Source organism: Neofelis nebulosa, chromosome 8 (genome assembly GCF_028018385.1).
Source record: "Neofelis nebulosa isolate mNeoNeb1 chromosome 8, mNeoNeb1.pri, whole genome shotgun sequence".
Classification (NCBI taxonomy): Eukaryota; Metazoa; Chordata; class Mammalia; order Carnivora; family Felidae; genus Neofelis; species Neofelis nebulosa.
The window spans coordinates 10,864,656-11,001,314 of record NC_080789.1 but is presented as its reverse complement, the minus strand read 5'-3'; the positions used below and the strand labels follow the sequence as shown (position 1 = coordinate 11,001,314).

Below are 136,659 nucleotides of genomic sequence, written 5' to 3'. Positions count from 1 at the left end.
CATTTTTAAAAGCTATCAGGAAACCGTCGGCGCTGGCGGCAGCTGGGAGACACCCGGAGTGTCGTTCTCGGAGTGAAGGAGGGGGGGCTGCGGCGGGGCTGCGGGGAGGCGGGGGCCCGGAGAGGCGCGGAGCCATCCGTGGAAACGAGGCTCGGAGACCAGGAGCGGAGGAGGGAAACTGAGGCCGCCGAGGGAGGAGGCACGTTTCCACGCCTGCACCCACTGCGGCCTCACAGCGGCCCCGACAGTGTGGGTTCTCTGCTAAGCCCCACTTTACAGATGGGGAAACTGAGACCCGGAGAGGTTTCACGTCTTCCCAGCTGCTGAGCGGGCGGCCAGGGATCCCCGCCCGTCCAGGATGGCCTACCCACCCCGCCTCTTCCCCAAGACTGGCCTCCTGGGAGCAGGGTGCCCCGTGAGCATCCCAGATGACCGGGCCACGGGACAGACTGCACAGAGACTGCAGGAGGGAGGACGGGGTTTGCGCAGCACTTGGGAGCTGATCTGGCCGGAAGTCCATGGGCTCGCGGAGGAAGCGGGTTCGAAACCCAGCTCTACCGGGGCAAAGAACTGGCCGCAGGCCCACAGCTCTTGGGGTACAACCCGGAACTCGGCATGGTTTTCACATCTTTGAACATTAAAAAAAAGAAATCAAAAGAAGAAGAATGTTTCCTGACACGAGCAAATTATAGGAAATTCAAATCCCACTGCTCATGCGTCTTATTAGCACACACCCGCATTCATTCATTTTCGGTGCTGGGTACGGCTGCCTTTCTCAGACAGTGGCAGACGGGAGGCTGTTTGACAAAGAGGTATGGCCCCCAAAGCCGGAAGTATTTACTACCTATCACTTTCCGGGAAAAGTCCCACCAGCCCCTCAACCACCACACTAATGGGACAAGGGGGTGAAGTGTCCCGGGCTCAGTTTTCTGATCCGGACAAATGGGAACAATATTAAATGGGGGCTGAATTAAAAGACCAGCAAAGCATCAGGCAGTTAGCTCCTTTCTACTCCCCCATGGGAAATACCTTTTATTTTCTACCCTCCCTGCCCTTCGCTGTCTCCCCTATCCTGGAATCAGCTCCTTGACCCCAAAGTGTCCATCACCTACCCCTCCTAACTGTCCTCACTCCACTGCTCACCAGCTGAGCCCCCAGCCGCCTACCCAGTCAGTGACCAAGCCTGGCTGGTTCCTCCTCCAGAGCCCAGCACAGTCCGTGGGACAGAGTAGGTGCTCAGCAAACATCTCCTAGATGGATGGAGGGGTGGCTACTTTGCAGTCTTTTCCTTTTATCCATTCCCTCTGCTCTGACCTTCATCATGGCCTGCCGGGTCTCTCCCCACCTCCCCCCCGCCCCCCCCCCCACCCACCACCCCGGAGCTGTCTCCATTTTAGCTCCTACCCTGCAGACGGGGTGCTGTGCCCCCACCCGAGCCCCTCACTGCCCTCTCCATCCAGGCCGTGCTCCCCAGTGCAGCACACAAGGGGCTGAGCTCCTATACCCTCCCTCAGTCTTACCAAACACCCAAACCACTCGCAACTGCCTGAATCCAAAAGGATGGATCAAGCCTCCAGATAGCTGCTCATGCTGTTGCCTCTGGCCCCGAATCTGCTTTTTTATCTCCAGTCCAATGGGCCTGGTATCCTCTACTGGACCCACCCACCCCACCCAAGACTCAGTTCAGGCCCTGACTCCATGAAACCTTTCCAGATCTCTCACCCACCTCCACTGCCCCCAGTATACCAAAGCTATCCAGGGCACCAGTGGGACTTGAATGCGTTATGAATATGCATGAAGATAAATGCAAGAATATGCTTTCTGCTGGTGAGCCTGTGAGCCCCTTGAGGGCCAAGAGTGTGACTGGTATTTCTGTCTCACCAGTCCCAGCAAAGGCTTGGCCGGAGAAGGCACTTAGTGCATGTTTTATAAATGAACCAAGGAAGGAAGGAAGGAATCGATACAGACGGGTGTTGAGCAAGGTGTCCCCTTGCTCAACAACTTCCGGTGGCTCTCCAGTTCTCCTCTGTGAGGCCCAGCCGCCCCAGGCTGGTCTCCAAGTCCTCAAGCCCTATATAAGGTGGCTCCGATCCACCGCCCAGCCTTGTCCCAAGACGCATGCCCCAGGCCTATCTTCTCCCAAGTATCTGCTCATGCAGCTCGCCTCCCCTGCCCCAGCCATGTGTCTTCCCCACTCACCCCTTTTGTGCCTATGGGAGCCCTGACCATCCTTGGAGATCTCACGGGGCTTCAGGGATCCAGGGGCGCCTAAAGTAGGGGGCCAACTACTCTCGCATTCCCCAAAGCCCACACACAGCAGGGGCTCTGACCGGGAGGACTTGGGTCCAGGGTGAATCCTGTCAATGTCCACCCCGGGGGCCATCGGGTCACCTCTTGAAATAGAATGGAGAATAGTACCTGCCACATAGGGCTGCCGGGAGTCAGGGACGCTGTTGTCTGAAGTTTCTGGCACATAGTAGGTGTTCAATAAAGAGCGGCTATTTCCAATCCTGCTTGGAGCCCCCACCCCACCCCACCCCCCCTGCCCAGAGAGGACGCCCAGGGAGTGGACCTAGACTTCCCCGCAACCAGCAGCCCCGACCTCTCTCTTTCTCGTTCTCTCCCTCACCCCGACAGCGCCTGCAGCCAGCGACTGATGCTGCTGTGGATAGAATGACAATGAGGCTAGTACCTCAGCAAGCCCATCTGGGAAGCTGAGGCTGGGACAGGGCTGGGAATGAAGACAGAGCTGGACAGGGGCAGGGGCAGGCAGAAGCCCAGGATGGGGGCCAGCACTTGGTGGGGAGAGCCAGGGTGGGGCAGGAATCGGAGGGCTGGGTTTAGGATGCAGGTAGGACTGTGGCGGGGATCAGGACAAAATCATCCCAAGGGACAGGAGAAGACTGTGACAGAGTAAAGGGCCTCCTGGGCCAGGGAACAGAAGGAAGCAGCTTGAGGAGGAGGGGGAGAGGAAGGAGTACAAGAGGGAAGCGTGAGCAGGGAGCACAGAGGCAGGAGCCACCTACCCCTGAGTCCTGGGGGCAACCCCACCTGCGCCAGCCCCCTCCTCCGGCAGGTGGCATCAGTGCGGCCCCAGAGGAACAAGGGCTCACCCAGACCCCAGCAAAGGGGGTTCAGAGTTCAAGCAGCCTATCTCCAGACCTAGAGAGGAGGCAGGAGGGAGGGGAGCAGGAAGGAGGAAGAGAGGGGTGGGGCTAACGAAGCAGAGAGCCCCCTGCCATCCCTCTGAGGTTATTCAGCAACCCCCCCCCCCAGGGACGCCTTTATTCCCCCCTGCTCCGAACACCGTCCTTCGTCCCAACTCATCGCCCATCCATTCCCTGACTCTTGCAGTGGCCTCCAGCCCTGACCTCCTCCTCAGCAGTGGCCGCTCTCTCCCTCACCCTCAGGGCTTGAGGCTGCCGGTTCCATCCCGGTGGTCCAAGGGTGCGTGCTGGGGTGCACGCCCCCCCCACCAATGAGCTTGGTCCTCGCAAACATCCAGCCTAGTCAGGAAGCCCATGAGCTTGGCACTCTGTTGGGCCAGTAGCTTCATGTTCATACAGCAGGTGCTTCCTAACTGCCAGCCGCCCCCCCCCCGCGCCCCCTCCCCCATCGCATCGTAGCTCAGGACACAGAGATTCCAAACCATGGCTCCCGGGCTGAGCCGAGGTGCCCTCCGGTTCCCCGCCGACCCCCTCAAGCCCTGAGAGGAGTCAGACGTGTCCTCCCCTGCCTGGGCCTCACAGCCTGAACCTGAGCTGTCCAGCTTGGGAGAAAGGCCCATTGCTCATTCCCCTTGAGTCTGCAACTCGGGCAATCAATCGGTCGCCATGGAAACCAGCTCTCCAATCAGAGGCAGGCACTTCTCGGCAATGCCAGCGTCACCCACCCACCCACCCACCCATGCAGGCCAGGCTGTGTGGGTCTCTCACCTAGGACTGCTGCGGAGGGGGGGGGGGTGCGGTGAGGGGGGTGGGAAAGGGGGAGACCTGGCAGAATCTAGGGGCACCTGCCTGCATGCCCAAGATTTCTGGGGTCCCAAGGAAAAAACATTTTCTTGGGGCTGGAGAGAGCGACCAGCTGGCCTGATTTTTACAAGTTTCATCCCTGTACATTACTGCCCTCAGTGCTCAGAACAGACCTGAGAGGTGGGGATCGTTAGCCCACTGGGCAGAAGGGAAAACTGAGGGAAGCTGAGAAGGGAGGCTGGGCACAGACCCCCCTCCCCAAGCCCCCACCCCTTCCTCCCTGGCTAGAGGAGTGGGAGCAGGAAAGGGGGTGGGCGGAGCTCTTGGCCCCATTTCCCCCCAGCACCCACTTTCCCACTCGGTCTGCGTCCGACACTCACAGTGCCCATTAGCTTCGGGCCCACTTGGAACCGTTAGGCAAGATCTACGGGCCTCCCCACCCACGCTGGCTGCAGCCTCGAGCCCCAGTCCCCGTCTTCCTGCAGGGCCAGCCAGATTGGACAGAGCCCAGACTCTGAGTCAGAGAGCCCCAAGTTCAAAAACCGGCTCCTCACGGGTGTGCCTGGGCAAGCCAGGGAACCTCTCTGAGCCTCAGTTTCTGTTTGGAAGTGGGGACAATTATCCCTCTCTTGGAGGGGAGTGACAGAATCAAAGGACATAAAAACCTTAGCACAGAGCCTGGCCAAGAAACAGACAGAGGCCCCTCTCTCCATCCCTGTTGTCCCCTCAGTGCCCCCAAACCGTCCCTTGGAGCTGAGCTAAGGCTTCTCTAGGGCACCCTTGCTGGGAGGGAGGGAGGAAGAGAGGAGCAAATGTTCCTATCATTAATAACCAGCCCAGGAAAATGTTAAGTTATAGGTGAGATTTCGAGGAGGCAGCAGCTTGTCCCCAGACACAGCGAGGAGAGGCAGGATTTGAACCCAGGTCTGTCTGATTCAGACCCGAGCCCTCTCTGCTGCAGCACAGCCTCTCCTGGCCAGTGCAGCTGCAGCCAGAGCCTGTCACCCTGTGCCACCGCGGGCCAGCTCCTCGCAGTGCTCAACACTGGCTGACCTACCTGGCGTACGAGGCACCCACCCCCACATGCAGCCTCAGGGGTGCTGGCAGGGCGCTGGGGCACCCCACCTGGCAGGGTGATGGGGAGACTTCTGGAAGGAAGGAAGAGGTTATTTTCACTCCTCAGGCTTGGTCCCGGGTGCCACGCAGTCACTCCATTACCGCGCCCTGTCTGCTGGGACCCACGGGATGCTCCGCAGAGAACCATCTGGCCCAGCACCCCACCAAGCCCAGCTCAGCAGGGCAACGGTCTCCACTACATTCTCCTCCCTGCCGACCGGACTCCAGACCCAGTCTTCTCTCTCCTGTCACCTTTACTGAGCACCTACTATATGCCAGACGCCACATGAGACACATTTACCAATGGCCCAGCCACCCTGCTGGGCTGTGCCTCTCTTTGAGGTGAGGACAGAGAGGCACAGAGAGGCTAAGCAGGTTTCTCGAGGTCACACACACCTGATCGAGGCCACGACCAGGATTTGAACTCAGGTTTTTGAGTCTTCCAAGGCCACTATACCTGAAGGAAGACATTGGAGCCTCCTTTACTGGACCTGCCTCTTTTCGTTGCCACCCCGCCCCCCCTCCGTGACTCCGTAGCACAGGACAGAACAACTTGATTGCAGCTATTATCATATTTCTGCTTCCCTTTTCCCTCTTCCCTCCTCCAGAAAACAAATTGATTCATCAAATTATACCTTTAATCTGTCCTGGGGAAGGGGAGGGATGAACCTCAGCCCCCCCCCCACCCACCCAGGAGGAAGCAAGGCTGATAATCAGCCCACCCATCCAGGCACTGGGAACGTTTCCCCACGCTCTCCCCTCCCATGATTAAACACTAATTGCCGCCATGCTCTCAAACTGAGGACTTTAATTTCCTGAAACGTAAAGTACATTTCAATCAGTTCCTCTCCCAAACCATCCCTCCTAAGAGGGACCAGAACACAGGCTCTTCAAGATGGAAGACCGATGAGCCTACTTCCTGCGTGGCTGCTCCCCCTCCCCCCTCCTCCCTCCCCCCACCTCCTCTTCTGTCCTTCCCAGATGCCCCTGCAGGAGGGGGCCTGTTGGCACCTGAGGTGTTCAGGGAGCACCCAAGAGATTCTTACAACTGCGGACTCAGAAAAGGGAGGCAGAGCCCCTGGCGCTGGGGTCAGAATCAGATGACAAGGGCACAAAGATGGTCAGCCATAGGCAGGGTGGCAGCTACCCTCCCCCGCCCCCCTCCCGGACTCTCCCAAGTCAGTCTGGTCCCTGACACTTCGTCTCAGCCCAAGAGAATCAGTGGAGGTTGGGCAGGAGCCCAGTGAGAGCAGACAGGGAGAGGAGCAGATGACCTCCCCTCTCTGGGTCTCAGGGTCCTTACCTGTCCCAAAGGGGGCTGCAGAGGGGTTCGGGGTCAAGAGCTAAAAGGCTGTTTGGCCTGGGCCTCCCAGGGACAGGTATGGGACCAGGACTCAGCTGGGTGTGGATTCCCCAGTTCAGATCCCAGAGGAGCTGGCTCACCAGGTCTGCAAAGGTGTCTAGCCGGTTGTTTTTTTTTTTAAAGCTCTGTAAATGACTCTCACACGTGGCTGGGGTTTGGGAACTGCTAGGCTAGCCTAAACCCGTCAGTTGACAGGTGTGAATATGGGCCCAGAGAAGGTGTCTAGTTCAGGGACACACAGGGAGCCAGAGGGTTAGGCCGGATGATGTAATAGCCCTTGCAGTTTAGCTATTTCAAAGAAGGGAGTAAGGACAGAGAGCGAAGGGGGGCTCGGGTGCGGCAGGACACTGTGGGGGAGAGTAAGTGTCGCAGGGCAGGGGAGGGCCAAGAGTCCTCAAATTGCCACTTGGGAACCACACTCCCTCCCCGAGTGTCGGTTGTAGAGAGGAAAAAGTTACTCCTTTATTCTCGAATGTAGAGGTGGCTGGGGATTTGCATGGGGGCCTCTCTAAGGTCCATTCCGGCTCCAGAATCCTCCAGCCAGGCCCTCTGGAATCACTCTCATCACCATCGTCAACCTGGCAGACGCTTACCGGGCATCCACTGAGTCAGGCACTGAACTAAGCAATCGCCACGGATGGCTCTTTTCCACCCTCTCAGACACCCTGAGATCTTACTCTCCCTCCGCACCGCACCGCCAGCCCTTCCAGAGGAGCCAAGCGAGGCTCAGGGAGGTAGCTCTCCGAGATCAAGCAGAGAGACGCGGCTCTAGGGATTCGAACCCCATGGTGGGTCAGCGGAGGCCACGCTCCAGGACCGGGCGGTGCACCGGGGACCCGATGGGGCGGCGCACGCCGGGGGAGGCGGGGGGGGGGGGGGGGGGGGGGGTTGCTCAGCGCTCATCAGCCGGCGCCGCGGGGGGCCTTCCCCAAAGCTCAGCGACGCGGAGGCTGCCGGCGGTGGCGACCCCGCCTGGGCGCTCCCGGCACAGACCCCCTCCGTCCGGCGGAGAAACGCTGGGCAGGGGGGCGGGCTGCAGGGCCCCCTACGCCCGGGGGACCGCCTCTCCTCCGAGTCTGGGGAGTGGGGGATGGGGGGGGGACACTAAATAGGGGAGGGACGGTGCCAACGAAGAGAGGAGAGCCCCAGAACCTCCCAGGGCGGAAAACCTCGTCCCCTTCCCGTCTTCCTTTCACCGCGACCCTGGCCTCACACAGACACACACACACACACACACACACACACACACACACACACACACTTCGCAGGTGGCTTGTCCTAGGTCAGACGGCGGCCGGCCGGGGCGGGACTAGAACCAAGTTGCTCTCGCCGGGGAGGGCGGGGACCCGACCGCGGAATTGGGAAGGGGGCAGAGGAGGACATCCAGGACGGCGCCCCCACCCGCACCAGCCGCCGCCACCACCCTCTTCCGCCCGAGCGGAGGCGGCAGGAGACGGAGCCTCGTCCGCCCCAGCGCCTCCGCCGTCTCCCCCGCGCCCGCCCCGGCTGGCGCCTCCGCGCTCCGCTGTCCCCCCACCGCTTCTCCCGTGGCGCCTCCTCCGGCTGCCCCCTCCTGGAGAGCTCCTCCCCTCCCCCCACCCCAAACTGATCCTCTCCCCTCTCCCACTGGTCGCTGTCCGCCTCTCCAACCCTGCTGCGCGACCCTAGACGACTGTCTCAACCTCCTGCTGCGCGACCCTAGACCAACGTCTCAAGCACTCCCCCTCCCCCTCCTGCCCAGCTTCAGTACCGGCCTTCGGCATAAAATAGATTGAAGTGGGGGGAAAAATCGGAAGAGCCTAGGGATGGAATGCCACCCTTCAATGGGTTAAAAAAAAGGGCGGGGGGAACGTCTGTGTACATATTTGTTTTCCTACGCATGTGTTTCCATGTTTCTGCGCAGATAACCCTGGCCGAGAAAGGAAGTCGCTGGCGAAGCTGCGCGTCTCCCGGGAGGGGTGCCTGGTCCCTGGAGGAAAGGACCAGGAGACGCGGAGACCTGGTGTTGCACCCTTGTCTTTGTAAATATTGAAATATGTAAGTGCATTAGCAATTCCGATGAATAGATTAAATAAAACGCACACATTTACAGAAGGAAACTTTAGAAATAATAACCAGTACCTGGGGGTGTTGAGAAGATTAAATGAGATAATGTGTGTGAAGCAGCCAGACCCACACGCAAGGTTCAGTAAACCGCCCCTGTTTTGATTGTCACCCCTGGCTTGCTAGCTGTCTCTTGCCGGCTCTCAATTTCGGTCCCCTTCCCCCTCCTCCCGCCCCCCTCCCCCTTCTCCCAGCCTCTTCTGAGCTCCCTACCTCTTCAGTCGCCCTCCTCCTCCTCTTCCTCTCCCTGCAGCCCCTCCCTGTGCTGAAGCACCTTGCCACCCATCCCTAGCCTATCTCCCGGCAGGCTGGTGAGGGTGTGTGACAAAGGAGCAGGGCTACAGTGTCGCCAAGGGGAAGGAAGAGGGGTGGCTGTGCCTCCCACCAGCCCACAGGGTTTCCCTTGGCTTGGGATTCCCAGCCTGACTTCAGGGCTAATCGTCTCTTGGAGCTTGGAGGCTGGTGCCGGGGGGGGGGGGGGGGGGGGGGGGGGGGGGGGGGGGGGGGGGGTCCCTATTTAATCTTTGATGGGTCAAGAAAGGGTGTGGGGGGGGGGAAACAGCAGGCACCGCTGGACGGATAGAATTCCCTGTGGACTCCTTTCCAAGACAGAAGTCCCCAGTGCGCACACACAGCCTGTCCCAGCGTCAGAAAGACCCCACCGCAAGGCACGCTGCCCTCCCTCTTCTCCTCTGTAGGCTCCTCCTCCCTCTCCTCCCCTTCCCTCCCCAGCCTCCTCCAGCTCTCCTCTTCCCGATCTAGGCAACAGGTGATGGGTGCCTGGGTCCAGTCTCCGTGTGGCAGCGTGGCCCCAATGCAGGGCACACGGTGGGGCGGGCCCAGGAACTGGGGACCTTTTCAGAATCCAGGCAGTGACATCTGATGTCCAGGGCAGGGGTGAGGCATCACCCTGGCAGCCCCAGAAAGCCAGTCCAAGGGGTGGGGCTGGCTGGGAACCCAAGGGACTGTCTTGGGACCCTCTAGAAAGACCCTCCTCGCTAGTCTCCCTGTCTCTGGCCTCACTCCCTCCAGGCCACCACCCACAAATGCAGGTGTCAAGGGACCTGATTCTGGGCTGGAGCTTTACAGGTCTTTCCCGGTGCATATCTGCCTAGTCTGTCTGTCTCTGTGTCTCTGTGTCTCTCTGTCATTGTCGGTGACTCCACAGCCTCGAGGAGCAAGTCAAACAACTCCACTGGGGGTTCAAGGCCCTTCAGACCCGGCCCCACTGGGCTCCCTTTCACCATCCCTAGTCCTACCTGGAAGGTCCCTGTTACCACACAAACAAGCTTCTTCCCGGTTCCTGGAATGTGCCCTATGCTTCATCTGCTTGACATATGCTCCCTGGCCTTCAAGGCACAGCCTCTACCCCGAGGAGGTCTTTCCGAAGGGGCAAGTGCTCACTTGTGCCCATGAGACCAGTCTGCTCTCTGCCACCATCACCCAGCCCTGAGCTGAGGGCGTACAGGCTGCGGCGTGACCCATCTCTGAGTCTCCGGGACCCCTGGGACAGAGTGACCCCTGAAGGATCAGAGGAACGACAGACAGCGGGGCCAAGCAGGGTCGTGGCCATCCTCGTGCCACTGGAGCCCGGCAGAGAAACAGTCCCCTTGCCTTTACCTCCAGCCTTTACCGAAGACCCACAAGGTCCGTGGGATTGGTCCCTTTAACAGATGAAGAAACTGAGGCTCAAGGCCACACCGACCACCTTTCCTGAGCTTCCGTATCACCTGTCTTTTGGCTCGAGTCAGCCGAGGGGAGGCCCTACTGGGAGCCTGCAGGGCGACAGGAGGGAGAAGCCAGGCGATTCTCCCTCTCTGAGGGTGGTACCCACAGCTCCCGCTCCTCCAAGGCTCCAGCTCCCAGCCTGGTTCCACGGTCCTTGGACTCTGGCAAGCACCACCCCCCACTCTGTCCCCCTGGCCTAGGGGACCTCTCCTCGTTGTCCCTCGCTAATCACCCTGTGTATCCAGTCCCCCGTGGTGAGTCCTCGATGTCCCGGTTCAAGCCCCATTACCCCCACTCTACTCTCACTCTCCGAGGCCGCTGTTCTCGCGCTCCCTTGAAGTTATTCAATCTCGCCAAGCTCTTTTGCACCCCTGGGCCATTCCCTCTGCCCGGGGTGCTCCTCCCGAAGCTCTTTGCCTGGCTGGCCCATCCTTTCCTCGAGCTCCCAGTCTGAATCCAACTTGCTCACAAGGCCCCGGGTCCCGCTCAAAGCCCTGGGCACTGTCTGTGCTTATACTTCGTCCGATGGTTTGCTTAATGTTGGGCGTCGCTATTGGACCACAGGCTCAGGAACTCGAGGCCAGCAGGGTGTGTTTGTCTTCTGCCTAGCCACGGCCACGGCCACGGTGTCTGACGCCGTGTGCCCGGGGCTTAGCCGGCCTCAGTCGATACTCGCTGAATGAATGAATGAATCTATGGAATTTGCAGACAGCCACATGGGCTGGGCCAGATCACAAAAGGCCTTACGTGTTAGACTAAGAAGGTGAGTGGGGCATGTGGGAAATCTTTCTAGCTTCTTTTCCCTCATCAGACACCTGACTTGCTTTATGTCCCGCCCCCCGCCCCCACATACACCCACACTGAGAGCATAATAAAGTGTTCCCCAATAACTCTGAGCTTCCCAGCCACTCTGGCCCTCTTCAGACACACACACACTGAGCCTAGAAGGCCTAGGAGGAAGCCATGGAGGCTGTTAGGCCTCGTGGGTCACCCAGAGGCCAGAGCCCTGGATCAGGCTCTTTGCCTCTGGCGGCCCCTCAGGCCATGTTGCTAGCGGCTAGCCTGTCCCCTCCCTTACCCAGAGAGCCCTGGGGAGGGGTGATGTCAGCACAGCCAGAGGCAATCTGCAAGATCTGTCTGGTCACCAGGTCAGCATCAGAAGAGAGCCACCGGGACCCCAAGGGCACAGCAGTCTCCAGCATGTTCCCCATCAAGCCTTGAAACTGCCAGGACCTCTTCCGGGCAGAGCCGGGAAATTCCCCTGAAGGGGAATACAGGGGCTCCTCTATTCTTTCAACCCAGGGGCCCTTAGCTCCCTCTCTCTTCCTCCCTGAAATGGGGGCCTACAGGTGTGACAGGTGAACTGGGATGCTCACGGGTACATGGAAAACAGAAGAGACAAGATAGAAAGGATGTGGGGTGGGGCACACAGCTTGGGCAAGCCCCGTGGTCTCTCTGTGCCTCAGTTGCCTCATATGTCGAAAGAGGCCATCCAATTTTGCTAAGTGAAATGAGCCAGATCCAAAAGGACAGGTATTATTTTATGCCACTTTTGTGAGGTGCCCAGAGTGGGCAAATTCATAGAGACAGAGCGTAGAAGGAGTTCCTAGGGGCCAGAGGGAGGGAGAAGGGGATGGGAGTTACCGTCTAATTGGCAGAGTTTCTGTCTGGGAGCCGAGAAAGCTCTGGACTTTGGTGGACCGTAGTGAGGGCTGTGCAACACTGTGAATGTGTTTAGTGCCACAGAATTGTTCGCTTAAAACAGGTTAAGATAGTAAATGTTATGTTACTACAGTTTTTAAAGCGCACACACACACACACACAGCGGTCAGCCCCTACCCCACAGGGCTGGCTGGGACTCATACTGGGAAGGGTGTGGGAGCAGGAGGAACCCAAGGCTCCAGTGATGAGCCAGGGAGACCCCGGGGCGTTCTGCCCGCCACCCCCATCCCGCAGCATGTCGTCTGGTCTTCCCGTCCGTCTGTAGCTCCGCAGACCTCTTTCTCTTCCGTGGATCACCAGGTCCACTTCGAGCCCCAACAGGCCCAAGGTCCTGCCCGGACCAGGCCCCCCTCCCATCCCTAAGCACCCCCCTTAACTGCCACATGCCTCCCCTCCTTCCCTTCTCACCCTGAGAATGTCCTCATAGAGAAGAAAGAGGCAGAGGAGACTGGGGAAGAAGCCAACTATCCCGGTGAGAAGCTGCTATTAACCTCCCGGGAGGCTTCAGAGGAGAAAGCAGGGAGTGGGGAGCTTTCCCGGCCTCCCCCGCAGCGACGACGGAGAGCCGGAAGGCGGCTGTCAGGTGGCGAGTGGGTGGTGAGGCGCTCGGAGTCCAATGATTTCTACCACAAATCCCCATCACTGTCTGGCGGCTACCGCAGAGGGAGCACCTGCTGGAGGCTCGGGGGCCTCGGCCGATGCCTAAACCTCGAGAAGCTGGCGCCGTGATACTAAGCCCATTGTACAGATGAGAAAAGTGAGGCCCGGGGAAGGCAATGGATAAATGGATATGGCTCCACAAAGGTCACAACAGCCAAGAAATACCTGCCTCTGAAACTACGTCTGTCTCAAGCTGAAGTCTGAGAGACATCAGGACAGATGGCGAGAGAGAGAGAGAGAGAGAGAGAGAGAGAGAGAGAAGGGTCAAGACGAAAGAGATCCATTGTTCTCACCAGCGGCCAGTGGGCCGTGGCAATGACATAAATGCAAATTAGGGGCTGAGTAGGTCAAAGGGGCTGCAAAGAGGCCGAGACAGAGGGCTGAGGGCTCGAGGAGACCTGACTGCCACTGAGAGCTCTGGCTGCCGCTCAAGGGGGCCACCCGGGAGCCGAGGAGGCTCGATCCCTCTCACTGCCCTGCCATCCGCTCTGCAGCCTGCTACCCCATCACCGTGCCTGGTGGCCATGACCCTTGCCCTCTCTTCCCGTCCATCCTGGGCTCAGCTTTGGAAGTGCCCACACTTCCTGCCCAGCTCGGGGCTACGTCCACAGTGCCCACCAGCCTGGCCTCAGCGTTGGGGGCCGAGTCTGAGCGCCTGGGTTCCGATCCTTGCTCTGCCACCGTGTGGCCTCGGACAAATCGCTTTCCCTCTCTGGGCTGTGTTTCCGAGATGGTTGAACGGTTCCCAGATGGTTCTGTTTCTGGGGCTTTCATGCTCTCTGACGGTGGCACCAGCTCAGAGAAGGACCTCTGGTGCCAACTGGGGTTCTCCTGCTCCCAAACCTTCCATGGCTCCTAGTGTCCTCCAAATGAGCCCAACTTCTCCTGGGCTGTCAGGCCCTATCAGAGCAGGATCCTCTACCTTCCTCTGTATTCCCTTCCCATCTTCCTCTGCTGCCCCCAAAGTCTGTCCTGTGTCCTTCCGGGAGCTGGGGACAGGGAAGGTCTGCCTGGGCAGAGGCTCCCCGATGTGATGAGAAGGGCAGCCCCTGCCTTCGCGGTGTCAGTGTGGCCCTGGCCGCACACTGTTGAGTGTGGCTGTCCCTCCCCCTTCTGCACCCCCTCCCCTCCCCGATCCCACAGCTGCCCCTGGGTTTTTTCCACCCTGCTCCTCCGGAAATCCACTCAAATTTCTCCGGGGGGCCTGGGAGCCGCTGGGCTTCACTGTTGATTTTTCACAAATGATTATTGGCGGCAGAATTTGTCACCTGCACAATGAAAGGAAAATGAACCTTTCATCAGAGCGAGCCGAGCCGGAGCTAGGTGTGGGGAGGGGGAGGGGAACCAGGAGGCATCCCTCCAGCTAGTCTGTGCCAGGCCCGGGCAGACAGATGCGTTTCGAGCCCCAATACCCTATCAGAGCAGGGGGAGACTGAGGCACAGAGAGCTTGAGACAGTGGCCCAAGGTCCCCAGCAGCTAAGGAACAGTCCTGGGTCGGGAGCTTAGCTGTGCCCACCGGCTCCCCGTCAGTGCCAGCAAGGTGGGTCTCGCGGAGTTCGAGTCTCAAAAGCTGAAACACTGCAGATGATCTGGTCCAAGGCCTCCTGCATTTCACAGACACAGAGACTGAGGCCCCCAGTGAGGCAGTGACTGGCCAGGAACCGCACAATGAGGTCTCACAAGGTGGAGACTAGATCTAAGCCCTCCTGCCTGCGGGCCAGCCTCTCCTCCATCCAGAAATCCCCAGGCAGGAGGAAGCCCCGGCCCCCAAGGTCTGGACCACACAGACCCCCTCCCCCCTCCCCCTCCGACTCCCGCCCCCCGCAGAGCCGTGGGCTCTGTAATCCATGGCATACATGACAAGCTGAGCCTCAGTTTCCCCAGGGAGACTGGGCATCACACCAGCCCATGTTTGGGTCTGCCTTGAAGACGAGCCCCTCCCCCCCCTCCAGGGCCCAGCACGGAGGAGGCACCACCTCCCCCCGCCCCACCAGGCTGCCTCCAGTCTGAGGTTTCTGTCTGTCTCTCAGCCCCCGCAGCTCGCTGCCTGTGTTTCCTGCCTCCTCCACCTCCGCGCTGGCCAGCTTCCCTCGCGGCTGCTATGCCATGTTGCTCGCTCGTTAGTGCTCCCGCCACTCAGGCCTGGAAAAAGGTGACCAAACCCAGGCCGCCAGCCAGGGAGGGAGGGGGCGCGGGAGACGCTGGGGGGGGGGGGGGGGGAGGCTCGCTGGTGCTTCTCTTGGGGGAGGGGCGGGGCAACTTGCCCCGCCCCCCACTGACCTCCAGGCCCCACCTTCTGCTGACCCCAGGCCCCTCCAGCTCTCCCCAACCCTCCTCCTCCAGACACCCCCAGTGTCCCCCAGCTCTTTCCAGCCTCGGCCTCCCTCGCAGGCCTGTCAGCGACAGGGTGGGCGGAGCAACGTGGGGAAGGGGGACGGGGGACCGGCCAGGGTCTCTGAGAGCTCCCACACTGCGGTGGCCTGGCAGGTCGGCCACCAGGTCCCATCACCCTCTCCTCATCACCCTCTACCCGGCTCCTGGAAGATTCCACAGGCCCTCAGCTTTCAGGGGTAGCCCCAGCTCCTTAGCACGGCCTTCAAGGCTGCTCAAGAGCAGGCCTCCGCTGCCCTCCTTCTCCTTGGGGCCACCACCAGCGGCTCAGCGGTGCCCACCCGCCTCCCCGCTCCTCCCCTTGCTCTCTCCAGCAGAGCAACAGGGGTCAGGGGCACCTGCTCTGGGACCAGGGTCAGCCTGGGAGTCCCAGCTTCACTTCTCTTCTTCTTCTCCTTTTTTAATTTTAAAAAATTGTTTAGTGTTTGTTTCTTTTTGAGACCGAGCGTAAGCAGGGGAGGAGCAGAGAGAGAGGGAGACACAGAATCCAAAGCAGGCTCCGGGGCTCCAAGCCGTCAGCACAGAGCCCGACGCGGGGCTTAAACTCGTGAACCGTGAGATCAGGACCTGAGCCGAGGTTGGACGCTTAACCCACTGAGCCACCCAGGCGCCCTCCAGCGTGACCGCTTCTAAGCTCTGGCTTAACCTCTGTGAATCTCAGTTGTCACATCTGTCAGGTGGGACGGTCATGGTACCTGCCTCACTGGACTGTTGGATCCGTTCATATGAGGCCCTTAGAAGAGTGCCTAGCGCCTGGTAAGCGCTCAGTGTGAGCCATCATCACCGTCCCCACCCCCACCTCTGTACCCTCGGCCAGGCAGCCCTCCCCATTCACCTTCTCAGCCTGTGGAGCACTGGCAGCCCCTCCCCCTGCCCCCTCACAGGGGTTGAGTTGACCCGTTATCCGTTCCCACCCCCCTCTCTGCCCCACCAGTCAGTGAGCTGCTTCCCGGCCATCCCCACTCTTCCCGCCCTCTTTGCCTGTCTCTGTGCGGTCTCCTCTGCCAGAAATACCCTCTCTGCTCTGTTCCCGCTCCATCTTCTTCACTAGCCTCGTCCTCCAGGAAGCCCTCCCCAGAGGCTCTTTGTGGTGACCCTAGCTGGTGTACGGGCTTTAGACCCAGGATGATCTGGGTTCTCTCCCTGTCTGTGTGACCTCAGGCAAGGTGCCCCACCTCTCTGAGCCTTAGTTCCTTATGTATAGAACATATTAATAAATACCAGAGTCCCTGGCACTCAACGAACCCTGAGGCACACTGACTTCTTCCCCCACGAAGGGCCACCCGGTCCTTTCTTCAATCCTGAACCTGCCTGTGACTCTTCTGTGGCACGTGGGTGTCCCTCCCATCGACACCATACTGACCCCAGGTGCAGTGCTGAGCGTTTCACATCTACCCTCACCGGAGTCCTGCACAGACACGACAGCCCAGCCTTCCCGGGTTTATTGTTGAGACCCGTCTCTGTCCCGGAAGGGCTCAGGCCTGTGCGGGAGGTGGGCACTTCTCGGAGTGTCCCCTTCCAGGCCACCAGGTCCCCGGTGAAGGGTCAGAGCTGAGGGCCAGCGGACTGAGGGCCGGCGGGGGGCCGGAGGCAGGGGCGGTGAGACTGTCCGGGCGGGGGCGGGGGTGCGGGGTGGGGGGGAGAGGGCCGCCGCCGGCCCAGCCAGGGCACCCCCCCACCTCGGGTCCTGGGAGGCCCTGGCAGGGGCTGCGTCCCCGGGCCCCTCTCCCCTCCCACCTTCTTCCTCCTATTTCTCTTTGGAATCGCTTCTCCAAAAGTTCATTTTGAAAGCAATCGATTTCCAAGCTGCTTGGAGATGTAATTTGATTTTTCATTTTGAAGAAATGATGGTTAAGGAAAAGTTTGGAGACTTAATCACCGTGGAAGGCCACGGAAATAAAGAATTCCTCTGCCCTTGGCCAGAGACCGCGGGGTCTGCGTGCAGCTCTCCCCGAGCCAGGAGAAAACGGGTGTGCGCGGGGGAGGCACGCGTCCCCAACACGCGTGTGCGCCCCGCATGCACACACAATAGACACACGCACTTGACCCGCATACGTGTGTGCACGCTGCATACAGACACCCGGCCCCCACTTGGAGAACAGCCCCTACCCACCCCTCCGGGGTCCTCAGCCACCTCTCTGCAGCCCCCTCAGCTGTGCAGGAGGGGGTGCTGCGAACAGCCTTGCCCCCAGCTCTCTGTCTCTACTCCCAAACCCCCATGCATCCTGCTCTGGGACCAGGCTCACCTTCATGATTTCTGGAAGGGGTTGACTTCCACGCTTTTTCCAAAGGTCTATCCCTTTGACGCAAAGGTGCAGATGTTCACAATCAGACATCTCTGTTTCATTCATTAGCTTTCATGGGCGTCCTGTTGCCTGGCCGGACAGAGATCGCAAGCAAAACCACAGACATAATAGTAACCCTTACTTCCTGCCACTGAGGCACGTCCGTACTCAAGATCACATCTGCCCCCGCAGCCCCTGACGGACGACTGGGCGGGCCGTCCCCGGGAACGGGGCCTGGGCCTGCGGCGGCCTCCGTGACATCAGTGAGCACACGGAGCTCAGAGAGGTTGAGGAACTCACCCAGTGTCGCCCAGCTGGCAGACATCAGCACACACACACACACACACACACACACACAGAGGCTAGTCGCTGGGCCTCCGGCCTACCATTATCAATCCGTTCTTTTGCATCTTTAAGATTTCCCTCTGACGATGCAGGTTCAATACCGTAAGGCAGAGAACCCCTAAACTCCTTTAGTCCGGGGCCAGAACAATCCCTCAATCCAAGCTCTCGCATTTTCAAACCTCCCTGATGACATCCTTGCCTAGGGTTACCGGGCCTATATTTGCACACCTCCCGGACGAGAGAGCTCACTCCCACCTGCTCTCTCCCCTCCCCTGTGAACATCACAGCAGTGTGATGGCCTAGAAAAGGCTAAGCCCTACCATCCGGGAAGCCGGGGTACAGACCCCAGCCCTGCCACGTAGCTGTCCTGGGGTTGGAGACGGGCTGCTTCGCTTCCTGGGGCCTTGGTTACTTATGATGGAGCCGGGGTCAGCAGAAGCCTCCGCACTTGTGAGGGCCAGGGACGGACCAGTGAGTGGACAGACGGCCCTGCCCTGGGCTGCCCCGGCAGCGGCGGGCAGCAGAAAGGTGCCAGCGCACGAGGCAGAGCCCTGGGGACAAACCCGGCCCTCGGCCCAGATTCCCTGCTCCTGCCCCAGATTCCCAGACCGGCCTACTTCTGCTCAAGGATGCCTGGAGGTTCCAGAGAAGCTCCCCAGGGGCCCTGTCCACCTCCACCTCCAGCCTCAACCCCATCCTGGACCCACACACCCGACTCCCAGCTTGGCTCAGGGTAAGCCCGGGCAGGGGAGACCCCCTCCACGGGCCCTCCTCCCTCCCAGGAACTTGGGATCCCTCACTCCCCTCCCCCTCCCCCTCATCCACCAGAGAACCGCCCGGCATTTGGCGGGGGGGAGGGGGTCACCAAGGTATGGGAGGCTCTGCGTGGAAAAACATGTCAACCCGTGCCGTGCCTACATCCCCCTCTCCACACCACCGACTTATGCTGCCGGCTCTCTCCAGCCCGGAACATTCCAGACTCACCACCTTCAGGGTGTGATTATGCCCACAGGAGTTAAGGCTCAGCTTTTGAGTTTCTAAATAAAAGTCTGAAGCTTGTGTCTGTGCGCAGCACGGAGAGGAAGGAGATTCCCGCCCAGTCGGTGGGCACAGAGGAGGCCAGCGCGTCCTGAGACACCAGATGGGGCTGGTGAGGACGGGGCCGCTGAGAGTTAAGTGGGGGCTCTGCCCCGAGAGACGCCCCTGTGGGCTCTGGGATCCGAGGGGGAGGGGAAGAGCCCCCAGCTCTGCCCCTGGGGACAGCGGCCAGCGGCCAAGGGCACTCTTGGTGGGGCGCCACCTGGGCCACGGGACAGGGAGGGCAGCCTCGGGAAGGACACGGCGCCCACCAGCGACACCCCTGCCATGGGGCCACTGTCCCCTTCTCCTTCCGGGAGCTCACAGGCCCAGACACACCGCCAGGAGGGCAGATCAAAGGAGACCTCGATGCACCAGGAAAGTCCCTGCGTGGGCCCTGCTTGTCTAGAAAGGGCCAGGCCGCAGAAGTGAAGAAAAAGCAGGGGCGGGGTGGGGCGAGGCGAGGCAAAAACGTTACATTTAGTTCCTACAAACTCCACGGTGGACCTGCCCCCTGGAGAAGTCTGCCCCCACGACACTGTGTGCAGCTCAGTGAGCAGACGGTGCCGGGGAGGGGGGGTGGAGCGGGGGGGGACACGGTGACCTCAGCTGGGGGTGCGGGGAGTGTGGACACTCGGGGCCCAGCAGCCAAGGGAATGCCCACCGACCCCAGGCTGCTGGAGAGAATCCTGAGGCGGGCCCAGGACCCCTGGGCCTCCCCTCCCCTCCCTGCTTTCCTCTCCCCCCCCCCCCACCAACCTCAGGCCCCTCCATCCACCTGCCAGCCTTCCCGTGATCGCAGGCCCCGGGGGCTGAGTGTGTGATACCCAAGTCCCTAATCCTGTCATTAGCACTAATTACTCTAGTCAGCACGGGGTAGGGGGGGGAGCCGGAGGGGCCGGCTCTGGCACCCACCCCTGCCATCTACCCACGTGTCAGAATGCCAATTATCCCTCCCGGGCAGGAGGCCTGTGGGAGGCGGGAGGCGGGAGGCAGGCAGCCGGTGCCCAAGCACTTCCCGGAGACCCCGGGGCGGAGGCCAGGGCCACCCCCGAGTCTTCCTTTCACCCCTTCCAACTGCCCCAAAAGCCCCTCCCTCTCCTCCCAGGACTCTCCCCGCCACCCCCCTGCCTGAAGAAACCTGCTTCTGCCTCCTGTTGGCTGTGTGACCCCAGGTAAGTTGCTTCTTTTCTATGGGTGTCTCTTCCCCCCTTAAACCAGGGGGTGGCATTGACTGCCTTCCAGCTGCACCGGCCTGCAAACCCTCTTCCCACAGGGTCTGCGTCCACCCGTGGTCCCACGGGTCCCATTGTCCCATGGCTTCCTCCCCTCCTCCCCTTCCCTCCTCCCCTCTCTCCTCTACTAACCCACCCTGCCTCCCACCCCCTTTCCTTTCCCACCCCTGCAGCCTCCCGTCTCCCTGTCAATTAGACCGGCTCTGGCAGGATGCTCAGAGAACAGGCTAGGGCACCCAGCTGGAAAATTGGGTGGCGGCAGCTGCCTGGAATCCTAATGCCCCCGGCCCTGCCCTCCTCCTCCTCCTCCTCCTCCTCCTCCTCCCTCACCTCTCAGGGCTGGTTGCTGGGGATGATCCCACTCCCTGGCTGCTCCCCCCATCCCCGCCACTTCTGAGGCCCACAGGTACCTTTCACTTCCCCACACGGGACCCCCACCCCCCACTTCCCACCATGCTCTGTCACACGCCCCCCCCCCCCCGGTCCCCCCTTCTGCTATAGTTCTGGCTATCAGCAGAATTCAGAGCTTGGAGGAAAGAGCACTGGGCTGGCAGTCCAGAGAGTGGCCTTCCTGCCTGTCCCCCTCTGGGCCTCTGTTTGCCCATCTGTAAAATGAGATTCCCCCGTGGAGCCCGGCTGCGTGGCTTTCAGTTTTTCATCCGAAGCCACAGGCTGCCATCGGTTCGCTCCATGCCTGGTGGCTGGTCTCCTTTTTTATTTTTATTTATTTATTTTTTTTTTTGGTTTTTGTTTTTACTACGAATGGTTTGGGGCCAGGCACAGGGTTTGGGCTCCTCACAGACCTCCCCTCCGCCCCTCCGTCCCCGGGACCCCGTCATTGATCTTTGGTCCTGCCTGGCCCCTGAGCAGACAGTGTTTCTGGCCCTCCTGGGGCCCCTGGGTTCCCTGACGCTGAGCTGGCAGTCATCCAGGGCAGGGGAGGGGCACTCAGGTAACCCCAGCCCCACCCCCAGCCTCCCCCTCAGGCAGCCCAGAAGGGTTCCTCTGACGGGAACTGAAAGAGACTTTCTTCCATCCACCTGCTCCCACTAAAGCCAACCCCCATGTCATGGGCCCAGCCCCATTTGTGTTCCTCAGACCTCAGGCATGTCGGACTTTGGCAAGAGTGCAGGACATTGATGCTTCACACAGCTCAGGGGTTTTCTTTAGGAATTAATATTACTTTTCGTAAGGACTGTTGAATTACCCAGGTAATAAGTAACCCCAACGAAGTAGCCTCTTAGCATCCTCCCCAGAACGCACAAGCCTTCAGCCGGTAGGGCCTACACGGGATCCCAGAGGACCTCCGTGGATCAATCCAGACTCCAGCAGCCTTCGGGGAAGAATCTAGTGCCCACTGTATGCGGGGCACATGGTCTCCTGAACTTGTCCCATCCACGAGGGCGCGGCAAGCACCTTCCCAGGACCCTCTGCCCCCACTCCTTCTTCCCACCAAAGGCCTGCCTCTTATAGCCAGCCTTCAGCCTTAGCTTCGCCCAGTTCTGCAACTGCCCTGATGGGGAATCAGGGGGAGGCAGGGGGGAACGCAGGAGCTGGGCGGGGAGGAGCAGAGCCCCAAGCCTTCCCCCCCCCCCGCCCCCCAACCAGGCATCTAGTCCAACTAGTCCAATAGCCGCACACCTACAAGACAACCAGAACTTTCACGCTGGAAGGTTAACCTCCGGCTGTTCCTTCTCCGGTACCTTCTTATGCAGAGAGCGTCTGTCACCTCCCCTGCCTTGAGTCACTTCACAGGAGCTTCCTTCTACTACCTGAGCCCCCTGGAGAAAAGGCTGGAAGCGAGGGAAAAGGCAAGCCACACAATGGGAAGAGATGTTTGCAGAGGGGACCCAGTTACAAATCAGTGAGAGAAAAGGAGATGACCTAATAGAAAACCGGACAAGCCACTTGAACAAGCCACTTGAACAAGCATTTCTCAAGAGAGGAGAGCCACGGGGTCAACAGATAAGAACAGGTGCTTAACTTCACTGTCAGGGAAACGCAAATTAAAATCATAGTGGTTGCTAATTTACACACCCACCACAGGGGCTAAAATGAAATAGCGGGACCGTATCATGGGTTGGCAAGGAGGCGGCCCAACCAGAACTTTCATACAAAGTCGGGGGACGCGTATGGGGCGTCGGCTGAGCGTCTTGATCGGCTCAGGTCATGATCTCGCAGTGCGTGGGTTCAAGCCTGCGTCGGGCTCCACGCTGACAGTTCGGAGCCTGGAGCCTGCTTCCGATTCTGTGTCTCCCTCTCTCTCTACCTCTCCCCTACTTGCACTCTGCCTCTCTCTCTCAAAAATGAAATAAAAACATAAAAAAAAATTTTTTTAAATGTTAACTTAAAAGATAATAAAACACCGCAGAAGTATTTAGAGGGAGAAGTCGTATCCACTCCCTACCCCCACATGACTGGTTGTGTGACCTTCCATATCTTTTCCTATGCAATTATAGAGCTTAGTTGCATTTACACACACACACACACACACACACACACACACACACACACAAATGGAATTCTACCATATCCTATCGGGTTGTTGTTTCTCATATAACACAGAGGTTCTCAACCTTGGCACCACTGACATTTTGGGCAGGAGAATTCTTTGTTGTGGGGCTGTCTTCTGCACTGCAGGATGTTGGGTAGTGCCGCTGGCCTCTATCTGCTGGTGGCGTTCCTCCAGAAGTGTCTCCAGGCATTGCTAAGAGTCCCCGGGGAGGGGGACAGCTGCCAGATAAAATACAAGGCATCCAGTTAATATGCATCGGCTGAGACTTAAAAAAAAAAAAATTGTTTCAACGTTTATTTATTTTTGAGAGACAGAGCACGAGGGGGGAGAGGCAGAGAGAGAGGGAGACACGGAATCCGAAGCAGGCTCCAGGCTCCGAGCTGTCAGCGCGGGGCTCGAACCCACGGACCGCGAGACCATGACCTGAGCCAAAGTCAGACGAAGTCAGAAGCTTAACCGACTGAGCCACCCAGGCGCCCCAAGAGACTTTTTTACTAAAAAAAAAAAAAAAAAAAGAGGATTCACTGTTTACCTGAAATTCAAAGTTAACTGGGCGCCCTGCATTTTTCTTTGCTGAACCTGGCAACTTACCTCGGGGGCAGAATCATTGAGAACCGACAGCATCTCCCGCGGCTGGGTGTCTCTCAGGACACGAGGTCACCTCGTGGCCATTCTTTGCCATGGCTCTGCTGTATCCCGCCGCACACACGTGTCGCGCAGCACTCCCCGCCGACGGACACACGTTGCTTGCTGTCCGTCTGGGGGTTTCTGCCGCAAGGAGCTGAAACCTGTTCGGTCCCTCGCGGGCCACCAACACACCCCCAGTTCTGCGTGGCAAAGAGCAGGGAGCGACTGGGGTTCCCGGGTGCAGGAGCAGCCTCTTCTCTCGGGCCGCCACCTCCCATCTCCCTGCGCGCGTCACCCCCAGGCCAGTCGTGTCCGAGGCCTCCCCAGAACCTCCGCTGATCTTTCCTGACGTTTCATTGGCGGGGACTGGTCACGTGCCGACCCCTGACCTATCACTGGCAGGCTGTGGTTTTCCCCCTCCCCCCCTTAGACCAATCAGGAAGACCCATGGTGGTGGCAGGAGTGGAGGAGTCGTGGCTACGGTTGGAAAAGGACCGGGTGGACGACGAACACCACCGGGCTTGTTCCGAATTCGCCCTGTTGCGGCTCACGCTCCCATCGGCTCCTCGAGCATCAAGCAGACGGCTCTTCCAAGTCAGATCGTGGGGTCCCCCTCCCCCTAAATCCTTCAGCCCCTTCCGGGGCTGCTCCCCTATACCTACCAGCTCTCCTGCCTCTGCGGCTTCCTTGCCCCCCCAACATAAGTCAGACCCCCTTCTCTGCCTCAGGGCCTTTGCACTTGCTGTTCCCTGTCCCTGGATCAGTGTCCTGGGCTCCCTCTCCCAAGTCAGGTCTCTGCTCGGACATCACCCTGGTGACAGGCCTCCCCTGAACACCCCATCTCCCCATCCTGGGATCTCCTTCCCCAGTGTAGCCAGAGGCCAAGCAAATAACTTCTGTACCTAAGTTTATCGACTGTCTCTTTCTGCTTGGATGTCAGCTCCTGGAGGGCAGGAGCCTCTAGGTCTTGGTAACTGTTGTGTCCTTGGGGCCTTCTGGGAGCAGTCCATGGCAACAGGGAGTTCTCCACTCACCTGACTGAAGCAGGAGGGGACGCACCTCTGTGTACCAGGTGAGTACAGGCTAGTCCCTTACCCGCAGCTGTGAAATGCAAACACTCAGAAAACCAAGCCCCTTTTCTTTACCTGTTTGGCTGCAAACGTGACCCGAATTGATAGGAGACTATTTCAAGTCTTGGTTTATCTTACTGTGAATATGAATGCAGCTCGCTGATGAAATGCTGTGTTTCTGGGGGGCTCTCTTGGGCTTTCCCCAAAAGCAGAGATAGGACTTGGGCGCAGGTGGTTTACTTGGAAGGCGAGGCCAGGAAGCAGGAGGCCAGGAGTGGGGAGAGTGAGGGGGATGGGGAAAAGCCAAACTAACGATCATTGGTGGGGTGACTGCAGCGGGCAATGGGGCGATGAGGGGAGAGATCGACCCCTCTGGGGCCTCCTAAGAACTGAAGGCAGCTGAGCACTTACCTGCCTGCTCCTGGGCCCTATCAGCCGCAGGTGCCCGAGGGGCATTCACTCACCGGAACCTCCCGGCCGCACTGGAAGGGGACCGTTGTCTCCTCTGAAATCAGAGAAGGCCGAAGACCGCAAGGAGCCTTCAGCATGAAGCATCCCCAGACCCCGTGAGAGAATGACACCGAATGTGCCACAGGCACCAAATGACCTTCTAGAAATCTGCAAAACACCTGGCCCCAAAGGCTTCAGGTTGCTGGGTTCAAACGGACACGTGAAAAAGAGTCTCGTATGTACTTGTGAAGTTTTTTTTTAAATTTATTTAAAAAATTTAATTTTAAAATAAATTTTAATTTATTTTTAGTTTATTCTTAAGAGGGAGAGAGAGAGAGAGAGAGACAGAGCACAAGTGGGGGAGGGGCAGAGAGAGAGGGAGACCCAGAATCCGAAGCAGGCTCCGGGCTCTGAGCTGTCAGCCCAGAGCCCGACGCGGGGCTCGAACTCACAAAGTGTCAGATCATGACCTGAGCCAAAGTCCGATGCTTAACCGGCTGAGCCGCCCAGGTGCCCCGGCACCTCTGAAGTTTTGACATGGCCCAGAGCCCTCTGAAATGGCTTTACACTTTACACTCCCTCTGACCAAGTGTAAACACGGTGCATCTACACCTGCGCACAACACAGTACAGTAGCTCACTGTTAATGGTCATGGCAGACGTTCTCATGCATGCCCTGTACCAGGCGCTTGAACTTGAATTATTGAACTTGAATAACTTGAATTATTGAAATAAGTTCTCAAAATTTATTTCTCACAAAGACTCTACAGATTAGTTTGCTTTTTTCCAAACCTTCTTCTTCTTCTTTTTTTTTTTTTTTTTCAGGGGAGGAAACGCGGGAAAAAGGCACACGGTGCAGAAGTTACATATTTGATTCAAGTTTCCATAGCTGGTCAATTCAGGGCAGGAGTCCAGTCCAGGCGGGATATTGACCACAGTGCTGCACTGTCTCTAACGGTGCAGCCGCCTTTTAATTCTCGCCAATCTCACGAATGAAAAATGACAGTTCATCGTCATAGTGTGCATTTCTCTGGCCATTTTCTCAGTTAGAATTAGGCATGGGTACAAATAACAGAGACGTAAGCCGGAAACATATTGCTCAAGTCAGACCTCGAGGCTAGCGGTCCAGAGCCGGTATGACGTCTCTACTCCACGGTGTCAGTCACACAGCCTCCTCCTTTTGTTACTCTGCTGTGTGTGACCCCTGTTCCCAAGGCCTCACAAGTCCAGCATCGCTGCTGGAGGTCCAGCCATCACGTCCCGTCTTCCAGCCACCAGAAGAAACAAGAGATAAAGTAAAAGGGGACGAAGGCCACCTAGCAGCTGTCTTTTTAGGAAGGTTCCTTCTCACTGGCCGGAGGTTGGGCACACGGCCTCACCCAGATGGGAGGCTAGGGCGCGTCTTCATTCTAGATGACTGCGTGGCCAGCCCAAATTCACGGGTCCTGCTCCTATGGAAGAAGGCAAGGTGGGTGTTGCAGAACAGCTAGTGATCTCTGCCACCCCGGGGGGAGCGTCTTTCGCAGGTTTCTCGGCCACTTTCAGTTCAAACCTAAGATTTCTTCTCAGTCCTCTCCTTTTTGCAATTCGGCCAGTGCATTTGCTCTCCCTGTCTTAGTTGTGGCTATGCTTCTTACGGGGGGCTCACTACTCACCAACGTAACCTGTAACAGCAGTGGTTGGCCCTGAGGATGTGGGTCAGAGTCAGGCGGGTGCAGCTCAGCACCAGACACGTCTCAGACGCCCCACAAATGTGGGCTTCCCTTGCTCTAAGTCAAGGGTCACCCGCTGCTGGAGCACATCACAATCTCCTGGAATGCTCCGAGCTCGGAGGCCCCGCCTCGCCGACCACAGTGGGTCCACCTCTCTCCTGGAGGGGTGACCGTAGGTTAGCAGCAGTCTCCCCAGGCGGGGTCCAGGCAGGACAGAAGAGCCTAGAGCCTGGGCCGGACGGGTAGCTGAGAGTCCTCAACCTCTCCCAGCCTGGGCCCTGTGCTTCCTTCTACTCATGTGGCCCCGGGTCGGCCCCAGAAGCAGCCCTGCCACTCTGTGACCTGACACGGAGCCCGCATTGACCACTCCAGGGCTAGGAGTTACCCCTTGAGGCGGTACAGCCGCAGGCGGCTCCAAACAACACGAAGCCCCTCCTCGAGCGGATTCCGGCAAAAGAAACAACCATCTCACGGGAAGGCGGGGGGCAAGGCAGGCCCAGGGTGATCCTCGGCTCCGCCGTCTCTCCAAACGCAAGCTTTCTTCTCTTCCCGTTGGCCCTTCCCAGGGTGTCAGCTTAGCTCACAGACAGGGTCCTCGCGGCCACGAGGCTGCAGCGGTTCCAGGTATCGCGGCCCAGGTGGCTCCAACAGGGGGCCCAGAGGAGGACCGAGACCCTTCCCGAAGGCCCACCAACAGGTTTCCCCTCCCCGGTGGGGGGCGGCGCACATGGCCATCCCTAAGCCAATCACTGGCAAGGGAGGTGGGACCACGTGACTGCCGCAGCCCAATCCGGGCCGGGGGCGGGGCCGCATGCAGCCCTGGGGGTGGAGGCGGTGGGGAGGGTTCTTCGCGGGACAGAGCGAGGTCTCGCAGGACAACCCCGGCGGAGGGAACGGCGGCAGTGCCGGGGTGACGAGCCTTCTCAGCCTGGCTCTGGGATCCTTTCGACACATGAGGGGCACAATCAGGTGCATGCCCACCAAGGTCCCTCCGGCGGCTGCGCGGGGCAGTGACTGGGGCTCGCAGAGGCAGGGAGGCTGGTTTGGGGGCCGCTGCAGTCCTGCGACGGGGCTTGGCCCAGCGGGGGGAATGGGGTACTGGAGGGGATCGTCTTTCCAGGTGACGTCTGTGGGACGCGCTGCAGCACCGGATGGAGGAGCGAGGGGATAGCTCAGGAAAGACGGCCCAGGGCGTCGACGAGGGCAGCTGAGTGGTGCCACTTACACGGAAACGGGGGGTTTGGGGGTGGGGGCCGCCGGGGGTGCCTGGGCCGGACGGGTAGCTGAGAGTCATCAACATATGGATGGTATTTGAAGCCCTGGGGCGCCCGGAGGGTGCATTCAGTGGAGAATCGATGAGCGGACCCTTTTGGTGCCTGCCTGCGTTTCTCCAGCTCTTTGCAGGGATCCAAGGGAGGAGCCCGAGGCCCGGATGAACCCCCCCCCCCCCCCCCGAGAGGACCGTCTCCAGGAACATCGAAGATAGTCTGTAGTTCTTCAGATTCTGTGTCTCCCTCTCTCTCTCTGCCCCTCCCCCGCTGCTGCACTGTCTCTCTCTGTCTCAAAAATAAATAGTAACACTAAAAAAAATTTGTTTTCATTCTGTAATTAAAAAAAAAAAAAACAAAAGAACTCTGTGTTATCTCGCGGGTATGCCACAAAGATCTAATGACCTGATGCCCCCCTCATGATGCTGTTGTGAGGCTTAAATAGTTAGCGTTGTGTGCAAACACAGTGCCAACACATAGTAGGCGCTCTGTCCCTAAGTGAGGTCCTCCAGGACCGGAGCGGTGGACCGCTCACCTGCTCCCCCACCAGAGCAGCCTGGCCCAGTGACAGCTCAGGGACTAACTGTGGGAGTTGGTTGGCAACTGAACGGGGCACTGATGGGGAGACTTCCGGTCCAAAGCTGGAACGGTTCTTAGGCCAGAAGGGGTCGGACAAGGGGGGTACGCATGGACCAAAACTGGGGGCTGCCGGGAACTTCTGGGCATGAGCCCAATGAGCAGATTAAAGAAGGGGCTTAGGGAAAAGATCGCCATGAATCCTAAATGCAATCTAGATGTTCTCCGAGAGAGCGGGAGAAGAGTAGCGTTCCCCTTTCGTTGCTATTTGATGGCTGGCCTGTGCTTTCTGGAACAGCATTCACTCAGTAGAGACTGAGCCCCATGAGGCCCACTAGATACTAGGGTTATGTTTCACCTTTGCTCCTCACCAAAAAAACGTGAAGGCAGCTTTCGAGACGGTTAAGGGATGGCCCCATCCAGGCGCTTCGGTTCCCCACACCTGGCCCTCACCAGGGTGCCACCCTCAGGGCCACTGTCCTTGTCCAGGCAGCTCTTGGCTCCCAAGGGACAAAGCTGTGTCTCCTTTATGCTTCTCCGTTTGCAGACGCCAGCCAGGACCCGTGCTCCACGAGGTGCACAGAGCAAGGCTCATGGGTTGACCCCTGGAGTAAGAAACTAGGTAAACCGTGGGCTGTGGGATTCTGCCGAGCAGCAGGAGAGGGACCACACCCCAAATGCAAACTGCCTTTCTGATCTCCCTAACCCTAACCCCACCCCTCCCTTGCTCAGAAGCCAGCTCCATCATCCCCCCTTCCCCCCAGGGGACAAAATCCAGCCCCCCCCAACCCCGGACCCAGGCTGGGCCATCTTTGCTTCCACGCCTGCCCTTCTTGGCACCTGCTGTTCCCTCCTCTGTGACTGAACTTCCACAAGCCCACCCGGCTCCTGCCCAGACACGAAAAAGCAAAACCGCTTCTGCATCCGACACCATTTATAGAGGCTTTTCCTCCAAACGGCGGGCCCGTCCCACACCACATGCTGCCCTGGGTGGGCTCCGGGAGCCCTGAACCCAGGCCTGCCTCTGGTGCTCGCGAGGCCTGGGCAAGAGCTCAGAGGGAAACTCAGAGACCGTAATCTAAATATGTAACCGTTATAAATCAAGCTAACAAACTGTGAGGACATGCTCTCGCCTTGACGCAAATATACCTTCCTGATGACCTACGATAGATTTGAATTTCAAATTCCTGGGGCTTTTGTACGTGGTAGCTCCGGGAGAGGGAACCCCCTTTCCCTGGTCCATAGCACACCCACCCCCTTCCCTTCTCACCCTCAGAACTACCCCACAACTTAAGGGATCTCGTATGATGCCCCCCCAACCCACATGCCCAAGCTCAATCCACACGCCCCAATGCGACAGCTTCCCTGCTTGGGGTGCCCACACGGGTGGCACAGTCCGCCCTTGGGAGGGCAGAGCCTGGAAGCGGGTCTAGGGCCAACTGGGAAGATAATCTGGAATCGCAGCTATTTCGAGCAGGGTCTAGAAGTGGGGAGGGCCTGGGCGTGTACATATCGGCCCTGCAGACTTGTCGCCCACGGGGAGAAGCTGGGGGCTAGAGGGCCAGAGCAGGCCCTCTGATGTTCGCAGCCCAAGGCAGGTCCCCTCCTGACCTTGGACCCATCTGCCTCCGCCCTTCCCATCCCTGGGGCCCAAAATATCGTTAAGACCTGACCTCCATCCTCCCAGGTCACACATGACCTCCATCCTCCCAGGTCACACGCGCCGTGCTCCCTGTGGCCTGAGAAGGCTCTCCCCATCCCCTGCTTACTGGACTACACCCTTCCCATCTTTAAATAAAGGATCCGTAACAGAGAGCTCGGCAGTAACCAGGATTTTGCCAGCAAGAATCAGAATACAGGGTCTGATGGGGCTTGGGACGTCTTCACATTAAGTTCAAGACTCAGGACCGTCAAGGCTCTAGACCTCTTTCAAAACTGTCCTCCCTCCACCCTCCGTTGGCCTACAGGTTGGGAGGTCCCGCAGTGCCCTACCTTGGCCTTGGGCCAGTGAACCTTGACCTGAGGGGCCGTCTGGAAGATGCTGTTTAGAGGAACAAGCAAAGCTTGGGAGCAAACTGGGCCGGGGCGGGGGGCAAGGGGTTCCACCCCAGCCCGCTCTGGGTGAGCTGTGCCAGCTCAGGGAAATTCCTATTTCAGATCCTGTTCCCCCAAACATAAAACAGAGCTAAAGCACATACTTCGCACAGTTGCCATGGGAATTAAAGGCAACTGGGTCCGGGTGCGCGCTAGACGCCAGACGGGAGGGACGGGCCCGCCCCCCTGCAGGACACCTGCTGGCACTGTGGAGCCAGAAGCGGCAAAGCACCTGCGTCAAGACCATCTTGAAGCGGACGGTCACAGGTGGTTTCGCTCTGCAGGTCACATACCCTTCAGAGAACTGTGGGAGCAGGTAATGAGGCAGAGGGCGTGGTTCTGCTTCTGCGCCCCGCCCCCCCGTCCCTCCCCCCCCCCCCCCCCCCCACCGCCCTTGCCGCTTCAGCAAAGGAACCCTCAGCCCCTTAGCAGCTCCTGTGGGCATCTGCCTGGTAGCCTCACAGGTGCCCTGGGGGAAAGTCCATCTGGAAAGCACAGGCTCGAGCCTGGGCCCTCTGTACACCTGCTGGGTCTCTGCTGGTAAATCCTTCTGTTGAAATTAGCTCTAGACAATTCTGTTACCAAAGTTGACGCATCCACGGCGCTCGTGCCTAGGAGATGGGAGTATTGTTTGCCAAAGCAAGAGGGGGGAAGGGGCAGAGGGTGAGTTTTATGCCCTGGGCCGTTACAGATTCTGGTGGGTCTCGGGAGGTTGCCGGAAGGCCCGGGAGGCAAGAGTGTTGAGGTCAAGGACTTTTCGAGGCTACAACTTCCCACGTCCCCACCGCTGTCATTGCTTAAGCCCCTTCACACGTGATCTTGCTTAGTTATCAGCTTGGCAAGAACCACGAGGACCGGAGACGAGCTGTCAAGAGATGCGGGGAAGGGCTGTTTTAGCCCAGGATGGATTGGCGACAGGGCTTCCCATTGAGAGGGGAGCTGGGCAGGACTGGGTGCGGCGAACTTGGCACCGCAGAGAGGGGAGAAGAGAGAGCAGGCTGGGGCCCCGAGCCGAGGGAAGGAGGAGGGGCAGCCTCCAGCCCTGGGCGTCACCTAGAGATTGTACCCTGCCGATCAAGCCACAAAACTCTCCAGGCAGGAGTGAAGGGGGGGCAGATGGTCCTGAGTGGACCACCGCCAGGGGCTCGAGTGCCAGAGACCCTGCTGTCTGGGACCCACGTCAGGATGTCCTGGGACCCAAGACAAACAAGAAGGAGAGACACTTCTAGAGCTCAGGGCCTGAGGAAAGACCCCACGGCTGAGTTCCAGCAGGCAAGGCTGGAGCAGGGCCAGGAACAGGGTCCAGGGGTAGACCCACAGGAGGAGGAGGAGGAGGAGGAGGACACAATGCAGAAGGCCAGAACCTTCCCGTCCGCCTCGTCTGGCACCGGGTGTCCTTTCTTGCAGGTTAAAGGCCCTGTGGAGGTGGCTCCTGGGGGCTGAGCATTCACCCATGTGGAAGACAGAAAATGCAGGAGTTGCCAAGCTACAGATTGGGACCTGCAATCCAGGACATAAGTGAGTTGGGGCCAAGAGAAAGTCCAGACCCAGAACTGGATTCTCCAACCTTATTATCTAAAACTTTGAGAACGCCTCAGCTGCTGTGAAATTGCCTTCAGTACCCTACTGCCAAGAAGCAGACTTCCCGGGCTTTTCTGGAGGAAAAGATAGCTATGTTCCATTCTTATAAATGACGCAGAAGGAGGGCTCAGGCAGGGCGAGGGGGAAGGCAGCTGTGGGGGTGAGGGGGGTAGTTGGCCCTGAGCCTGAGCTGGGCAGGGGACCCTGGGGCCACCCCAGCTGCAGGCCTGAGCTGGCAGAGCTCCTCAGACTCCAGTTCTGGCCCCTCCCGGAGCCCCTCCCACAGACATGCCCCTCTCTCCTTCCATCCCACGGTGCAAGTTCATAGTGAACCTCCCCCCAGGGAGCAAGACATTGGCTGCTTGAAGAGCCAGTAAACAGAGGTCTCCAGAGATCTTGAAACAGCAGCACTGAGGGTGCTTGAGGGCAACTGGGAGACAGGAGGCCGGTTGGGGCTCAGATAGGGGCTTTTCCAGAAGGATCCTGCGGTCCGCACCAGGGACCACACCAGGTCACTCTCAGGGAGGTGAAAGGGATCACAAAAGACCCATGGGCCAAGAGCCACGAGGACCCCAGGGACTGCCGACCCAGGGCCAGAGCCCAGGTCAGGGGTCTGCCAGGCCCGCTCCTGCCCTGGCTGTCCTACAGGAGGAGACCTCTGGGTCCCACCGATGCCTTGACCACCCAAGAGGTCAAGAGGCAGGCAGGCAGGCCTGGGAGAAGTGAGCCCGTGGGGGGGGGGGGTCACACACCAGGGGCTGGGGTGGCCAGGACCATGACTTCAGAGACTTGCCTCTGAGAACCAGGTGAGACCCAGCGATGTCCCCGGTGCCCTTGGGGCACAAGGGCTCATTGTGCAGGCATCCCCAGAGGGAGAGGTTCTGCTGTTGCGAAGGGAAGGCGGGAGCCTGGGGGAGAGGAATTGAGCCAAGCCAACTGAACGCTGGCCAGCAGCGATGACAGGGTCACAGAATAACCTTGGGACTGTGAACACCTTCAAACGAGGCCCGGACGGAACCCAGGGAGACGTCCTAGGAGCACCTGGCAAAGTGGGAGCCCGCGTATGTGGGAGGAGCGTTCATGAGTCTTGAGGCGGTAGCAGTCCTGAGCTGACAGCTCAGGGCTGGGAGCATCGGATGGGGCTGCAGATTTCCTGGAGAAGACAGAAGAGCCAGGTCACCTGCAGGCACCGGCTTGAGAGAGCCCCCGCTTATAGAGGGGACAGCCCAGAAAGCGTAAAAGTGGGGTCTCCTCTGCCTGAAGCGCCCAGACCCCGGCCCCGGCCGAAATCCCCACTACATCGCAGCTCAGCCAGTGAGGTGCCCACAAGGCGGACCCACTGGATGATGTTTGTTTCCTTCCTGGAGGACAACTTCCTCACCCCGAGGAGAATTCGATGTCACTATAAAACAAAACGTGTCACATCTGTACAGCTAACGTTTGTGTTAAGATATCTGGGCATATTAGGGGCGCCTGGGTGGCTCAGTCGGTTGGGCGTCCGACTTCGGCTCGGGTCATGATCTCATGGTTCATGAGTTCGAGCCCCACGTCGGGCTCTGGGCTGACAGCTCGGAGTCTGGAGCCTGCTTCCGATGCTGTGTCTCCCTCTCTCTGTGCCCCTCCCCACTCATGCTCTGTCTCTCTCTGTCTCTCAAGAATAAATAAAATATTAAAAAAAAAAGATATCTGGGCATATTTAGTGTTGCGGCTATTTGTGACATTTGCTCTTCAAGGCACCGGTGTCCTTGAAATTCAAATTGATTGTGTACAAGGAATTAACTCAGAATTGTGATTTTCCTTGAAACACCACTCATGTGATAAGAAGATCGGTACATGACAAGAAGCCAAAGTCACCCCAGGAGCAACCAGAAATTTGTCAGGATGTAAGGTTTTGTTTGTTCTTCAAATAAATGAAGTATTTAAAAAGGAAACCAGATATACTGAACTTCGGGATAAAATCTGGGGGTCGTTCAGGACATTTGGTTAATTGCCTTTGTCAACAGGACCTAAATTAACCCAAATCCCCTTAAATGTGAATGTCAAAATCTACTAGATTTATAAATAGCACAACTTCTGGGCTGAAGTGAAAAGGTAAGGGGCTGTCCTTGAGAACACCTTCCAAATTCCCAGCAACGGCAGATTACCCTCTTTATTCTCCAGGGAAGGCCCTCGGGGGTCTGGGGAGCCCGGGATAGCAGAAATGGAAGGACCTGGACTGTCCTGGGACCCCCAGGCTCAAGCCCACCTTCGGTCATGGCTTCATATCCTCGGGAATAATAGGAACCCTCCAAGAGGAAAGGCCCATGATGATAGAGACACTAGAAGGGTGGCCCTGAGCCTGAGCTGGGCAGGGGACCCTGGGGCCACCCCAGCTGCAGGCCTGAGCTGGCAGAGCTCCCCACCCTGAGGGCACAGAGGAACTAGAAGCCTATGGGAAATCGAGGTCCTGGGCCACTGGCTAGGGGCCATAATCCCCGGGCATCAGCCAAGACTTAGTAATGCCCACGCCCTGTCCATCTCTCAGGTCTGACTGAATGCAGCCGACGATGGAGGGCCACCAGCCAGGGGAACGACAGCAGCTGGCAGAGGGCCCCCCCCCGGTTTTCAGGAAGAGAAGCCATCAAGGCCCCCAGCCCCCCAGGCGTGCAGGGTGTGGGGGGGACAGTGACCCTCTAGTCTCCTGCTGGCCCCTGCCCTCCGGCAGACACACTTTTGTCCTTGGCCATGGGTGGTGACTGCCCATCCAGTGGGCCCCATTTCCTCACCCCCGTGTGTGAGGCTCTGGTGAGAGCCAGAGTGGGGCACGGGGGCACCAGAAAGCGGGCATTCTGGGACTCCCAACCTGGCGGGGGGTGGGGGCGGGGAGTGGGCAGCGGGGGGCGCGGGGGGGGGGGGCGCCATTCAACACAGACCTTGGCCCCATCGTTTTAAATAAGAAATTTATTGCAAATATAGAAATTGATTCTCTCCATACAGGAATCTCCGAGTTGAGGAAAACAATTTCGTGCCATTCAGTTTAAAACAGGAGATCGGGGAGGGGGGAGAGGCAGGTAGAGGGAAGAGAAAGTAAATGAAGGTACCCCCCTAAAAGAAGAAAAGGAGAGGTTTCGGGCCCCCCCCCCGAGGAAGGAAAGGTCCACACACAGCTAGGGTTCACAGGTTCGTAGCCCAGGGTAGCCCCTGCCGTACCCAAACCAGGTGCCAAGCCGCAGGGCCCACGGGGCTGGCGGCTCCTTGCGGAGGGAGGGAGGGAGGGAAGGAGGGAGGCAGGCGGCGAGGAGGGATCCCCCTGCCCCCATCCAGCCCTGTGCTTGTTTGGCGAGGGGCAAGGAAAGGAAAGGGAGGCCCAAGGCTTCCCACCCACCCTCTTTGACACCCCTCTTCCCCTCCCTACTGCTCAGCAGCAGTGAGGGACCTTTAGTGAGGCCTTTGGGGCAGGCATGAGAGGCAAAAATTGTAAATACTGGTTCTGTCTTCAAGGGGGAAGGACACAGAGTCAGAATAGACAAGGAGCACGGCAGCTCCTGGGGGGTGGGGGCGCTGGGGAGAGGAAATCTGGGGGCGGGAGGGGAGGAGCACTGGGGGTCAGACAAGCCCCACCCTTCACACTGGGCCAGCATCAGTCAGCCCTGCCCCTGGGGGGTCACACACCCCCCCACTGCTTCCACCCAGAAAGACCCCCTCCCAGCCCCCACCTCCCGCTTGGCCAGGAACGGGGCGGGATGCTGAAGGGTAGCCTCCCTCAGAAGGGGTGGGACCCATAGTGGAGGCCCCCCCCCCCCAGGAGGTGCTTGGGGACATCCAGCCCCTCCTCCCCCTCTCCCTCTGGCCTCGTCTTCACAGACGGTGGACTAGTCCTCTGAGCTTGCCTCTCGGGGGTGCCCCGAACCCCCCCTCTCCATTCCATCACCCTGTTTTCATTCTCTTCACAGTATCCCTTGCCCCGGGGAACGTTTTGTGGCTGTCCCTTCTCTGCGTGTAAGCCCCTTACAAGATGGGACCTGTGACTCGTCCCCCCATGCCTGGGCCCCTTCTTGGACTCAGCCTGTCCCTAACTGGTTTCGAGACCCTAGAAGATTTCCTCCTTTCCCTTTCCTGAGCTTCTGTTTCCACTCTGTGAAAATTTCCAGGAGTGGGGACGGGTGACTTACTCCCAGTTGGGAACCTTAGAGACCTGCGGCCAGGCCCAGGCTCTCCCCTGCCTCTCTGGGGCTAACGCAGGCCTCCTCTTCTTCGGAAGTGGGTCTTTCCACTCCCACCACCCTGCAGATAGCCCCATCACCTCCCCCAGGCCTGCACACAGGCAGCCTCCACAGTCCTCCGGCACTGGCCCCTAGGAGGGGTGCGGAGGTGAGGGGCCTCCAGCAGGCAGGGGCAGGCCCCGGGCCCCCTGAGGAGGGGTCACGCCAGACTAAGGGTTTCTTTGCCCCTCCAGATCTCCACTTTTTGCCTCTAGAAGGTGCCAGCCCTGCAGGTGAAAACAGACCCACTGACACCACTCCCCAGGGACAGGCACCCAGGAATTTCCTCTGGAGATTCTCTGACAGGGACAGCAAGCCCAAGCACGACCCAAGGCAAGGGGGCCTCCCCCAGGAGGTCCAGGGCTAAGCACCCACATCTCCGCCAGTCTCCCCAGTAGCCCGCCCCGTTCCCTTCTCTCCTGGCTGCCCGCCCTGCTAGCCGCTGGCCCCGGGCTGTGGCCCAGGTGCACTGTGCTCATGGCCATTACAAACACAGGGCGTCAGCGGGCCGGACTCTTTGACATAAATGATCATTTGTCTTCCGTGGCTATTTTGCTCCCCGCTGGGGAAGAATTATCCTGAACCGGACACAGGACACAGATGCAGGAGAGCCTCCAGGGGGGGCTACAGTGCACTGGCCCCTTTCCCAGATCAAGGGAAAGCAGCTGAAGCCCCAAGCCTGGCTGGGAGGCCAGAGGCCTGAGTCCAGTCCTCTTCTGCCTCCAAGATGGGTATCATCTAGACCGTGAAGGCTGGTTTACCTCCTGGAGGGAGGGGCAAGACCCTTGCTGTTAAGATGCGGACCTATCCTTAAGGTCCCTGAAGTGAGATGGTCTGAGGTTTTTACAGGTCTCTTCAACCAGGAACGATGGGGGAATGGCGAGGGTGGGGGTCCTGCTGGGAACCACCGCCCCGCCCCGCCCCACACCGTGGGATGCTCCCTCTCCAGGGAGGCCAGGCCAACCCTGGGCCCCAGCTGCTCCCCTGGGTCCCTCCCTCAGGGCCCCAAGCCTCCTCTGAAGCCACCCATGAAGCCCCCCGAGCTCTTAGGCCCCTGCATTCAGCCGTGTGACTGACCCCCTCCCCCAACCTGGTGGCCAAATCACCCAGCCCCTCCCTCTCCGGGGGCCCCCAACTCTTTCACCCCCCCAAAAATGTCAGCAAGTGGGACACAGAGGTCCTCCCACGCTCCCTTCCCTGGGGCTACCCTTCCCCGGCAGGGAGGCGGGGCAGGGGCGAGGGCATGAAACTGGGGACCCAAGGGGCGAGGCGGCACCTGTGGGCCCCACGCGCAGAAAGACAGGAGACGGGTGTGGGACAGGGGCTGCGTTTTGGTGGCACCTGCTTTGGGTCTTTTGCAGAAGTGGCCCCACCCCAGGCTTCAAGAGCTGCTTGTCAGATCACAACAGAGGGAGTGGGGGCAAGAGGGGGGTGGCAGGGAGGGGGGCCCGGGGGTCCGGACGAACTGGCACATACACGACAGATGTTTGCTCAGAAAAATACAGTAAAATCGTCATGCAAATGTTAACGGGAATCTGCTTTCTCACACCACTGGCTCCGCCGGCTCGCTCTTCTCAGTTTTGCCAATCTGGTGCGAGGAGGGGTGGGGGTGGGGGGCAGGTTTTGGGGGCTTGAGGGAGGTCTGCTCCGCACATCCATGCCGGCCCCTCCCCTCCACTCTCCAGAAGAACGGTCCTCTCTTTGCAAACGTCACCCCCGAAGTGAGCCCTGGGCTTGGTCTGTCCCCCACGTGGGTGTAAGAGAGGTGCTCAGGTGAGCCCTAGTCCTCCCCACAGTCCTCCCCCGGACTCTACCCCCGGCAGGAAGATCGCTAGAGCTCCCCCCACCCCACCACAGGAGATAGCACTAACTTTCCTGATCTGAACCCCCACCCCCAACAGTACAGGTCTTGGTCCCATCCCAGTGCCCACCCTCACCCCATAGCCACACTCTGCAAATCTCAAGAAACCCAACTGGGTGACAGGCCAGAGGCCGGGGAGGGGGGGCCCCAGCAGGGGTGTGGGGAGAGCTGAGTGGGCCCCTCTTCATCTTGAGGCGGACGGGGAGCCAAGGAGCACACTGGCAGGTGGGCAGAGCTATAGTTGTCCCCACCCCAGTGGCCCACATCCTAATCAAAGGTGAAGGGCCCCTCAAGCACCCGGACAGTGTGTTTAAGCCCCCCTAGTCTCAGGACCCTAGATCTGCCCCCACCCAGACTCAACCCTGGAAGCCCCTAGTTGTTGAGAAAAGGCCGCAGCCCCCCTGGCCCTGCCTTCCCTTACCACCCTTTGCCGCCCCCACTGAGAGAGAACCCCCAGGAGCCCAACAGTCCCAACTGCCAGGTCCTCGGTTGCCATGGCGACAGAAGCTGGCAGGGAGAGGGAGGGGCCCCACCAACCTGCCTGCTCCCCCCGCCCCCGGGGGTGAGGGGGGGAGTGCTTACTGTTTGTGCTTTGTTCGATGTTGGGTGGGGGTCAGCAAGGGGGGGGGTGGGGAGCCGCCATTTCCATGGAAACATGGGAACCCCCTCCAGCCAGGGGGTTGGGAGGGGTGGGGCAGGGATGCACGGGCACAGCCAAGAGCGGGTGGGTAAGCCCAGGAAAGCCCTCCTTCCTCTGGGCAGGCCCAGCTGCTGCCCTGAGATCCCGTAAGAGGAGTCGGGCAGGTGGGAGGCCAGGATGTGGGGGCACAGGCAGGAAGGTCCCCATTACACCCTGCCTCCGCCCCTGCTCCCAGGCATCACAGTTCAGGGCCACCCTTCTGGGATGAGTAGGGGTCCTGGAGGCCCAGAGAGGCTGGGGGGCTGGGGCAAGGGGCCCTGCACCTGAGAGGTGGCGGCGGCTGTCCCCCCTGCTTTCTCCTCAGACCCCCATAAGCAGCTCCCAGGCCACTTGGAAGACACTTGAAGGGGGCTGGTGAAATGGCCCCGTGCCTCTGCTCCTTTCTCGTAAGCGAGACCTCCCGCCTCTCCTGGGTGCTGGCGTGGCGTGGGGGGGGCGGGGGGGGGCAAAGGACCCCCAGCACGATGAATCACGGCTCCACGCCCAGGAGGCACGGCCATGGGGCTTTCTAGAAAGGAAAAGCACCAGCCTGATTCTCAAGTCCCTCCGCCCCAGGAAACCGCAGCTCTGGAAGGGGGTGGCGGGCTGGCGAAGGGTGGTGGTGGGGGTGGGGTGGGGGGGACAGCACTGGGCTTGAAAGTTGGGAAACTGCCTAACCTGACACGTGGCCCTGGGGCTATCCCTTCCTTTCCTCTGGGCCTCGGTTTCCCCCACCACAAGGAAAGGCAATGATGCCCCGAATCTGCCTGGCGCCAGATCTCCAAGCGACCTGTCCCCAGATGGGGAGACCCTCTTCCTGCCCCCAGACTCCCCTGCCCCCAAACCGGTCCCGAGTCCCAGAGCCCCCAGACCCCCACACACCCCCTTCTGGCTTCCTGGCCTGCGCCCCCTCCCAGCCCCGCACACCCCAGCAGAGTCCCTGGGCAGCACAGTAAAGATGACTGGTTTCGGTATCAGTGTGTAAACTTTTAAGGAGAACGTGTCTTTGTTTTCCTGTCCGTTATTGTCGGGTGGGGGTTGTTCACAGTCAGGTGGTGGTCAGGTGTGTGCGTGGGTGCGTGCGTGCGGGTGTGCGTGTGCGTCCGCTCCTCGGCCCCGGCCCCCCCTCCCCCGCCCCCCCCCCCCTGCCCCGGCCTCCCCCCTGCCCGGCCGCCCGGGGCCCCCCGGGGCCCTCCCCCTCCGGCCTCACCGGGAAGGAGAGGGTCACAGCTTCTGCTGGGCCGAGACCCCTTTCCAGTAATCGAGGATGTCGTGCAGGTCCTCGTCCTTGGCGAACTGGACCTTCTTGCGCAGGGCGTGGCCGGCGGCCACGTACACCTCCTCCCGGTGGTGCTTCTTGTAGGGCCGGAAGCGCTCCCAGATCTTGTGCGTGCTCTCGGAGGAGTACTCAGGGCTGGAGGAGTAACCTGAGTAGTAGTGTCTGGGGGAGAGCTGGGAGTAGGCGGAGTCCCGCTTGGAGCGGGTCAGCGGCTTGAGGAAGGACACGCGCTGGCTCAGGCTGTCGGCGCCCTCCTCGTAGTACAGGGCCGGGAAGCTGTGCCGGTGCTCGCTGCAGTGGTAGGCGGGCTTCACCTCCAGGTGATGGACCCCGCCGCCCCCGCCGCCGCCGCCGCCGCCGCCCCCGCCGCCGCCCGCGGGCACCAGCGGGAGCCGGTCCAGCGGGCTGTTGAGGGGGCTGCCCTTCTCGATGTACTTGGAGTCGCCCTTGGCCAGCCCCGCGGCGGCCGGGTGGTCGGGCACGTCCAGGCTGAAGACCTTGGCGCTCTTGATGGAGCCGCTGGACGAGACGCTGCAGGTCTTGCGCGCCACGGCGGCATCGGCGCTCAGCTGGCGCTGTAGTGGGTGGTGCACGCTCTCCTTGTAGGGGGGCGAGAGGAAGCTGGGCCGCTCCAGCGCCCCGGGGGCGGCGGCCGAGGAGGAGGCGGCGGCGGCGGCGGCGGCGGCGGCCGCAGGGAGGGACTGGCACTCGAAGGCCAGCTCGGGGTCCCCGCCGCCGCCGCCGCCTCCCCCGAGGAACGAGGCCGCGTCCAGCTTGAGGGCGTCGATGCAGTTGTTAATGATCTGGTTGACCTTGTCCACCTCCTTGGCGATGGTGGAGATCTCGGCGGCCGAGCCCTGGCCGTTCTCCAGGTCCGGGAGGTCATCCTCGGGCCGCGCCAGGCCGTCCCCGCCCGCGCCGGTGCGCACCTCGATGTAGTTGCCCTTGGTGGCCACCTTGGGCGTGTCCAGCCCGGCCTCCAGCCCCTTGGGGGCGGGAAGCTTCTCCCCGATCACGGAAGGGATGGAAGGCATGCAGGGCACGGGCAGCACGGGGGGCTCGCCCAGCTTCTGGGCGGCGTGGACCACGGAGCCGGCGTCCACGTCGGCCCCGTAGCGCATCTCCAGGATGGTCTTCTTGACCTTGACGGACTTCTGCTTCTCCTCCTGCATGCGCCGTTTGCGCAGGCAGTAGTAGACGGCGCCCAGCACGATGACCATGCCGAAGAGGCAGCCCAGGATGGTCATGATGTAGTGGGTGGTGGTGGAGGTGCTGGGCGCCAGGTCGCCGGGGACGGGGTCCCGCGTGGCGAAGGTCAGGCAGGTGTGGTTGAAGCGGCGGCTGTTGCGCAGCGAGGTCACGCAGAACGTGTACTCGGTGTGCGCCCGCAGCTTGTCCAGCGTCACGATCTCCTTCTTGTTCTTGAGCGTCATGACGTCGGAGAAGTAGCTGTTGTTGTACTGGACCAGGACGTACATCTTGCTGTAGGGGTGCGGGATGGTGACCACCAGCGTGGCCGAGGTGAAGGCCACGTGGTGCAGCTTGATGGCCGGCCCCGCAGACGCATCCGTGGTGGACGAGGCCGGCGGCTCCACCGACAGGATCTCGTCGGGGTTGAAGCCCGAGTTCTCGTCCGGCTCCCGCTGGGCGTCGGTGGAGTAGGGCGTGGGGTGGCTCGCGGGCCGCGCGGGCAGCGAGCCGTTGCGGCACTTGGCCTGGAGCACGGTGATGGCGTTGAGGCTGTGGTAGGGCCGGGGCACCAGCAGCGGGTAGCCGGCGAACTCGCGCGGCGACTCGCACTGCAGGCGGTCGTAGTTCTTGGTGACGTTGTTGAAGACCACCAGCCAGGCGAGGAAGCCGAAGAGGTCGCACTCGCAGTTGAAGGGGTTGCCGGCCAGCTCGCACACCATGAGGCTGGCCAGGCTGGCGAAGGTGGCGCCGTCCAGGCGGCTGAGGCGGTTGGAGGACAGGTCGATGCTGATGAGGCTCGGGCACTCGGAGAAGGCGGCGGGCGTCACCACCTCGATGAGGTTGTGCTGCACGAACAGGAACTGCAGGCGGCCCATGCCGCGCAGCATGCCCTCGGTCAGGTTGCTGAGCTTGTTGTAGCCGAGCTGTAGCACCTGCAGGCTCGACTGGCCCAGGAAGGCGCCGTCCTCGATGTAGGAGATCTCGTTCTTGGTGAGGTTGAGGTCGGTGAGGTTCCCGAAGCGGTTCAGCGACGAGTAGAGCACGGCCTTGAGCTTGTTCTCGTTGAGCCGCAGGTCGTGCACGGTGCTGTTGATGTGCTGCGGGATGGTCTCGTAGGGCGGCTGGTTCTGGCTGCAGATGGCCAGCCACACGTACCCCTTGTCGCCCTCGATGAGCCAGCAGTCGGCGCGCACGGCGCCCGGCCGGCACACGCACAGCAGCGCGGCTGCGCACAGCCCCAGGCGCAGCATGGCGCCGGCCGCGGCCCCCCTGGAAGGCCGGGCTGGGGGGGCGGGGGGGGGGGGAAGGGGCCGGGGCGCGGGGGACCTAGCAGCGGGAGGCTGGGGCTGGCGGCACAGTCCTCCCCGGGGCCGCCACCATCTTGGGGGCGACCCCCAGCACGGGGGGGCCCCGGGCGAAGCAGACGCGGCCCGTGCCAACCGCGGCGGGGGGGGGGGGGGGGGGGGGGGGGGTGGTCCGCCGGGGGCACTACCGGCAGGCGCCGGGCGCCGTGACCGGGCCGGGACGCGCCCCTCCGCCTGTTTCCGGGAAGGTGCACAGGTTCTCAGGACTCGACTTCCTCTCCCTCCTCCTCCTCCTCTTCCTCTTCCTCCAACTCCTCCTCCTCGGGTTCCAGGCTCAGAACTTCAGACGATTCCCACGATTCCCATGGGAGGCTGGAGAGTGAGCCTCTGAGGAGGGAGCTCGAGAGACGGGGCAGGAAGGAAAGGACCCATCTGTCACCTGGCTCCTGAAAGGCAGCACCGAGACGGGGGGGACAGATCAGTGAAAGCTCAGAACAGCCCCACTAAGCTCCAGCACAGGCCCCTGTCCCTTCTCCACCCCGTCCCGCTGGGCCTCCCGGGTGCTTGCAGCACTCTAGGGTCCCTGTTACATAGAAGAACGGGGGTGGGGGTGGGCAACGAGAGGGAGGCGGGGACCCAGAGGTCTGGAAGGAAGGAGACAGAAGAAACCAGGAGTAGGGAGAGGGGGACAGAATCTGCGGACGGTGGACAGAGAAGGGAGACTGGACGGTAACAGGTTGGGTGCACACACACACACACACACACACACACACACCAGCACTCCTGTCCACACTCGTCCACCTGCCCGCACAAAGACCCATATGCCCACACCTGAGCCAGAACACCACAGCATGCCCACAGTCTCATGTTTGACAAATGGGCGCGTATACACATGACCATATACCCAAGCGGGCACCTTCCAATCCAGATAAGGAATTAAGAAGCCCGGCAAAATGCCTCCTCCCCTCCATGCCCAAAGATAAATAATTCATTTGTTGTGTAACTGCTCCTGTTCCAAAAATAATTCCCTTGTCTCAGCTTCCATGGGCGAGGGGGAGCAGAGTGGCATGGCTTTGGGCGCCCCCCCCCCCCACCAAGCAGGGGGACGCAGAGGCCGGGGTCTCCTGCAGGGGGAGGGCGTGGGGAGAATTCATCCTACAGGCAGGAGCAGAGCAGAGGGAGAGAGGGCAAGAGCCCGGGCAGCCAGACACACCCCCAATATCACTTCCCCCAAAGTGCCTTCCATTAGAGGTTCCCTGATCCTGGCGTGAGAAGGCCTCGGGCGGATGATGAACCAGAAGGCATCTGGAAGGGTGTGGCTGAAGCCCGGGTCCCCTCTGCGGCTGGAGTCAGGGGCCCAGACAGGGGCAGCACAGGAGGGAGGTTCCCTAGGCAGGAAGACACAGGAGGCCTGGAGCCCCCTCTACCCAGCCCTATTAGCCAGATGGAGGCGACCATCTCTGAAGCTGGTGCCACCTTGTAAAGCGAGGACCAGGCCCGGCCATCCGATGCGGAACAAGTAAGGTGAGCCAAGCTGCCCATGCCCCAAGTGGCACAGAGTTCCCGGCCCGCAGATCCTCACTTTACAGGTGGGGAAACTGAGCCCCAGACCAGGGGAGACTGGCCTCAGTCACCCAGCAAAGCCAGGCAAGGCCGGCCGCTCAGCCAGATGTGGCTCCGGATGTGTATATATATATATATATATATATATATATATATATATATATACAAACCTTGGCTGTTAAAGCAAAACCAATTTACAGCTCTGAGCCCCAGAGGGCTGGAACAGAGGAAGGGGAAGCAGGGAGGGAAACAGTCCCCAAACAAGTCCAGACAGACAGTATTTGTTGAGGAGCTGGCAGGTGAACGGGGTGTTCGATGACCTCTTGGATTAAAGGCGGACATGGCAACCGCGCCTGTGACGGTCAGGACCTCCCGGTCCCCTGCAGGGCCAGTTTGGGCTGGACAGCCAGGAGAACGGGGGAGGGGGACAAGGAGGTCAGGCAGAAAGGGGTGCCCAGGCGGCACAGAGCACTTCTGTCCTCGGCTGTGCCGCGCAGTCTCGGGGCTGGAGTCAGGAGGCCTAAGCTCCCGTCTAACATGGCTCCTGGCTCCTTAGGGCCTCAGGTTCCCCCCTCCCTCCCGGTTCCGTCGCACGGGCAACAAGGTTGTGCTGGAGGAGGCTGAGGCGTCCATCCGCCCTGTCAGAGAACCCTCTGTCTGCACCACCTCCGCCTGGGGATGTCTGGGGACCGCATTTGCATGCAGGCAGGTGCACGCGGGCTCAGAACGCCAGTGCAGGGGCGTGCGGGTAGGCGTGTACGAGGAGACGGGTGTGCAGGCAGCCGTGTGTGCGCACGCGTGCCCGTGCCAGCCACGGGAGTCCCCGTAGGTGAAGGTGAGCACGCTCGTGTGCACAGGGGGCGGGAAGGGGTGCGTGGAGGCGTGTCTTAGGGATGCACCTGCTTACGTGTCAACCTGTTCAAGCACACGTGTGCGTTCCACATGTATATGTATGTGAGCACAGGTGCAACTTTAGCCACACAGAACACCCCCCCCACCCCTTCCCCATAACCTGTCCCCATATCTGAGTTGCACACGCCAGCACCCTCCAGCCAAGCCCAGGGCTTCAGGGCAGAGCCGAGCCTCTGGAGATCCAAGGCCATGCTGAGGGGATGTGAAGAGGTCGAGAGGGAGGGGAAGGGGACCAGGAGAAGGCACCCAGGCTTGGGGACAGGGGCTAGTCTTATCATCTCCCCTCTTCCCATCCCAAACAGTCCAGGGTAGACAGAAGCCCCCACCCCAGCCCCTCTGAGCTCTGTGCAGCCGAGCCCTCAAGGTGACCTTGCCCACGGCCCTCTCTCCTGCTCTTTCCCGTCCCCAGGATGGCCTGGGCGAGGGCCCAGCTCCCCTCACCCTCCCACCCTTCCCATGACTCAGACCAAAGGGGAGGAGACGCCCCATCACACTGCCCCGTGTGCGTCAGCCACTCGGTGTCCGTCCCTGGGCCGCCTGCCCACCACCGCTCGAGGCCTGTCGCAGCCAGGGAAGGGGGACAGCAAGGGGAAGGAGGTGCTGACGGCACTTGGCCCCCGGCCCGGCTGCACACCCACTCAAGGTGTGGGGGAGGCTGCCGGCTCGCACCTGGAGTGGGGGGTCCCAGTGGTCACGGAGGTCCCCCCGTCCGCGCATTAGCAGGAGGACCAGGGCCTCTGCCCCGCACTCCCGGGGGGTGGTGGAGGGAGAGGAAGGAGCGAGGGAGCTGCGGACAGGAGGCCAGGGCTAAGAAGAACGGGGAAGCACAACACTGAGAGGCCGAGGATGGAGATGGATGGAAAGAGAGCATCTGAGACAGGAGCCAATGGGCAGAGAAGCTCAGGGGGACGATGAGGGGCACCGAACCTGCTGCCCACTCCCCAGGCGCTGAAATGCAGCCAGTGACCAGTGCAGAGGGAGGGGCAAGCGGCCGGAAGCAGCTGTTGGAAGCAGAGGCCTGCACGGCCGTGTTAGCACCAGGGGTGTTCAACCTGGGAAGGCCCGGCCCTCGGGGAAACAGCCTGTTTGGGCTGAAGGCGCGCGGCGCTCTGGGCTGACCCAGCCTGAAGGGACCCTCCCCATACACCCAGCCCCCCACCTCCACCCAGCACTAGGTCTGCCCCAGGGCACGCAGGTGGGGCAGGAACTAGCCACTTCTGGCCCGAGCAACGGCAGGCCCAGAGTGTCCCACGGCACCGCCTCAAGGGCCCGTCTGTTCCACCAGCACGGAGAAGAAACGCGGCAAAGTTGGGGAGCAGGGCACTGTAGCGGGACCTGGGGGCGGGCCCCCAGTCTAGCTGTGGCCGCAGCCGTCCCCTGTCACGGTGACACGCTTAGAAGGGGAGAGAAGAGGCGGCAAGACCCGATGCGTCTGAGGGGCCAGTTCAGAGCCACACGGCCGCAGAAGGGGAGTCGCTCTCAGCAAATTCCGCCCCCCCCCCTCCCCGCCCCTGCCCAGAAGCCACTGGTTGACCCAGCTGGCTGCTAGGCCCCGTCCCTCCGGGTGCCACGAGGCTCGGGGCGCCTCCACGGACTCAGGATCCTAGAGCCTCGGAGTTGGCTCCGAGAATGAAGAGCCCTTGCTCCGCCCAACCCCAGCCCTTCCCAGAGGGGAAAGGGACGCCAGGCCCGGGGATGGGTCTCACGTGCCAGCGGCGGAGGACCCAGGGCAGATCTTGATCCGGGAGCTCACCGCCCCGCATGGGCTCCCCGCTCAGCTCACCCGGGACACCGGGCAGAGCCTGCTGGGGACACACAGCACATTGTCCGGCACTCGCCTGGCCCGGGTGAGCGGGTGGCCGGGACGAGGTCCGCCGGGAGTGTTCCCCCGGCTGAGGGATGGGGGAGCCGGGTCAGCAGGGCTGGCCAACCCTGAACCTCCTTCCTCCACCTGCATGCAAGGCGAGTGCCCCCTGTCTATCTCCCAGGGCTCCCACGAAACGCCAGGACGTGGGGACAAATCCACCGTACAGGGCAGGAGGCTCCCGTGGGGAGGCCGGTGGCGGGGACGGTGGTGCAATCTGGGGAACAGGTAGGGGACGTGCCGTCCACGTTCCAGCTCCCGGGAGCAGGGACGTAAGGCTTAGCTGGGGAAATGTCATCTGTTGCTGCTGCTGAGACCTGGCATGGGCTCTTCCCTGGGCCAGGCTGGCCAAGGCTCCCCGAAGTGCCATTGTCACTGTCCGTGTCAATGCCATGACCCAGGATGAGGAGGACCGAGGACTCCTGGGACCCAGCCGGAACTCACGGGGCAAGCGGTCGCCTCACCTCTCTCTGCCGGAAGACAGCACCAGGCCGGGCATCCCAGAGACGGGCTGCTACCACTCTGCCCTCTGAGACCAAGCCTGCCACCTCCGGGGGCGGGACACTGAATCCTGTCACTGCCTCCGCCTCACCGGGGTTCCTCAGGCAGGCCGCTCTGGGCCTCAGTATCTCATCTGTAAAATGGGACGATTATACCTTCACGACTGAACTGCCGTTCGGTCGGTGGGTTTCAGGTGCCATGAGCCCCAGCTGCAGTGCAGAGAGTAAGAAGCACGATGCTGAAGGCAAAGGGGTCCCTGGATTGAGTGCTGAGCTGTGTGACCTAGGGCACGTTACTTAACCTCTCTGGGCTTCAGTCTCCTCGCCCGTTAAGAGAGTCGTAACTATCCCTTTGGCTGACGTTTCATAGTCCTTGAATCTTCCATCAATCCTGCACGGCTGGTGCTATTAACTTCATTTTACAGATGAGAAAACTCCTTCCCCAGCTTCCGCTCCGGAGCTGGGCTCACGGCCGGGACTGGACATGCACGGCTGCCTGGTGGGCTTCCCACCCCTCGTGTAGGCACCTCCCTCCCTGTCAGGAAAGGGCCCGCAAGCCCAGAGAGACTTCCATGTCTCCATCGTTAGGAAGCACGTGGTCCACGCCAGCCATGCTCCGCAAACCCTCCCGGTCAGGCTCCTACCTCAGGTCCTTTGCACATGCCACCCTCCCTGCTTAGAATGCTCCACCCCAGTGTCTGCCCAGGCCATTACCCCACTCTCTACTCAACTGCTCCCCGCAACCCCACCTTCCCTGACACCAAATCGGAGATTAACTCACTGTTCTCTCGATCCTGCCTCTGGTCCCTTCAGAGCACCTAACAATACCAAACGTGTCATTTAGTTCTTTATTACCACCTGCGCTGCCCCCCCCCCGCCCCCCATCGTGAAATCAAAACAGACTTTGGTTTATTCACGACTGTAATTAACCTCCATGCCTGGAACAAGGTCAGACCTGTAGCAGGTGCTGAGAACATGATGTGCAGAATAAAAGCCCAGGGCTAGGAATGGCAGCAGAGGACAGGGGGAGACCCGAGACTCCCTGACTCCACTGAATTCGGATATTAAATATCACCCCTGCTGGGGTGCCCACGGGGCGCAAGACACATTCTGAGCCTTCCTTTTAGCCTCGTGGACTCCCCTCATGCTTCTCACTTAACGACGAGGAAGCTGAGGCTCAGAGAGGTGCAGTGATCTGCCCAAGACCCCATAGCTGGGAACCCGGGCCTGCCTGGGCTCTCAGCACTACAAGACGTTCCAGAATTCCCGCAGAGGTAACTTGCCCCAACTTGCATACCCTTGGTGACGGGGATCTCAGCACCCGTATGAAGCTGTTTCTACCCTTCTTGCACAGCTCCGGTGGTTATAAACTTCTTCCTGTATTACAAAACCAAACCTGACTCCTCGTGCCTCTGTTCATGGGGCCGAGTGCCGTCTGGAGCCACGGAGGACGAGGCCGACAGCCCCCCTCCCTTAAAGGCCCTTCCGATATCTGCTAATCTGCTGTCTCCCTGCCCCTGCAACCTGCTCATCCAGGCTAAACAGCCCCACATCCTCCACTGCCCTTCCTGCGCCGTGGTTTCAAGCCCCCCACTCTTGGGTGCAGCTGCCCCAGGTCACGCCTGCTGTCAGTGTCCCTCCTAGAATGTGTCCCCTGGAGCCCAGCATCATGCCAAACGTGGTCTGCGCGGTGACGGGCACCAGGGCCCTCTGCCTCCCTTGGTCTGGAACCACCCTTCCGTTAGAGCAGTACGAGTGTGCACCAGCCGCGTGTCCTCACCTTGTCCTAGATGTCAACCAACCCCCCCGCCCCCCGGGCCCCTTCACACATCCTGCCAGGGAACCCCAGTGCCCCGAACGTCCCCAGGGAGCTCTGGGCAGTATCAGTTTGGGCTTCACCCTGAGTGCTGCGCTCGGTCCACCCCCATTCAATCATGTCTTGTTAGGCTCAGCCCTCCGCGCAGCTGCCCCACCTCCCGGGGGAACTGGCTCCTGCCCCTCGGTACCTCGGCACCCGCTCCCGGCTCTGTGCCATCCCGTGCCGGGCCAGCAGACCATGGCTGCGTTCATATCTGTGTCACGGCAAAACGGCGGGGGAGGCGCTCCCCCCTCCCCGGGGCAGGCAGGGCATGCTGTCTAACCAGCTGCACGCTCGCCCACGCTCCTGACACAGCTGGCACGAATTTACTGGGCACCTACTAGGTGCCCGGCACGGTCGCGGACCCACGCCTTCACGGAACCGCCAGCTTGCCCGGAAGGGCCAACTAACAACACCATGACACCGACAGCAGCAAAGGCTGACGGTTATCGGGGCGGCGGGGGCGGGCGGGGGGTTGTTAATTGGGACCGCACAGCCCCAGTGTATAAGCACTCATCTCCCAGCCCGGTGACCTTGGCCAGGGAAGGGTCTCGGGCTCATCTGCGGTGTTCTAGGCTGTCACAACTCGCTGTGTGACCTTGGGCGGGTCAGCGCCTTACCCCTCTGGGCCTCAGTTTCCTTGTCTGTGCAGGGGGAGGACAGCTGTGTGCCTGGGGCCACCCCCAGGGCCCTCTGTCAACTGCCCACCGCGCCCTCCCCCACGAACCCAACTGCTCCCCCCAGGGGTGTTGCATCCGTCATTAGCACCTGCTAGTGTCTGGGCCTCGGTGGAAGGAGCTGAGCGGGGAGACGGAAAGGTTTTTATCAAAACGCTTTGGTCTTGAAAAACTACCCAGCAGCTGACCTGACAGGCCCGACATCGATTCTGTGGACGGCTCTTCACAGACGGCCCAGCTCACACGGCCCACACTCCCCGCCACCTGCTCCCCAGCCCCAAGCTGCCCAGCCCCCACCCCACCCACCGCCCGGGCCCTTGGGGGAGCGCGTGACCCTCCTGCCCAAAGCCAAGGGCGACCTGTATTAAAAAGTTCACCTCCTCGTTCCCCCCCCCGGGGTTACCTCTGGCTTTCCCAGAATCCTCCAGGCTATTCAGAGGACTGCCTTCCCCAGCTGACCCCTGCCATCCCCCTTTGACCCCCGCCCCCCCCCACCTGACCCATCCCCCAGCCTGACTCCCTCACTCGGTCCCTGCGTCCCCGCCTGACCTCTCCACCTGTTCCCCGCCTCCCGCACCTGACCCCCTGACCCCCCACCTGGCCCCCGCCCCCCCCACCTGACCCATCCCCCAGCCTGACTCCCTCACTCGGTCCCTGCGGTCCCTGCGTCCCCGCCTGACCTCTCCACCTGGTCCCCGCCTCCCGCACCTGACCCCCTGACCCCCCACCTGGTCCCTGCTGGCCTCTTGGCCTTGGCTCCAGCACACCCCAGGCCCCGCTCAGCTGCAACCCCGGGCACTACTCACCAGTCTCCACTGGACCCGCTTTTCACCAGTGCCTGCGCACGCGCGGCTGCCTCTGCCTGCATGGCCTCCATTCATTCATTCAATAAACATTTATGGAGCACCTACTATGTACCAGGCACTGGCTAGGCCTGCCCTCCCAGCTCTGCCTCCTCCGCCTGCTCCTCCTCCAGGGCCCCAAGGGGTGAACATTTCCCTGCCTTCCAACATCCTCAGGGCTGTCCCAAAGCGGGGCGGCACATCGGGAGCCCGCGGGGGGGGGGGGGGGGGGACACGTGGAGGCTCTGGTGGCGTAGAGTGCGGCCCCCTGGGAGGCAGCCTGGCGGGGGAGGGACGGGTGGCCTGGGGCAAGGTGAAAACAGAGTCCCGGCTCCCATGTGGGCTGGGCCTGTGCACTTCTCACGGTAACTCACTGAATCCTTGGCACAACCTTAGCAGCCAGTGCCATTATCATTCCCACTTTACAGAGGAGGAAACCGAGGTCTCACAACTGTTACACAGTGGCTCGGACCCTCCACGGCACCAGGCTCCGGGTCAGGAGATGCTGTGGGATCTTGCTTCATCTGGACGGTGCTTTAAAGACATTTTTTTTAAATTAGTTTCCCATAGGGAAAACTCGGGTGGCTTTATTTTTAAAACCCCCATCTCTGGAATCGGTGGATCCAGAGAAACCTGGAGAGCCTGGCCGCCTCCCCTGCAAGGACAGGGCTACTGTCCGCTGACCCCTGAGCCCTGGAGGTTGTGAGACCAGCAGCGTGGGAACAGTTAGAATCCCAGCCTTGGGGTGAGGGGATCCCAGAGTGCCACAGTCCCTGCCTTCCTCTGACCCCTGTCCTCCCTGTTCTGTGGCTCTGCGTCCTCAAGCTCTGGGACACTCTCACAGCATGAGTCTGTCATCGTGGGGTGTCTCTGATAATGAGTCTGGGGCTCCAGAATTCTCTATATACCTACAACTCCTTGGTCCTAAAGGTCTGAGTCCTGGTCTCTGTGGGTCACCAATTCTACTAAGCGGCCCTGACCCACCAGCAGGCCCACTGGGGTGGGGACCCAAACCGGAGGGGCACCCAGACGGTCTCCCAGATCCGCTTGTCACCCCATGGGAGCCCCGGCTCTCCAATGGCGGTGCCTGGGTTGCTGGGTCAGGTTTGGGGCTCCTACTGAAGGCTTGACGTTTACTAGCCCCAAACACAATTCCTACCCCATAAAACACCACTGGCCAAGGCTGCCGCGGACACCAGGAGGACTTGAGGCCTCAGCTGCCCGAAGCCACACTCCAGGGACAGCTGTCACGTCACCCCGTCGTAGGGCCTGCAGCAAAGGACTCTGGAGTTTCTGGAATGGCCCCTTGCACCCACGCCTCTCCCCAGACTTCGGGTTCCCCTCACTCTGCCCACCTGCAACTCCTGCCTGGCCTCCCACTGCCTGTCACAGGCCCCCCCAGCACACCCAGGGGCGCAGGCCACCGTGACCCCGACGCAGGCGGTGGCAAGGGGTCCCTCTCCTGGCCCTGAGACTAGCTTCTCTGGAGCAGGTGGGGGAGCCCCCAGGGGCCTGCAGCTGTGGCATCGGAGAACAAGGAGGCTCTGTCCATGCTGGAAAAGCCCCGGAAATGCGGGGGGGGGGGCACCCCACGACCGCCGGCTGCACAGAAACCGTGGCCCAGGAACATGGGCCTGTCATCTTGGGGGGTCCCCAAGATTGTGTGGCTGGGGCTCAAGAGTCCAATACCTCTCTATAATTCCCTGGTCCTAAAACTCAAGGGCGAGAGCCACAGAGACCCATACCCTCTAACGTTCTGGAAGAATGAGCCACATTCAGCTCCAATCCTGACTCTGCCACTGAACCCACAGCGTGCCCCTGGCAAGCGACTTCTTTCCTCTGAGTCTCAGTGTCCTTTTCTGCAAAAACGGGACTAGAAGGGCAAGGCCTCCGAAGGGTGGTGAGCGGACAGCTACAGAGCAGAGGCCGGCACGTAGTAAGTGCTCAATAAAGTCAGCTGCCGCTAGTCTGGTTCCGGCGGCCCGGCTCGCGGGGCGAGGCACGGTGCCCGGCACACAGCGGGTCCTTGTCACCAGGAACGGGTGAGGCCTGCCCCCGCCCCCCCCCCCAACAGTGTCTTCCTTTCAGCCCAGAGGGCAACACACCCCCTCTGTCCCTGCCCCTGTCCCCCTCACAGGTCCGGGCCCCCCAAAGGCCTGCACCCACCCACCCTCCCGCCCTCAGCCTCTTCCCCAGCCTCGGTTTCTCTCCCCTTGCCAAAGCACAATGGCTGTTATAATTAACGGATTATCTCAGTGCGACAGCTGTGGTCCTTTGAAAATTGGGTTGAATAACAAGATCCTGGCGTATGGTAATTTCTTTTCATCCCCCTGCTCTCTCTTTCCCTCTCCCTCACTTCAGCCTTGTTATGCATGCAAATGCTTTTCCCTTTTCCTCCTTCCCGAACACCTTCCTCCTCCGGAGGGCAAGGGGACAGCCTAGATTCTGCTTTCTGGTGAAAGAGTGGAGGGAACCCACCCTCCCATGGGCCTGGCACTGGGCAAAGAGCCTGCGGCATGTGACTTCTGCGATCCCCCCCCTGCCGGGCAGGGCAGCCTCAAGTCCCTACACCTCACTTCCCCTCCCGCCCCCCTCCCCACAGGCTCTTCTGCAGGGGCCTCCCCTGAGGTCCGGGTCCTGGCCCCCTGCACCCCCCAAACCTGCTCCCCGCCCCCACCCGGCATCCCGGTCCCTCCCAAGGCTCCTGCTACCTGCTAGGTGCTGACCTTGCCCAGCCCCCCACCCCCACCCCCGCTGCCTCCTGGACCCCTCCACTGCCCACCCGCTCCCGGCCTCTGCTTCTGCCCCGAGCCAGCCAGAAGCCCGCAGCTGCCCGGCCCCTCCACACCTGGAAAGCTATTGTGTACATCCTCCCACTGCTCTGCGCTGTCTCAGCCTCCTTCCTCGCCCAAAATCTCGATCAGCATCCTCACTGGTCTCTCTGTCTCCAGTCTTACGGCCTCCTTCAACCCTTCCTCCACCCAGCGGAGGGTGGGCCTCCTGAAGCATAAATCGGAGCGTGGCACTCCCCTCCTCAAAAGCCTTCGCTGGCTCCCTACCGATCTGGGAAGACTGCAATAGCAGGCCTCTAAAGCCAGCCCCCCCCACCCCCACCCCACCGCCCCGGGGACCTGCAGAGCTGGGTCCAGCTCCCCTCTCCTGCCCTCCTGCCTCTTCAGCCCAGCAAACCAGTCTGGTTGGGGTCCCTCCTGCGGGGTTCCCACAGCCCTCAGGTTTCTTCCATCACCACCAGAAACACAACTGCTGCTTTCGCTCCCCGGACTGAGTTCTCTGAGGAAGGGCCAGATTCTCCATTAAGGCCCAGCGCCAGGCACCCACTGGGTGCTCACTAAATACCTATTAATGACCGAATGAAGGAGGCCTGCTCTCTCCCTTTACGGACAAGGAAACCCAGGCTCAGAGTAATTAACGACTTGCTCAAGATCCTGACCATTCGTGCAGGACAAAACCAGGATCCGCACCCGGGTCTGCGACTCCAGTGCGCTTCCTGGAGAGGGCTGTAGGGGGCAGCCTTCCGCATGCATCTCAGGGAAACTGACTCTCCCTCCGGCCTCAGCCAGAGGCAACAAGACAAGAGCTCCCGGCTCAGACTGTCACCTCCGCGAGTCTGACCTTGGACTAGCCACGTGACGCCCGGGGCCTCAGCCTGCTCATCTGTAAAGTGGGAAGGGAAGCCCGGCTCACCCCCTTCTCAAGAGGGGGGCAGACACTCGGGTCTTGGAGGAAGCCCCTCCTAATGACATCTGGGCGTCTTCCCACCCTCACCTCCAAGCCCCGACCGCGCTGCCCGTGGCAGGCACTCCTCAGAGCTTAGGGGCCTCCTACGATGGCGGGCATCATACGGAAAAGAGACCCTCTTCAGTGAGAGCCGGTGAGAGAAGCACAGGGGTTCAGGGTATGACCCTGGGGGGCGGAGCTTCCCTCTCTCAGCCTCCGTGTCCTCGTGCGTGAACGGGGTCCACTAGCGCCCACGTTATAGGGGTGCAACGGGGCCTGACGCTGCAAAGTGCCCCGCACGGTGCAGACGCAGCCGTGGCCATAAGGTTCTACGGAAACATGACCCTGAAGCGTACCCCAGGGGGAAGGAGAGGAGAAGGGGGTGGGGGGCAGGACAAAGCAGGACCGTCTGTCCCTGACTCCACCCTCCACAGCCCACAGAATAGAGCTCACACCCCGATGTGTAGCCCTTGGGCCCCTCCCCTCCTCCCCCCCAGCTGAGACCCCCCCCCCCCACGTCCTCCCTTCGTAACCTATGCGGTTGCATGGCTGCCCAACTACGTGTCCTCTGGGCCTTGGCTCGTGCTGTTCCTGAGCCTGGGGTGCCATTCCCACCCTTCCCCACCTCCTGTGGCCCAGACCTCACGCCTCTTCCTCCGGAAAGCCTTCGGGTTGCCTCTGTGCGGGGAGAGTAGTGGTCTCCCTGCTCTGGCCCCCACCCCCTGATTCCGTCCCCATGGAATCCTGGAAGGATCCTAGAGATCATCTCACCCCACCTCGCCTCCCCCCCCCCCCCCAGTTTATAGATAGGGAAACTGAGGCACAGGCGAGGGACAGCAGCTCTCCAGGGAGGCACTGGAACCCAGGTATCTTTGCTGCTTCCAGCCCCGCATGCCATTCTTCAGCCCTGGCCAGTCTTCTCCAAGCCCCCCCAGCCCAGAGCTACCTGAGGACGGGACCCCATCTTCCTCTCTGCTCCCCCACCCCAGTGCCTAGCCTAAGGCCTGGCACATAGTAGGCACTCAGTAAATGTCTGTTGAATTGAATTGCGCTCAGGGCGGCCAGTCGTCTCTGCTCTGTAAGAGAAGCATAGAGTTAGTGGAATGGTCCCCGTGGCAACGGGGGTGGGAACCAAGCCGGTAGGGTAAGGGGTCCGGCCTGCCCCAAGGACCCCGCGGGCCCTGACAAGGAGATGGGGTCTGGGAAGCTGAGCATCCGGACTTAGAGGAGTCTGAATTCTGCCCCAACAGGCAGCGCGGCCCTGGCAAAGTCATCCCACCCCTAGGGCCTCGACGACCTCGTGTGTCTGGGGGAGATGACGCTCCAGTCCCTACGGGCTCTGAGGACCACTTGTGGCGGGGACCGGAAGAGACACGAGGAGCGTAAACACGGACTCCCAGCTCACAAGCATGGAATGCTCAGTGCCTGACCCGCAAAGCCGGGTGAGAATTACGCCCGATTCCACAGACGAGGAGACTGAGGCTCAAGAGGAGGGGGGCGGCCTGCCCGAGGCCACAGGGCCCAGGCACTCGAGCCCAGGCCGCGTACCGGGTGTCCCTGCAGAGCTGGAGGGAAGCGAGGCATAACAACGCCCAAAGATCTCGAACCCGCCAAAGGGGTGGCCGGAGCGCAGGCCGGGGCTGGCGAAGATTCTCCAGGCAAAAGGCCCAGCACGAGCCCCAGGGCTGTGAAGGGCAAGATGAGAAGCCACGTTCTCCCCCTTCCCATGGGGGTGAGCTCTGATCCCACAGCCCCCGGGGGGTTCAAAGCCATCCTCAGATCCAGAGGCTGGCAAAGGCCTCTTTTGGTGTTAATATAGATCGGCAGGAACTATAAATACACAGCCAGGCCAGGCACTGCAGGGCCACACGGGGAGGGGCCCAGCGGGGGCTCTAACCCCAACCCTGCCCCACAGCCCTCCCCCCTCCTCCCCGTTGAGCCTCAGTTTCCTCGTCTGTCAACCCAGGCTATACCATAACCATGATGCCTCGGGTTCTTTACCCAACAAACTACAGTCCTCTGGCCCAGCCAGGCTGGCAGGGGGCTGTGCCTTTCAGGGCCCAGACCGGAGACCCGGGAAGGAAAAGAGGAGGACACAAGACAGCCTCCCCCTGAGCGCACGTGGGACCGTTTGGCTGTGCCTCTGTTCCCTGGCCTAGAGCCCGGGAGCGGCGGGGCAGGGGCCTAGACAGCAACCAGCCATTCACTCACTCCGCCACTCACTCCACCAGCCTTCCTGCGGGTTCCTCCTGCTGGGAGCCCAGGACCCACAGCCAAGAGACAGCCTCGGGTGGGAGGCCTCGGGAGAAGCCCGAGAGATGGCCCGGACCCTGCCCCCATCCTCTGGTTCCTATGCCCCATCCCAGCTTGCATCACGGGGGAAACTAGCTTCACGCCTGCCTTCTGCCTAGACCGTGACCTTGTCAAGGACGGGGCGGGGGGGGGGGGGGTCTCACTCACCCTGTAAACCCAGGGTCCGGCAGGGCGCCCAGGGGACCCTCCACAAAAGTTCACAGGCTCTGGGGCGCCTGGGTGGTTCAGCTGGGGAAGCATCTGACTTTTCAGGCCATGACCTCCCAGTGTGTGAGTTCGAGCCCCGCATCGGGCTCGCCGCTGTCGGCACAGAGCCTGCTTTGGATCCTCGGTGCCCCCCTCTCTCTCTGCCTGCCCCCACTCTCACGGGTTCTTTCTTGCTCTCAAAAATAAACATTAGAAAAAAAAAAACAAAACGTTCACAGGCTCGAAGGCTGAATAAGGTGCCAAGGGAGCATAAAAAGGGTACCCGTGCACAGGGCCGTGACACGGGCCTGGGGCAGGTGGGAAGGCAGAGGGGAGCTCACTGCGCCCGGCACCAACCGTGTGCCGGCCTTGCACACTTAATACCCCACAGCCATGTCGTCGCGCCCACTCGGAAGATGAGGAAACGGAGGCTGAGAGAGACTGAGGAGCGTGCCCAGTGACCCAAAGCTACAAAGTGGCCCAGCAGCCACAGCACCCCGCCCCACCCCCGATACGAGACAGGGCCAGTGCCGGCACACTCCCAGTACAGCTGTTTCCAGCAACAAGAGATGACGTTTGCAGAGCCTGGGGCTCCTCAAAGGCCAGGCACAGACAGGCGAGGGGCCAATGTCCCATTTTCTCGTCAAAGCCTCAAAACAGCACCAGGGGACAGACACACCCTCCCATGCCAGGTAGAGAAACGAGGCCTCCGAGGGGTGATGCGGGACCCCAACCCCAGGCCCGACGAGTACTCCGCAGGCCTTCCCAGTCAGGGCAACCGTGGGACCCTTCTGCTCACTCATCACCTGCTCTGAGATTCACGGTCAAGGGCTGTAGACCCGGGCCGAGGCTCGACTGCACCTGCCGGCTGGTGACTTGGGCAGTGACCAGCCCCCTCTGAACCCTCAGCTTCCCCAAGACCCAGCTCCTGTGCCCCAGGCGGCTGCTGCCAGGAGCAAAGCGGGGTTGACCAACGAGAGACGCCCCCCCCCCTTACAAACTGTAAGGTGCTGTCCGCGTTCCAGGGAATTTAACTGTTACTGTTACACTTTCCTTGGCCTTTCTCAGCCGCCTCTGCCCTCCTTTCTAAAAAGGCTATGACGCTTTTTATCAGATGTTTGTGGCACAGTGTCTGCCCCTGGGCTAAGGACCTAGGAACCAGGTACCCTTTTCATGCCCCTTCTGCAGATGAGGAAACCGAGGCTCAGAGAGGTTAAGTGACTTGTTCAAGATCACGCGGTAAAAAAAAACGCACACACTTAGCCATGATACTGTATACCTGCCCCCGCGTGGCTGTAAATTCAGCCTTCATGGCTATGAGAGTCCTCCCCGGTGCATGAATGCCCACCCGCTCCCCGGTTTATCCAACTTCCCAGACGTGTGCAATATTCACGCACCCCTCTCCAAAGCCTTGGGAGCCCCATTAATCATTCAGACACACCTGCATATTCATTAACTTCCGAATTAATACAGGGCCCCTTATTACTTCGGGCCTGCTGCCTGCATTAAAGACACTTCGGCTTTATTCATTATTAAACTCCCCTGATAAATGATCACGTCCCTCCTTCACAGCGCGGGGGGCGGTGTCCAGGCCCCCAAGCCAGCCGGTCTGCTCCCAGTGCCAGCTGCTGTGCGACCTTGAGCCAGGCCCTCACCCTCTCTGGCTCTCTCGCACGCTCACCCGGTAAAACCAGGCAGAGGTCAGTCTCTGAGCACCGCCCAGGCTCATCAAAGTTGGGCCCACACCACCCCTCCGCGGACTCCTCTGTCGCCTCCCCGCACTTTCGTGGCTCTCTTGGGCTCACATAACCCTCTGTTCTCCACCAAACAGAAGCCTGTCCTCTCCGCGGTTTTCCCGGTACTTCCCTTCCACCCGGGCCCGGGCTCGCACTCTGCAGCCAGGGGGCCTCGGGGCCAGGCACCACCCATCTTCTCAGGGATAAGGTCTGTCCCTGAGCCAAGCTGGCTCGGCAGACCATGATGTGTCCCCGGTCGGAGGGGCCACGCCCCCCAGGCCTCGTGCCAAGCCCCGCGTGGCGCCAGCCATCTGAGAACCACCTCCACTTTCCAGATGGGAAAACTGAGGCCAGCGCGGCCAAGGCCATCTCTCCGGGAAACGCTGATGCCGGCTGCAGACATGTCTCTCTCGCGCTCCGAGTCCTGAGCGCCTCACCATGACACTCGCCACCTGGAGCGGGGATGCTCGGCCACCACTTGCCTCCAACCTTCCCCGACTGGCTCCTCTACGTGCTGAGCTCCGGCTAATGGAGCTGGGGGCCACGCAGACCGGACCCCCTCCCCGCCGTTCCCTGGCGGACGCCCTGATCTGTCTCCATCACGCCTGGAGCTGAGCGGAGCCCGAGAATAAAGCGTTGAGGATGCCCCCGCCGCTCGCACCTCCCCTGCGGGCTCTGACCTGCCTCCCGCTCCCACCCTCCGCGCAGGGCCGCCTCCTACGAGCCCTGGCCTGAGGCTTCGCGCCCCGACCTGCTGGCTGGGGGTGGCTGGCGGCCCGTGAACCAAACTTCTCTGTGCTCAGTCCCATCATCTGAATCGCGCCTGACTCCACCCTCCGTCTGGTCCATCCCTCACCTCCAATCCATCCGGACACCCGTCCAGGCCACACACCCGTACCCCCGAGCCCCCCCCGCCATGGCTCTTATTTAGGTGGCGACAACCGCCTGCCAGCATCCTCCCCTCCCCTCTGCTCAGCGGCCAGAGAGCCTCTCGAAATACTGTCTGTCGTGGCCCCACGGAGAGACCCTCTCTTCCGACACTTCCAGAAGCTTCCACGACTCCCAGGCTGAAGCCATAAGTCCTCCTGAAGATGAAGCGGCCATGAGGCCTGGCCTGGCCGTCCGCTCCAGACCCTCCCTCTGGCTTTCCTCCGAGGCAGCTCTCCCCACTCCCACAGTGACTCCCCATTCTTGTCCGTGACAGGTGTCTGTCCCTCCCGCACCACCGGGGCCACCTGGCAAGCACAGCGTGTTCTCCGCTGCAGCTCCAGCCCCGGCGGTCAGCGCGGTGATCCTGTGGCCTGAACAAACCCCTCTGTCAAGTCAAGACAGCAAACCCACAGGGCTGTGGTCAACGCCAACAGGGAGGCTGGTGGACCAGAAAGACCTCACCACCCTTACTGGGGCTGTGCTCACAGCCCCCCCACCCAACAGGAGGAGAGGGCAAAGCTCATCAGCCCCCTTTCCCAAATGAGGAAACCGAGGCTCAGAAAGACAACGCGGCCTCCCAGGTCACCGCTCGCAAGCGGGGCTCCCGCCTTCCTGCCCGGGCCCGAGCACCCACCTACACGTCAGATCCTGATAAGCCCTTCACGCGAATCAACACATCCAACCCGCTCCCCAGCCCCGGGGCGGGGGGGGGGGGGGGCGCGCTGTTAATTATACCCATTTGAGAGATGGGAAAACCGAGGCCCAGCGTGGTGAAGCCACACATGCCCAAGGGCGCACAGCCAAGAAGCGGAAGAGCCTGAGGCAAACTGAGTCGTGGACAAGCAGGGTGCGAGGCCCTGCCTGCTCTCACCAAGCGCGTCACAAATCCGACGGGCAGCCGGAGAGGGGTGACAGTGTGGCTGGCTGATCCCCAGGCGCCAAGGCTGATATTAACTGGGAGGGCTTGGCGCCTTTGAGGATGTGTTGCCACCCAAGGGGGCTGGGATCCCCGCAGGGGGCTGCACTCTGCCAGCCGGGCAGAGCACCTAATAAGCACCTACTGCTTGCCCGGCACATGGAGTAAGAAAAAAGTGACGAACTCGAGGACCAGAGCGGGGACTCAGGCAAACGGAAAACCCAACACACACACACACACACACACACACACGCACACGCACACACACGCACACGCACACATGCACACACTGGAGATTTTTGCTGTTTAAAGAAGCCCTCCCACACGTTGTTTTGTAAAATAAATAACCGACCTCTAATTTTGCATATAAAACAATCTGAATTTTCACACACAGGTGGGGGGGGCTGCTTCAAGTGGGGTACCACCCTGGCCTTCTGGGGGGCTCCCCGTCACACAGCCAGCGCGAGTGCGGAGGGTGGGGCCCTGGCCGAGTCCCCGCTCTGTCCCAGCCCCCAACCCGGGAGCCGACACACAGAAGGCACTCAGTAAATTCCAGCCAAGCGAACTCCATCAGTGCGCTCGTGTCCAGGATCAAAGCTACTGTGAGTGCCCCCCCACCCCCGCCCGTGAACTTCGCTCCTCCCACTTTCTGACCCTCCGGGGTGCGCCACACACGGTCAGAGCTGGCAGTTCCACTTAGCACGGCCAGGCCCCGGTTGTGTCCCACATAAGGAGACCGAGGTCCCAAGTGACACCCCACCTCCTTCCGGGGCGCCCCTTCCTACCCCAGCCTCTGAAACGCTCCTGCTCGTCCAGGCTCTGTCCTCGACCTACCTACACCCAGCTGCTTTCTCTTCCCAGTGCCCTCGGATGCCCCAGACTTGCCGGGCCAGCTCACCTTCGGGAACGAGCCCACACCTGCCCGCCCTCCCCACCCCACACTGGCCCAGACACCCCCTCTCCCCGCACCGGCCACCAACACTGTGAACCCCTACCGTCTTCCTGCTCGGGCATCGCCTCCGCCAGGAAGCCCGCCCTGAACCCTCAGTCTGGCTTCACCATTCCACGGCAACCCCATGCTCACCAGCTCCGAGGGGCATCCCCCTAGTCGCCACCTCCCTTCCAGAGGGCCAAGACAGCACCGTGTCCCCTCTGTGTCCCCACTGCCAGCAGGAGGCCTGGCACAGAGGAGGCGCCTGGGGTGTGGGGCTTGAGAAAGCAAAAGGACCGCACAGCACTACCCCCAGTCCCCGCCGGGTGTCATTACCGGCTGGTCTCTGTCTCCACCCACCCACCTCCCCACAGGCTGAGGTGTGCCCGTTATTACTACTGGGGACGAGAGGGCCTCCCAGCTCCTTACCATTATTGCTACGACCATTAGGGCCTCCGCCAACACTACGGCTCCCACTCAAGGCAGTGTAGTCAGGCAGGGGCACAGAAGCCGGGAAAAGAGCCCTACAGGGGCCTGAGCGAACTGACCTCGTGGGGCCCCATCAACGGATGAGAAAACTGAGGCTCGGAGAACAAGCGGCTGACCTGAGTGAGGTCTCACGCCTGGTGGGGGCCAACCCACGCATGGATCAGAAGCAGGCAGCGGACTGGCCCGCCCACGTCTGGGAGGCCGCCGGCACCGAGGACAGGGCACCGAGTCTGGGGTCCCACACACCTCGGACGCAGGCCCTTGCTCCACACCCCTGCCAGCTGTGTGGCCTCGGACAGGCTGCACCGTTCCTCAGAGCTGATTCCTCAGCCGTCCCAGGGCCGCCAGGCTGCCCGGCAGGCGTGCTGTGTTCAATGAGGCTGGAATGACCACAGCCAATTAACTACTTAACCACGGAACGTCGCCAAGGCCCGGGCTGTCTGTCGGCGGATTAGCTCACCTAATCCTCGCAAGGACTCCACAGAGGCAGGTGCTAACCGTTTCCCCATTTTACAGACAAGGAAGTAGAGGTACTGGGTTCAAAGGAGCCGCCCCAAGCCAAGCAGCTATTTAAGTGTGGAGCTTGGGGGGGGGGGGGGGGGGAGGAGAGAAAGCCTCACGGGGGGAGGGTTGGTGCTCCTCACGTCCCCCCTCTTTCGCCCTCTACAGCCCTGATCAAATGCCGCCAGTTCCACTGAGCCCTCCCTATGCCAGGCGCCCCCGCCCTCGCCATGGCTTGCCACACCGCCCGGGAAAGTTCCCCAGACGGGTGCAATCTCCGGATGGGTCCCGCCCAGACTCCCCTGCCCCGGCCCATCCTCTGCCCGGCTGCCAGAGGAAACATCCTGAAGCATAAGCAGGCCGGGAGGTCACCGCCCTGCCCAGGAGCCTCTGAGGCCTCCCGAGTCCTTCCTCATTCCAGCATTCAAAGACCCCTCGCGATCTGGCTTGGCCCTGTCTCGGCAAATCTGCCCCGGGACGCCATCCTGCAGCGGGGGCGCTGTCGGAACAAACCACTGCCCGCTGCATGTGCGCGCGTACACGCACAGGCCCCGCGCGCGCACGCACACACGTGCCCGTGCACCCGGCCCCCTTGGCTCCTCCCCGGGTCCCTCCTCCAGCCTTGATCCCACCACCCAGAACGGCACTGCCGAGAAGTTCCCTCCCCCGTTCCTTAGCTCTTCCCGCCCTGTGTTCTGCCCTGCAACACATCACCCACACAGCCCTGTTTCCAAGTGCCCAGCATGCTCCTTGCTGCTGGAAGACGCGGCCCAGGCTCCTTCTCCTGGCCCGGAAGGAGCTCACGAGCCCTGCCTCCTCCCCAGACTCCCGGCTCCCCCTTCCCAAACCCCAGGTCCTAGTACATGAGCTCCTCTCCCTCCTCTGAACTCACGGAGTCTTTCTCACACCTCTCGGCCCTTCCCCTTGAAACTCCCACGACCCCTTCTGCCTCACCCCTACCTTATGAATGCTACACTCGGGCAGCACTCAAGGCCACCTCCTACAGGAAGCCCTCCAGCCCACCGGGGCATCACTCACCCTAGTCCGCCTTCCCCCCCTTGACTTTGAGGTCATCCACCCCCAGACCCTCAGCGCCTTGCACCATGCCTGGCTCATAGCAGATGCTTGCGAACCGTCTGCTGAATCAACGCACTCCCCTCCTGTACCTTCCCTGAGCTCCAGGAAGCAGAGGGAACAAGTTCACGGGCCAACAACGACCGGGGCCCCCGTCTCCCCACCTCCAACAGCCTCCAGTCGCACACCTGAACTACTCACTCCGGGGGCCGTCTGTCGCCTCCCTCCCAACTGCCACCCTCACCTGTCCTTTCTCTCACCTCACCTGTCTGCTGACTCCCGGCAGGTCAGAATAAAATCCACAGCCTTCCCGACCTCATTTCTTCACCTCTGTCCTTGCTGGCCAGGCTCCGGTCCCACCTTCCGAGGTGCCTGGCTCCTGCTCGGTGCACGGGAGGGTGAGGGCACCTGGAGGCACTTGACGAATCCCTCACCTGTGGCACTCAGCTGATTGAACCCTCACTAAATCCCCGGGGGGCCGGGCGTGACCCAGCGCCATTGCCAAGGCGCAGACAGAGAAACCGAGGCACACAGGGGAGGAGACGCATGTCCGAAGCCAGGCTCCCCGCTGCCTCCGAAGGCCAAGTCCTCTGTGTCCCCAGCCCACCCAGCAGGTCTCTGGGAAAGGGAGGGGGGGTGGGCGGGGGCCGCAGGGAGAAGGTGAGAAAGGAAGGCAGGGCAGTCGATCCCCATCCTCTGCAGCGGCAGCCCCCCCACCCCAGGGAGACCCCCCCTGAAATGGAATAACCTCATTCACCGCAGCTGACCACCCCCCCTCACAAATCTACGCCCACCCCACCCGCCCTCCGGCCCCTTAGCTCCCTTCCCGCACCCCTGCCTTTAGGTCCAGTCGGACATCACCTTCTGTCCAAAGGCAGACCCCCACAGTGTGCAGGCAGCCACCCCATTGTCACAGGCCCAGGGACAACAGTGCGGATATACTTCCTCCAGCCCCGGAGGCCCAGACACACGTGCCCACAAGGCCCCTCAGCCCCCTGGACAGGCACGGGCTGCATGGACGGGGCTGGGAGACAGGCAGTCCTGAGGTCTTAAGGGCTCTTAGCAGGTGTCTGGCGACAACCCCAGTGAACTGCCGCGAATCTCAGCCCATCAGAACCGGAAGAGGCTGCAAGCCTCTTAGCTGTCACCCGTTAGACGAGAGACAGTCTGGGGCCTACAGAGGTGGCAGTGACACGCCCCCTCCTGCCCCCCTCCATTCCTCAGCTCCCTCCCACACCTGCTCTACCTGCCCCTGAGTCCCTGGAGGGCAGAATCCCACCTTGTTCTTCCCAAGACCCCCAGGGCCTAGCCCAGAGCGGGAGTTCAGAAGTTTCCTTGAATGAACAAATGAATGAGTGAGGGCTGGATTCCAGTCCGCACACCTCCACCTGGGCCTTGGTTCCCCCGTCTGTAACTTGTCTTCTTTGCAGGGAGATCAAAAGGCAGAGATCAAATGAGGGCACTGGCCTGAAAGTGTTTGTTAGTTTATTTATTTTAGAGAGAGAGTGAGAGAGAGCGCTTGAGCACAAGCAGGGGAAAGGGACGGAGAGAGAGGCAGAGAATCTTAAGCAGGCTCCGCACCCAGCACGAAGCCCAACGCGGGGCTCGATCCCATGACCCTGAGATCCTGACCTGAGCCGAAACCAAGAGTCGGTCGCTTGACCGACGGAGTCACCCAGGCATCCCCCAAAGTGCTTTTAAGACCGTAAAATCACCACACACCTAGAAGGGACTTCTAATTCAGAAAGAGTGAAGACCGAGGCTGAGGTCCTAGATTTCATCCACTCATTCCTTTCATTACCATTTCTCAAGCCCTGGGGCAGGCACGAGGCACCCACAGTGATCAGAACACCCGAATCGCTGCCCTAAGGAATCTCACAGCTGGAAGAGAGTAGTAGTTACAGGGGACCAGTCATTGCAAGGTGGGCGGGGGGGAGCCAGGGGGCTGCAGGACAAGGTGGCCAAGGCCAGGTCGGGGTGTCCAGTCAGGGCTCCCAGAGGAAGGATCTAGCCCTCAGGTCTGTGGGCAATCAAGGGTCCCCAAAGAGCCAGGGCAGCCAGCAAATAGGGCAAGCCACCCCGCAAGCCGATGTCATCACTGACATCGGGCAGCAAAACTCGTGGTCTCTGGGCCTTCGGAACCTCCCGAGGCCCCGGCGGAGGCTGGGAATAGCGTCTAGAACATCCAGCCTCTGACCTAAGGGCCAAGTTGCTGTGACGGCAGCCAGGTCAGCGGCTCTCAGGCACAGCAAGGACAGCCACGGGTCTCAGGGGCCTGGTACAAAGCACACAGTGGGCCATCAGCCTATGGCCACCGCTGGATCCGGAGAAATCCCCACCAACAGCCAAAACAAACCCTCCGTCAGTAGGAGCCAGGGGGCAGGGGGGGGCGGGCGGGCAGCTGCCCTGGGAAGCGTGTGGTTTCCGGGTAACTACGCTGGGCCCCCAGCAGCCCTCCCTCTGATGCATGCAAATGAAGGGCATACGTTTCTGCTTACTTAACTTCACAAATGTTAACAAGCTCATAAAAAACAAGTTATTCTTCCTCAGCTCCACGACACCCTCCGTTTGTTTAATTTTGCGTCTTCTCCCTCCCCCAGCCTCTCCCTGCGAGAGAAGCCAAAGCTGCGGATCCGGGTGTTTCCCAGCCAAGCGGGTCTCGCCCTTTCTTCCCTCCACCCTCCGGGCTAGAAGGAGAAAACCTCCACGGAAGGAATCCGAAGGCCCAGGGGATCCCGCACCCCTCTCCCCCGCCCCCCAGCCCCCCCCCCCCCCCCCGCAGCTGTGTGACCTTGGGCTCTGGTGTAATTGCCTCATCTATCAAGTACGCAATGCAATAGCACCCAGACCGCCTTGGGGTTGGTGTAAGGATCAAACCAGATAATCCCGGTAAAGTGCTTAGTTCGCTCCCCGGCACAGAACAAGCCCTCGCTAAATGTTAGCCCTTGTTATTATGTAAAGAAGAGTTAAATACCCCCCAGTTAATCCATTTGTAGAGTCTGCCTTCTGGGGCAAGCTGGCAGCTCCAAAGGCAGCCGACAGATCAGTTTTGTCGCCCGCCCCCCCCCCCCCCCCCCCCCGTTGGTTGATTAAAAATCCGGAGTCGGATACCATCAGTCAGAGCCTGAGGGCTGGCGCGCTTCCCCCGCAGGCCCCACCCCACCCTATTGCCTCACTCAGACCGGATTCGAAAACTTTAAGTGATCTGGCCCCTGTGGGCACCTGAGTTTGCCACCACCCCCCACCCCCCCCCCCATGCCTCGCAAAAGCTTTTTCCAACTGGTGCTCTGAGCTCATCATCAGGCCCAGATGACAGAAGAAACGGCTCACGGAGGGCCCGCCAGGTGCCCACAGTCCCCGAGGGAGGCGCTGTGGCGCCAAGGAGAAGCCCAGTCGTCAGTCCGAGCCTGTTTTCTCTCCTGACCCCCTGCCCCACTGTGCCAGCTTGAGACCCGCCTCCCTGGCACACGGAGGAGCAAATGGGCCCATTAGCCAGGTGGCAGGAGAGACGGGCCTGGCCTCGGTGAGCTCGGAGTGTTCGGCACCAGGTGGGTGACGGAGCAGGAGCCAAGGCCGGCCCCCGAGCCTCATCCCAACCCGGCCGTGGGTATGCCAAGCCAGGGTGGCACTCCTACGTGCCACACCCCGGCAGAGCCCAGCATCAGAGGCTCCAAGGACAGGGGATGGGGCTAGAGCTGGCCTATTCCCCTCAGGGTCCGTCTATATCCTCCACCTTGAGTGCACCTCCAGGAACGGTCTGGGCCAGAAACTGCCGCTCGTCTGTCCACACTAGCCCCTCTTCTGTGGGCACAAGGCATAACAAGCCGTGGCCCCAACCCGCTTCAGCCAGAGTTGCCACCAGCTACATCCCCATGATCCCCCGTCTCGCAGAAATGGAAACTGAGGCCCCAGCACGAGGAGGAATGGATTTCCTACGGCGAACCCAAAGGGAGACTGGCCTTCCAAGACCTGTCTCGTGCCGCCCTCCAGCCGGCACCAGCCAGGGAGACCCAAAACACAGTGCCCAGACCAGAGAGGCCAGACCCCTCTTGCACCAGCTACCCTCTCCGGGCCTTGATTTCCCCACCGGCAGCATGGCTGACTCTGACACAGTGAGCCGTTCTGAGAGAAGACGGTGGGGTGGGAGCCCTCAACACGCATCAATGCGGCCATCTCGGCCTGCGCCTCGACTTCCCCGAGAGGGCGGTGGGGGTTTCCGTCCCCTCTGTCTTCCCCTGAGCCCCTCTCACCGGGCACCCCCTGGCCTGCATCCAATAGCGGCACAAGGAACAATCGAGTAGCTACCAAAGACTAGACACCATGCCGGGGGCCAGGTGGGTGCAGAATCTGCTAGATGGGTGCTATTATGCCCATTTTTTTTTTTCAGACAAGGAAGCAGAAGCACAGAGAAGCTAAATAATTTGCCCAAGGCTACCCAGGAAGAAAACAGCAGGTGCACTGACGGGCAGACCAATGAGCAAGGATGGAGACCCCAAACCTGGATACAGGTGCCCGGATGAGGCTCAGAGGATGAGAGGAACAAGGTCAGGACGGACGAGGACAAAGGAGTCCGGAGCCTGTGACCTGGGAGGCAGCCCCGTAACTGTTGGGGACCACAGAGGTTGGCTGCCCCTAAGAGTCCACATCGCGGCATGCATACCTGCCGACGCACTCCTAGTCTCGACGGGATCTCAAGTTCAGGTCCTCTCTCACCAGTCTCACACGGCCCCCTCGATGCCCCTCCCCAGACAGGTGCAGCCATCGTCCATTCCTACCGAACAAAGCGTGGCTCCCGGCTTGGCAGGTCTTGCCTAAGATGCCACCAAGCCGAGAGCGGCCGAGGGAAGACTCGAACCCAGCTCTGGGACATCCCTAGCCACCGCCTCCCGGTTTTGGAAAAGTCCCCAAGGCACCCCCAGCTGTAGCAGGGGGCGAAGGTGGGGCCTTGGGCGTGAGGGGCGGGGCCAGGAAAGGCGGGGGCGGGGCCCGGCGGGGGTGGGGGGCGGGCCGAGAGAAGAAGGCTGGGACCTGGGTCCAGTTGCCCTGGCAACCGGACTAATTAATTCCGACTCCATCTGTGCCTTGGCTGGATGGGAGGTTTGGGCTCGCGGGTGTTTGTTTTGAAGAGAAGGGGAGATTACTGGGAGGAGCTGGGAGGCTCTGGGGGGCGGGGGCTGGTGAGGGCCTGAAGCGCCGCCCCACGTTCCCACGTAGCATTCCCCACCCTGCAAACGAAGAGGCAGGCTCTGCCCCTGGAGACCATCCCAGACCCCTTCTCCCAAGGGGGCGGCTCATCCCAGCCCCCTGCGGCGTGCGCACGAGCGCACACACCTGCGCACACCGACAACACCGGTTCCACCACGAGAGAGACTTGGGGCCAGACGCCAGCTTCGCTTTCTGAGCCTCAGCTTCCCCATCTGCAAAATGGGCAAAACCACTCCCCGTGTAGCCGGAGACCTCACCATCCTGGGATCAAGGGAGGCTTTTCGGAGGGAGATCCTGGTGATGGAACCATCTCTGCAGTACTGGGGGGGGGGGGGGCGGGGAGGCAGCGTGAGGAATTGGAAAGAGGCCAGGACGACCGATCGCGGCACGTGAGAGGAGAGGGTGCCCCGAGGCAGGACTGCCGAGGCTGGGCCAAGACCCTGCAGGTCTCAGAAACCAGGGTAAGGATTCTGAATCTTGGCCCAGGGAGAGTGGGGAGCCAGTGACATGCTAGGGAGTCCCGCCAATGGAAGGGTGCAGGATGAATGGAAAGGGCAGGAGTGGAGGCAGCAGCCTTTGAGGGGCTGCTTCAATGGTGGCCGGGTGACCAGGAGATGGGAGGATGTGAGGGCAGTGCTCCATGACCGACACGTCGCCTTTAGGACAAGGACAAGAGGCTGAGCCTGGTGTTCCGGGATGACTCCCAGGGTCGGGGGGGGGGGGTGCAGCTGAAGGCTGGTAGTGTCCACCCCAGAACAGAGAGCCTCGGAGAAGGAACACATGGGTCAGGACGCAACAGGAATCCAAGATGGAAGAAGTTTCAGGAGCGAGAGGGACCCACCAAAGGCCATGTCCACTCAGCAGGTGGCCATACCTCACCAGCTGTGAGATGTTGGGCGAGTCGTTTCCTGAGCAAGCCTCAACTTCCCCATCTGTAAAATGGAAATAAAAGTAACCCTCTCCCACAGGTTGTTATGAGGAAGGCCTCCCCCCGGGGGCCCCCAGAGGTGCAGGATCTCAAGGAGCCTGCTCCTTCAGGGAGGAGGGCTGGACACTAAGCTTGATTGAGCACCTAGCGTGAGCCGCGCCCCTTACATGTGTTATAGACCACACAGAGCGCCGATCAAGGAGGAAGGGCCCTGGGGCGCCTGGGTGGCTCAGTCGGTTAAGCATCTGACTTCCACTCAGGTCACGATCTCACGGTCCATGGGTTCGAGCCCCGCACGGGGCTCTGAGCTGACAGCTCGGAGCCTGGAGCCTGCTTCGCGTTCTGTGTCTCCCTCTCTCTCCGCCCCCTCCCCCGCCCTCTTTCTCTCAAAAATAAATAAAACATTTTACCCACTTAAAAAAAAAAAAAAAAAAGAGGGTATCTGCCCCTGGCTCATGGGATGGTTGGGGGCGTCTGTCACCTGCCTGGCGCACAGCAAGCGCTAAATAAATCATCACCGTGGTCAGGTCACTGTCACGGTTGTTGTCAACGTCCCTCCCAACAACCTGAGAAAGTGCATGCAATGACCTCCAGGCAAGAAAGGAAAAAGACAAAGGTCTCACTCACCCCAGCATCCAGGACCTGGGCTGGCCGCCATCTGATGACAGGAACCCCCCTCCCCAGCCCAAACGGCTCTCTCGGAGCTGTATGACCTTGGACGAGTCACGTCACCTCTCTGAGCCTTAGGTCCCTGCCCTAAAACATGAGGGGTCCTACGCCGGCACCATTGTCTGAGGACTGAACAAGGAGATACCCAAAAGGTGTTCAGCCCAGGGACCGCCCACAGCAGGTGCTCAATAAATGACAGCAGTGATGATTACTGATTGGATGTGAGGACCTGAAGGAAAGAATGATTGCCCACAAGCCCTCCGCTGGGGTCCCGGAAGGGATGCCCTCCCCGAGCCAAGCATATCCCCGAGCCAAGCATATCCCCAGAGGGCTGCAGCCTGCAGATTGGCCCCGTGTGCAACCCCCACCCCGGTGTTCCTCGACCCACCCACCCCCAACTGTGCCCTGATCATGCCCCTCCCCGTGCCCACCCCCACCCATCACTCCCACCACCTCCTGCATCCGGCACACAGCCACAGGGGCCCCCGCCCAGCCCCGTGACCAACTTGGCAGCCCCTCCCCTCGCCCCCCCCCCCCGCATCTGCTCAATTAGGGAAACTGGGGAGCTAGGGAAACAAAGACTTAATTTCTGAGCTAATCAGCCTGCCTCGCGCTAATCACCATCCTCCCGGGCATTAGGGCAGGCTTCCTGGGGGAGGCGGGGGAGGCTGGTCGCTAGGAATGATACCCCCTTCCCCCAAAAGCCTGAGATGGCCCAGAAATGGAAGGGACCGGAACACCTGAGCAGTGATTTCAGTGTGGGACTCGGTGGACGTGGCCAGAAGGAGGGGGACGCTGCAGGGAATGCGCCTGGGGCAGTGTCCCTTGGGCAGGCCCTACCCTCCCACAGCCCCATTCCGGGACTCCTGCCCCATCCTGGGGACAGCCACAGACTTGGGGGAGGTCCCGGAACAGGCATCCCATTAGGTGTCCAGCCCACGGCTTTGGCAGAGGGATGGACAGATGGATACTTTTAAGCTAGAAAATTGAGCAATGATCAGAGTGAGGCTTTTGGATCATGGCACAGAGTGAGCGCATGGCGTGCGTGTGTGTGTGTGTGCGCGTTACATGCGTACATGAGTGCACAAAACGAGAGGGCCCGGGACCGGGAGCCAGGACGTCTGGGTTCAATTCCCTGCTCTACCCTGGGCAAGTCCCCGTCCCTCTGAAATTCAGACTTTGCCGTGAGAGACCAGGAGGGGCTGATTGCTAAGGTCACTTATTCAACAAAGATTTACTGACCACCTTCTACACCAGCACCTACTATGCACACACCAGGCTCCGTGCTGGGCACACAGGCTCATCTATGAGCAGACAGACAAGGTTTCTGTCCGCACGGCTTCCACTGGTCCAATCAACACAGCGCGGGATGGAGAAAAGCATCCCGAACGCGCTGACCCCACAGGGGGATGGGCCAGTGGGGCCAGGGCGGGCTACTGAAGGCAGGGCTTGTCACTGCGTATCTTAGGGAAAGGTCCTGCCCGGTAAGGCAACTTTAGATCGGCGCAACTCCCTATGGGCCCCTGTGCAAATCCCTTGCCCTCTCTGGGCTTCAGTTTCCCCATCTACAACAATGAGGCAGCAGGGTGAGGGGGTCTCCAAGGTTCATCCGGCCCTCGCAAGTGAGGGTTCTCGGTTGTGTCCCCATCGTGGGTGTGCATATGCGCGTACGCGTGTGACATCAGGGGTGGCGGTATGCCCCCCACCCCGACACACACGCACACACACAGAGCGGACTGTCCCAGCTCTGCATCCAGAAGGATGATGGACACATCGGATGGACAGGTGTGCACCCAGTGATGAGAGGGGCCGCCGTGCGCCCCGAGGCCCATCCTCTCCCCAGTCAAGGCTCCCAAGGGTGCACATTCCCCTCTCCCGGCACAGGCCACCCCTTAAACTGCCTCCCTCTCGCCTTGCCATGGAGCCCCCACAGCTGGCCGCCACGTCCCGGGTGCCCACGGTGTACCCAGCGCCCCCTGTACCTCACTGCCCCGAATTCTCACGACAGCCCTGCCGGGTAAGTACCGTTAGCCTGTCCGACACGCAGGGAAACGGGATCAGCTACGCCAAGTGACCTGCTCGGTAAGCGATGAGCTAGGCACTCCGATCTGGCCTGACCCCAAACTGCCAGACCACCTCCCTGGACCGCCCTCAAGGCTCCGACCAGGGGACCAGGCTGGCGGGAGCACTGCTCTCTGCAGGCTATCAAGGGCTCGAGGGGATGGGCTAACTGGGTAAGGGGCATTAAGGAACCTACTCCTGAAATCACTGTTGTGCTAGATGCTAACTAATGTGGATGTCAATTTAAAAAATTAAAAATACACACACACAAAAAAGAGAGAGAGAGCTCAACACAGCAAGGTGGTTAGGCGGTGGGGCCCCGGGAGCCAGACGGCCCAGGTTCAAATTCTAGTCTCACCACTGACTTGCTACGCGACCGTGGGCGGGATCCTTAACCTCTCTGCACCTCAGTTTCTCCATCTGTAAGATGGGGATAATGACACTTTGTTGGATTGTGGTGAGGATTTCACTTCCGTAAAGTTCTTAGAACAGCATCTGGCGCTCGGTAAGCTTTACTTGGGTGTTGTTAAATGAAAGGGAGACATGATTCCCTTTGATTCTGTGGACAGCCTGAGAATCGGGTCCCCCCCACCACCACCGCCCAGAGGACAAGGGGTAGAGCTGAGGACTCCTTGCCCAGTACTTTCTTCCTACAGCCCCGAGGTATCTCCACCTGGGCCAAGAGAACGAAGAAGTCCCGGGACTGACCCTGGCTCAGGAGGGAAGGAGAGGCTCGAGGGAGGCAGAGGTGAGAGCACAGGCTGGGAGCCGGTCCTTGTACCACCTTCCCTGCCCCACCCCCCCAGCTCCAGAAGGCCCGGGCGTGCCTATGGCCACCAAGGGGCCCTGAGCAGCCAGGTGCTGAGGGCCCGAGGCTGCTGGTCCTGGGACACAGCAGGCAGGGAATACTAAAGGACAGCGTACCCGCTACAGCATTGCAGTCCCCAGCATTCTGCCCCAGGGACAGCCCGGCGCCTCCTGGGCCCCCCGCTCCGCCCCTCCCCAGGTCCCAGGGAGCCCCACAGGCAGGAGTCCCGTCCAGGATGGGGGTCCTCCCCCAAACCCTCAGCCAACAGCTGCAAGGGGAACCCAGACATCCACACTCAACCTCAGGAGCAGAGCCCCGCTAACGAGCCCACCCGCATCACAGGGCAGCCCGCCCGGGTCACGGCTGCCAATATCTGAAGTCACGCAGACTGTTGTTGAGAGTGGAAAACGTGCAACCAACCCAGCCACCCACAGCTGGGAAAGGGCCGTGCAAGGGGACCGCGTGCCAAGGCAGATCAGGACCAGGCCCCCCACCGTGCCCCCGAGGGGAGATGCCCAGGGTGAAGGGGCAGAGGCGGCGAGGCAAACCCCACACGGGTGAGACAGAAGGGGAACATGTGTTTGCGGGTGCCCAGACACACGGGCCAGGGCCCGACCCGGGACGGGGAGGGGGCCCCAGCTCATCGTCGTTCTGTTTTATACACAGACGGCACGTGTCAGTTCTGTAGTGAGAAAGAGGGAGTATACACGCACACCTTCCCTTATGCGTACGCTCTCCAACGGGCCACAAACGCACAAAAATCAACCCAGTGCACACACGCGCACGCCCAGCTTGCGGCCGGCCATCCACCTCCCTTGTGAGGCCCGAGGAAGGGACACGAAGGCCACCACGGAGATGGGCAGAGAGGAGAGACGGGAGACGGGCAGGAGCCGGGGAGACACCGAAGGAGTGAGCCAGACGCAGAGCCAAGAAAGCTCCATTCAGGCCCTGGGGTGATCGGCTCAGAAGCAGCCGCTTCAGGCTGGCCCAGGGGCCATGGAAGGTGAAAGTACCCAGGTTGACAGCCGCAGGACGTGGGTTCTAGCCCCAGCCCGGCCTCTCACCGCCCAGTGACCTTGGGCCCGTGCCTCTCTGGGCATCAGCCCGCCCGTGAGTGCGGGCCGAGGAGACCCTGCCGGCTCTGACCCTCCAGCGCTCCGGGGGCCTGATCCCCTGCGGAGGCCCCGCTCCCACCTCTCCCCAGGCCTGAGGACAGCCCCGTTCCTCTTCCCTGGAGCTCCCCCTGAACCCCCATACCGCCTACTCCAGAACTCAGCAGTTTCCACATCGTGTCTGTCAGGTACTGGGGAGCGTGGGAGGGGCCGGACCGGCAGGCACCCCCCATTTCCCAACCCAGCACCCCAGGAGGCCTCAGGCCACAGCGGGTCCCCAACAGCCTGAGAGGCGGTGGCTGGAATGGCCTCTGACCTGTCTACCAGCACCTGCCGCCAGGAGCCCCCCCCAGCAAGTAGAGTTAGTTAGCATTTCTTGAGCCCTCTGTATTTCAGGAGCAGCGCCGAGCACTTTTGAGGACCAATCCTCGGAGGCGGGGACTATTTTTATTCCCATTTTACAGAAATGTAGCAACTTGTTACGGTAGAATCGGGAGTTGAACCCAGGCCTCAGCCCACACGCTTGACCACTGTGTCACCCCATCTTTTTTATTAAATTTTCTTTAATGTTTATGTATATTTGAGAGAGAGAGAGGGAGAGGGAGGGAGCAGGAGAGGGGCAGAGAGAGAGGGAGACACAGAATCCGAAGCAGGCTCCAGGCTCCGAGCTGTCAGCACAGAGCCCGACGCGGGGCTCGAACTCACGGACCGCGAGATCGCGACCTGAGCCCAAGTCAGCCACTCAGCCGACTGAGCCACCCAGGCGCCTGTGTCACCCCATCCTACAGCCCCAGGAGTTTCTCTGCTCTGACCCACTGACCCCAAGCCAACACCCCAGAGTGACTGGCAGAAGCAAGAAAGGCCTCCTTGCTCAAGTCTCTGCTTAGCTCGAGAGCCCCCAGGTCGCCATCATCTGGGGTACCCGCTCTCCACTGCCAAACCCCCGCCCCCCCGCGGCCCATCTCTTCCCAGGATGCTCAGGATCCTTGGAGAGCTCCCACCTCCACCCTTTAAAGCCCAGCCCTGAGTGGGGAGGGGAAGGTCTGAGTCTCCCCACAGACTTCAGATGGAATTCTCAAGAAGAGGGGCTGGGTCTCAGCCTGAGGCCCAGAAAGGGTGTGGGATTGGCCAGGGTTACACAGCAAGTCAGAGGCAGGAAGGAGAGCTATGGCCCCTGGCTCTGCTCCACAGCTCAGAAGCAAGGATGGCCGAGCCGTGTGTGACCCCATGTAGAGGCAGGGGGTCGGGGGGTGGGGGCGGGATTTTCAGCAGCTTCCGGTCAGGCCTTACCAACCGTGCAGCCCCCCGCAGCCCTACGGGCCTAGTGGGTGCAGATACTCCTCTCTGCAACCCTGTCTCGTTCCATCCCCTGTAGGAGCCCAGCAGCGTCCACAGGCGATGTCCCCATTTCGCAGACGAGTACACGGAGAGAGAGAGACTTGGGTACACGTGACCACTCCAAATCGGAATCCAACGCACTTTGCCTCATTTCCAACCACAGAACAGGGCCCTCCAGTCGCCCCTGCCCTAAATCTCACCCCTTACCCATCCCTAGGGACTGCCTCTTCCAAGAAGTCTTCCCAGATCTCAGGGGGCCTCCACTCAGAGGGACTGTTCTTTACTCCAACACTCATAAAGCAGATTGAACCTTTACCCTCAGACTAGGGCTCCCGGGAGTTAAGGCTCTATCCCCTCCAGACGGGGGACTGATGGCATAGTCTCTCTTCTCCTCTAAGACTAGGGACTCCCTGAGGACAGGGCCACGACACTCTCCTTCCTACAGACGAGGAAGTAATGAGGGTAAGACTCCCACCTCCCTCTTCCTGCACCTCCACCCACGCAGACCCCCACCCAGAGTAGAAGACTCTGCCCCAATGGTACAGGCGGGACCCCTCCTCCTCTCTCTCCCTCCTGGCCCCCCTCCAGGCCTGGCCCGTACCAGGCAGCCCACTCCCCTCCCCCGGGCCCTGTCTATGAATCCCACCTCTGTTGGGTACCACAGACCCCCCTTTCTCCTCCCCAAACAAATGGGGTCTTGAGCGAGCCACTGGGACAGCACACAAGGCCAGATCTATTCCCTGGGCTACTGTCATTGCCAGCAGGGGGCTGGGGGGGCGGGGGCAGCCTGGCTGGGGAGAGCAGGCTGTTCACGCCACAGCCCCTTGAGGTCCTGCCTCCAAAATCGGGGGCCAGGGCTCTCAAAGCTCCATCCTGGTGGGGCTAGGGTCAACAGCCCACACCCCCGGGTAACCCTAGAGCAGATCAACTCCAAGCACCTCCATCATCCCTCCCCTGAGCTGATATAGCGTAGGCAGGAGCCTCTGCGCCGAGGTCCAAACCCCTGCTCCGCACCCTCTGGAGAACTTCCCCAAACCTGAGTTAGGTCATCTGTAAAATGGGCATAATCATCTCCGCCTGGGCTGTGGCTGTGAGTAGGGATACAGACAGAACATCCCTGGCGAATAGTAAGTGCTTGAAGAAAACCAGTTTCCTTCTTTCTTTGGTTTCCTCTTTTTTCTGGGGGGGGGGGGGGACGGGCAGGGGGGGGATCCCAGGACACCAGGGCAGAAAAATGGCCTTTTCCAAGCACCTTAAATGTCTCCTATTCAGAAGTCAAAAGCTCAGATCCCTCACGCATGAGCAGTGAGGCCTCCCAGGACTGGGGTGATGGAACAGAGGCTGTTTTTCTACCCTGGGGAGAGGCCCTTGGAGTCAAGCCTGCAAATCGCAGCTCAAAGCCCCCAGCCTCCCAGAAGCCTGCCTAGCTCAGCCAACGTATCATCCCCACTTTACAGGCAAGTAAACTGAGACACAGAGTGGTTAAGTAATTCGCCTAAGGTCACGCAGCTGGTGAGCAGCTGACCCGACCTGATTGCTTTGGACAATCCGGGCTGCTACCAAAACTCTTCCTTACGGCAGGAGCCTTCCCTACATAACAGCCTTTCTGTGATTTTTTTCTTTCTTTTTTTTTTTTTTTTTTTTTTTTTTTTTTGCCTCTGCATTCAGAGCAAAGCCCACACTCTCTAGCTTGAAAGGTCAGGCCCCCAGCAAGGTAGCAGATAAAACACTTGACCTGGAGTCAGCCCGATCTGGGGTCAGATCTACACCTACTCTGTATCCACAGCTGGTTTACCAGGCGTCCCCAGCCTCACTTTCCTTGGGGGGAAAATGGGAATGACAAGACAGGCATCCGAGGGTGGCTGCAGGGTTACTCGTCTGGGCATTCACCACGTATTTATTGAACATATACTTTGTGCCAGGCCCCATTCAAGGCCCTTGGGATAACGCAGGGAACAAGACAGAAAAAGCCCCTGCCCTCGTGAGCTGACACCACGGGGGAGAGGAAGGGTAGATAATAAATAGACAAATAAGCAAATTAGCATCTGGTTGTATTAGGGGCTAAAGGAAACCAAAAGAGGGAAGAAGCCCAGAGCCACAAACAGAGTGGTCAGGGAGGGCCTCCCAAGGGAGGGGCGGGGGGCGACACTGAACCGGAAGAGACAGCCCTGTACCCAGCCCGGAGGGCAGCAGCGAGCCCAGAAGGAACGGCAACTCCTGCAAAAAGAACAGCCAAGCGCAAAGGCCGAGGAACTCAGTAAGACCGGGAGCCCAGGGGAAGCAAGGAGCACAGAGCAGAAGCTCAGGAAAGAGCAGCCGTTGGTGTGGCCGCTATAAACCCTGCGAGCCCCTTGGGCCTCGTTTCCCTCTTCTGGAAAACGGCCTGCTGTGCAGATTCCAGGGGAGCCTGCCTCTCCCACACATCTGAATTCCTTTTTATTCCTCCCATCGTGCAGGTGGGGAAATCGAGGCTCCCGAGACCCCACGGCCCATAAATGGCAACGTGGGGATGTGCACCGAGGTCCGGTGATCCCAGACCCTCTGTCCTGCCAGCCTCCTGCGGCCTCACTGGTCGCGGAGCGCTCGCTGCCTCTCCCCCCTGGGGACGAGACCACTCTGACCGTTAGAAAGTCTCTTGGGAGGAACTGGGGTCGTCGGTGCCTCCACGCCCTCTCCCCGCTCCCCGTGGGTCACCTGAACTGCAAAGAAGGGCTGACGGGTTCCGAAGGAGAGAGCTGAGGCCCCACAGGGCAAGAAAGGTGCCCAGGGCCACCCATCTCGAAAGTGGCAGAGGACCTGAACTCGGGTCTTTGCCACTCAGACAGTCATCCCGTCCGTCGCCCTCCAGATCCCCCAAATGTCCCTCTTTGGACATCCTTCTCCATCCGCTGCCTGGCCTGTCCCCTGGTGGCGGGAAAGACTGTCCCTGAATCTGCTCTTCCCGGGACGCGACCACACCGGCCACAGCTCACCTGAGACGCTGTGCCCCAGGCCGGGGCTGGCTGAGCAGGCTCAGGACACCCGCACCCTGTGAAGGAAGCCAGGAGGCAGGGGACTCAGACGAGCGCGCACACAGGCCCCTGGGGCAAACGGGCAGGTAGCACAGGACAGGGAGCCTCACCTGGTCCCGGGCTGGCTCAGCAACCAAGGTGCTACGTGAGTGTCAGGGGGCCCTTCTCCTCTCCAGCCCCCACCACGTCAGTTCATCGCCTCCACCGCTCGACGGCCATGGTGAAGGGCACAGGGAGGCAGGTCTCCGGTGAGAAGCCACCTCTGTCCTTGCCGGGCACGTCAGAAAATTGTTTTTAGATCATTTTTAAAAGACGTTATGACGACGGTGGTGGTTAACACTTCCTGAGGGTCTATTGTGTGCCGCGAACCACACCAGGGCGTCACCTACGTTACCCCAAGCAGCACCAATCCCAAGATGCGCGCGCACCACCTCCAGTTTACAGAGAGGGAAACTGAGGCAAGGGACCATTCGGCTGCGGGTGCCAGAGTCGGGAGGCAGACCCAGGACTCTGCTGTTCCACGCCGCTTCCGACTCCAACTATTTAAGTGAAAGGTTTGCTTCGGAGGAATCCCCGGGGTCTGAGGGAAGAGAGACAACCGTGGGCGAGGTATTCACGGAGGGACAGGTTCCCAGGGGAGGAGTCAGGTCTAGTGAGCTGGACGTCTGGGGACACAGGTGCCCGGGGGGGGGGGGGGGTCAAATCCCAGCCCCAGCGCACACCTGCTGTGTGACCTTGGGCAAGTTACTTGCCCTATCTGATACCTGAAAGGCAGGTAGCAATGCCCGGTATCCCAGAGCACGGCAAACGTGACCGGTGGGGACAAAGTCACTGGGGGACAAGGAGGGAACACGCATCCGGATGACGGATGTGTATGCTCAAAGGCCCAGGGGAGGAAGAAGGCTCGAGGAAGACAGAGGCGGGAGAACGTGGCCACAGAAGTGGGGGGGAAGAACAGGCGAGAGAGGGGGTCTCCAGGCGGGCCACACGGACAGGTAGGGTGAGCCACAGAAGGGAAGGGCACCCCTCAGACCCCCCCCCCACTGCGCTTGGCTCCCCCGCGAAGAACCCCGCTTCGGCCCAAGTCCACGGCAGCAGCCCTTCCCTCGCCGCACCCCCACCGTCCCCCAGGGAGCCCCCACCACCCCGCTCTCTCCCCGCCGGGCCCCTCCAGAGCACCCATCGCGGGGCCCGTCCCCGGGGCCAGCAACACCTCGGCGGCCACGGCCCCTCCACGTGGGGACCACCCCGTCCTAGAGACGGCATCTCCCTCTCCTTAGCAACCACCAACACCGTGCCCAGACAGCCAGCCTCCTCCCTCTGTCTCCTCCTCTCTCCATGGAGACCACAATGCCACAGAGGCGGCTCCCTCGCCAAGGCAACCACCATCACTCAGCACCGCCCGGACCACAGCTCTCTCCACGTGGCCACCACCAACACAGCCGCGGTGACAGTGACAGCCTCTCCTCTCCAGGGCGGCCACCAGCCCCAGCCTAGACGGAGCAGCTCCTGCCTGCTGGCCTGCCTGCCTGCCTGCCTGCGGCCTCCTACTGTCTGACTGCTCTCCCTACCGCCTCCAAAATCCCAGACGCTGGATCAGGCCCGGATTGATTCTGCCCCGCGTTTCTCTGCTCCCGGCTCACTCCAGGCCCCTCGGTCTGCCCCTCTCGACAGTGGGAAGGCCCCCCCACCGGAGGGAGAAGAGACCACGTTCTCTTACCCCTGGAAGCTGGCCCCCAGCCCAGCCCTCGCACAGATTCCCCTGCCCTGCCAGGGTGCAGGCGGGCCCGGCCTGGCCTCTCAGTTGGGCGAAGGGGCAGGGGTGAGGCTTCCTCCCACCCTCCACGGTGGACCTGTCCCAGCCCCCCCAAAGGCCTGCGACTCCGCCAGCTGCCTCCCAGGCCCCGCGGAAGGGAAGCTGGGGAGGGGCGGGTGGGGGTGCCCACGGCCGGGGGCGGGAGCCGGGCAGGGCAGGAGGGGACAAACAGGAGACAGGCCGGACCACATCACGGTTCGCGATGGCGGGTCACCCGCGCTCTGCTCACACACAGCCACGCGCTGGCACACGGTCAGAAGGACCCTGTCCTTACCGATGTCTGCAGGCAAAGGGGGCCCCTCCGGCCAGCGAGGCTCTATCCCTGGCCTGGTCTCAGGGAAGTCCCCACGGCAGCGGTGGCCACAGCAGCAGTAGCAACGGAGTCTCGGGTCCCGGGTCCCGGTCCAGGCGACAGCAGCTTCTCACCCGGGTCCTCTCCTCCTGCGAGAGGAAGCGAGGGGGAGAAAGGGGAGGGAGGGAGAGGAGAGGAGGAGAGAAGGAGGGGGAGGGGGGCAGCAGGAGGGAGGGAGGAGGGAAAATGCTGAAGTCTTGAAGGGTACACTCACTTCTTTCTTAGGTTTCCCATGGCAACCGAATATACCACAAATGAATATCAGTGTGAGAGAGAGGGAGGAGGCAGAGAGAAGGGAGGGATGGAGGGAGAGGGAGGCTGGGAGACGGGGACAGAAAGATGACGGAGCGAGAGAAATGGAAGGCTGGGTCCCCATCCTATCCCCTCGGGTTGGGAGGGAAGGGGAGGGAAGGGGCCAGGGGCCACAGGACATCTTTCAATCTCTCCGTGGCTCCTGGACAGGAGGGGCAAGCAACAGATGGGAAGATTCTTCTGGGAGCCGAAGGGACCCCCCCCTCCCACCACCCCACCCAACCCCAGCCCGTGTCCCCGCCTCCCTGCAGGGCCCCAGAGCCTGGAGACTCTTCCCAAGCCACAGTCCCAGCCAGACGCCCCACTCGTCATGGACACACACACAGCACAGCCAGGTGGGGCTGGCCCCCACCCCCTCCCACTGCCTGCTGCCCGGTGCCCACACACACACACACACACACACACACACACACACCCTCCCTCCTCACGTGTGCAACCACACCACCCTCCCGCCGGTCACCCCAACATCAACACAGCCTACTCCTTCTGCAGCCTGAGCCCCATCCCCTCCGCTGCAGGGAGCGAGCGCCCCCACCCACCCCCTGCCCCGGCCTCACAGTTTTCATTCACAACTCCCAGCCCAGACTGGAACACGCCCTTCCCCCCAGGGCGCCCCCAGCCTGTGCCCTGCCAATAGGCACTCACACGCCCCAAGAGTAACGTACCTGCCTGACCTCCACCTGCGCAGACGCACAGGCTTCCAGACAGACGAGCCTCGACCCAACCTTCCTCCCTCTGTGGGCGCACGTGCACACGCGTGCGCTCATTCTCTTCCTCCCGGGCCCCCCTCCCTGTCTGGCCCCCCACCCCCCACCCCCAGCAGCCCAGATGGCACTTCCAGTCCTCCGGCACAGGCAGGGGCTCACACCTTGCCCCCCCCCTCGAGACTGCCATTCATAAACATACGCAGACCCACCCAGCGCTGGCAGCTGGCGCCACAGCCCAGAAACACACGCGGGCCCCGCGCTGCCTCAACTCGGTCGCCCCCACTCAAAGGCAGAGAACAAGGACGCACCAGCTGGCTTCTGGAAAGGGCTCCCAGGCCCAGGTCCCCGGGGGTGGGGGTAGGGGTGGGGGGGGAGATACTTCCCCTCTCACTCGACCCTGAGCCCAGTGGCCAGCAGAAAGGGGATGGCACTCCGTCCCCTCGCACACGCACCAGCACCCACAGGACAGCCAGACAGCAACTAAGGCACCAGAGTTGCACATTCCCTCAGACCCGCGGGTGCGCACAGACCCGGATATAGGGGTGCCCACCCCGACACGCAGACCCACACGGGTGCCCCCACGCCTGGGGCCGCTGCGGCGACACCCACCCCCGACACACCTCTGGGAATGCACGGCCCTCCCCCTTCACCGGGGACAGCCCCGCACACACACAGCAGGCTTCACCATACACACCCGGACAAACATGCCCACGGGCACAGGGGCCCCTACCCGGACTCACCGGCCAACGCAACGCACCAGGACCCAGGCGCGCCCAGAAACACCTCCCCCGATGCCAGCGCGCACCGGCCCCTCCTGCACACCCGCGCTGCACGCCCAGGGCACTTCTCGGCGACGCCCCCATTCCATCCACGCCCACCTGACACCCCCCCCCCCCCCCCCCCGGCCCACACATCGCTGGGTCCTGGCTCCCGCGCGCCACCCCTCCCCCCCAACGCCCGCACGAGACCTGCCGCCAGCCCCTGCCCGGAGCCCGCGGGTTTACGATCCGCACGCCGTGCCGAGCCCAGAGGCCGTGAAATTGGCTGCGAGCGTCAAGGGATGCGGCTGCAAATTCTAAGCACAGGGAAGTAAGGCAGAAACCGGGCGGGCTGCGGGCAGCGGGAGGCGGCGCGGGCGGGAGAGCGGGCGGCCCCGGGGGGAGGGGGGGGCGGGGGCTCCGTGCGCGCGCTCCCGGCCACCCGGCCCGCCCCGCCACGGAACAGGTGCCCCGCGGGGGGCTGCGCCCCGGACGCGCCCCCCCCCCCCGGGGATGGGCACACCCCGCCGCCAGCCAGATCCGGACCTGCCTCGGCCAGGGCGCCCACCGGATGACCGGCCTGGGCCCGCAGCTACGCAGCCAGGCTTTCGCCCTCCTCTGGCTTCTCTGCTCCCACCCCCACGCCCGCCCGCCTGCCTCTGACCTCTGCACGACCAAAGGCTGAGCTCCACCCGCGCCCCCACCCCCACCCCGCCTCCGAAACCAAAGGAAGGGAGAGGGAGGGCATGGCCCGTCCAGGATGCCGGGCAGGCCCTCTCCAGTCTCACTTCATCCCCAGCCGCACTGTCACGCCTTTACCAGCGAGGCGGCCTCGAACCCGGGACCGCGGACTCTGCCTCCGTTTCCTCATGTGTGCAACAGGAGCGCTGCCGAGGGCCGTTCTGAGGATTGAACGAGGGCCACTGGACAAGCTCAGAGCAGCAGTCAGGGCACATGGCAATCGTTAGTCAGTACTGGCCTGGCCTTGCTGCAGAGAAGCGGCCACCCTTCTCTGAGCTCAGGCTCCTTGAAAAAATGCAGATGGCTTTGTTGCCTCTCCAGGGTGAGTGGGAAGAGTCTGGAAGACGCAGCCCCCTCAGCCGCCTTCCAACCGGCAAACGTGGGTGAATTAATATCCTGGAAGCACACTCACGAGGCAGGTTCCCCGGGGCCCCCCCCCCCCCCATGGACCCTACTGAATCAAAATCTCCCCCGCAGCGGCCCAAGATCCTGCATTTTAACAAAGGCACTCCCGGACCAACCGGGTAAGGCTCCCTTTCTGAGCCCAAAGTTTGCGGTCCTGTGTAATTTGATCCTCAAACTACATTCCAGACTCATCTTCCCAAACTCCACTCCAGGCTTTCCGACCTCCAGACCTCGGCTCACGTGGTCTCTCCACCTGGCCTGCCCCCACCCAGAGGCCGGCTGGACCTCTTTCACAATCCTCCAGCCAAAATTAAACAAGATAATAGACCGTGTTTTGCCCCGTGCCTGGCACATAGCAGGTGCGCTATCCCGGGGATCCTGCACTGCCCTGAGCAGAAGAGGCTCCAGCCTCTTCCCCTCCCGCCTCCCAGGCTGCGGGAGCACCTGACCTTCAAGCCTGTAGTGCCAGCCCCCTCGGGGGAGGGTCACAGACACCCAAGAAACGCCTGGCACACAAGCCCTACTGTGCGCAGGCCCCACACTGGGCACTCGGCTGATGCCCCACGCGTCCCCTCTCTCGTCCGGGACGGAAACTCATCTCTGTAGGTTCCTGCCTGAGCCCCAGACCCAGCAGCTATCCCTGAGTCAGATATGCTTGTGCGTGTGTGTGTGCGTGCGCGCGCGTGCGTGCGCTGAATGCAAAATGCACAGTCCAACCTCAATAGCGTGTTGATAAGAGGAACTGTTCCACAAGTAATTTTTGAGGGCCTACAAGTCTCCCCCTGTGTGGACCTGACAACATAGTAGGAGACAGACAAGAACTAGCTAAACACGCAGAACCACAAACGCCCCGCATGCACACACACACACGCACACACACACACACCAGGTAATGAGAAGCGCAGGAAGCAGGGAAGATGGGCCATGCTGACCCCACTGCCTGTGTCTCTCCCCCATCCAAAGATAACTGCGGAGAGGACAAAGACAAGGCCAAGGAAGGAAAATGAATCAGGCCTGAGTCTCGGGGCTGCGCCCAGAGCAACCTGGTCGGGAGGCCCTCAGAACTGTTCCCCACTTTCCCCTGGGAGAGGTGGGGACCCGTGTGCGCATGCACATGCCGCGTCACACTCAGAGGCACATCCGTGCACAGGGATGTGCACACACCAAGATACGCCCTGCCCCCTCCCAGCCCCTCTGCACATCCCAGCTCCGGGGGGGGGGGGGGGTTGGGGCGCAGGCAGCTCTCAGGCCCTTCTCATACTTCTGCGGGCACCGCCCCCCCCATCCCCGGCCCAGCTCCAGAAACAGTTTCTATGTATTTCAGGGGGTGAACGTGGAAGCTGAAAGGAGAGAGAAGGATACACATACACACACACACACATACACACACACACACACACACACACACACACATACACAGCCCAGGACCCACTCCAGAGAACCAGGAATGAATAAGGAAGACAGATGGGAAGGGGGAGGGAACTCATCTAATCGACACCTACTATGTGCCAGACACAATGCTCCACACTTGACATTCGCTTATGTAACCACGCTGGAAAAGTTAGGAAACCGGTATCATTATCCCCACTTTTATATCGAGGAAGCAGGGCTTTCTGGAAGGGAACCTACTTGCCCAAGACACACACTGTTAAAAAGAGGCAGAATTTGGCCCCCGGGCCCCTACTCGTTCCACAAGTGAGACGGAGGGAGACACAGGGGTCGAGGGGGACCGCGGCCGAGGCCATGGGGGGAGAACAAGAGGCACGCTGCTGGCTTCGGGATGTCACAGGTCACCCACCCTGAGGGGAGGAGCACGGGAGGCTTGTGGGCCGGGCCTGAGACCCCAGACCCTTTCTGCCCCCTCAGGGCGTCTCTGGGGCCTTCCTGGGGGACTGTCTGCAGAGCAGAGGGGGAAGGGCTCTATTATTCCAACCCCCCCCCCACCGGACACCTTGGACTAATAAGGGCCGCCCGGAAATAATGGCAGTGACTCTGCCCCAGGTGCTAATTGAGCCACGAGAAGGTTAATTTAATAGGGGATTGGACCAGGACAGCGGGAGGCAGAGGATTGAGTTAACCTTCTGGACTATTAATGCTGTCCCTGAAGAGGCCTGACTCGCTAAGGAAGGAGGCTGCAGCTTTCAGGCAATCCTGCTCCCTGGCTTTCTGCTCTGCCCGGCAGACTGCGGGGTGCGGGCAGAGGACGGGCCTGGGCCCGGGAGGTGGGGGGCACCGTAGCCGGCACGGGCGAGGGTAACGGCGATGGGCACCTCCTGGCCCTGCGCGCGGACGCCACACTCTCACGCTCGCTCACTGAGCCTGCGAGACGGCAGCCACCGCCTGGCAGGCGCAGGGAGAGAGCGGCTGACCCCCGTGTCACACACAGCCACTCAGCGCTCAGCGGAGGTGTCACTGGAACCAGTTCTGCTTCCAGAGCAGGCACGCTGCAGACTTCAGGGGACAGGGAAGTCACACCGGGGAGCGGGCATGGCGCGTACTGGAGCAGGCTCAGAACGGCTCGGCCAGAAGCACCCATTTCTGTCACCCCGCCTATCTCGGGTAGAACAATCAAGACCGGACTAGGAATCCAGAAGCAGCCTCTACAAGGGGACCCCTCGGCCCCGGGGCATTCGCCACCCCCACTGCGCAGAGCTCCCTGTCCCTCCATAAAGGATGAGAGTGCCCCGCGGGAAGGGACCTGCCGCCCCAGCCTGTCTCCCTGCACCTGTACCTGCGGAGCTGGAGTAGCGAGATGGGGGCAAACTCTCGCCAAGGACTCAATCACCAGCCAGCTTACTCTCCCCTTCAGGCCTCCGTGTGCTCATCTGTCATCTGTCAAGTGTCCACACGAGAGCAGCCGGCCTGCCAGCCCCACAGGACTGCCATGAGGATCCAAGGAGAGAAAAAGAAGTTCTCTATGAAGTTAGACTTGAACGGAGACAGGAGCACCGGCTCCGAGCTGGCGGAGCGGGAGGCCAGGGGACTTGGTGTGCCGAGCCCCCACCCTGTGCCAGGCCCCCCGCCCCCCCAGAGGCCCACCGGTGTCCTGTGGCACCCCTTACCTTTCTAGCCACCCCCGCCCCAGGTGACAGATGAGAAACTGAGGCCCAGAGGGGCGACAGGAATGCCTAAATCACAAAACACAGAGCAGCCCCATGTAGCGGGCGCTGTCCCCCTGGCTGTGTTGTCACATGCATTTGCACACACACCCTGGCTCTGTGACCTGGCCGGGGCTGACGGAGAACAGGGCCTGCGGGGACAGGGGAAGAGGCGCCCCATATGAAATTGGGGGGGTGGGGGCAGAGGCGATGCCTCTGTGAGGGGAGGGCACCTTAAGGAAAGGGGGCCCCACACCCACTTGGGGCACCTGGGAAGGGACCGCTCACTCAGAGACTCTTTCCCCCTCCCCTTGTCACCCCTCCTACAACACAAGGGACATAACCACATTCAGCCACACACCCTCCCGCTGACATGACACAGTCCGGCTGCCAGGGGTGACCCCTCATGCTGCTGTCCCAGTGACGTCACTGGCAGCCTGGAACTGACGTCACACCCACAGGCCCGTGCTGACGTCACACACACTTCTACCTGACACCCCCCCCCCTTCGATCACTCCTTTTTGTTCCTGCCCAGGGGCAGATGGCCCAGGGGACCTCGCCCACGCACCCAGCTCCAGGGTCACGGCTCACTCCAGACAGACGCCTACAGACAGTGCATGTGTGTGTGTGTGTGTGTGTGCGTTTGTGTGCGTGCACATTCCTCGTAGGAATCCCACGTATTTGCACACATGTGCAGGCCCACATGCCCTACGGATGGCCTAGACGCAGCATGTCCCACAGGTGCCCACAGGCCACGGGACCAGGTGCGTGAGCCATGCACACACACGTCCACAAGCAAATCCTCCCAGCACCCCCCCCCAAGATGCGGCTCCCCACATGAAAATGTCCCTCAGTAACTAAACCAGGCAGCCCAGGGGCTGGCAGCTTCCACCACATTCCTCCAGGTGTTGCTAGCAGCCCCCCTCCTCACCCCCCCCCCCCAGCTTTCCTCCTCCAACAACCTGGCCTGCTGACAGTGACAGCCGCACCCCGGACACACACACACACACAGACACACACACTCTCAGTCCAACACCTGTGTCCCGGCAGGGGGAAGAGGCAGTGCCCTCCAGAGGTAGCCACTGAGGCAGGAGGAGTGGGGGGGGGGGGATGGAAGGGGATGGAAGGGGCACAGAAAGTGCCCTCAAGTACCACGATCCTCCTGGGCTAAGCCGAGGGCCAGATCCACCATCCGTCTTTCGTCTGTCTCCTTGGGCACGCCTGACACACCGTGGCCGCTCCTGTCCTGGACACACGCTTCCCGAGTGCGCGCACACACACGCGCGCGCGCACACACACACACACACATACACGCCAGCCTGCGCCCTCCAGACATTCCAAGAAAATCCTGCTGGGGCTATGGACTGTGTGTGTGTGTGTGTGTGTGTGTGTGTGCGTGTGTGCAGACAGAGCAGGGTCCATCCCTGCACACAGCCCTGTGGGCACGCAGCACCCTCCCCACGTGCACACACCGCCCCACCAGCCAACACACCCACCCCCCCGCCCCCATCTTCTGCCAGTTGCTGGAGTCCACACACACACACACACACACACACACACACACACACTCACAAACACACGCAGCCCGGCAGTGGCCCCAGCCCTGCCAGAGCGCAGTCTACGCGGATTTCTGCTGCTTCCCCGGGGCAGCTCCCTGCTCTCCCTGCTTGACCCACGCCAGCACCGCGGAGACAGGGGGCAAAGCTTTTGCAAGGGTCCCCACCCACCCAGGGGACCCCCACTCCCCGAACCTGGTCCTCTTACCAAATCCACCGCCCTCCTGCGGGTAAAGGGGGTAAAGCCCCACCCTGTCCCCCTCCCCCTGGAGCAGCGCCAATCCAACCCCCCTTACCCGCTGCGAAGACGAATCCCTCGACCCCGGCGGCGCTCCGTAAGAGAGGGGGGCTAGGGTCCCCGATTCGCGAGGATGGAGGCAGAGAGGTGCCGTGTGGCACTGACTGGTACAGCCGTCCACCATCAAGCCTCTGCACCACCCCCCAAAGATGCTCACCTCACCGACCGTCCTCCGCGTCCTCCCACCCCGTCTCCGTCCACCACCACCAGTTCGCCCGCACAGGGTGGTCCCCCGGGGGGGGGGACGGGGGAATGTCTCACGGCGATCCCCAGACCCGGGAGCCCCTGGGGGTGGCTTTCCCGGTCTCATCCTCCCCCTGCTGTGGTCCCCCCCCCCCCAGCAAGCCCCACCCCCACCGGCGGAGGAAGGGTGCCCTCCGGTCCCAGCCCTCACTCCCACCGCCTCCGGCGGCCGCGGGCGCTCGGATCCGGAGGGATTCACTCACCTCCAGCCCAGCCGGGATCCGGGCCGAGCGCCGCTTCCGGCGGCGGCGGCGGCGGCTGCGGGGCCTGCGCGCGGGTGCGAGTGTGCGCGGCGCCCGGCCGGGGCTCGGTGCGTGTCGTGTGTCTGTGGCGTGGCCCGCGTGTGCGTGTGCGTGTGTGTGTGTGTGTGTGTCTGCGAGCCGGCGTGTGCGCGCAGACACCGCCACCCCCGCCTCCCCGTCGCCGCGCCTCTGCCTCGGCGGGGCCCGCCGCCCGGGAGGGGGCCGGGGCGCAGCGTGCGTCAGGGGCCGCGGCCGGCAGTCTGTCCGTCCGCCCTGGCCCGCCCCGGCGCCCGGCGCCCTCCGCAGGCCTTTCCGCAGCGAGACCCCGCCCGCCCCCTCTCCCGGCTGGATCCTTCCACGGACACACGCACACGCACAGACACACGGCCGCGGGGCGGGGGCCGCGCCCGGCTGCAACGCCGCAGCTGCAGCGCCCCGGGAGGCGGCGCGCGGACCACGGAGCCCCCCCCCACCCCACCCCGCGCCCGGCCCCTGCCCGGCGCGCCCCCGGCCCCCGGCCCCGCCCCGGGCCCCCGGGCCCCGCTCACCCCGCCGGCTCCGGGTCCCGCCGCCGCCTTCGCCAGCGCATTCAACAGCTGGAGGCAAACTTGCCGCGGGGCGGACCGCCCGAGGTGCGCAGCGCCCCCCAGCGCCAGCCCGAGGGCGCCCGCGGCCCCGACTCCCCCTCCGCCGGCGGACCCCCCTCCTCACCTCGTCCTGGCCGCCGCGTCCCCGTGCTCCACGGCTGGCAACCCGAGACGCTGCCGCGTTCCCATTTTATGGGCGGGCCAACTGAGGCTCGGGGAAAGGAGCGACTCGCCCAAGGTCACACGGCGAGCTTGACCCCAGAGACGGTGTTAGGTTAGACTCCAGATCTCTACCCTTGTGCAAGGGTTTTGGCGGCCGCTCACTACCCTTCACCCCACCCCCAACGCCCCCACCCCCAGACGCTTCTTAGGCCCCGGCCCCTTCCCGGCCAATGTCCCCGCACACCTGTGCCACCCGCCAAGGGGTAGAAGCTAGAGGGAGGGGGTTGCGGATGCAGAAAGCAAGCTCTGGCATCGGGGCCTGTACCCCTGCACTTGGGCACGCAGGCAGCTGGTGGGGAGACTCGGCTCGTGGCCCGCGTACACAAAAACGCAGGCACCTTCTCTCGACCCCCAGGGGCCACAAACCCACACGCGGGAGCCCTGCCTGGAGCAGGTGCTCTGCGTCGCCCTCACTTTTATGGGGCCGCATGCGCCAGTGCCTGTCCTCAGGTGGTGCACAGCAGAACGTCAAGTTCAGGCTGCAGGAAGGCGCAGCGGGAGCATCTCATCCAGGCCAGGAATGGCAGCACCTCCCTGGAAGGAGCCACTGCCTCCGCCGCATCTTGACGGATGAGTAGTAGCTGGTCAGCTGAAGAAGGTAGAGAGGCCGTGGGAACAGCATGTGCAAAGGCACAGAGGCATGAAACAGTCTGGGGTGTGTGTGTGTGTGTGTGTGTGTGTGTGTGTGCAGGGAACTCCACGGAGTTGGGTATTACTGGAGCAGAAAGAACGTCTGTTCAGAAATTCCTCCCTCCTGTCAACTGAGAACACAAGAGCAGGTCCAGGAGGGGACCAGAGCTGGGACGCAGGCCACTGTTATCTCCCAGACAACACCGTGTTCCGCCACCACTGCCCTCTGCGACTGCACGCCAGGCCGCCTAGCACACTCCTATCCACCCTTCAAGGCCCCTCACTGCAGATCCAAATAAGTCATTATGCTGTCTGTGCCCTCTAAACTGAGCCCTCCTGGAGGGCAAGGGCTGTACGGACCGCGTCGTAGGTTCCCGCCACAGGGCTGGGCACCAAGCAGGGTCCCAGCCCAAAGTCCTCCGGGGAAGAATCTGTCCCCACCGCCCCGCCCACCTCGGGAGCAGACACAATGGCCCTTGCGCCCTCTGGCGGATAGAGCGCGAAACTGCAGAGAGCTCCCTCTTCTGTGACAGTGGCTCTCACGCGCAGAAACTTCCCAAGAGGTGGGCACTGGCGAGGGCCACCTAATCCGCCCGGGCTCAAGGGACTGAGCCATGATCTCAAGGAATACCAGGCAGCGGGTGGCCACACGGCCTCTTCCGGCTCTGCTTTTGTGACTTTCCCAGCCATTTGCCGAGGGGCAGGTCACAGCCCCCTCTGGGCCTCAGCTTCCCTTTGATGAAATGAGAATGACAAACGCCCCCCCCCCCCGTCCCCAGCACGACGCTGGGCTCACCACATGAGCACCCCCTTTCCCCTGGGGACCTCCAGGTCTGCCTGGTTTAGCTCTGGTGCTTTTGAGCTCCAAAATGTTCTAAGACTCTCCCCCCTGGGGATTGCCCTCACTAGGCAGACATAAACCGGAAAGCCTTTCAAACTCTTAACTGAGTCACTGCCACTAAATAGAAGACGGAGTTGGCCTGGGCTAAGCGAGGGTCGCGGCAGATTACGCTATCTGGACACCCGATTGGGCCTTCTCCAGACCAGCGCTGTCTGATAGACTTTTCTGGGATGGTGGAAGTGTTATATCTGCATTGTCCAAAACAGTGGTCACTAACCACATGTGGCTATTGAGTGCTTGTGGTTGTGGCTGCTGTGGCTGAAGAACCGCATCTTTAATTTTTGTTTTATTAAGTTAGATTTAAATTACTCTAGGGGCTAGTGGCCACCATGTTTTGTGGCTGCCGTGGCTGAAGAGCCGCATTTTTAATTTTTGTTTTATTAAGTTAGATTTGAATAGCCGTATGTGGTTAGTGGCTACCCATGTTGGATAGTGCAGCTCCAGAAAGACAGCAACCTCCTCGCTAAAATAGAGCCCATAGAGAGCTCTCTCTCCCTCTCTCTCTCTCCCTCTCTCTCTCTCTCTCTCTCTCTCTCTCTCTCTCACACACACACACACACACACACACACACACACACACCACCCTGAGCCCCCTGGCCAGGGTTATGATAAGGAGACTGCCTAGAATCTAAGTGGGCAGGTAAGGTTGAGACAAATGTGGGCAGCAACATGCCCATCTGTGCCCATGGTCACTGTCCTAGGTTAGGCCTTGCCATCTTTCACCTGGACACCTGCAACAACCCACCTCCTCACCCTCCAATAGCTCTCATGCAATGATGCCATGCAGGTCCCTTCTCAGGACAGTGCAAATGATTGGCAGCAGCTGCCCGGGTCCTCCCTCTGCAGGAAGTGTCATGATCAACTGGTGATGTCTGCCTCAGGGGCAGACACAGGACGAGCCTTGCGCCCTCCCTGCTAGGGACTGAAACCCAAACTCCTTAACTTGCCCAAAGAAAGCCCTCTGCAGTCAGGCCTTTCCCGACCCCCTCCAGCATCTTCCCGCATCACCCCACGCGCGCTCCGGGTCCCGGCAACACCAATACCCGCCCTTTCCAGAACATTCCATGAAACTCTCACCCCATGCTTTCCACGCCGTTTGTGCTTTTGATGCTGTTCCTCCCTCAGCCTGGAAGCCTTTCCTCCTCTCCTATGGCCTCCCCACCTGTCTGCTTCCAGTCTTTAACCAGGTGCTGCTCAAAGACCGCCACCTCTATGAAGCCTCCCCTGACCACCCCTAAGCGGAGCTGGCCAAGCTACTTCTTCCTCCACTGGTTCCCGGAACGCTGTGTGTAGGTCTGAATGACAGCACACGTCACGTCGTACTATTAAGCCTTCTCACTCTCCCCTCCCACCCACATCGAATTTTCCTCCCTCCCTCCCACCACGGACAGCCTCCCAAGGGCTCGTTGAGTCATCGGCGGAGTGATCCGTGGACGGGGAAAACGAGCAAAGCAGAACCATGCCGGAAGCCTCAGTGCCAGACGAGAGGCAGGTACTTCCGGCTGACTGGACCCCTGTCCTGAATCCCTGAATCCCTGTTCTGGAATCTTCCAGAGGTGGTCGGAAGCGCCCTCTAACCGCACCCCAACGAGGGCCCCTTTTCCCCCTGAGTTGACCAGATGTGGCTCACGTTCAAATGAGCCCAACGCCCGGGCCGCGTCACCGCGAGGACGTGTCTCCCGGAAGCTCTTCCCTTATTGCAGGGCTTAGAGAAGAGAGCAGTAAGAGTTAGGAGCACACGCGGGCTAAAAGCTTCCTGCGCTGTTTCGGGTTGAACGGCAAGATCTACCCCTTTGGACTTAGATGAATTGCTTTCCGCTCGGTCTACATGGCATTTTGAGTTGATTAAGAAAATTAGGTTAAGCAATTCTTTTAGAGAAACACGCGGACACCAGAGTGTGCATGGGGTGTCACATTCCTGGTTTGGATCCAGACCAAAAATCAGATTTTCTGCTGTGCCTCCGAGGCGAGAACGGGGGCTACCATCACCAGAGACAAGAACCAGTGATGAGAGACAGAACCCAGGAGGGAAAAACTGAAGCTCCCCCCCCCCCCAAAACCTCTGCCCCTTGCCCACCATGGAGCCATCCCAATGGCTATGAAGACAAGAAGACCGAGCTTCTCAAGAAGGAGAGTCCTTTTTGGTTTTTTTAAAATTTTTTTCAATGTTTCTTTATGTTTGAGAAAGAGAGAGAGATCAGGGGAAGGGCAGAGAGAGAGGGAGACACAGAATGGGAAGCAGGCTCCATGCTCTGAGCTGTCAGCACAGAGCCTGATGTGGGACTCGAACTCGCGAACCGTGAGATCATGACCTGAGCCGAAGACGGATGCTTAACTGAGGGAGCCACCCAGGCACCCCGGGGGAGTCCTTTACATAAGGATGTTTTGTTTTGCTGTGACAGGTCAGGAGCTGAGGGGGGGGCGGGGAGTTGGGAATCGCAGGTCAGGAGTTGAGATACAGGGGAGCCCCCAGAGAAGCCTTGGTTGTGAAGGAATTTGGGAGAACACACACATTTCCCAAAGGGATTTTTAAGTCATTTCGCTGTGGAGTGTGCAATATAATCCCCCTTTCCCCGCTTCAACCTCCCCAACCACCTTCCATACTTGCTTTAGAAAAGTCTACATGCTTGGGGCACCTGGGTGGCTCAGTCAGTTAAGCGACTGACTCTTGGTTTCAGCTCAGGTCATGATCTCACGGTTTGTGGGTTTGAGCCCCTCGTCCGGCTCTGCGGGATTCCCTCTCCCTCTCTCTCTCCCCCTCCCTCGTTCACAGTCTGTCTCTCTCTCTCTCAAATAAATAAATAAAAACTTTTTTAAAAAAGTCTACATACTTATCATATTAGTCATCTGTTACTGTGCAACTCAGTGGCTCAAAACTCAGTGGCTTACATCAGCAAAAGAAAAAGAAAAAAAGAAACGGCTATTATCACACGGCAGCCATGGTCAGGAACTTGGGACCGGGCGATTCTTGCTTGAGAAATCTTGGAAGATTGAATCATTGCTGGGGCTGCACTCATCTGAAGGCTGGACTGGGGCTGGGGGATCTGCGGCTAGGGTGGGTCATCCCTGTGGCTGACAAGTTGGTGCTGGCGGTTGGCGGGAGGCCTCAGTTTGTGTCCCATGGACCTCTCGCCAGGACTGCTCAAGCATTCTCCCAGCATGGCGGCTGCTTCCCGCCCCCCCCCCCCCCCAGAGCGAGAACAAAGAGGAAGCCACAATGTCTTGTATGACCTAAACTCAGAAGTTACGCGTTCTCAATGTTTGCAATTTCCTGTCGGTTACACAGGTCTGCCCTGGTCGTTGTGGGAGAGAACCACACAGGGCATGAATGTCAGGAGGAAGGTACCAGCGGCAGCCATCTTGGCGGCCAGTGGGGTTGAGATCAATCAGCCCTATTTGGGGAAAGGGAAAGAGTTCTGCATCCAGACTAGCAAAGGTGAAAACAGAATTTGGCAGGTGGATATCAGAGCTGGGGGACTGAATTCCATAGGATTCTATGGTTCTGAGAGTCTGTAGTCCTCATATCCATGAATCAAGGGCAGCTCAAAGCTAATGGGGCATGAAGAATGTACACACAGTTCCCGATGAGTCTAGACTAGAGGCCGGCTGGATGTGTGGGCCCCTTGAGAGGGGGCCTGTGAGGGCCAAGGCCACACTCCACGGGATATTTTGAAGCATTCACGGGGAGACCCTTTGACCCAGCGATCCAATTATGGGAGGTCTCTCAGGGAAGTTCACTAAGGGTGCTGGTGGCACCCTGCCTGCCTGCCTTGGAGCTGACATTCCTGGCTAGTGAGGTTGGCTCAGCCGTGTCCCATCTGGTCTGTGCCCTGGGTGCCCAGCCACCTACCAGGCACAGGGAGAGTGCTCTGGGAGGGCCCTCCTGAGCTGGCCCACCCAGTGGTGCAAGGGTCAGACAGGCAGCCTGCTCCACCCCAGGTAGGGCCTGCTTGCATGTGACAGATCACCTCCCCCCCAGCCTTCTGTGCCAGGAGTCATTTCTGAGACACCCCCCCCCCCGCCCCCAGGAAGAGCCGGAAGGGGATGAGGGGAGGTTCAGGCTCTGTGCCTCTAACTGATTTCTGCTGCCCATTAGCCAGAGGCTGCGGAGCCCCACACTGTCAAGGTGTGTGCTATTTGGGTCCCAGCACCCTTATATGGGGCTTCAGAATTCTGCCATCCAGGGTCTCTGCTGGAGCCTCAGGCCGGGGCCCTGCAGCCAGAGCGGGGTGGGGGGGGGGGGAAGGGGGCAGGGATGTGAGTCTCAGCTGGCTCAGCGGCCACCAGGTCAGCCAGGCAGCCTGCATTATTAAGCCATCTATCTGGCTCTGCCCAGAGGGATGCTGGGGGTGGGGGTAGACTCACAGGCACTGCCTGGGTCCGGAACTGGGGCAGCCGGAGGCCCCTGGGATCTGGAGGTCACCAGCCTCGTGGCCAGGCTTCTCACTACTGACCTGCCGCCGGGCTCCGAGGTGCGGGAGGCTGCAGGGACCGGAGAGGCGCTGACTGTCCGGTTTCTTCGCGTTCTTTCCCTGCTCGACAACTTCCCGGCTCTGATTCCGCGGGGTAGAGTGCCAACTCCTTACACTAGCATCTGGAGTTTTCCGCAACCTGGCTACATTCTACCTAGAATCAGAATCGTGGCTCAAAATGGGGGAGGGGGGGGAAGAAATTTACTCCGGTTTTCAGGCTCGATGCCAAGTGTTCCCCATGAATTCAAGTGTCCGTGGGGGCACCTGGGGGGGCTCAATCAGTTAAGCGGCTGACTTGGGCTCAGGTCATGATCTCACGGTTCATGAGTTCAAGCCCCGCATCAGGCCGGCAGCGACAGTGTGGCACCTGCTTGGGATTCTCTCTCTCTCTCTCTCTCTCTCTCTCTCTCTCTGCCCCTCCCCAACTTGTGCACACACTCTCTCTCTCCCTCCCCCTGTCTCAAAATAAATACATAAACTTTTTTTTTTTTAAGTTTGAAGTCTCAGTGAGCAGCGACAACAATCCTATGAGGTGCTTACTGTTATTACGCCCATTTTACTGATGAGGCTCAGAGATGCTAAGCAGTTTGACCAAGATTTCATGGAGAAGGAAAAGCAACACCACAATTCACCCAGGTTTTCCTGCTGATGGAACCGTGTTGCAGCCACAGGATTTGGGGGGGGGGGCGGATTTTAGGCTGGTAGTCCCATTCTTAGCCTTTATACTTGATGTTCTCTCAGCCTAAAATCTGGGTGTCTCGAGGTCCCTGTGGGTGAGAGAGTAGCTGTGTGGCCCCAAGGCTCTGTGGGAAATGGAATGTACCAAGTTACTCAGACCCAAACCCAGATGCCACCTTGATGACGCCTGGGCTCCCCGCAAACCGGATCCTTCAACAACTCCTGTCAGCTCTGCCTCCCAAGTGTATCCTACACCCAGCCCCTTCCCTCCCCACCGTTGCCACACAGCAAGGGGAGGGTCTCTCCTCTCTGTTCACCCAGAAGCTCTCATGCGGGAGGCACGTCACAAAACGTTTGGGAAAGAAAATGATCAAGTTCATGGCTGAGGGCACAAATGAAGGTGGGAAGGAAGCGTCATCAGAGGAGGAAAGCGGCTGTCTGGGAGGACAGGAAGGTGAGTGAATTCACTTCTGCCCTGGGGCCCAGGGGTGGGGCACTGGGCTAGGGGAAACTGGCACACAGGAAGAGCTGTCCCCGCTCCCTGCCAGCCTGACAGGGGCACAGGGGCATGCAGGCAGGGCACCTGGAAGGGACAAGATACAGAGGCGTGACATGGCCAGGACGGCAGGGGACAACTGGGACGCGGGAAGGCCACCCAGGACCCTGTCTCGTCCCTCCTGGGACTCTGCAAGGTCCTTCCCAGCCCAGGTCCGGGCGCCCGGGCAGCATAAGCTCTGCGCGCGCCCCGGATTTCCCTGCTGGTGTCTCTCCCTTTCTGGACCACAGCCCAGACCTCAGATAAAAGAGCGTCTTCTGCCCTTGCTCACCCACGAAAATCCTTCGGATTGCTCTGTCTGTGCTTTCTCTCCAGCTTCCCCCAAATCTCTTGCTTCCCCCTGACCCTCTACCACTTCCTCACTTGGGACCCGTGGAACCAGGTCCCCCAGCGCCCTCATTTTACCCCCAGCACAACCACTAGACAAGCCTTGGCCTCCCCGTCACCAAATACACCGGGTTTCCCTGGGTCTGACCAGGCCGGCGTGGGGAATTTCAGCGGAGGGAATTTTCTGCCAGAGGCCCCGTTCCGTTTCCTCCTCCCCGGTGCCTTGGGGGTGATGGGGGCAGAGCCCTAACAGCGGCACGCTTCGGCCCCCAGCACCACACTTCGGCCCCCAGCACCGAGAGAAAGAGGCCCCCCTGCGCTGGGCCTGGGGGTGGGAAGGTATGTGTGAAGTCAGGGGGCCGTGTGGGAGCCGGGAGGGGAACAAGGCACGTGTCAAGGCCACAGCCAAGCAGGCTGCGGTTCCGGGCAGGCCCCGGATCCCTGGGGAGGGTACCAACACCCCCCCTCCCCCCACCATTTATAGCACGGCTGCTATAAAGCGACTATGAAGCGAAGGGATTAGTCAGGACTCGTTGGTTGCCAGTGACAGAAACCCAACCCCGGGCCCAGGCTGCACTGGCTTAAAACTCGAAAGTAGAGATACATGGGCTCCCATAACAGGGCAGGCTGGGGAGGCTCGGCCTGGGGAGGACTGGGAGAGGCCATCTGGAATGTCATCAGTATTCTCTCCATCTCTCTCTCTCTCTCTCTCTCTCTCTCTCTCTCTCGTTTAGTTCTTTCGGGACAGAGTCCCCCCCAGCCCCGGGCTGACAGCCTCCCAGATTCACGGGGAGACAGGGAGAGCCTCGCTTCCCCTTCCAAACTGATCAATTCTAGGGGAGGACTCTGATTGGCCCAGCGTGGGTCACCTGCTTACCCCGTGGACCAATCGCTGTGGCCAGGACGAGGAGGGCAAGTTAATGGCCCAGCCTGGGTCAGGCATCCGCACCCTTGTCACCAGGGGAGGGCCCGTCAGCAGAAGAATTGGAGGAGGGAGGGACACTGGGCGGACACAAGCGAGAGCAGCAGGGCCGGTTTTGTGTGTGTTTAATAAACATCTTATTGGGGAATAATTTTAGAGTTAGAGGGGGGAAAAATGCAAAGGGAGCACAGAGGGCTTTGCTGTATACCTTCTCCCCCCACCCCCCCACCCCCACCCCCCCGCTTCTCATGACGTTAACGTCTTACGTAACCACAGCACGTTTGTCAAAATTAAGAAATTAGCCCTGGTAGGTTGCTGCGGCCCCAACTCCGGACTTCACGTAGATTCGCCCGTCTGTCCGCTGACGTCCTTCTTCTGTTCCAGCATCCCGACCCCAAGACCACACTGCATTCAGTCCTCACGTCCCCGGAGTCTTCTCTGCTCTCCGGCGGGTTCCCATTCTTCCCTTGCTTTTCATGACCTTGGCAGTTTTGAAGGGTGCCGATCAGGTGTTCTGTCGCAGGTCCCTCACCTGGGGCTTATCTGATGTTTTCTCGCACCGTGGGTCATGGGGCGGGGAGAAGAGCACAGAGCTGTGACGCCCTTGTCACCCGCTGTCTATTGGGGGGTCCGTGACATCCACATGACTGGCGATGCCAACCTTGATCACTTGGGTAAGGTGGGGCCTTACCTCCATTTTACAGAGGGGGAAACTGAGGCTTGGGAGGGCTAAGCGGCTTGCTTGCTTTAGAACGAGTGGTGAGACAGACTGTGAACCAGTCCTGTCTGGCTCCCACTATCCCACAGTTCCCAGGAGTTTTAGACAGGGAAACTGAGGCAGGAGCCCAGCTCTAGGCATGGGAAGGTGAGAAGGGCTCACCACGGAATCTTCTTGAGGCTTTGCAGCAAGAAGACAGAGACCAAGAATTCTCCTTGCGGGGCACCTGGGTAGCTCAGTCGGTTGAGCATCTGACCCCTGATTTCGCCTCAGGTTGCGATCTCAGGGTCGTGGGATCGAGCCCTGCTCAGGATGGAGCCTGCTTGAGATTCTCTCTCTCCCTCCCTCTCTCTCTCTCTCTCTCTCTCTCTCTCCCTCCTGGTCCTTTGCCCCTCTCCCCCGCTTGCACTCTCTCTCTCACTCAAAACAAAAACAAAAAATTCTTCTTGCAGGTGTGAGGCCCTGTGCGGACGGGCCTAGGAGACCCCCGGAGACTCTAGCCAGCAGGGGCAGAGAAAGGAGACAGGCTGGCACAAAGACAGGGGCTCAGCCAGGTAGGAAAAATGAAGGGGGGAGGGAATGGTAAGTATGACCAGGCCACAGCAATCCGGGAAGGCTCCAGGGAAGAGAAGGCTGAGAACAGTGAAGGCAGCTTACGTGCGAGGGCTATCGCGGGAGATGGGAGAGCAAAGTGTTTATAAAACCATGGGCGGTAGCCTCCAACAAGACTGGGTTCAGTCTCTTGCATATCGCCGCCTGAAGAGGGGTCTTGGGCAAGTGGCCACCTCCCAAGCTGCTTTGGGGCTTTCTGTCTCCCGGGCTCTGCCTGCCCTGCTCCCCCGAAATGCTCATTCCCGCACCTGCCGTCGGACCACTCCATGCTGGACCAGCCACATTCTTCGCAGGGCCCAGCGACAAGCGAAAATCTGGAACCCCTTCCCGTGTTCAAAAACGATCAAGACTTTCAGGACGGTGAGGCAGGACCCGACAGCACGCGCAGGGTCCTTCAAGGTGGGGGGTGACGGCACAGGTCACATGCCCAGGAAGCTGAGCCGGTTCCCGGCCCTCAGTGACCACCCTGACCCGGCGATCTGACGGCCGTATTTTCTCTACGGTCTTTTGGCCATTAATCCCTGGCACCGCTGGGGCCGTCGTGGCTGTTCTGCCCTCACGTGATTTGTCCTTGTCTCGCCCTGGGCGGAAGGCTAGGTGAGGTGAACTCCTACGTGCTCCCGACCGTTCGATCTGATGTCCTTTAATTTTATGGCTTTAATATCTTCTGTCAGGAAGCTTCCGAGCTCCCGTGTCTAAGATGCCAAGAGTCGTGGGGTCAGGGCTTCCCTCGTGTGGTGTCGAAATCCCTGCCGTCCCCAGGCAGGGTGCAGGCATTAGAGGACAAAGTAACTGTGGCAAGGATTTCAGTCACTTACGGTTTTGCAAATTTGAAACGCAAAATTAACTGCGGATCTTTGTGGGAATCGCTGGGTTCTAGAAAAGTGCCACGTGTCTCCCAAAGCCCGTCGGTCTGTGACGGTGGGTCCGAAGGGTCCCAACCTTCCCTCAACCGGGTGCTCGTCAGCCTGGCTGGCCCAGTTTTACATTTCGCGCCTTACTCCTCCTTTGGTGTCATTTTATTTATTTTATTATTATTATTATTATTATTATTTTAACGTTTATTTTTGAGAGCGAGAGAGACAGCGTGAGCGGGGCAGGGGCAGAGAGAGAGAGGGAGACCCAGAATCTGAAGCGGGCTCCAGGCTCCTGAGCGCTCAGGACAGAACCCGATGCGGGGCTCAAACTCACGGACCGCGAGATCCTGACCCGAGCCGAAGTCAGACGCCCAACTGACTCAGCCCCCCGGGCGCCCCCATTCCTGCTCACTTGTTAACTTTGCTTCCCCAACCCCTTTGTGGTCAAGAGGCAGGATATCAGAGTCGTCAGCCGGCCTGCACGCATCTCTTACCGCTGCCAGGAAAACACGTGGAGCTCACGGCATCTCTCTGGGGCTCAATTTCCTCATCCGAACATTCGAGACTGAATTAGCCCCGTGTCGTTGGTTACTACTCTGGCTTAAAACTTCTAGCGGTGGGGGAAAAAACCCACCACTGTCTGACTCTGCTCCCAGTTTTGTGGGGCAGGAAGCCCGGAAGGGCTCAGCCGGGCAACTCTCTTGGGGTTTTGATGTGGGTGCAGTCAGATGCCATCTGGGGCGGCCGTCGCTGTCACAGCGGGGCTGTGTGGCGTGTCCGGGGTGGCTGGCTCACACGGCTGGCCTCTGGTGCCTGCCGTAGTTTGGCAGCCGTGCTGGAGCCGGTGACCGATACGCTTACCGCCATCACGGCAGCTGGGCTTTTTCCAGAACGAGTGTCCTGGGAGCCAGCAGCTCCGCGGCCTTTTCGTACCTGGCTTTAGAAATCACAGCCCATCACTTCCACGGCTTTCCGTTGGTGATGAGCGCGTCCCTTCACTCTGGCCCAGATTGAAGGGGAAAAGACACAGATGCTGCTCCTTAAATAAAAGTGTCCAGAAACTTGGGAGCGGGTTTCAACACCGTCACGATACGGGGCACCTGGGTGGCTCGCTGGGTGAAGCGTCCCACTTCGGCTCAGGTCACGATCTCGCGGTGCGTGAGTTCGAGCCCCCACGTCGGGCTCGGTGCTGACGGCTCGGAGCCTGGAGCCCGCTTCCGATTCTGTGTCTCCCTCTCTCTCTGCCCCTCCCCGATGCATGCCCTCTCTCTCTCGAAAATAAATAAACATTAAAAAAAAAAAAACCCTGTCACAATACACACAAAGCACTTGGAACAGCGCTGGGCACCCAGGAAGAACTTAAACGTGTTTGCTGTTGGATCATAGCCCCACATAACGAAAATGGGCCGGTCGTACAAAATGGTCTGTTGAAACACTGAAGTAGGGGTGAAAGTATTAACAAAAATTCTCCACTTCAGAATAAGGCGTAACCATCGGTTGTGAACAGGAATTTGATTACTCCTGTGGAATGTGCTGGTTTGGAGGCGTAGGATTTCGCACAAGGAAAGAGGAAAAGTAAAAACAGGAAACACAGCCCTTAAATACCTGCACGTGGGATTGCGTCATACCCCGAGCCAGTGTGGGGTCTCTTATGTCACGTTGTCCGGCCAGGTGTCCAGGGGCGAGCCTCTGAAGTTTGCACATCTTTTTCCCCACGAAGCAATCAAGGCGTCGCTCTGGGAACCCACGGGGGTGTTTCCGGAGCAAGCCCAAAATAAAGATTTCCGGCACAAAATTGATGACTTCCGTCACTAAAGGCAGAGAAGGGACCGGGAGCACAGAGGCGTTATTCAAAGACGCTCGCCTCGTGGAAAAGCCAGGTAGAAGCTATTCTGTTGTCGGGAAATTTACAGACCCAGCCACACGGTGAATGACAAGTCAGAGAGAACAGGTTCAATGACGTTATCTTTCATCCAGTGACACTCTAGGGAGTGTGGGCGTGGTCGGGACAGTTAGTGGCCAACGATGGAGAAGATGGGTAGTTCTCGCACATACGTGCTGGTGGTTATTCCCCTTCTCTCTTTTTCTTCTGCAGAGATAGAAACTTTCCCGGATACATGCCCAGATAAAGGCTACATTTTATTTCCCAGTCGACCGTGCCGACGGGCGTGGCCACGTGACGGGATTCTAGCCAAGGAAATGAGAGCAGAGACAAGCGGCGCCATTGCCTATTCCTGCGTGCCCCTCCTTTTGTTTTCCTGCCCTTTTCCCCGGGGCTGGAATGTGGTTGCAATGGCAGGAGCTGGAGCAGCCATCTTAAACCAGGTAGGCGAGCCACCTGCAGGTCGAGGAAGGCAGGTAATATAATAAAAAGCTGCAACCTATCAGCGTGGGTCCCATCGTGCTCAGACTGTTATCTCAGAGAAAAGTACGTTTCTATCTTATCTCAGTCACAGTTATTCAGGCTTTTGTTATAGCACACCTGTGTCCTCAGGAATGCATCTTTAATTTACAAAATTAAATCTGTGGCTCGAGTCTTTCCAACACCCGCAGCCTGATCTGCCCCTATGTGAGGGAAATGTCCTCCATAATGTCTTTGGGCCCCAAATAAATTACTCAACACGGGTGCTGCAGAGGAGGGCGTTTTTTGGTTACGCCGATGCTAACTTCGCGAGCCACGGTGCAGACTGGAAGGGGCCGCTGAGATCAGGACTGACTCTCGGCCACCACATAGGCTGCAAGGAAGGGTGCGAGCTACGTGGATGGAGGCACCTGCTGGCTCACAGCGTATTCACACCGCACGGCTGGCAGGCGACAACGTGCTTCCTCGTCTTCATTTGGTGCCGAGAGAAATGGAGAAAATTACAAGTGCGATCAAGCCAAGGCCACCGAGTGGACGTCTTCTGAGCCAGCTGTCAGCAGAGATGGGCCGAACAAAAGTCTGCCTTTCCAACCTGAGCAACTCTCACTGTCGAATGAAGGTGCACGTCAAGTTTTTTTTAAATGAGGGACAAGAAGGGGGGCCTGGAGGGCTCAGTCGGTTAAGCGCCCGACTTTGGCTCAGGTCATGATCTCGCAGTTCGTGGGTTCGAGCCCCGCGTCGGGCTCCGTGCTGTCAATGCAGAGCCTGCTTTGGATCCTCTCTCTCTGCTCCCCACCCCCCGGCTCATGCGCATGTTCTCTCTCTCAAAAATAAATAAACATTAAAAAATAATAAAAATATGGGGCGCCTGGGTGGCTCGGTCGATTAACCATCTGACTTCGGCTCAGGTCGTGATCTCACGGTCCGTGGGTTCGAGCCCCGCATCGGGCTCTGGGCTGACAGCTCAGAGCCTGGAGCCTGCTTCGGATTCTGTCTCCTTTTCTCTCTGCCCCTCCCCCACTCGTGCTCCGTCCCTGTCTCTCAACAATAAATAAACGTGAAAAAAATTTTATAATTCTATATCGTACAATATTTTTATAATCTTATAACTAGTATTTTCAGTAATGATAATAAACTAAAATAGGGGACAAGATTCAAAGTCTTCCTCCGTGGACACGACAAAACCAATGTAACCCATCCCTTTGATTTTTAGAAACATGAGTTGGCTATACAAGTCAGCGCCTGGGATAATCGGATTCTGTCACCTTGGGGCTAAATTCCCATTTTCACATCTGATAAAAAGATACCAGGGTTTTGAAAGACCGACTGTGGGGCAAATTTCTTGATTCCCCCACGGCCTGAGTCTGTCCCAGCACTGGGCGATTTTCTCCACTGCTCAGGGGGAGAAATCGATGACACGGCAACGAGCATATTAAAAGCCCCATCCAAGAGCTGTCACCGCACAAGAAGGAATGGTTTCCAGGGTGAAATGCAACCAAAGTGGGGCCCGGGCGGCTGGCCCGACAACATCCCAGCCCTCGAGTGGGCTGAATGCGGCACCTTCTCTTCTGATGGCGCCGGGAAGAGGCTGCCCTGTGAAATCGCTTCTTCGTCCGCTCAGGGGCTGTGTCCAATCCTCACAGGTCCGGGACCACCTGACCGCCACCAGGCGCTTGTGCCCTTCCGCCCCGCAACCCGTGGCCGAGCGATGGTGAAGTCGAGACAACAGCTGCCTGGATGGGAACAGCTCAGGTCATGATCTCACGCTTTGTGGGTTCGAGCTTTGCATCGTATGGGATTCTCTCCCTCCCTCTCTCTCTGTCTTTAAAAATTAAAAAATAAAAACAATAAAAGATGGAGAATTACAAACATACTTATCCCTTCCAGTGACACGAAGGCCTTTTTCTAGGTGCCTCACGTAAGGGGAATCCTCCAGAATCTGTCATTTGGGGTCTGGCTTCTTTTTCACTTAACATCATGTCTTCCGGGTTCATCCCTGTGATAACACGGATCCGAACTTTATTCCTTTTTTAAGGCTGAATAATATTCCATTGTATGTGTTTGTCTTATACTTAAAAAAATTTTTTTTAATGTTTATTTCTGAGAGAGAGAGAGAGACAGAGGCAAGGAGCAAGCAGGGGAGAAACAGAGAGAGGGGGAGGACACAGAATCCGAAGCAGGTTCCGGGCTCCAAGCCATCGGCACAGACCCCCGAAGCGGGGGCTCGAACCCACGAACTGCGAGATCACGACCTGAGCCGAAGTCGGACGCTTAACGGACTGAGCCACCCAGGTACCCTGTTTATCTTATACTCTTGATACGTTTACACATGTGAGTCTCGGCCTTCAGAGTTCTTTCAAATTCCTTTGGGTCTACACCCGGGACCGGAACCACCAGATCCCATGGTAATTCTACACTTGCCTTTCGGAGGCATCGCCCAACTGTTTTCCACAGCCGCTGCCCGATCTTACGTTCTACCGTTAACTATAAACATATTTTATTTAGCTCTGTTTATTTACGACAGATCTTTTCCTAATTACCGAAGATTGGTGGTTCACCTGTGCCATTATGGAGTCTGGGGAGCGAGACTGCTCTGCGGGTGTTCAGTTTTGTGGGTCTGGATCAGAAAAACCCAGCTGCTGGTGGTGCCTGGGAGGCTCAGTCGGGTCAGCATCTGACTCTTGATTTCGGCTCAGGTCGTGATCTCACAGTTCACGGGTTCGAGCCCCGCGTCCGGCTCTGTGCTAACAGCTCGGAGCCTGGAATCGGCTTTGGATTCCGTATCTCCCTCTCTCTCTCTCTCTGCCCCTCCCCAGCTCACGCCCTGTCTCTCTGTCTCTCTGGCTCTGTCTCTGTCTCTCTCTCTCTGTCTCAAAAATAAATAAACATTTAAAAAATGTTAAGAAAGAAAAAGAAACCTGATCTTCTAAGGTCCTGTCGTGCTCAGACTAAGATGTGTGGCGCTGTGTGAGAGGGTCTGTGGGCGCACGTCCAGGCCACGGTGCTGGGCGTGGGGTCAGTCTGCTGTGTCTCCCCCAAACTGCTCCGGAGGAAGGGCAGCTGGAGGCGAAGTGGCTGGGGCCGGGCCGTGGGCATGGAGAAGAGGCGGAGATAGGTGGAACAGCGTGGGGACAGGTGGAACAGCATGAGGACGGGCGGAACAGGAGAGAGCAAGGCCCGGGGACCCGCCTGTGAGAAGCCACGCATCCCGCGTACCCTGCCTAAACTGACAGACGGCTGGCACCGTGCCTGGGACGGGCCGAGAGAAGAGAAAATCATGCATTCATTCGACAAACGTCCTCTGAACACCCGCCTCACGGCGAGCCGGCCTGCAGACACAGGCAGACCCAGCCCTCCTGTGTTGAGTCCCCAGCCCTGCCACGAGTCTCTGCTCTCGCCAAGTGCGACCAGCCTGCTGAAGGTCTCCCCCAAAACACGCACCTCCACGCAGTAACAGCCACCGTCCATGAAGAGTTCAGCACGGGCCTACTAAGCGCGTCAGACGGATTCACACCCAATCCTGACGACAACCCCCGTTTTACAGGTGAGAAGGTAACTGTAGCTCAGAGAGGCTGTGTCACTGCCCAACGTCACACAGCTGAGAGCTGGAGGAGCCCACGCCGGTCGCCCCAAACGGCCTCTCTAAATCCGAGAGCCTTCCCCGAAGACACCGAAAGCAACACCGGCAAGGAGGGGGATGTCACATACGGCACAGAATCCGGTATTTTCCGAAGCCCCTCTCAGAGGGCCGGAGTCTACCGGGGGTAGCTTCCCGACCCTTCCCCAGGTGTCCCTGGGTCCTCCGTCCTTCTGCCCAGACTCCTCAACACCCACCCCTGCCCGGAGCCTTTGGCAGTGATGAACCGCTCCTTCTGGAAAGCAGTGGCTGACACCCCCCACCCCCCACGGCGGCCTCCCCGGAAAGCCTGGCGGCTCTCCCCAGAGCGGCCCCACCTCCTCGAGGGCAGGCAGGACTGCCGAGAGCAAACATTTTTTCCCCCTTTGTCACATAGAGTAATAGACTCTTGAAAAATCACATACTTGGAGGATCACAGCTGAATCTTATAATCTGAGGCTCTCCATCAAAGCGCCTGACGACCATCGACTAAGAGAATCTCGGAGTCAGTGACTCGAGAATCCCGGCACGCCACCATCCCTCCATCAGGGACCGGGCAGTGGCTGCTGTCGCAGAGCGGCCCAGGCTGGCGGGCTGACACAGGGCAGGCCAGGAGAGCCGGGGGGGGGGGGGGGGGGTGGTCAGGGAGGCGAGGAAGCCTGGGGGTGCAGAGGACAGGGTGGGGGTGGGAGGAGGGAGGCTCAGCCTGTTGTCACGCTAGAGGAAGCAGTTGGCGGGTGAGGCCTGGCTCCGTTACTGATGGTTTTTAATTATGTAAATCAGCCCAGGGCCTGCGCCTGGCACAGGCTTGGCATCCATCAGCTGGCAACAGAATTAATCAATAAATAACCAGCTGGATGGGGCCTGGGCAGAAGCACCCGGCCACACCCCCACCACTACCCCCGAGGGGTCCTCCCAAGCTGGCAGGAGTAAAGGGATTACGGGCAGCTCAGGCCATCAGTGTAGCACACGCACACACACACACACACACACACACAGGCACCACGCATATAGCTATAGCTTTGGAAGCCTCATAGATGCACACAGGTGGATGTGCCTGCACACACAGACTCTGGGCTGTCGCGGCCCCTGTGTGCGCGTGCCCCGCACGTATCTCCCCCCCGCAGAGCCCAGAGCGCGCCCGGGAGCACAGTGGTTAGGAGGCAAGGTCCTCATTCCAACCTCACACTCGTCTCGGGTGGGACGGAGCTTTGCAGCTCACGGCCCACACCGCTTGACCCCCACAGCAGCCCTGCGAGGCTGGCCCGGCTGGGCCGAGGCCCCCGTTTTACAGACAAGCTGAGTCTCAGAGAAGGGACTTGTCCGAGGTTACATCCGGCCGCCGTCTTTCCTCCTCCTCGCAGCCACCCTTGCCCCCACCCACCCAAAGGTTTGAAGGGCTCTAGACCCAAGAAAGTTGGGGGGGGGGGGGAGTGGGAGAGGGAGCAGGAGGGCCCCCAAGCCTCCCCCTGAGAGCAGGGGCCTTGATGACCCGGCAGAGAGCAGGGCGGGCCTGCAGCACCCCTCACCCCGCACCCCGGTAAGGGCCAGGCCGGTGGGGGGCCTTTCCGCTCTCCTAGGGAGCAGTGATAGATTGCTCTCTCCACCCGGCGTGCTCACCCCCCCAGTGCTGCCCCCATAAATCAGCCTCCCCATCTGGGCCTTGGCTGTTCCTTGATCCCTCGCCAGCTCTGGCATTGTTATTTTCAACCATCCCCCGTGCAGGAGGGGACTCACAGGAAGACTCGTAAAATTAATGGACGGGTTTCCTCCTCCCGTCTTCCCCTTTCTCTCTGCGCCTGGCCTTCCGCTGGCCTCTACTTCTCTCCGGTTGGGATCACTAAATACCAAATGAGGAAATGACCCGAGACATGAATGAGTTTCACCGAGCGCACCGTGGGCCCTCTGTCTCTGGGTCCGGCGGACAGGGCAGCTGGGGTCAGCTCACAGCACCCGCTTCCCTCGGTCTCAGCCCAGGGGGTTCCCAGCTGCCACCACCTCCCCAGGACGCAGGAAGAGGAAGCGGGAAGGTGCCCCTGCGTGGTCAAAGCAGACTCAGCGGGCCCTGGGGGCAGCCCGGGAAAGAACCTTGAGAGCCAGGGGCCCCCCCGGGTGGTCAGGCCTTTGGAGCTATCACTCCTCGGAACAGCTGATAAAGACACTGGACTTCGGAAAAGGTCCAGGGCGCACAGCGCTGGGAATTCAAAACCACACGAACAGTGGTTAGCCGCTCAGCCTCTGGAGCCAGCCTCTCCGAGTAGCTGTGTGATCCTGGGCAAGCTGCTTCACCTCTCTGTGCCTCAGTTTCCTTCTGGGTAAAGTGGAGTGAGGAATAGTACCTCCATCATAGGTGAGTGGGCACGTACCCTTTAGAGGAGTCACTGGTGAGGGCGCCTGGGTGGCTTAGTCGGTTAGACTCTGGGTTTCAGCTCAGGTCACGATCTCACGGTTCGTGAGTTCGAGCCCCACACCGGGCTCCGCGCCGACAGTGCAGAGCCTGCTTGGGATTCTCTCTCTCTCTCTCTCTCCCCCCCCCTCTGCCCCTCCCCACCTCTCTCTCTCTCAAAATAAATAAATTAAAAAAATTTTTTTCTTAAAAAGAAGAGTCACCGAGGACCACAGTCAAATGCTCTAAACCTTAGCAACTGTTACCATAATTAAAGATGCTCGTACACAGACCCAAGAGTGCATCAGAATGCCCTGGAGGGCTTTTAAAACCCACACTGCTGCCCTCTCATCCCCACTCCCTAGGGTTTCTGGTTTCTTCCTCGGTAGGTCTGGGAGGGGCCAGGAGTTTGCATGTCTAACACATCACCAGCCAAGGCTGGGACTGCTAGTCTGGTGAGAACAACTGAAGCCCATGTCAGTGCTCACTACCCAGCTCAGCTGCCCCACCCCCTTTACCGCTTGGGAACTAAGGCCCGGGGAGGGGAGTGTGTGTGACCTCCTCCCCAACCTTCCCCACTGACTCCAGGAGCAAAGAGGCAGAATTTGCCTTCCCTGCCAGAGGTAATCTTTTAATCTCTTTGGCTTTAATCTTGCAGCATAAACCCAAATCCGCAGGGGGGGGGGGGGAAGGAAGGGGGAGGGAGGGACACAAATCTCCTGTCCTGGCGAGGAGAGTAATCCAGGCTTTTAACCCTGCATTTCATCACGGATCTTTTATCCCATCTCTGACTTCCTCACCCCTGGCTCCTGAGACGCACTCCGCATAGGAGATGAGGAGGCAAAGAGAGCAAACGGATGGGGTAAGGCTAGGTTGGAATCACATGTTAAAAAGTCTCCACTTGGAGAAGCCAAGCTGTCATTGCAAAACAACATAAAAGAGAAATGATACGTTGTGGTTCATTGCCATTAAGAGTAATAGTCATCAAAAGACACCACTAAGAGAAAGAAAAGCCAACCCACAGATGCAGAAAAGCTATTTCAATACATATATCTGACAAAGGACTAGTACACAGCATATATAAAGAACTCCTACAAATTAATAAGAAAAAAAAACTTTTTTTAATAGGCAAAAGATATGAAGTGGGATTTCACAAAAGAAAATCTCAGAATCACCCATACCCACATGAAAAGACACTCAATGTTATCAACCATGAGAGATATGCAGACTAAAACCACCACAAGCTATCATTCACACCCACAGGAACAGCCACAATTGAAAACTGAAAATATCAAATATAGGAGAGACGAGGATCAACTCTCATATGCGACTAGTGGGAGTAGCAATGGTTCAACCTGTCTGACAGTTTCTTACAAAGTTGTGCATATATCTATTCTATGACCCAGCCATTCCACAACTGGGTATCTGCCCAAAAGAAGTGAATGTATATGTCTACACAAAGACTTGAACATGAATACTTTCTGCAGCTTTACTCGTTATAGCTCCAGACAGGAAAACACCCAATTGTCCATCAACAGAATAAATGAATAGACAAATGATGGCATAGCCCACAGTGGAATATTACCTAGCGCTTAAAAAAAAAAAAAAATCAGGGCTCCTGGGTGGCTCAGTTGGTTAAGCATCCGACTTCAGCTCAGGTCATGATCTCATGGTCTGTGAGTTCAAGCCCCGCTTTGGGCTCTGTGCTGACAGCTCAGGACCTGGAGCCTGCTTCGGATTCTGTGTCACCCTCTCTCTCTGCACCTCCTCCACTCGTGCTCTTTCTGTCTCTCTCTCTCTCTCAAAAATAAATAAACATCAAAAAATTTTAAAAAATCAACTATAGATATGCATACCACAATCTGGACGAATCTCACAAGTATCACACTAAGTCCAAGAAGTCAAAAGCAAGAGAACATCTGCATGACTCTGTTTAGATGAAATATAAGTACAGGCAAAGCCAGTCTCTGGGGATAGAGGTCAGGATCGTGGTTGCCCTTTGAGAGAGGAAAGGTTAGTGACTAGGAAGGGCGTAAGAAGGCTTCTGGGGTGCCGGGAATGTTCCACAAACATAGGTAAAAATTCACTGAACTGTACACGTAAAACCCGCACTTTCCTTTCCTAGATGCAAATTATACCTCAATATTTTTTCAGCAACAGGTAAAAAAGAAATGAAAAGACACTATATTTTTTTTTTTTTAATTTTTTTTTTCAACGTTTTTTATTTATTTTTGGGACAGAGAGAGACAGAGCATGAACGGGGGAGGGGCAGAGAGAGAGGGAGACACAGAATCGGAAACAGGCTCCAGGCTCCGAGCCATCAGCTCAGAGCCTGACGCGGGGCTCGAACTCACGGACCGCGAGATCGTGACCTGGCTGAAGTCGGACGCTTAACCGACTGCGCCACCCAGGCGCCCCGAAAAGACACTATATTTGAAACATGTACGGGGCGCCTGGGTGGCGCAGTCGTTTAAGCGTCCAACTTCAGCCAGGTCACGATCTCGCGGTCCGTGAGTTCGAGCCCCGCGTCGGGCTCTGGGCTGATGGCTCGGAGCCTGGAACCTGTTTCCGATTCTGTGTCTCCCTCTCTCTCTGCCCCTCCCCCGTTCATGCTCTGTCTCTCTCTGTCCCAAAAATAAATTAAAAACGTTGAAAAAAAAAATTTGAAACATGTACTCAGACCATCCCCCTCCCCTTTGGCGCTCAAAGGACCCAGGACCCAGCCCAGCTCTGCCACAGCGTGGCTTTGACCCAGCCTCAGTTTCCCCATCCCTGAAAAGGAAAGAATCTCCAATAACCTCCCCAGTCTGTGGGGAGGATCCGTGTGAAAATAGAGGCGAAATGTTCTCTTGGGTTGTCACAACCCTTGTGACCTCCTCTCAGGGTCTGGCAGAAATTGGTGGGGTAGGGTGCATGAAATTGATCCCTGGACCTGGGCTGCCTGGGGATGGGCCTGGAGGAGTGTGAAGAGGTCTTCCCAGACAGGCTACCATTTGCTGGCCACCCACATCCTCAAGACTCCAGGCTACTCCTATCCTGCCCTCCCAGGTAGACCATCCAGACCTCCAGCCCAGTGCTAAATGGTACCGTCACTGCTGTCATCATGGTTCCTTCCAGAACATACCTGCAAGGCACAGAGCCCCTGCTTGACGGCCTTCTCCTCTCTCCCCCCTTGCCCTGCCATCATTGCCTGGCAGAACCCTTCCCCCAAAGCTGGAACTACCATAGGACACTGAGGGGGAGATAAAACCCCCAAACTAGCAAGGCCCCGAAGGGCCTGGGTCCCGGCATTCGCAGGCAGGGCTCCTTCCCCTCACCCTGTCCAGCTGTCTTGCCTGAAACAGTCACAGCACCTGAAAAAAGCCACAGGCTTCACTTTGGGGTGTATAGGACACTACTGTGCCCTGGGGCCGAGGTGGCAAAGTGCCCTTCTCGTGTCCTGTCTCCCATTTACGTTAGTCATGAACTCACGTGGCAACGTGCCCGGCCGAAAGGTTCCACTTCCCAGCCTCCCCTGCAGTGAGGCGAGGCCAGTGAGGGAAACATATGTTGTCAGGCGGGACCGAGGGAAACGTTCAGCCAGTCTATACCCACCACCCCAGAGAGCAGATGTGACGATGGAGATCCAGCAGCCACTTTGGAGCATGAGGCGACTTTGAGGGCGGAAGCCGCGTGCCAAAGTTGGTGAAACTAAGAGAAAGAAGGAGCCTGGGTCCCTGACGACACTGCTGGGTCCCCCACCACCTCTGGACTCTCCTACCTGCCGACGTCCTCTGTGTGAAACAGAAGTAAGCCTCAGTCTGGTTCAAGCCACCATGACTTCCACTCTCTGTTATCCGCAACAGGAAGCAACCCTGAACTGATACACAGAAGCCCTGCAAGGTTGCAATTCCTGGCCTGGAGCGCAGGGAGAAGCCGGAACGTTTGCACATCACAAAGAGCAAACAAACCAACAAACGAAACGCTCGCCGGATGGGATAAAATCCTCCTTTAAAAGGGTCTTCCTCTGGCTTTGCCACGTGAAGCGGAGTAGTTGGCAAGAAGCTCCCCGGTGAAACCGAGGCTTGCGGTTCTCCCGCAAGAAGGGGCACTGTTCAGCCACGCTGTGACCTCCCTACATGACCGTCCTACGATGCAGGGCCCGGGGGCTGGGAACTCAGCAAGGGCAGCAGACAGCCTGAGTTCAGGTCCCTGCTCCACGAACTGCGGCCCTCTTTGTGCCTTGGTTTCTTTGCCTGTAAAATGGGCGCCCTGGGGTGAGGAATACAGAGCCCGACCTGGGAAGAGCTTGGAGCGGTGCCTGGTGCATAGGAGGGTCTCGAGACTGTCAGCCACGGTTCTCATGTTCGTGCTGAGAACTTTCTTTCTTTCTTTTAAAAAAAAATTTTTTTTTACATGTATTTGTTTTTGAGAGACAGAAACAGAACACAAGTCGGGGAGGGGCAGAGAGAGAGGGAGACCCAGAATCCGAAGCGGGCTCCAGGCTCCGAGCTGTCAGCACAGAGCCCGACGCGGGGCTCGAACCCACGGACCGCGAGATCGTGACCTGAGCCGAAGTCGGACGCCCAACCGACCGAGCCGCCCAGGGGCCCCTAGAACTCTCTTTCTTTGCGTCTGCTTGTAACACGAAACTGAAGTTACTCTCCAGTTTTGGAACATTTCATCCCCCACCCCGCTTCATACTCACTGCCCTTATTGGAATCAACCCCCGGGAAGAGCCTCCTGGCCCTGGAGGTGGACCCCAGACCTTTTCCTCTTGCTTGGGTTTACGCGAGCAAAACCCAAGCGTGATTGTAGGCGATTCACTTGCCAAGCGCCAGGGCAGAAACTTCAACGCGTCCGTGCCACTGAGGCAGTGTCAGGAAGCTCCCTCCATCCCAAACGATCTCCCCTCCGACACCGACTGAAGTTCCACACTAGAGCCAGAGGACCCCTAGGAGGAGAAGCCATTTAGAAGCACAGCATCTTGGAGTAAATGCACGTACTCAGGTCAACGTCGGGGAGGCAGTCTCGGCAGGGAAAGGGAGGGCAACGCCGCAGGCGAATTTTTGGATCTTCTCGGGGCAGTGCGAGAAGCCTGCAGCCTCTAGAGGCTGTGAGCTCAGTCTCACCCACCTACACGTGGCGCGCGAGTGCACACACACACACACACACACACTGATAATCGCTTTACCCCAGCAGTAGGGGCTTAAGCGGCTATGTAGGCTAGCACCCCCCCCCCCCACCGTCCCCCAGCTGCACCAGTCACCTCTGTCCCGAGGCGCTCGGTTCCCAGAGGCTCAGCAAGGGACATCTTCAGGGCTGGCGGCTGATGGGGTTTCAACAGAGCCAGTCAGCTGCCAGTAACACACAGCCTCTCTCTGTCTCTGTCTCTCACGCACACGCAGTCATGCCCAGACGCACAGTCGGAGGCAACATGCGAGACACGGCGCACCGAACTGTCCTCCCAAAGGTGTGACAAAGGGGCACAGGCCACACAGAACCATCCTGTCCGGGAGGAGGCTCTGGTCTGTGTGCTCCCAGAAACAAGGCAGCTGCACAGACAGGACCGCTCCCACCCAGATCTTTCCCCGCCATCCCTGCTCCTAGTCAGGCATTGCACCCCCAGAAGTTCTCAGCTCCCCTCCTCCACAGGAGCCCCATATCCTCTCCCCGGGAACCAAGCCCAATCAGGGTCCTCCTTCCCAGTCATCCCCTTTCCCAGCACTCAAGGCCCCCCAGGAATCTTTTCACCCCCCCTCCCACTTCCCCCATTAACGCCCCCTCCTAGCCCTGAGACTGTAAGAACCCAGGCATAAGAACCACGTCTGCCCTCGTCTCCCCCCGCTGCGCCACAGGGTTACGCATGGAGGTGCAGGGCCCCAACCTTCCCCTCCCCCTGCCTAGGGCTCACCCCCTCATCTCCCCCCCTTGGGGAGCCGCTGGCGGCTCCTCTCGTTTTCCAGCGAGCGCGTGACAACAGAGATTAGAGCAATTAGAGAAAAGTCATCAGAGGGCAAGGCAGGAGCCACCACGACACCCAATTACCAGGGCCGGCAAGACACGGGTGAAGCACCAACTCACTCACACAGATGACAGATTTGCACAAATTCCAAAGCAAGGGAGGGGCAGGAGGAGGGAGCCAAGTTCCATTTGAGACTCTTGTTTCCGTTTCAACCTGCTCTCTGCTGTTTGCGGCAGCTTTCACATCAGTGCGGCCAAGAGAGGCAGACGGGGCGGAGGTGATTTCAGTCCCATTTTATAGAAGAAGTGACTGCGGCCCAGGGGATGGGGAAGAACAGTTGCAGAGCGCGTCCAGGCCACAGGCCGGATCTTCCCGGCTGAAGGCGGCGATCAGGGTGGCCCCAGTCCCCGGGAGAGGTCCCCGATGGCTTTCCGTCCCGTTCTCTGCTCTTCTCCTCTCCCTGAAAATAATCGGCAAAGGGTTGAGGTACACGGGCATGCTGTCTGGGGCTCGCGGTGGGCTTGGCATCTGCACGGGGGTGACCTTGCCTTGCAGCAAACGACAGAATTATTTCATCGATGGCTGCTGTCCCCAGCTGGTCACGGTTTGCCGAGCCCGGTCAATGTGCCGTGTGCTTTTCCTCCCTGGCAGGGAGCAGTGCAGGTTTTCTCAGCATCTGAGCGCGGGTGGTCCATTTTCATGCCCCCTTATTAGGCCTTTCCCAAGCCTGGCCTGGTCCCCCCATGGCAGCTCCCCCCACCCAAGCATCTTAACCTTCCTGCCTGGCCCACCTTGCCCTGAGCCTGGCCTGGGCAAGAAGCCAGCAGTGATGCAGGATTGCCCCCTGGTGGTGATAGCCTGTACCGCCCACTGGGACTCCAGCCAGGGGTCTAGCTAGCCTCACTCCCCACCCACACCTCCCGGACTGCCTGCCTGTCGGGGCGAAGGGAAGACTGGGAATCTGTGGAAGAAGCACAAAGACCCGAGGCCTGAGGAAAGTTGTGGATGGCTCCATCCCTGTTCCAGCAGCTGGCAGCACGAAGGCCCCTGGGTGGCAGGTGGATACCAGGCACAGTCAAGAAAGAGGGCAGGAAAGATGTTCAGCATCAGCGTGGCCCATCAGAGGCGCTCGGGAGATGTGGGATGGATGAAAAAAAGAATAAGCGGATGAGTGAATAAATGAATTCGTTGTTTCCTAAAAGATAGTGCGAATATCACTATCAGTAAGCAAGCTGATGTTTATTTTTTTTGTTGTTTATTTTTTTTTTTAAATTTTTTTTTACCTTTATTTATTTTTGAGACAGAGAGAGACAGAGCATAAATGGGGGAGGGTCAGAGAGAGGGAGACACAGAATCTGAAACGGGCTCCAGGCTCTGAGCTGTCAGCACAGAGCCTGATGTGGGGCTCGAACTCACGGATTACGAGATCACGACCTGAGCCGAAGTCGGACGCTTAACCGACTGAGCCACCCAGGCGCCCCGCAAGCTGATGTTTAGATAATATTAATTAACTCCTTTAAAAGCGATGTACTTCTTTTTACGTGTGTTACTTATTATATATCTGGCCCATCGGATTAATTGTATCAAGTGTATTTTCGGAGCGCCTGGGTGTTCGGTCGGTTGAGCGTCCAACCTTTGATTTCAGTTCAGGTCACGATCCTAGGGTCGCGAGATCAAACCCCGCACTGGGCTCCATGCAGCACGGAGCCTGCTTAAGATTCTCTCTCTCTCGGGGCGCCTGGGTGGCGCAGTCGGTTAAGCGTCCGACTTCAGCCAGGTCACGATCTCGCGGTCCGTGAGTTCGAGCCCCGCGTCAGGCTCTGGGCTGATGGCTCGGAGCCTGGAGCCTGTTTCCGATTCTGTGTCTCCCTCTCTCTCTGCCCCTCCCCCGTTCATGCTCTGTCTCTCTCTGTCCCAAAAATAAATAAAAAATGTTAAAAAAAAAAAAAAAAAAAGATTCTCTCTCTCTCTCTCTCTGTCTCTCTCCCTCTACCCCTCTCCCCAGCCGTGCTCTCTCTCTAAAAAACCATAAACAAACAAATATAAAACAGATGTCTTTAGGTACAAAAGGGCCAATGCAAAAAAAAAAAAAAAAAGAACTTTAGGTAAAAAACATGTGGGTATCCTCAGGACCCAGCAAAGAGGTGTTTGATTAACAAATTAATAAATAATGAATGATTAATGAATGGAGACACGGCCAGGCAGACTGTGGGTGGCCTTATAGAGCAGTATATGGGTCCCAAACTCGGCTGTATGTTGGAATCACCTGCTTTAAAAAGCATCTCTGGGCAGGTATGTGTCTCTGACCGTCAGGTGGCTGAGGAGGGAGCCGTGTGTTTGGGCACTCATTTGGGGCACCGTATTAAGGAGCAGCCTGACTTCACTGCCATTGGAGAGTGTGAAACTGCCACCATCAGAGGAAGCAAGCCACATTTGGCGACCTGGGATCCACTCGCTGGGTGAACGGTCGGCCCCAAGGAACTTGACGCTATCACTCAAGGGAAGAGAAGTGAGCTTATATTTATGTAAAGTACTTCTAATTAACACAATGTGTAAAGTTGATGTGCATTTGCTATGATTGTAACATAATGGCTAATTATTTCTCATTTATTCACCCTGCATATCATATTTTATTTAGCATGTGTCTTTACTATCAGTCAGTGTTACATTAATTGCTATTCAGAACACAGAGAATTTTCTGTCCTAAGTTTATTGACATGTTAGCTCTTCACTTATTGAAATTTTCATTTATTGGAAGATTCTCCCCTTAAACAGAAAAAAACCCCTTATTGAAAACTGTTGACTAGTTAATTATCAACATAAGGTAGTTAATGTAGTTATAATCTGTTTATCTGTTTTAACTGGATCCTGGTTTCCTCATAACAATTTTCAGTTACTTTGTTGAGTAGAAGTTGAAGGAGCGAGTGGTTTGGGGTGGGCTTTGTAAAGAGCCTTCCAAAGCTACACATAGTCTAGAAAATGCAGGTTGAGTTCATATTTGATGTGTGAGTTGTTATCTTGTTAGATACTATTAATAAGAAAAAAGAATTTCCAGTCGTGAATTTTCATGGCTATTCCTCTGGGAAAGAATTGAGAGCAATAAATTCTGTATTATTTGCAAAGATTGACATACACATTGAGATTTGAGTCTAACTTTTTTTTTTTTTTTTTTTTTTTTTTTATTTATTTTTGGGACAGAGAGAGACAGAGCATGAACGGGGGAGGGGCAGAGAGAGAGGGAGACACAGAATCGGAAACAGGCTCCAGGCTCCGAGCCATCAGCCCAGAGCCTGACGCGGGGCTCGAACTCACGGACCGCGAGATCGTGACCTGGCTGAAGTCGGACGCTCAACCGACTGCGCCACCCAGGCGCCCCCGAGTCTAACTTTTTATATCAGTTTAATGGTATTCAGATACCCCCTATCCTTTTTTTGAACTTTGAACGGATTTGTAAAACATAAAATGTGAATAGATTTGTCATAGCACGGGGTCAAAAATTAGTCCTGTTGATGGCAAGTTATTCGATATTAATTCCGTTTTATGAACAAATGCAATTAAGTTGCAAATCCCTTAACAGAGTGCGGTGTTGGGCCAATGTTTTAATCGGTATTAGGAAATGTCAGATTAGCATCCCCAAGGAAGAAGAAATCTTTGGCACAAGGCTGAAAACATACGTGTTAGCTTTAAAGCTGTGCCTTGCTCTCTTACATGGCTACAGGGAATATAAATCGGTACATCCTCTCTCAAGGACAATTGGAGAATATCTATCTAAATGATAAATGCACCTTCTCTCTAATTCACCAGTCCTGCTGCTAGGAAATTATCCTCCAAAATCCTCAACACCTGAACATAATAACATGTGTACAAGATAATTCACTGTAGCAGTCATTTGCAGAGCACGTGACTGGGGACAACCTGAATATCCATCAACAGAGGGCCAGTTAATAAAAACCTGGATAGCCGTGCTTTGAAACACTATGTGGCTGTAAAAAAGAATGAAGACTCGTCAGCAACAAAAAATAACCCAATTAAAAATGGGGCAAAGGACTTGAGAAGACATTTCTCCAAAGAAGATGTACAATGGCTAATAAACACATGAAAAGATGCTCAGCATCACTAACCATTAGGGAAATGTAGATCAAAACCACCATGAGCTACCACCTCCCACCCATTTGGAGGACTATTAGCGAAAGAAAGAAAGAAAGAAAGAAAGAAAGAAAGAAAGAAAGAAGAGAGAGAAAGAAAGAAGACAGAGAGAGAAAGGAAGAAAAGAGAGAGAGAAAGAAAGAAAGAGAGAGAGAAAGAAAGAAGAGAGAGAAAGAAAGACAAAGAAAGAAAGAAAAGAGAGAAAGAGAGAGGAAGAAAGAAAAGAGAGAGAAAGAAAGAAAGAAGAAAGAAAGAAAAGAGAGAAAGAAGAAAGAAAGAAAAGAGAAAGAAAAGAGAGAGGCAAAGAAAGAAAAGACAAAGAAAGAGAGAAAGAAAGAAAAGAGAGAGAAAGAGAGAAAGAAAGAAAGAAGAAAGAAAGAAAGAAAGAAAAGAAAGAAAGAAGAAAGGAGGAAGGAAGGAAGGAAGGAAGGAAGGAAGGAAGGAGGAAGGAAGGAAGGAAATAACAAGTGTTGACGAGGGTGTGGAGAAAATGAAACACTTGTGAATTGCAAGTGGGAATGGAAAATTCCACAGCTACCGTGGAAACAGTATGGCAGTTCCTCCAGAAGATTAAATGTAGAATTACCATACGATCCAGCCATTCCACCCCGAGCATATTCCCAAAAAGAATTAAAGGCAGGGATGCAAACAGATATTTGGACACCTGTGTTCAAACATCACCTGTATTCACAGCAGCCAAAAGATGAAAAGAGTCCCAAGTGTCGGTGGACGGATGAATAAACAAAATGACATACACCGACAGTAGAATAGTCTGAAGCCGTAAAAGGGAAGGCGGTCTGATACATGCTGTGGCACGGATGAGCCTTGAACACAGTATACTTAAACATTATGAAAAAATTTTGGTGACGGTCGCGCAACGTTGTGAACGTGATGAACGTCACTGAATCGTACATTTGAACTGGTTAACGGGCACCTGGGGGACTTCGTCAGCTGAGCCCCTGACTCTCGATTTCCACTCAGGTCCACGATCCCGCCGTCGTGGGCTCTGCTCTCTCTCTTTCTCTCTGCCCCTCTCCCCCACCCTCTCTCTAAAGCAAAATGTAAAAAAAAATAAGAAAATAAAACGGTTAAAAGGCCAAATTTTATGTGACGTAGGTTTTAACGCAATGTTTTCAATTGATGATGGCATTTTTGTAAAGGGGTGCAGGGACCTAACTCCTCCTCTTTGATTAGGGGTCAGCCTTGGTTACTGGCTTCTAATGAAGCGATGTTGCCCGACTTCCTAGGCCAGGTCGTAACAGGCAAAGCAGCATCTACCTAGCGGTCCTGTCTGGGAGCCCTGAGCCAACCTGTACGAAGCCCAGCTACGCAGTGAGGTCAGGCCAGAGAGACCTCACAGAGATAGAGGACAAGGCCAGCAGGTGTGAGCCACGTGAGAGAGCCTTCAGGTGACCCTAGCCTCAGCCCTGAGCCGCCCCGGTTGGCACCAAGTGGAGGGGAGACAAGCTGTCCCGCGAATCCTGTTCAAACTGCAGATCCGTGAGCGAAGTAAGTGCTGTCGCTGTTTTAAGCCACTAAGTGCTGGGGGTACTTTGTTACGCAGCGCTGAGTAAATGGAACAGTAAACATATTCCTTATGTATTGGAGTTTATTTCGATTTAATTTAAAAATAATCAGATACAAATACGACAGATTTAGACTGCATAAAATGCCTCATGCCAACCAGCTGGTAAATTGGGTATTTTCTCTCTCATGGTCTGTATGCCGCATCTATAAAGCCATTAAAGGTGCAAGGATACTTTCACCTGAATACTGAACGAAGTCGGGGAAGTCAAGGGGCTGCAGAGACATAGCTGACTAGGAACACACTCGGGCTGGGATCTTTACCCCAGAAGGCGAGGATATGGGTGGGAAAGACAAAGTTTGCTGGAACTACATAGTATGAAGGGATATGTTTCCAACTCGGTAAGGCCAAACTCAAAATAAACTTGGTGAGGGCACCTGGATGGCTCCGTTGGTTGAGCGTCCGACTCTTGATTTCAGCTCAGGTCGTGATCCCAGGGTCATAAGATTGAGCCCCGCGTCGGGCTCCATGCTGAGTGTGGAGCCTGTTTAAGATTCTCTCTCCCTCTGCCCCCTTTCCCCAACTTGCTCTCTCTCTCTCTCTCTCATAAAATAAAACATTAAACAAAGACAAACCTGGCCAGCAGGTCCTTGAAATAAAATACAGAAGGTGGAGAAGTTATATGAGTGATGTACGTATCACACAAGGTGGGGTTTCGAGAAGCTTGAGATGGAAGTTATACGGCCAAAGCAAGAGAATTTCTGATCAGGACCATTGAAGGGCAAAAGGTTTATTAGGTAAACTTAGAAGAAGTTAAAAACAAAGGGATAGTGTGTGCCCCACTCTTCCATCCCTGTGTATGTCCCTCATCACACCATCGTGTTCTGGAACTCTTGCTTGTTTGCTTACCTGTTTATTTTATCTCCCTGTATTAGTCAGGGTCCGCTAAGCACTGTAATAAGCATCCCAAACCCAAGAGCTCGACTCAACACAAGTTCATTTCTGGTTCTTCTGACAATTCAGTGCAGCCCTTTGGGTGGACAGGCCTCCACGGGGAGATCCTGGGACCTGGGTTCCTCCCATCTCCATGTTCTGCCCTCCCCTAACCCATGGTCCTCCCTAGCCAGCCAGCAGTGAGAACAGAGACCTCTTGTGTGGGAGGGTGTTACAAGTAGAGGACATCCATCAGCCCAAGTCAGTCACATGGCTGCTCTCACTGCAAGGGAGGCTGGAAATGGAGTCCATCTTGGGACCAGAAAGATAAGAAGTACCCCCTCTGCCCTACACCCCCAGTATAAGATCCTTGGATGCCAGCTCGCATCCACCTAGCTCATGGTATGTGACATCATGCCTGGCATAAATTTGGAGTCTGTCAGCAAATCAGTGGTGCTTGAGCTGTGTCATGGGCCTTGGACTGAGTGAGCACTTTCCTTGTAAATGCCCTGGGATGGGGGAGGGGGAGGTGTCATCACTCCCGTTTCTCAGATTGGGAAACTGAGGCTCTGGTAACTAAGCAGCATGCACAAGACCACGCAGCTAGCCTGTGCCAGGGGCAGGTCTTAGCCCCAGAAAGCCTCTGCTACTAGATGTCTGTCCTTTCCACTCCCCTGGCTGCCTCTCCAGTACACACACTTGCTGACTTGTTATCAGGGCGTTATCTTCAAGGTTATCTTCAAGGCCGCTCTCCTTTCTAACAATCGATGAACCATGTTTGACAAGCTGTGGGTTCCTTGGGGTGGCAGCTACATCTTGCTCATCCCTACGTGCCCCTTGGCTACCAGCACGGCCCTTGAACACAGTAGGCACTCAAACCATGTTTGGGGGATTCATTTGTTCACACGGGCTCAGGCTCCATGCTTTGCTGCTTGCACAGTATGGGGGTCATTTACATCTTATACACGAAACGGAGGGGATATGTATTCTATGACCCCTCTCTGCGCAGTCAGAGCTGTCTCTGACAGCAGGACCAGCGCTTGCCCTGAAACTCACTGCTGAAGCACATATGAGGGTTGCGTGACAAGGAGGCCAAGGCCACAGGTGTCGCCTCTTCCGCATCTGGGTTAGACCATGAGCCCCCACACATACACACGTAGAATGCTCCGCCCCAGCTAGTCCCAGGAAGAATAGACGGAGGGGAGAGCGAGGTTTCTGTCCATGGTGCTGAACTCACCTCGGGTCCCATCTCGTTTTTTAGCCCAGCGGCAACTTACAGCCTCCTGGGGAACCAGGTGAACGTACAGATTCCCGAGCCCCTTCTTTGGAGACTGGGATTCTGAGGATCTTAGATGGGGCCCTGGAATCCCATTGCACCAAGTACCCATGATTCTAATGCAGCCGTTCTGATACCGGCTAAAGTTGACTCGCTGAAATGGTCGTTGGCCCTGATGAAGTACTTGCTATGTGCCCAGCGCTGCACTAGATACTGTGAGGCACAGAAACGCACCCAGCAGAATCTCTGCTCTGGGAGAAACTTACAATGCATTCCGGAGGAGATGATGGAGGCAAGGATGGAAAGTACTCCCTCTGTCTTATGTGGACACTGTGGTAGGTCCATACTTCACCTTTAGCCTGCAAGGTGTGATAAGGAGTCACCAGAAAACAGTAGTACCCATAACCATAACCAACATTTGTGTCCTTCCTTGGGGTCTCCCTAGCCCTATCTGCAAAGGCGGTGTGTGATACATTCTCCTCCTTCTGATCTTATGGCTCGAGACCCAGATCCACCATCACCTTGCACATCAAGTCTTCTTGACCCCTGTTGCCCTGTAGGCCCCCCAAATCCGAGTCCTTCCTCCTTGTGTTCCACAGTCTTGTTTCCTCATCATTACATGATGTGCCATGGTTTCAATACGTCCCAACTAGGATCTGAGCTCCCTCTCAAGGGTTGGGCTTGCACCTGATTCCCCTGTGTAACCTCTAACACAGGGATGCCTCCCCCTACTCACCTAGAGGAGGTGAGCAGTAAATTCTTATTGGATGGGTGGCTAGGAGGAGGGGTAAGTGGGTGGGGGGATGTGCCCAATGGCTGTGCTCAGGGAGAAAGCCACTGGGTTACACAGCAGCTGGAACAAGTGCTCAGAACCAAAAGAAATCAGGGTCGGCCTTGGGGAAACCAGGCAATGGGCCAAATGCCATTCAGGCAGGGCCAGCTTCCGGTCAAGGTCTGCCTCTCCTTTCTCCGGGTGTTTGGGGAGAACAGCAAGTGGAACCAGGACGGCTGTGTCTGATGAGAACAGATGTTATCTGGCCCTGAATGTGGGACATGGGGGAGGCGGAAAGGAAGGGGGAAAGAGAGGGGGGAGATCCAGAGCCAACAAATGGAACATCCACAGACCCACTTTATTTTACTTTCTATTATGGAAAGTTTCAAACACACCCCAAAGTAAAAAGAATAGTATAACGAACCCCCACGTTCCCATCACACAACTTCAAAGACCACCCCTATTTAGCCATTCTTATTTCATTCTTCCCCTCAAGCTCTTTTTTAAAGAAAATTCCCGGGGCACCTGGGTGGCTCAGTCGGTTGAGCGTCCGACTTCAGCTCAGGTCACGATCTCACGGTCCATGAGTTCGAGCCCCGCGTCGGGCTCTGGGCTGATGGCTCGGAGCCTGGAGCCTGCTTCCGATTCTGTGTCTCCCTCTCTCTCTGCCCCTCCCCCATTCATGCTCTGTCTCTCTCTGTCTCAAAAATAAATAAAACGTTAAAAAATAAATAAATAAATAAATAAACAAACAAACAAATAAATAAATAAAAAAGAACCTCAGGGCACCTGGCTGGCTCCGTTGGAAGAGCATGCAACTCTTGATCTTGGGGTCATGAGTTCAAGCCCCACGTTGGGTGTAGAGATCACTTAAATAAACTTTAAAAAAAAAAGAACCTCAATATCATGATCATACCTAATAAAATTAACAATTTCTTAATACCATCTACTACAAAGCCCATGTCCAAGTTTCCTCACTTTTCACAAAAACACCTTTTTAGGGGCACCTGGGTGGCTCAGTCAGTTAAACAGCCGACTTCGGCTCAGGTCATGATCTCACACACAGTCCGTGAGTTCCAGCCCCGCCTCAGGCTCTGTGCTGACAGCTCAGAGCTCGGAGCCTGCTTCGGATTCTGTATCTCCCCCTCTTTCTCTGCCCCTCCCCGGCTCACTGTCTGTCTGCCTCTCTCTCCAAAATAAACGTTTAAAAAAAATTTTTTTTTAAAAAACACCCTTTTAGTGTCCATTTATTTGAACCACAATCTTAACAAAGTCTATGCGTTGCATTTGGTTCCTATGCCTTTTCAATCTCTTATCATCCGTAACAGTCCTTCCTTCTGCCTTTGATTCCATCTTTACTTGAAGAAACAAAGTCCATCCTGGAGAAGAATCCCCTTTGTGGTGGGCTGAACCCTCGTGGTGTCATGTAACACGTTCCACTGTCCCCCCATTTCCTGCAAACTGGTATTTAGATCCAGAAGGTTGGCTGGTGTAGGGTCAATTATTTGGGCCAGCCGACTTCCTGGGTGGTGTTGTTTCTTTCCTGTGGCATCATTGTCAGGAGCACTGAAGGTCAGATTTTCCCCCTTGGGGTGATACTAAAAATGATGAGCGTCACCAGGCTGATCACCCACCTGGGTGAAACCACCTGGGCATCCACCAGGGGAAACGAGGAGGCCACTGCGGTAACACAGGCGAGACTGACAGTGGCCCAGACCCGGATGGCGGAGTGGAGGTGATGGCCGGTCCAGCACCCCTGCCGTCCCCTTTCACAGCCGAGAACAACCGAACTCAGGGCAGGGAGCTGTTGTTTCTTGAGCAGGCATTACTTGAGCGAGGAGCTTTCTCTGCAGCCTCTCAAAACCGCTCCGCACTCAATGTAAAAGTCACTGTGTCTATCCCACCGGTGGGGCCAGTGAATAGTGAAGTCACCTGCCCAAGGCACAGAGCCAGAGACGGAAAGGAGAGGAGTCTCCAGAGTTGTCCCGCACTTTGCTCCAAACCTTGCTTCTGGCACCTCTAAGCCCTGGGACCTGGACCCACGGCCTTCTTCCTCTCTGGGCCTCAGTTTCCTAATCTACAAAATGGGAATGATACTTGCCCAAGACCAGTACAGGGTGGTCCAACCTTGCCCCTCTCCCCCATCCTGCCCATCCTGCCCGCGGGCCACCTTAGTCCAGAGTGCAGGCAGCTTTATACTCTCCCACACAGACATACAAAGGGTTAAATCCAGACACCCACCCCCTTCCTCCATCCCAATTCTGATCCTTGCTGACTCTGCTCCCCCTCCCTAGCACAGCTATTCTGGGACAATGGAGGCAGCAGATGGCCCGAGCCCTGTTCCCTCCACCGACCCCCAGGATCTGGGAACAACCCGCAAATCTGCTGCTGCTTCTAAAAGCAGGCCGGCCGGCAGCCTTCCACATACAGGGTGAAGAGGACAACAGCTGCGGAGCACATCCCTCCATCCCCCACCAGGGCTGCAGGGCCAGGGCCACCCCTACTCGGTTCACGTCCCACAAACCCAGCATTGGTTAGCCCAGAAAGAAAGGAGGCCTTGGAAGAGCCCAAGCAGCCCAGCTCTGCACTTGACCTGCTATGTGACCACAAGCACATGGCAGTCCCTCTCTGGGCCTCAAGCTCCTCCGTGGAAACCAGGGCTGAGGCACTGAACTGGCGTGCAGTGGTTCCAAAGACCCCAGACGGAGTTGCATCAGGGACAAGGTTCTTCAAGGGCTGGAGGGTGTGCTCCAAGGAGCCCCCAGCCCTGGCTGTCTGGCTCAAGGCCCCTCCATGCCTCAGGATCTCTCCTCTGTCTTCCCGCCTGCCCCCAGCCCAGAGCCCCATGGTGGCCCGATATCACCGGGAATGATGTGCGGGGAGAAGAGGCCTCGCATCCTTAAGCCTCCCCAACCTTTGCGCTGGCATTCCTGAAATTTCACTGTGATCGCTTTCGTTCACTCATGCAACCTCTTTGGGACCTGCAATCCTAAGGGTGCTCGCATTGATTTATCTCCTACCGTGGCTGTCAAACTGTCCCTTTGTCTGACACCAGAGGCTGACTCCCTCAGCTGAGTCTCCTCTCTGCCTCTCCCAATTCTCTGGCTACCCCCAACCCAGGCTCTGAGGGCAGAGAGAAGGAGCAGCCCCCGGCACACCAGCACCTCATGGCACACACGTGTCCTTCTGCGCAGACCTGTGTAGAGAGGGGACGTGCCGCACGCACACCCTCGCACGCGCATGCACACCCTCACACGCCCCGGCTGACCGTGACCCAAGCACACGCTAGTAACGGTCACCGCTCACTGTTCACTGAGCCCTTTCTTCCCCGTGCCCGGCTCTGTGCATTTCACGCAGATGTCAATCCATGAAGAAGGTATTCCTTTTCTTATTAAATGGGCAAACAGGCCAGAGAGACCAAGTGGGCTCCTCAAGGTCACACAGCCGGCAAGGGCAGAGCAGAGACATGTAGCTCAGGACCCAAACCAACACCACCATCCCCACTGTGACAGGCAGAGCAAAGACCCCGCCCCAGCCAGGAACACAGTGGCTGCAGATCTAACAGGAAACTAGACCAAGAGAGGTTTAAACAAATAAGGGTTTAATTTTCTTACAGAACCAGATGCCAAAAGGGACAAGCGTGCATGATTGTCATGGCCTTTCCTTCGTGATAACGAGGCAGCCACTCCAGATCTAGACATCGCACCCACATTCACAGCAGGAAGAGGGGATACGGGCCTGGTCTTCCCCAGAAGCCTCTCCAGAAGCCTCCCTATTGGCTTCGTTTAGTTCACACTAATAGACTGAGCAAGGGAGGCTGGGAAAATGACCAAAAAGATCATCACGACCAGCTGGGGTCCATCATGAGCCAGGATCTGAGTCTGGGCAGGCTGATTCTCCAGACAAAATGGGATCTGTTAGCAAGGGGTGGGAGCAAGGAGCTGGAGACTGGTCGGCAACACCCGTATCTGCCACAGACCCTGGATTCTGCCACTATTCCACCCGGGTCCCCTCCGTGGCTGGGAATCCAGCCGAGGGAGTCGGGAGTAGGCCGGCCCAGTGCTTGGCCCCAGGGGGAACGACAGAGACCAGAGCTGGGGGTGGAAGGCCAGACCCCACCAGGGGCCCAGGTAATTCTCTAGAGGGTTAGGACCCCTGAGCCCCAGCCCAGCTCAAGGGCCCCCCCTCCCCCATGCTTATTCAATCCAGCCACTCAAGACCCACAGAAGCCCAGTCCCTGGGGCCTCTCTGGCCTCACCTGGTGCACCTGTTCCCCGGGCTGTCCAATCCACTTCCCGGGGGCCTAGCATGCCTTCACTGCCAGCCACCATCCAACCCTGGGCTGGCCCACCGCTCAGAGGCCATGCCAGGGACTGTCCACCAAAGGGCACTTGCCACAGGTCCCCAGGGCTGCCTGGGGAGGCGAAGGATAACCAGAGGCCTCAGCCCAATCTTTGCCCAGCAGTTCAGGGTTCATCTGGCCACCAGCTGTGGGCACCAAGGAGTATCTGGGTAGAGGAGACAGTGGAGGGAACGAAACCTGTGGAGAGACCAGAAACCTGTGGGCAAGATGGTCACCCTGACCCCCACGCTCAGTCCACGGGCTCCTGGGTGGGTGGGGGTACACGTCTCAGAGATGGTTTGGAGAGGAACTTCTCCACCATGGCACTATTAAAATTTAGGGCCAGATAATTCTTTGTTGTGGGGCGGTCTGTGCATGGTAGGATGTTTTGCAGCACCCCTGGGCTCTACCCGCTAGAAGCCAGTAGAATCCCCCTGACTCATAACAATCAAAACTGTCTCCTTGGAGGGGTGCCTGGGTGTCTCGGTCGGTTGAGCGTCCGACTTCGGCTCAGGTCATGATCTCACGGTCTGTGGATTTGAGCCCCACATCAGGCTCTGCATTGACAGCTCAGAGCCTGGAACCTACTTCGGATTCCGTGTCTCCCTCTCTCTCTCTGCCCCTCCCCCGTTCTCTCTCTCTCTGTGTCTCTCTCAAAAATAAATAAACATTGAAAACAATTTTTTTTAATGTCTCCTTGGGGCGCCTGGGTGGCTCAGACGGTTAAGCGTCCGACTACAGCTCAGGTCATGCTCTCAAGACTCGTGAGTTCAAGCCCCGCATCAGGCTCCATGCTGACAGCTCAGAGCCTGGAGCCTGCTTCGGATTCCGTGTCTCCCTCTCTCTCTCTGCCCCTCCCCTGCTCATGCTTGCTCTCTCTCTCTCTCTCTCTCTCTCTCTCTCTCTCTCTCTCTCAAAAATAAATAAACATTAAAAAAATGTTTTTTGTAATGTCTCCAGACATTGCCAGATGTCCCTGGGGGGACGGCCCCTACAGAAAACCAACTGTTTAGAGAGACTTCAAGGGCCAGAGATGCCATGAGGAGACCCCAGCCGAGGCTAGACTATTCGATCACATGTACCTGAGTCCACAGTCAGCTCCAGCTCTTTCAGGCAGGAACCTTTGGATTCTAGAATCTTCAGGCTTAGAGAGAACTGAACATCCATTCTTAAACCTCTTGATAGTATAGCCACAGCACGTACACCCTCACTGATGAGGAGCCCACCCCCATTAGAAGGCAGCTCCCTTCATCTTAGAAATCTGAATTTTTTCCCTATGTTGAGCCAAACTCTGCCTCTTTGTAATGGCCAACTTGTTCGATGCAGCCCTGGCCCCAGGGCCCTTGAACGGTTGTGAGCCCTCTGCTCCACGCAGACCGCTCTGCACAAGTTCAGAGCCAGGCAGCCTGGTTCCCCCAAGGGTTCCATTTCAGGTCAATCCAAAGTCAAGACCGAGCCTACAAGGCCTTGGGGAATCCTCTGCCCCATCTCCAACCAACCACATTGGCAACTCTCTCCCCTTTCTTCTGCGTGTCAGCCACACCCGCTTCCTTGAGCAGGCCCGCCCTCCCAGCACATCGAGTCACAGGCTGTGCTCTGACAGGCCTAATGTTCCTGTGGCCTGTTTGAGAGCAGAACCGGAAGGTGCCTCGGGGGCATTTTAGCCCTCTTTCCAACCATCTACCCACTGAAGAGAACCACGGAAGGAAACAAAGAGCCTACAAAAGCTCAAATAAAAATTTCCCATCGGGGCCTGAAGTTCTTCCATTAGAGCATCTCCTCTGCTCAGCGAAGACATTTCAGTCTTCCAGGGGCTCCTGAAGAATCCCAGAGGATCAGGACGGGGAGAGCCCTTCAGATCCACAACACGCTGCCTCCCTGTGTTACAAATGGGGAGACCGAGGCCCAGAGAAAGCAAGGTATTTGCCCAAGGTCACACAGCAACCCTGGGGCAGAGCAGGGACTGAAATGCATCCCCTCGGCTCCCGGTTCTCTGCTCTCAGCCGCCAGGGTCCTCCTTCCCTTCGGGCTCTCCCATCTTTGGACGCCTGGATTCAGCTCCCTGTCTTCCAATCCTACACTTTGGGCCCCCGGACTCACCTGGAAGGGTCCTCCTCAGGGGAGAAGGGGCCTTCTAGCTTAATGACATTGAGCTTCCCCTCAAAGACGCCATAGCTGAGGGTGACCTGGGCAGAGAAAAGCGGAGCCGGAAGTGCAGGTTGGCCAGGTGTCCCTCAGGGGACCCCACAAGGGGGCAGTGTTTGCGCAGAAGCAGGGAAAGCACATAAGACATCATGAGGGGCACGCAGAGCCTGCCTCTGTACCTGAAATCCCACCCTTAGCCCTGAGAGCTTCGCTGAGGAGCCCACCCCACTCCACAAGGCTCTTCAAGCTTGTAGGGCACGGCCATGCCCGGACTCCATTTGGGTGCCCAACAGTCCACCCTACCTGTGAGGCTGGAATGAGTCCCTTGCCTACAGACTAGGAAACTGAGTCGCGAAAAGGGAAGTGAGTTCCAGTAAATTCCATGCGTGGACAGAGGTTTCCTGAGACTCACGGCGGGGCCATGGCCCTCCCTCTCCTCCAGGAGCTTCAGGTCACTCTACTCGCAGTGAGGACATGAGATGATGCCCCTTGTCGAGGGACAGCAGAGCGCAGCGGTTAAAGACTGTAGGCTTAGGGGCCATCCAGGCAGGGCTCAAATCCCCTTCATGCCCCGTGCCATGGTTAGTTCAGCTCTCTGGCCTCAGTTTCCCTACCTACAGAATGGGAATGTCAGTACCGGCCTCGTGTGAACGTTGTAAGGAACCAGAGAGTTACAGCAGATAAAGCCACCGGCCCGGTGCCTGGCACAGTGAGTATTCTGGAAATCCCAACCGTTAGGGTACCTGGTTTCGGTTGTCCCAAATCTGTCCCCCTTTTCCTGGCTTCAGGCCCTGCAGTCCCATTGGGACCAACCCTGCCGGCAGAATTAACACTAACTCTTGGCCCTGGTAGGAGACAGGTGTGACCCAAGCAGGCCTTCCAACTGATGAACACCAGCCCCGGGACTGGGCGGAAGGGGGAGCTCTCCTCTGGTGGGTGCGGTGGAACCCTGGGGCTGCCACCCCGCCAGCATGAGAGGCGAGCCTGCCTGAGGGTGAGCCCAGTGTCGGGAAGACAGGTGACAGCGGGCACAGCGTGAGCAGGCAGACTCAGCCCCGCCTGGCAAGCCAGCCCGCGGCTTCTCGGGGACGCGAGCCCATAAGCGTACTCGTTTGTTTGACCAGCCTGGGTTGCGTTTCTGTCCTCTGCCACCAAAGGACTCTGACTCGAGCTGTTGGGCGGAGGACCCCAGGGGCTTTCCCAGCCACGTCTGGGTGAGAAAGAAAGCAGGGGGCTGCGGGCAGGCAACCTCTGATGAAGGGGGAACGACCAACAGGCAACGTGGCAAAGGGCAGGCCTGGCCCCTTCGGAGGGATGCGGAAGGATGGAAGTTTGAAGAAGGGGCAGAGGGACAAGGGGGAGCGGGCAGCGAGGGGAGCGGTCTGAAGCTGAAGGCAAGCTTCTTCTGCTCCGTGCAGGTCCTTCCAGCTGGCATTCAAGGACCAGATCAAAGAACTTGAGCATCACAAACGTTAACCCTTGAGGGTTGGAGGTGGACAGGGCTGAGTCGCTGTGTGCCCTTCTGAGGGTCCTTTGCCGCCGTGGGCCTCGGTTTCCCCATCAGTAGGGGACAGCCCCACCCGCACCCTTCCCCCACTGCCCCGAGGCCGGCTCACCTGCTCTGGGAGCTGGGCGGCCCCCAGCAGCTGCAGGGTCTCCAGGTGGGAGTGGAAGAGGGGGCTGGGCTGCAGGTGGCCCCCCAGCTTGCACTCGACAATGTAGCCCACGGTGCAGTCGTCGGGCAACCGGATGAGCGCGGCTGTTTCCACGAAGCGGGAGCCACTGAGAGACAGAGCCGTGCTGTGGCCACCGGCCCAGGCCCTCGGCACCTAGAGCTCTCCCTGCCTCCCAGAAGGCCCTCCCTCATCTGCCTCCTGTGCACTGGGTGACCTTGGGCAAGCCACCAACCTGGGGAGCCTCAGTGTCCTCTTCTGTGAAATGGGCGTGATAACGGCCCTGCCCTCACTGGGCCATTGTGTAGATTAAGAGGAAGAGTAAGAAGAAGCCCCTTCTAAATGTGTCCCTTCTTTTCTTTATATTCATTCACTCATTCATTCATTCTTTGTTGAGCTTAAGGATCTGGCTGGTGCCAGGTGCCATGCTAGGGCTGCGGATACAGAGATGAGAAAGAAATGCTTGCTGCCCTCTTCTGAAGGGAGACGGGGGGACAGGTCATTCCAGACTAAGACTGGCACTAAGAGGGAAGCATGAGGCCTGGGAGACACCGGGAGGGTAAGGTGGGCTTCCCAGAGGAGGTGGCAGTCTTTTGCTCTGCTTTTTATGTCACTCTGACAGTGGCAGTCTTTAAACGGAGTCGCACAGGGTATTCTGGAGTCAGCCAGATGTCGAGGAGGGGAGGAGCAGTGTCCCAGGTTAAGGGCACCACCTGACTGCATACCCCGCGAGCTCCCCCGGGGGCCAGCCTGCCCCACTGCACAGGGTCCAGCCTTCCCTCCCCATCCCAGCCCGTGCCCGAGGGTTGCACCTGCCCGGAGGGGGTACCTTTCCCAATTCACACAAATACCCCGTAAAGGTGGGCAGAAGCCCAGATGGGGGCACCAGGCACAGGGATGACCCCTGGTCACGAGTACATATCTGCCATCGGCATGCCCGAGGACAGCATTACCACCTCTAACCGGGACCTGAGTTCCCCCCCCCCCCCCCCCCCCGCCCCGCCGCACTTGGAGGACCGCTCTGACCCCGCCCATCCAGATCAGAGCAGGCCAGGGTTGTGCAGACCTTGGAGCCAGAGCCAGCAGCTGAGTGACCTTGGACTAGTCACTTATTCGGCCTCTCACAGCCTCAGTCTCCTCAGCTGTGGAAAGGAGGCTAACACACCTTCCTCCCAGGGGCTGTGATTACTCTTGGGGAAGCACAGGCCTGGCTCAGAGCCTCTCTCAGCAGCCTCTCCAAGCAGACCTCGAGAGGCCAGGCCTTTGCCACGTACTCATCAAAAACCCACTCTGGGGGCCTCTAGGGCTATCCCAGTCCAAACACCACCTCTTCCAGGAAGCCCTCCTCCCGTCTCCAGGCAGAAGGCCCTACATCTTCCTTCCTCTGAATGCCCCTAAACTTGGCCTTCACCCCCCCCCCCCACCCCTGTGACGTTTACCAGGAAGAAGAGGGCTGCACATGGGACTTAATACTTGCCTGGCTCAGACCAGGTGCTGACCCAAACATTTCCCCATTTAGCCCCCACAACAGCCCTTAGCTATTAAATTATTAGGTTTTACAGAGGGGGGCATGGAGGCTCCCAGAGATGACACAACTCGCCTGTGAGTGGCACAGTGCCCTAGGCAGTGTATCCCTGAGGGCAGGAAGGCAGGTGGCTTGCTCACCACTAACTGTGTAACTCTGTGACACAGCATGAATGCCAGACAGTTCCTCAGGCGCTCACTCCCGAGCCCTTCCTGCTGCAAAGGCCGCCCGCACCAGGCCCTCCCCGCCTCCCCCTGCCCCCTCCCCCCGCCCCACCTTGGGGCTTTGCTTACCTGGCCCACGGGGCCATCTTCAAAGCCAGTTTGCGGTTGATGCAAAAGCCAGCGCCCCCAGTGGCAAACCAGAACTGTACCAGCCTCTGGGGGGAGAGGTAGGGGAGGGCCAAGGTTCAGGGTGAGCCTGGGGGGTGGGGGCAACGGCCAGACCACCCCTCACCCCCAACCAGCATGGCTCCAGGCTTGGGAGCGATAGTCCCGACACGACACCACGATCACCGGCCAGGGCCAATGGCCTCGCCACTTACAGCTCCTGGGAGGGAGAAAGCTTTTCTGCACGAGGAGAGAAGGGGGCCTCCCGTGGAGGAAAGAGAGAAGGACAGACGGGCCCGCGAGCCCCCGGGACCAGCAAACCCCTTGACATCGCAATCTCAGGAATCATGAGTGTACCTTTGGGGTGTAAACCACTCTCTGCCCCCACCTCCTCTGTGAGGATTTGTGAAGCCAGAACTCCTGAGCTTCTCTAAGGCTTTCGGCAAGCACCGTACCCTCTCGGCTACACCCGCTCGTGACTAACAACTTCCCTGAGGTTACCCTCTCCCGAGTACACAGTTGGTGCTTAATTGATGCATGCGGCATTGGGTGGGGGTTATCCCTCTTGATGCAGCAGTGAGAACCCTGGGCAGGAAGTCGGGAAGCCTGAGTCTGGGGCCTCGGCCTCCTGCACCGCACAGCCGTGTAACCTTGAGAAAGTCACCGCTCCCCTCTGGATCGCAGATTTGTCACCTGTGAGTGCATCTGCCCCGGTTGTGAAACCCAAGGGTTCTCCTGGCCCTGTGCCCTCCTCCTGACCACCTCAATGAGCTACTTCTGGAAATGCCGCCCTCTTAGATAAAGCAGGGTAAACAGGTTCTTAAGGACCTGGCACACAGTAGGTGTCCAATTGATGCTTGTTTGGTGAACTGTGGGCTCAGGGCTTCTGCTCCCAGATAATTCAAGTAACAACAGAAGGTCACTGTATACGTGCCTTAACCCTGCGCACGGATATATGGGGTCCTGTGCTGCAGATGAGCCGACGAGGTACAGAGAAGTGAGGTGCAGAGAACCGAGGTCCCCGAGCTGGGACTGAGCCCAAGCCGGAGCTCTTGCCCGATTCTGCTGTCCTCCCCCCCACAACCCAGAGGGTACCCCAGAATCCGAACAGGCTGGGACACTTTGGGGCGGAGTCTAGGGAATCCCGCCTAGGAGTCTGTGCGAGAAGAATATTCGTGCACGTCCTGGAGTCGGGGCCTGGGCGGGCCCAGCAGTAGTGAACCTGCTCGGGAAGCACGAGGCTCAGAGAGGAAGGCCGAGCTGGTCGCTAACACTCACTAGTGTCATCACATGTCGGGTCCCATCCCAAGCACTTGGATAGGTGACCTCGCTAAATTGTTTCTTATCTTGCTCACAACCGCCCTGTCAGGTGGGGACGCTGATCGCCCATTTCACCGGTGAGGAAACTGAGGCACAGAAAGGCGGGACGACTTCAGCGAAGGTCACGAAACCAGGAGGCGGCACAGGTGGCCCGTGAACCCAGGGAGTCGGACTCCAGAGCAGAGTTCTCAACCCCTCCATCCAAGCGTGAGGTGGTGCGGGGGCCTCCTGGGGCACCCGGGGCCAACTCTCTCTCACACACACACACACACACACACACACACACCCCTAGGGCCCGGGAGGATTTAATTAGGGCTCAGAGGCCCCATTAGCCGCTGATAATTAAGGTTTTGTGTTTCCTCCTCTTGGTTTCCCTGATGAAGCAGATGGTGAGCCGGGGAGGCAGAGAGCCCTACAGCCTGGGGCTCCTGCTCCACACGCTGCCTCCAGGGAGGGGGACCCCCTGACTAGCCTTTTCCCTGGGGCCAAGGGAGCCCCCTAGGGGCCTGGCGGGGCCTGGGGACCCGGAGAGAACCATGCTACGCACGGCTACTAAAAAAATGCGTCCCGGGGCGCCTGGGTGGCGCCGTCGGTTAAGCGTCTGACTTCAGCCAGGTCACGATCTCGCGGTCCGTGAGTTCGAGCCCCGCGTCGGGCTCTGGGCTGATGGCTCGGAGCCTGGAGCCTGTTTCCTATTCTGTGTCTCCCTCTCTCTCTGCCCCTCCCCCGTTCATGCTATGTCTCTCTCTGTCCCAAAAATAAATTAAAAAATAAAAATTAAAAAAAAAATTAAAAAAAATAAATAAATAAAAAATAAAAAAATGCGTCCCTATTTATCTGAAAGTCAAATGTAACTTTCATCCTGGTTCGGGGCTTGGTTTTTTCCCCAAATCTGACAGTCCTCGTTAGTGCCCATCTAGGTCTGGAGCTGAAGCTGGGGACCCCGTTGGGCCAGGTGTCACCTCTTTAGTCTGTGGACAGGAGGGGTGCGCAGGGGAGGGGCTCAGGGGCTGCGGGCAGCGCAATCGGCCAGCTGGCCCAGCGGCGCTGGGCACTTGAACAGCTGGTACAATACATGACGATACCAGGGGCTCCGAGCCCTGCCCCTGCCTGCCCTTGCCCATCCCCCCGCCCCCGGCCTGGCCGCAGCCCACACCCGTGGCCTCCGCTGCACAAGGAGGAAGGGAGGGACCCACCGTGCGGTTGTGCGGCCTGGGCTCCGAAGCGCGGATAGGCCGGTTCAGGCTGGGCCGGCCTAGGTAGACGTCGCGGGTCTGTGGGAAGGTTTTTAGCAGCTTCAGCAGTGCCCTTGGGTTCACATAGTTGTCGTCATCCACGTGGCAGAACCACCTGTGGGGATCCGAGGGGGGGATGCTAAGCTTGGAGGAGGGTTCCCAAGGGCTGCTGGCCAACCAGGCTCCCCTTGAGCGCCCCCCCCCCATAAGTCAACAAAATCAGAGAGAGTAGCTGACATTTAAGGCACACGGTCTGAGCCAGACAGCATCTCGTGTGAGCTCCCGAGAAAAGTGTGCCCGCTTAACGCGTGGGGACCAAGACTCAGCAAGGTTAAGACACTTGCCCAAGATCCCACAGCCGGTAAATGGCACGACTTGAACCCAGACAGTCTGCCCAGAGACAGACCCCAGGAGGCCCTACGTGATGAAATTCACAAGACCCAGCCAAACTTCACTTTCTTGACACAAAACCCTATTCAGGAACCAGCCTGAGGCACAGGCCACACCTGTCCCC

General features: G+C 58.9%; 2 protein-coding genes and 1 long non-coding RNA gene across 8 annotated transcripts in view; all 3 read right to left on the bottom strand.

The window, feature by feature from the left end:
* Window positions 1-22,514: 22,514 nt before the first annotated feature.
* LOC131483932 (uncharacterized) lies at window positions 22,515-23,520 on the bottom strand. The gene is made up of 2 exons (XR_009247941.1): window positions 23,104-23,520; window positions 22,515-22,730 (listed from the first exon to the last, which is right to left on the bottom strand). It is a non-coding gene; the product is annotated as an uncharacterized LOC131483932 (long non-coding RNA).
* An 11,291-nt stretch (window positions 23,521-34,811) lies between these two features.
* On the bottom strand, window positions 34,812-114,541 carry ELFN2 (extracellular leucine rich repeat and fibronectin type III domain containing 2). Of its 5 annotated transcripts, none has more exons than XM_058741360.1 (4): window positions 113,966-114,541; window positions 80,697-80,863; window positions 39,881-42,890; window positions 34,812-37,718 (listed from the first exon to the last, which is right to left on the bottom strand). In XM_058741360.1, the coding sequence occupies exon 3, from the start codon at window positions 42,388-42,390 to the stop codon at window positions 39,895-39,897; it is 2,496 nt and encodes an 831-aa protein (XP_058597343.1). In that variant the 5' UTR covers window positions 42,391-42,890; window positions 80,697-80,863; window positions 113,966-114,541; the 3' UTR covers window positions 34,812-37,718; window positions 39,881-39,894. The 5 variants fall into 5 exon arrangements, with proteins under 5 accessions (XP_058597343.1, XP_058597342.1, XP_058597344.1 ...); XM_058741359.1 differs by lacking the exon at window positions 113,966-114,541 and adding an exon at window positions 89,096-89,476; XM_058741361.1 differs by lacking the exon at window positions 113,966-114,541 and adding an exon at window positions 82,534-82,657.
* A 12,615-nt stretch (window positions 114,542-127,156) lies between these two features.
* MFNG (MFNG O-fucosylpeptide 3-beta-N-acetylglucosaminyltransferase) overlaps window positions 127,157-136,659 on the bottom strand; it is a 15,637-nt gene continuing 6,134 nt past the window's right edge. The window contains exons 4-8 of one of the 2 annotated variants that reach the window (XM_058741365.1): window positions 136,107-136,260; window positions 133,555-133,640; window positions 131,680-131,845; window positions 130,019-130,104; window positions 127,157-128,116 (exon numbers count right to left, since the gene is read on the bottom strand). In XM_058741365.1, coding sequence (XP_058597348.1) covers window positions 128,050-128,116; window positions 130,019-130,104; window positions 131,680-131,845; window positions 133,555-133,640; window positions 136,107-136,260 — 559 coding nt within the window. In that variant the 3' untranslated portion in view covers window positions 127,157-128,049. The remainder of the gene's footprint in view (window positions 128,117-130,018; window positions 130,105-131,679; window positions 131,846-133,554; window positions 133,641-136,106; window positions 136,261-136,659) is intronic. The other variant, XM_058741364.1, reaches the window with a different exon arrangement.

What these genes read in the sequence shown, in the direction of transcription:
- ELFN2 (XM_058741360.1), bottom strand. Translation starts at nt 42,390, where the DNA reads ATGCTGCGCCTGGGGCTGTGCGCAGCCGCGCTGCTGTGCGTGTGCCGG.